Source organism: Citrus sinensis, chromosome 8, assembly GCF_022201045.2.
Source record: "Citrus sinensis cultivar Valencia sweet orange chromosome 8, DVS_A1.0, whole genome shotgun sequence".
NCBI classification, from domain to species: domain Eukaryota; kingdom Viridiplantae; phylum Streptophyta; class Magnoliopsida; order Sapindales; family Rutaceae; genus Citrus; species Citrus sinensis.
The window spans coordinates 4,130,513-4,261,394 of record NC_068563.1 but is presented as its reverse complement, the minus strand read 5'-3'; the positions used below and the strand labels follow the sequence as shown (position 1 = coordinate 4,261,394).

The 130,882-nt window shown below is 32.5% G+C and overlaps 18 protein-coding genes and 1 non-coding gene across 26 annotated transcripts; 8 read left to right on the top strand and 11 right to left on the bottom strand.

Moving 5' to 3' along the window:
* Positions 1-4,115: 4,115 nt before the first annotated feature.
* LOC102616499 (hypothetical protein) lies at positions 4,116-5,116 on the top strand. The gene has a single exon (XM_006479296.4). The coding sequence runs from the start codon at positions 4,212-4,214 to the stop codon at positions 4,926-4,928; it is 717 nt and encodes a 238-aa protein (XP_006479359.2). The 5' UTR covers positions 4,116-4,211; the 3' UTR covers positions 4,929-5,116.
* A 3,167-nt stretch (positions 5,117-8,283) lies between these two features.
* Positions 8,284-8,838, top strand: LOC107177212 (uncharacterized). The gene has a single exon (XM_015530703.3). The coding sequence runs from the start codon at positions 8,284-8,286 to the stop codon at positions 8,836-8,838; it is 555 nt and encodes a 184-aa protein (XP_015386189.2).
* A 3,812-nt stretch (positions 8,839-12,650) lies between these two features.
* On the top strand, positions 12,651-13,321 carry LOC127898628 (uncharacterized). Its single transcript, XM_025099456.2, has one exon. It carries the CDS (start codon positions 12,713-12,715, stop codon positions 13,244-13,246), a length of 534 nt encoding a protein of 177 aa, XP_024955224.2. The 5' UTR covers positions 12,651-12,712; the 3' UTR covers positions 13,247-13,321.
* A 7,283-nt stretch (positions 13,322-20,604) lies between these two features.
* Positions 20,605-21,036, top strand: LOC112498178 (uncharacterized). Its single transcript, XM_025098169.2, has one exon. It carries the CDS (start codon positions 20,605-20,607, stop codon positions 21,034-21,036), a length of 432 nt encoding a protein of 143 aa, XP_024953937.2.
* Positions 21,037-31,048: 10,012 nt separating this feature from the next.
* On the bottom strand, positions 31,049-32,291 carry LOC127898634 (hemoglobin-2-like). The gene is made up of 3 exons (XM_052432029.1): positions 32,068-32,291; positions 31,855-31,969; positions 31,049-31,468 (listed from the first exon to the last, which is right to left on the bottom strand). Exons 1-3 carry the CDS (start codon positions 32,289-32,291, stop codon positions 31,214-31,216), a joined length of 594 nt encoding a protein of 197 aa, XP_052287989.1. The 3' UTR covers positions 31,049-31,213.
* A 686-nt stretch (positions 32,292-32,977) lies between these two features.
* LOC127898670 (non-symbiotic hemoglobin 1-like) lies at positions 32,978-88,027 on the bottom strand. 4 transcript variants are annotated; one of them, XM_052432026.1, is made up of 7 exons: positions 61,258-61,420; positions 34,313-34,350; positions 34,085-34,240; positions 33,872-33,998; positions 33,656-33,770; positions 33,411-33,527; positions 32,978-33,279 (listed from the first exon to the last, which is right to left on the bottom strand). In XM_052432026.1, the coding sequence occupies exons 2-7, from the start codon at positions 34,326-34,328 to the stop codon at positions 33,142-33,144; spliced, it is 669 nt and encodes a 222-aa protein (XP_052287986.1). In that variant the 5' UTR covers positions 34,329-34,350; positions 61,258-61,420; the 3' UTR covers positions 32,978-33,141. The 4 variants fall into 4 exon arrangements, with proteins under 4 accessions (XP_052287986.1, XP_052287988.1, XP_052287987.1 ...); XM_052432025.1 differs by lacking the exons at positions 32,978-33,279; positions 33,411-33,527; positions 33,656-33,770; ... (1 more) ...; positions 34,085-34,240; positions 34,313-34,350 and adding exons at positions 59,886-60,187; positions 60,319-60,435; positions 60,564-60,678; ... (1 more) ...; positions 60,993-61,148; positions 87,944-88,027 and having other exon boundaries at positions 61,221-61,258; XM_052432028.1 differs by lacking the exons at positions 34,085-34,240; positions 34,313-34,350 and adding an exon at positions 60,993-61,148 and having other exon boundaries at positions 61,221-61,429.
* On the bottom strand, positions 35,271-38,311 carry LOC127899102 (plastid division protein PDV2-like). Its single transcript, XM_052432055.1, has 3 exons — positions 38,288-38,311; positions 37,538-37,840; positions 35,271-36,027 (listed from the first exon to the last, which is right to left on the bottom strand). The coding sequence occupies exons 1-3, from the start codon at positions 38,309-38,311 to the stop codon at positions 35,365-35,367; spliced, it is 990 nt and encodes a 329-aa protein (XP_052288015.1). The 3' UTR covers positions 35,271-35,364.
* On the top strand, positions 40,318-40,990 carry LOC112498383 (uncharacterized). The gene has a single exon (XM_052432032.1). The coding sequence runs from the start codon at positions 40,409-40,411 to the stop codon at positions 40,940-40,942; it is 534 nt and encodes a 177-aa protein (XP_052287992.1). The 5' UTR covers positions 40,318-40,408; the 3' UTR covers positions 40,943-40,990.
* On the bottom strand, positions 57,957-59,199 carry LOC127899095 (hemoglobin-2-like). The gene is made up of 3 exons (XM_052432030.1): positions 58,976-59,199; positions 58,763-58,877; positions 57,957-58,376 (listed from the first exon to the last, which is right to left on the bottom strand). The coding sequence occupies exons 1-3, from the start codon at positions 59,197-59,199 to the stop codon at positions 58,122-58,124; spliced, it is 594 nt and encodes a 197-aa protein (XP_052287990.1). The 3' UTR covers positions 57,957-58,121.
* On the bottom strand, positions 61,982-65,219 carry LOC127899125 (plastid division protein PDV2-like). The gene is made up of 3 exons (XM_052432097.1): positions 65,196-65,219; positions 64,446-64,748; positions 61,982-62,935 (listed from the first exon to the last, which is right to left on the bottom strand). The coding sequence occupies exons 1-3, from the start codon at positions 65,217-65,219 to the stop codon at positions 62,273-62,275; spliced, it is 990 nt and encodes a 329-aa protein (XP_052288057.1). The 3' UTR covers positions 61,982-62,272.
* On the top strand, positions 67,225-67,988 carry LOC127899096 (uncharacterized). The gene has a single exon (XM_052432031.1). It carries the CDS (start codon positions 67,316-67,318, stop codon positions 67,847-67,849), a length of 534 nt encoding a protein of 177 aa, XP_052287991.1. The 5' UTR covers positions 67,225-67,315; the 3' UTR covers positions 67,850-67,988.
* LOC127899124 (uncharacterized) lies at positions 74,786-75,211 on the top strand. The gene has a single exon (XM_052432096.1). The coding sequence runs from the start codon at positions 74,786-74,788 to the stop codon at positions 75,209-75,211; it is 426 nt and encodes a 141-aa protein (XP_052288056.1).
* LOC102616792 (hemoglobin-2) lies at positions 85,037-86,280 on the bottom strand. The gene is made up of 3 exons (XM_025099422.2): positions 86,056-86,280; positions 85,843-85,957; positions 85,037-85,456 (listed from the first exon to the last, which is right to left on the bottom strand). Exons 1-3 carry the CDS (start codon positions 86,277-86,279, stop codon positions 85,202-85,204), a joined length of 594 nt encoding a protein of 197 aa, XP_024955190.2. The 5' UTR covers position 86,280; the 3' UTR covers positions 85,037-85,201.
* On the bottom strand, positions 86,525-91,567 carry LOC102630766 (plastid division protein PDV2-like). Its single transcript, XM_052432095.1, has 8 exons — positions 91,132-91,567; positions 88,962-89,621; positions 87,907-87,991; positions 87,679-87,834; positions 87,466-87,592; positions 87,250-87,364; positions 87,005-87,121; positions 86,525-86,873 (listed from the first exon to the last, which is right to left on the bottom strand). The coding sequence occupies exons 1-8, from the start codon at positions 91,357-91,359 to the stop codon at positions 86,736-86,738; spliced, it is 1,626 nt and encodes a 541-aa protein (XP_052288055.1). The 5' UTR covers positions 91,360-91,567; the 3' UTR covers positions 86,525-86,735.
* Positions 91,568-92,161: 594 nt separating this feature from the next.
* LOC102631063 (uncharacterized) lies at positions 92,162-96,781 on the bottom strand. The gene is made up of 12 exons (XM_052432024.1): positions 96,668-96,781; positions 96,369-96,510; positions 95,760-95,832; positions 95,343-95,429; positions 94,977-95,093; positions 94,203-94,610; positions 93,670-94,076; positions 93,481-93,580; positions 93,327-93,386; positions 93,163-93,249; positions 92,945-93,073; positions 92,162-92,785 (listed from the first exon to the last, which is right to left on the bottom strand). The coding sequence occupies exons 2-12, from the start codon at positions 96,455-96,457 to the stop codon at positions 92,486-92,488; spliced, it is 1,857 nt and encodes a 618-aa protein (XP_052287984.1). The 5' UTR covers positions 96,458-96,510; positions 96,668-96,781; the 3' UTR covers positions 92,162-92,485.
* A 5,807-nt stretch (positions 96,782-102,588) lies between these two features.
* On the bottom strand, positions 102,589-108,264 carry LOC102617091 (probable E3 ubiquitin-protein ligase ARI1). 2 transcript variants are annotated; one of them, XR_370825.4, is made up of 8 exons: positions 107,684-108,264; positions 107,410-107,442; positions 107,020-107,296; positions 106,122-106,602; positions 105,191-105,739; positions 104,946-105,112; positions 103,848-103,926; positions 102,954-103,102 (listed from the first exon to the last, which is right to left on the bottom strand). XR_370825.4 is itself a non-coding variant. In XM_006479298.4 (7 exons), exons 1-7 carry the CDS (start codon positions 107,801-107,803, stop codon positions 102,957-102,959), a joined length of 1,773 nt encoding a protein of 590 aa, XP_006479361.2. In that variant the 5' UTR covers positions 107,804-108,260; the 3' UTR covers positions 102,589-102,956. The 2 variants fall into 2 exon arrangements, 1 of the variants encoding a protein (XP_006479361.2); XM_006479298.4 differs by lacking the exon at positions 103,848-103,926 and having other exon boundaries at positions 102,589-103,102; positions 107,684-108,260.
* Positions 108,265-109,565: 1,301 nt separating this feature from the next.
* TRNAN-GUU (transfer RNA asparagine (anticodon GUU)) lies at positions 109,566-109,639 on the top strand. Its single transcript has one exon. It is a non-coding gene; the product is annotated as a tRNA-Asn (tRNA).
* A 142-nt stretch (positions 109,640-109,781) lies between these two features.
* Positions 109,782-112,486, bottom strand: LOC102617491 (uncharacterized). The gene is made up of 7 exons (XM_006479299.4): positions 112,200-112,486; positions 112,013-112,109; positions 111,306-111,444; positions 110,638-110,720; positions 110,348-110,482; positions 110,165-110,269; positions 109,782-110,071 (listed from the first exon to the last, which is right to left on the bottom strand). The coding sequence occupies exons 1-7, from the start codon at positions 112,283-112,285 to the stop codon at positions 109,937-109,939; spliced, it is 780 nt and encodes a 259-aa protein (XP_006479362.2). The 5' UTR covers positions 112,286-112,486; the 3' UTR covers positions 109,782-109,936.
* Positions 112,487-113,701: 1,215 nt separating this feature from the next.
* Positions 113,702-118,069, bottom strand: LOC102617772 (protein TIC 62, chloroplastic). 4 transcript variants are annotated; one of them, XM_006479301.3, is made up of 14 exons: positions 117,786-118,061; positions 117,280-117,397; positions 117,123-117,195; positions 116,990-117,041; positions 116,667-116,843; positions 116,414-116,495; positions 116,220-116,292; positions 116,009-116,119; positions 115,772-115,915; positions 115,259-115,392; positions 114,627-114,827; positions 114,348-114,545; positions 114,071-114,151; positions 113,702-113,969 (listed from the first exon to the last, which is right to left on the bottom strand). In XM_006479301.3, the coding sequence occupies exons 1-13, from the start codon at positions 117,958-117,960 to the stop codon at positions 114,097-114,099; spliced, it is 1,593 nt and encodes a 530-aa protein (XP_006479364.2). In that variant the 5' UTR covers positions 117,961-118,061; the 3' UTR covers positions 113,702-113,969; positions 114,071-114,096. The 4 variants fall into 4 exon arrangements, with proteins under 4 accessions (XP_006479364.2, XP_024955249.2, XP_006479363.2 ...); XM_025099481.2 differs by having other exon boundaries at positions 113,702-113,949; XM_006479300.3 differs by having other exon boundaries at positions 113,702-114,151.
* Positions 118,070-130,882: the final 12,813 nt, after the last annotated feature.

Genomic DNA, 130,882 nt, shown 5'->3' with positions numbered 1-130,882 from the left:
TACTCGGTAAATCAATTTTTAAAAATAACTTTTTATGATTAGAATATCCTTAAATTAAATTATAGTTATGGACATTAAAATATATTAAAAAAATTAAAATTTTTACTCTTTGAACTCATCTTTATATTCAACATAATTTTATAGAATCCTAATCAGATTTTTATTAAACCCTAATCAATCAATATGTGTGATTCTTTTGTCAAGTCATATATTTTTGCTAAATGAGCACATGTGATTCCATTCAGAATAACAAAGTTGGTTGTTATTGATTTGATGGATATTGATTTTACGAAGTAACAAAACAATATTGACAATAATTTAAATCATGAACGGGTATGAATTTTTTTATTTACTTTTGATTTTGATTTTTTTCCCCTTTTCCATTTGAAATTGATAGAGAGATACATTCAAAACCTTAAACTCCACATGAATGTGAGACTTCGTCAATAGTAACAAACGGACAAATATTTGGTGTCCTTCGTCAAAGATTTTTCTTTTCACTCCAAGAAAGCAGTTTCTTGTCCTTGAGCTTTGCTTTTGGTGTCCTTTATAAATCAACTTGAAATGGCAAATGCTAAGTTATAATAATTGTAACATATATCTCTCATGTGAACCACACAAATTGTGGGTCCTATAATTTTGTGTGGTTCACATGAGAGATGTATGGTACAATTATTGTAACTTAGAGGCTCCCGAAAGGTGTCCTTGTCAAATAATTTTCTTTTCACTCCAAGAAAGCAGTTTCTTGTCCTTGGAATTTTTCTTTTGTTGTCCTTTATAAATCTACTTCAAATTCCTTCAAACAACTATTTCATGAATGTATTCTAAAATGTTAAAAGCAATAAATTTGTTTCTTTTCCTTTTGCTTCTTTTTTTCTTTTTCAAAAGAAGCTTGTTGACTTATATTCAACCAATTTTTTTAGAAAAATTTAATGGGTATATAAATGAATTTAATGAGCAAAATCACTATTATTATAAAAATTGGGTTTAATAAGGGTTTATTAGGTATTTAAGTGGGTATACTGAGTAAAATTTAAAATTTTAAAAATTGAGGGTGGGTTTATTTAGTAAATAAGTTAATTGTGTAATTTGGTGGGTTCAAAGACCCCCATCCTATGTAATAATACAACTTGGAATTTAATAAATTATATAAATTGGTTGTGAGTTACAAAAACATAATGCATGTATTTAGTAAATTATATTACTAAATTACTACTAAATAAATAACTTTACCATATATATATATATAGCCATAATATTGAAATTAAATAATATTATTACTTTAGGAAAATTATAATTTAATAGAAGTATAGTTATAATTATTTTGACTTATATAAAGTAAAAGGGTTATTTTAGACCTTGACATGTTTGTTAAGGACTTGGTGGTGGGTTGTCACCTCTTTAATTATTAAGGAATAAGGTTTAATGATATAATTCATTTTGTGTTAAAATTGTTTACCGCACAATTCATTTCTTTTAGATTTGTAACATTTTATGTAAATTACGTTATGTGCAAGGATCACACATCCAATTGATTCAGATTGAAGACTCATCAACAGCTTTCAAGTACAGCCAGATCAGCTAGAGAAAAGAGAGAAAGTTCTTCAAGACAAGGACCGTAGGAAAAAGAAAACAAATTATACCCTAGAGAGGGAAAAAAAAAGAAAAAAAAAATAAAGAGATGTTACTGAGAGAAGAAAATAATGATATCCCATCATTGCAAGTACAAAAATTGGTGGCTACAGACGACTAGATAGGGGTGGGCACGGTTTGGTTTGGTTTGGTTCGGATCAAAATTAAGTAGAACTGATTTAAATTGATTATTTTATAAAAAGAACCGAATAAGAACTGAACTCAATAAGAACCGAACTCAAACGGATCTTTTCGGATCGGTTCGGTTTTTTCGGTTCTGGATCTATTGGGTCTATTTTGAATTTTCAAATTTTTAACCCATTGCGCCTCATGAATGTAATAATTTTTTTCAACAATTAGTTCATCCTAATTTCATTACAAATATTAACAATAAATATAAAGTATTCAAAACGCATTTTATCACTAATATCTTACTAACTACTAATAAGGTACTCACAAAATATGAAATATTAAAATTTCAAAATACATAATCAAACTCCAATACTCCATCTACATAAACATAATCATAATATTGTAAAGACAAATAAAAATAACAACAATTACAATTTACAACACAAAATAAAAAGAAAATTTAGAAACAAACGCCAACAATATTCTCCCATCTTCATCAATATTAACATCAACTTTAGGCATTTTCCAACTCAATATTTGGATCTATAAAAAAAAAATTTTAACATATGTCGATTTGAATAAAATCTAAAATTAATTTAGTTTTTCGATTTGATTTTTTGGTTCAGTTGAGTGAACCGAACACCAAACCGACATTTCGATTTTTTTAACAAATGATATATTTCGATTTTTTAAAAAAATAAAAACCAATCCGAATTAGAAAAAATCGCTGGTTCAGTTCGATATTTTTAAGACCACGGTTTTTTAGCCCACCTCTACGACTGGATGTGAGCACTTGCCACAAAACTCATCAGTTGCAATATCTAATAAAATTGGAATATTCCAGATGTTTCTTTGTACCAAAAGAAAATGAAACTACATAGCCACTATTGCCCACAAGAATTGTTTGAGAATCTTGTAAAATTGTAAACTTGTCTCTTTGTTACTGCTGACTGGAAAAAGCAAAGCATATATTCTCCACTTAGTCCCTCACACGTTTAACTACTGTGCAGTTATTGTAAAAATAATTACATAAATAGATAATAAATTAAAAAGTGACACCAATTACTTTGCAGACCTCGAATAAGTGAGATCATCATTATGCTCATACAGATTGTGATTTTGTTGTCAAGAAACACTTTTAGTCCAATTTCTAGTAGTATTAATTACTTAATAATTTCAATTAAAAGGAATCAATTCCCCCAATGTTATGTCACAAGGGCATGGAAGCAAAGATGCCAAATATAGAATTCAAGAACTCAAGTTGAAGATACGATCATACAAATGGATAGTCTTAATTTGCGTGATAAGGATTGCATTTGCATGTACTTGAAAGGTCAAATATCACAAAAAAATTCCAACGTATATATATAATTAATAGGTATATGTTCGCTCAAGAAAATGATATGTTGATATACATCAGCAGAAGTTATTCTCTATCCAATACAAGAAGATTGGATATAATAAACAGAATGTGTCAATTACGGCCATCGATTTTGTTCTTTATGTCCTAGGTAGTTTTGATTACTGCTTCATTAGTTAATTAAATTAATGAAATTGATGTCCTATCGCCGTAGTTTTTAATTTAATCTACAATTCTAGTTTTTAATTTAATCTACAATTGTAAGGTGTTTGGTAAATATTTAGAGCCGTGTCATCATGGATGGCTTACCACAATACGAAGCAGAGCTTGCGTAAGACGTACTGTATATGTTACATTGTAGAGCCTGTAATTAGTTCAAGAAACATATAAAGTTTCTGATGCTTTACGTGTGATTAGAGTTCAAATCCTGGCATAATAGCATAATTGTTTTTCAAATCCCCGACCAACTTTTTAGATGCCAAGTTCTTATTCTTTCAAGAAAGTCTAAGATTTGGCGTAAGTTTCATGATCCATCTGGATAAATTCTTCCTTAATGCCTTCATTATTCAAATTTCTTGCTTTTAAACATTCCTAGGTTGACACTAATTTTTTCCAATTTATGGCAACCTGCTCATTTGTATAATACTAATATAACAATAATCGCATATATATATATAAAAGAATCTGGTAAAATAGAAATATCTTAGCACCAAAAGAAAACTGCTTCTTAGGATGGATTACATAATCATTTAGTCTCCATAATTGATATAAAGGATCATTTTAAAGTGAAAATTCGTATATATTCTTACGTGGGACATGGCCCAATATGCCTTGTGTCTTCTCTTTTGACGTGGGGGGATTCCTTTGTGTTTAACACTCACTTATCTCCATTACCACCATTATCAAGCATAATTCCTGAACTTAGCTTCATCTACAAGCCATAACGAAATTTAAACCCTTAACTCTTGTTACAAGAATATTAATAACTTCCAATCTCATTAACCAAAAACCCAAAACACACCCCTTATAAATATGCTTCTAGGCTCATTTCTTAGAGACCACTCAGCATAATTGACATAAATTCGTCATGAAATACAATGAAATACCCCACTTTAGCCACCCTCAACACAAGCTGAAATTTGAGTACAGTGAATTTCCATTCAAGTGTGATGGCTGCAAAGAAGTGGGGATCGGGTCGCGCTACAAGTGTTCGATATGCGATTTTGACCTTCACATGCACTGTGCCATCCCGTCTCCTTCAATCTGCCACCCTTTCTACACCAAATGTTCATTTCAGTTTTTTTCCCGGCCGCCCGGCGACAAGCCAAGGTACTGCAACGCCTGTGAGAAGGATGTCACAGGCTTCGTTTATCATTGCAAGTCATGTGGGTATGATCTTCACCCATGTTGTGCTAAGTTGCCAATGGTGCTTGATGATGGGGAAGTGAAGCTCTATTTGTACAGGAAAGTGAGCTCATCGTGTCACAAATGTGGACGTAAAGGGAGGAGTTGGAGTTATAGGTCTACATGCAAGAATTACAACTTGCATGTTGCATGTGTTAAGGAGATGTTAGTGGAGAATTGGCATGAGCTTTATTCTGGGCGTGGGAGGAGTAGGAGATTGGAGACAAGAATCCCTACTTTGAAGAATACACTTCAAAGCCATCACAAAAAGAGCAAAGGGAAAGTGAAGAAGTGTTGTGAGATGGCTGCATTAGCGGTGCAATTTGTGATTTCAGCTGTGCTTGGGGATCCAACGGCTTTAATTGCCGGGGTTATTGGGTCTTTGATGTCTAGGGGTTGATGTAATTTTAGGCTAATGTGGGCTGGAGTTGTTGGGATTAATGTTGTTAATCCGGTTTAATTAAGTCTCTGAAGGGAATGTATGTTTTAAGTTGGGTAGCAACTAGCAAGTGGAGAAGATTAAGGTCCATGTGATGTGCCTTGTGTGTGAATAAATTCTATGCCAATGAATCCTAAGTTACTACAAATGCTTCCGTTTCTTTTAAATTTTGGCTATTTGGGCCTCGCGAACGCCGCTTGCTAAGCTGCTAGCCTTCAATTGAGTCAAGATTAATTTAAAAATTTTCCAAATTCTTAAGCAGGTTATTATTTATTTGTATGTATAGTGAGAAATATGACTTGAATTGAGTTGGTTTGATTATTATTATTATGCACATAATTTGAACCGCAAAAAATATTTTTTAAATTGGGTGGCTGTCAATTTTTATTTCTAAAGTAAAACTTTTTTCATCACATAAGGGTGTGTTTAGCACACCGCATTAAGGGTGAGTTTGGAATTGAGGTTGGATAGTTTTATCTTTTAAGCTACAACACTAAAGTGTTTAGTAAACACTAGCTGCTGTAATTTGAAATCTATATTAATATAATTTTTCACTTGTATACTAAAAAATAAATTATATCTTTAATAATTTTATCAAAATTATTAATTAAAATTTATATTTACTATATATTATTAATTTTTATTTCATAGTCACAGTTTTTTTTTTCACTGCAGCTATAGCTTAAAAGTTACAGCACCTCAATCCCAAACGCACCCTAAAACACTACACAGTATTAACAATAACTTATTTGGCTGAAAAGGAATATGTATAAGGGACTGTACTGCATTTGCCTGCTTTTTTTTTTTTTTACTTTTAATTTAAAATAATAACAATAACAACAACTATAATTTTTTTCATATAATATAATATTAATTTTTATTTTTATTTTACATTATAATTATTAATATAAATTAATAATTTATTATTCAATAATGTTATATTATATTTTAATTTATAATATAATATTATTTTTTTATTTTTACATTATAATGTATTAATAAATTTATAATTTAATATAACTAATAATAAATATTTAAATTTGAATAAATTTAAATAATACTAATTTAAAATATTAATATAAATAAAAATATAAAAAATTATTACATATACTACAGAACTCTTCCTTGAATTATTTAGCATAATTCATTTGGTTAGTGAATACATTATAACAATTGTATCATTTTATTATTTTGTGATTATCTTGTGGTATATATAAACTTTTATCCTATCATCCTAAGATGACTTTTGAACTAATCTTGTAGGTTTTAACTATTTATTTTTGTTGTTATATTATTTAGAGATTATTTGATTAAATTATTTTTTTTGATCTTTATTTCACAGGTTATATATTTAGAAAATACTGAAAATAAACTTTATGCTTTCGAAAATTAAAGGTTATAAGCCTCGATTTTTATGAAGAATTATGATATTTTTTAACATTTACCAAAAAATTTGCTAAATTTCTAAAATTTAAGATTTCTATATTTAGTATTTTTAAGTATTAATAAATATTATTTTCTAATTATATAATTTAAATTAATCAAAAAATTAATACATTACAACACAACACCAAATATAATTTAATTAAAAATTAATGCAATATAGTACAACACAAAATATTGTACAATATTATTATAATACAGTGCTAATAAAATACAACATAATACAATATAATGTGCTAAACTCACCCTAATATCGCTAGATTGTAATATAAGATTTAAAAGTAAATGGAAAGAAATTGCTTTCAAGAAATTTTTCAAGAAGTGAACTAAAATTATTTTATTTTTTAAAGTAGAAATGTTTGAAGTAAGAGCGTTAAATACAATTTTACAATCCCTTTTCATGGATGTGGATGGCGCCCATGGTTCAGCCCCATCCGAATAATTTGGATAAAATTAACCTTTGACGTCGAGTTTCAGCAATGAATATGGGCAGATTGGTGGTTATCATAATGGGCCTCTCTTTTTCTGAGTATGGCCTTCGAGTCTTCCACTAAAAAGCAAATACCAGTGTACATAACCCAATATATATATATATATATATAACCTCAATTGTTATGTTATAAATATAATTATTTTGTATTTTGACTTAATGATAAAGAGTTGCTGAATTCTCGAGAGCTCAATGCCACATCCATTCTAAATTTGGATATTTCTTTTAATTAAAATTTATTTGAAAGTAATTTGAACAAACTTTTCAATGCCATGTATTCAAAACATTTTTTTTTTTGAGATTAAGATCTTCGAACTAATTATAAGCATGATTCCCAATAAGCATGGACTGAAAAATGACACTTACACCCCTAAAATTTGGAGAAATGATCATGAGATCCCAAGTTTTTAATAAAAGATGCTAAGATTTCATTTTGACTATAATACTCTTTGTAAATAGTAACAAAAATTTGACTTTAATTTGTTTAATAAATAAAATATAATTTAAATAGTTTAATGTTTCTAATAGACTAATAATATTTCAATGTTTTTAGTATATAAAATAAATTTAGGATGTAAACTATTATATTTATTTAAATAACATATTTGTATTTACTGTAATAATTTTAAATAAATCTTTGGGTTAGATTGATTTTACAATTAAGGTTAGATTGATTTTACAATTAATAAATATATCTCATATATTAATAATATTAAAATTATTTTATATAGTATAGAAAATAATTTGAATTTTTAAATATTTATTTTAATATTATGTTTATATTTATTATAAAAGTCAGTTTAATATAATATAAGATTGCAAAGTATTAATTTTTTTTAAGTAATGAAATTATTTTAAAATGTATATATTGTTATATTTATTTTAATATTATATTTTTATTTATTATAAAATATTAGAGTCACTTTTTTTTTTTTTTGAGTTAATAGAGCCAAAGGGTACATTAGAATCAAAAGGAGATCTTGATGTTCCTTATCAGGAACTTAAGGTTCGGGGTCTACATGACTATTTTCCCAAACTTTAAGATGTGTGTGTCCTTACTACCTGAAATTATTTGTTAAGAACTTAATTTTCCTAGTGAAAAAATGGCTAAATTCTCCCAAGTAGCTGCTTCGCAAAAGACGAACTAGTTAGGGATATTTTTCCTAGTTATTTTTATTAATTGCTTATCCATCAAAGGGTTATTTGTAATTAGCCTAAAGGCTTATTATTGATTGAATTAAGCAAAGCCATGTAGTCAATGAGTCCAAAAATTGTCGAGGAACACCAAGTACAAGGTTAACAAGATACTATAAGCAAAAAGAAATAATTTAAAAGTAATTAAATATCAGTGTTCTAATAAATTAATCTCTGGTTTGATTAAACATGGGCAATGGCAGCTCAAGTACTAGTGAAGCTACAGCCAAAGTGATCCTCCCCCATGGTGAGCTCAGAGAATTCGCGAACCCAATTAGGGTTTCAGATATACTACAAGAAAACCATAGTTGTTTTATCATAAACTCAAATGACTTGGACTTCAACAAAGTTGTTTTAGCCATGAATGAAATTGAGGAGCTTCAAGTAGGTGAGCTTTACTTTGCTTTGCCATTGAGTTGGTTAAATAGTCCACTTAGGGCTGAAGATATGGCTAACTTGGCAATTAGGGCAATCTTGGCATTGAATATTATCAGTGGGGGTGGAGAGAAGTGCTGCTTTTGCATGCCGTGTATGATTAAGATTAAAAGAGTAAATGATCAAACAACATTTACAACTAGCAATAGGGATGATGATGATGTGTCTAGTGAATTGATGCTGAACAACGGTAGCAGTGGTGATGGTTACAGTAGTTGTGATGTCGGATTTGTGAAGAAGGGCAAACAGAAAATTGGTGGGAGGAGAGGAAGATTTGTTACTAAATTGAGTGTCATTTTGGAGGAGTGAGTATGAGGATTGGGGGAAGGCATTCAACTTCTTATTTTGATTTTTTTTCTTCTTTTTGTTTTGTTTCTATCTTCCTACGTTTGAGTAAATAAGAAAAGAATTCATCATATTATGTCATTTACATTTCGTTCATATTTATTTCTTTATTTTTTGAGAAAAGGATAGTTACACCTCTATAAATTGAGAAAATGATCATGTAAATCCCAAGGTTTTAATAAGGGACACCAAGATTCCCTTCGGTTAATTTTTACTGTTAACTTGGATAGAAAACATTAAATATTATTATACCCTTATAATGCACTCACTGTTAGTGGTGGGTTCCTGCTATGTGTAGTTTCAGTGGATTGCAATGAGGAGGACGAAACATTTGCAGTCAATATTTCGTACAAACATCAAACAACCATCTTAAGTAACAATCCACCAAAAACTAAAACGACATCAATTAATTCCATACATTTTCAAATACAAAAGTAAACAATACTCTAACCCACTCCTTATACAATTCAGACCTCATTCAAGATGGATAAGATTAGCCATACATATTGTATTTATCAACCAACAAACAAAATAAACAATTGGCTTTATGCACATCAATATCTAAAATTATTTTGTATGCAAATAATTTTAATTTTAAAAGAAAGTGAAAATTATCTACTTTTGGATCATTTTATTTTCCTTTAGTTTTGATCTGCCACTGCTACTAAATCCTAACATCAAACACTAACCCATTTTTCAATATATGCACAAATCAATCAAAGCATGCAAAATCAATGGATAAAATTGATCATGAACATTTAACAAAAAAAAAAGAAAACACAAAAATTTGCCAAAGCTCCCGAAAGCCCACAACCCATTGACCATGAATTCTTAAATCGTGCTTACAAATAAGTGTATCATCATTTACATGGTCGAAATAAACCAAATAAGTAAAATCAGACAGAGAGAAAGTTCTTTCTCACATTACATCACTAGGCAAACAATTATGGGTTATTATTTTGAAAACTTCCATAGTATATTGGTCATTGTGAAATCCTCCTCCAAAACCACAAATTATTCATATTCTATACTAATTTTAGTTCGGCAACGAAAAACAAATTCTAATAAAATGGGTTAGGTTTTTTTTTTTTTGTTTTGCACAAAGTGTGTTGGAGAAGATGAAGAATAGTGGAATACATTTTAATTGGCATAATGTCACGGGATGTTGTACAAAGTGTATAGGAGAAGATATAAAGAATAGTAGAATACATTTTAATTGGCGTAGTGTGGATGAGTATGTTGCGCAGCAACCCGTACGATACTTAGACAACTTTTAGCACAAATTTGCTAAGTAAGGCCATCGAACTTCTCAAACTAGTCAAGTAAGAATACTTGCAAGAAAACTAGAGAGATGGGAGCAATATGGCCAAAGGGAATTTTATTACTTGAAAATAGAATATAAGAGAACTTTATAAGGATGCTTGAGTTGTTCGGCGTGTGGTGTGGTGTTTGGTGTTGAGCAAAATGGTGGATGCCTTCTCCTATTTATAGGGGGACTTACTTAGTTCTAGAGAGTTCCGCAAGTTGCACAAGTTACCTAAAAATCTACTAGGTTGTAGAATACATAAGTGTAGAATTATTTAGATAATACAAGTTGTAGAGATGAATTCTAGAATCGAGTAGGGCTTGTTCACTTTGGCTTGTGAATTTGGACTATCCGCTTACTAAGTGCATCATGGTTCATTAATTGTATGAGGCGGCCTATTGTTGAGCGTACCCTCTTACTAAACACATCCTGCATTTGAGCGGACTTTTCTAAGCGAACTCATGCACACCAATTTAGCCTCTGTTTGTGGCAAATTTCAGCGGCCCTTAACAATAGGCATGTATAGATTTTTGTCTAATTAAATTATGAGATATAACATTGATTGGATGCTTTAGTGTTAGGTCCGGTCAACCTTTTTAAAATTGCGAGTTAATACAAAGTAAAAGTACTTAAATATCTTTTTCCCCATCCAAATTAACCATAAAATGTAATGGAAGGGGTTTTGCTGTCCTTTATTGAAAATTTGAAGGTCTCTATGACTATTTATTCAAATTATAGAGGTGTAGCTGTCATTTTCCCTTATTTATTTTTACTTAAATCTATGATCCAACCCTTCTCCCGGTTCAAAATCTTAGGTCCTTTTTAATCTTGCAGTTAAAACAATAAAACAATTCTTTTCATAATGTTTTGTCTAAAAAACATTTTACAAATTTTTTAAATATCTATAGATTGTAACTATTAAGAGAAAATTACTACGTAGATGGTGGGCATTAACTACTATTCTTTATTCCAATGTTGCAAATGTGATAACTACGGAGCATTCAGTTTTTTTTTTTGCAAATTTCATTTTTTGTTTTCTGAATTCAGGAAACACCAAATATGCTGGACAAGCTTTGCTCCGTTTTCAACTGTTAAATTTCGTAAACAATACAATAATTTAAGTTATCAATCATATTATCATATTATGCATTATTTTTTTAAATTTATGTAATATTTATTTTAGACAATAACTACTAAAAAATGAACAACGAAATGACTTTGACGCAACGATATATGTATCCGAACATAATTAATTAATTTAGTACTTAGTCCACAAGCAATCAACTCAAGTTATCCGATGATCTTATTCAAAAAAAATAAATCAGAAGGATACCTCAAATAAAATAAAACAAAATTAAAGTGCAACAGCTTTGTCAAAAAGTGATGGAGAAATAATTAACCTTTTAGCACCGCGTGAATTGTGACTTGTAACCATTATTAATAAAATTAAAATTCCCAGTTCCTTTCACTGATTGTTACCACTTGACGAATAAAAATTAATTTTTTCATTAAAGTATCATCCTCTTGTGAGTCACGACTTTGAAACTATTGATTGCCGCAGTCATGGAATTTTTCGCTGAGTGCAGAAAAAATTATATATATATATATATATATTTTTTTTTTTTTGAGTGGTAGATTCATCATAAATTCTTGTAAGTCTAGGTCAATGCTTTGTATCATTAACTGAAATCCAATTTTTTTTTTAAAAAAAAACGCTTTCTTAAAATATATTATTTTTAAACTGGATATACTGCACACACAGAGACTCAAAACCTCTTGATTGTAATCATGGTTAAGACAAAAAAAAAAAAGAAAAAAAGAAAGAAATTTGATATACACTGTTCAATTAAGAAAATTACTACTCTTTCAAAGGCCTATCTTCTGAAAGTGGTTGAGAAGCATTATCCCACCCAATGGAGAAATTCGACGAGTAGTTTTATAATTAATTAAAGAAATTGTGGAATTTCCCGTGTCATTTTGAATGGTTTTTCACCAAAGTTATACGTTACCTTCATTTTAAATTGGTTCCTTTGAACAACAAATATACGATATTCGATTTGTACTAATAATTAATTAGTTTCTCCAGTACATATACAGACCAAAAATTTTAGCCTTAAGCGTTTAATAATCACCTTCTGCATTATCAAAACGATAAATATTAATTAAATATTCGTGGTCTTATATGTATGTTTCTTGTGTGGAACGTAACTAGCCATTAGATTGGAAACAATCAATTCTGGAAATGAAGACGAATCACGAGCATCCCCAAAGAAACGGCAGCACATAAATACTTGCTTAAAATGTTTAATTAAAAGCACGTTGTGGAAGGAATAATGTATTTTTGTTTTTTCCAATATGACCAATTGAAGGAATATAAACCAATAACTAATTAATTTTATTAATTAAATAAACCCTAAGACAAAGAAACTTGTATGTGTGTATATATATATATATATATGTCTTCTTCCTCCCTCGAGTATCTCCTCACTCTTCACAAGCTTGTGGAATAATTAAATTAAGAACAATTTATATATGGGTATTTGTAACTCATGTGAATCAACTAATGTAGCCACGGCAAAGGTGATACTCCACGATGGCAGGCTTCAAGAATTTGCATACCCAGTTAGGGTCTCACAAGTACTAGAGAAAAACCCGATGAGTTTTGTATGCAACATGGAGGATATGGATTTCGATACCTTTCTTTCGGGTATTAATGGCGATGAAATGCTTCAACCGGGCCGACTATACTTTGCCTTGCCGGTGAGTTGGTTGAAGAGTCCTCTTAGAGGTGAGAAGATGGTTTCTTTGGCAGTGAAAGCAAGTTTGGCTTTGAATAAGATGAGAGGTGGCCGGGGAAAGTGTTGTGGTTGTGTGGTGAAAAAAGATGATTTTTGGTTGGATTTTAGTACTAGGGTTTTGGGTTTGAGCAGTCCGAAGATAGTAGTTGGCGATGGTGGCGACGGTAGTGGAGGATCAACGCTAAATCGAAAGGGGCGTGGTGGAAGAGGTAGGTTTACTACAAAGTTAAACGTTATTTTTGAGGAAAAAAATGATGATCATGAGTGATAAAATTAATGATAGAGATATAAATTCTTTTACAAATTGATGTGTCAGTAAAAAAATTGATATCATAATTTTCACGTGTCCATTTTATTAATTACATTAAGTTTTTATATTTTTATCAACCAATATATAGGGTATCAACACATTGCTTAATTTTAAAACTTGTATTACTATGATGCATGTATTCTTAACTTTTTTTGTTTGTTTGATTTTTAAAATTTTTTAGGATTTTTTTATTATTGTTGAAATTCAAGAATTAAATATGGAATTGATTTTATGCCTTTTTTTAAGTATTGAAACTGTAGAATAAAAAGAAGCCTTATATAAAAAATTCACTTAGGGCTCCAGATACTCTAAAGCTGGTGTTGATTAGGTCGTATATGAGTTTAATGATTAGGTTTAAATTAGTTAATTGCTGTTACACAAAATTGATTTTGATATATATAGGGGAACTATTCCAATTCGAGACTCCCAGATTGGAACAGTGTCCAAGCTGGTGGCTGCACAAGGTGAGGTCCACATGCGGCCGACCAAAAAAATAAAAAGAAAGCCACCAACGAAATCCAACATCCCTTAGTGGATTCCGGGTGTGTGATGCAATTACTACCATATATGAATATAGTCTTTTTCTAGTGCGAGTGTCCTCATTTTTTTTTAGCGGACATGTTAACTTGAGCAATTTAATAGAGTTAATTTTTAATACTATTAAATCACATGCTTACATTGTATTAACTCTAATAAGACGTATTGCTTAACAATATGTCCCTATTTAAAAAAAAAATTAGGGTGCCTATACCTGAGAATTATACTATATATATATATATATATATATATAGAGAGAGAGAGAGAGAGAGAGAGAGAGAGAGAGAGAGAGAGAGAGAGAGAGATCCATAGTGACACTCCATATAAGTAGAGATGGCAAAACCCCGGGCCGGGTCCGGGTATTGCCATGACCGGACCCTGCCCGGATGCAATCGGTCCGGGTCCGGGTCCGGGCCAGGTTTTAATCCGGGTACCCGGATTTTATATTTTTTAATATTTTATGTGTATATATTTTTTATTTTTTGATAATTTTATAAGTTTTAAATTTATTTCAATAAAATTTGACATGAAAATATAAACTTTAAGTGTTTAAAACTTTATATATGTATAATAAATAAGTCAAATAAATATAAAATATTTAAAATAATATATATTTTATAATTTTTTTTAATAAAATCCGGGTTCCGGGTTTATCAAGTGATGCCCAAGACCGACCCGGCTTCATACCCGGGCCGGGTATTACCCGGCCCGCAACACCCGGGTACGGTCCGGGTCCGGACCGGGCGGGTATTTTTGCCACCTCTACATATAAGAATAACCTCTACACGCTCATAAAATATAATAGTCCCAATTTGCGCTAGTTATAAATAAGAATAAACTTCATATTATAATAAGTTAAAATTCATCCACATCCCCATCTTAAAGACTTTGCCTTCACATATTAATAATTATCTATGTATTATAAAATTTATATGCTATGTTGCATTAAATGATTAAGATGAAATAAAGTATTTTTATAAAGCTAGTTGGGACAAAGATTCATTCTTAAGATTTGTTATCAAATCATCGTATAATATTTATAGAATTTACGTTAATAGAAAAAGATTAAAGAGAATGCAATCGTTTAAACTTTTAATTTGATTTTGTGTATTCTCAATACCATATAAATGCATTTATTAGTTTTTTTTAAACTATGTATATCTCTTTTGTCAATGCCTATACATGAGATTTGACATACTTCTAGGGATGGCAATGGGGAGGGCAGGGGAGGGGACCAATCTCCCCGTACCCTTCCCCGATATTTTGCGTATGTCCATATCCCCTCCTCGTCCCCGTCAGAATTACTTGAGAGAATCCTCATCCCCTCCTCGAATAATAACAGGGGATCCCCAAGGGTCCCCGATCCCCGAATAACTAATACATTTTTTGTTTTCGATTTTGAGTTAATCATATTAAAATAAAAAATTCAAATAGAAGTAAAATTTGAAATATATCTTACATTAATATCCATTACAAGTCACATACATTAAATTAGTAAGTAACGCAGCATGGAAGAGATACAAACTTCTTTTACAAACTATCGTGAATAAATTAATAGTCAAATACAAAATTGTTACAAATAAAATCGAATTTAGATTCAAAATTAACTTTTTCAATGGTGGCGTGGACACTTTATAAATGTGGACTAATCCATTTACAGCACAATATTTAAGTCGGAGCAAATTAAGAGCAAATATTAGATTAGATTATATTAGATTAAATTAGATATTAAAATTGTGATTCGATGTGGACAATTATAACATTTAAAAATAAATAAAAAATAGATTTAAGTTTAAAACATTTAATGAATATTAAAATAAAAACAAATTTTTTGGGCTAATAGAATTTACCCAGTTTTTTTAATGTTCTAAATAAAAATTTAAGACTTTAATTAGTTAATTAGGCCTAAAAGTTTAATAATATAAATATTTTGATATTTTTTATTTTTACCAATATTTATAATTTTATAATTCAAATTTTATTATTTATTTACTAGTAATTTTAAAAAATAAAAATAAAAATAAAAATTAAAATGAGGAAATGGGTAGGGGATGGGGATTCCACCTCATCCCCGTCCCCTCCCCGAATAAGAGATTGGGTAAAAAAATTTCTCCGTCCCTTCCTCGAATAAGAAATTGGGTATGAAATTATCCTCATACCCTCCCCGAATGAGGAAAATCCCGAGGATACCAGTTCCCGTAGGGATTTTTGTCATCCTTACATGCTTCATTAATTAATTATTAATATAGTGCATATTTTACTTTTATATCACTTACAAATTAAAGATTACTAAGTCGAAATAATAAATTTTTATAACTATATCTTTATTAAATTATAATGTCCGCCTATTAATAAAATTAGTTTGGTCCTATATTTATAAAATTATTTTTACTGTATACACCGCGGCACGCGGTGTCATTCATTCTCTTTTATAAAGGAAAGAGCATTTGTAATTTCCTTTATGCAATGGACAAAAAAAAAAGGGGACGAAGCTGGAAAAGGAAAAAAAAAGTGAAAAGTTGATTGCCGTGTAAATCGTGGAATATTAAAGCTTGACGCCAAGACGAGAAGTGATTGACTGAACAATGATTGACTAATAGGAATTCAAATTCAATAAAGTGCATTGGCAAACCCATTGAGATTTTTGTCATTCCTAAATAATAAGGTTTCGATGGATGCATTAATATAAATTTAATATAATAATCGTATTCTAATTTAATAGAATGAGTAGTTATAGCTATTATATTCTAAATGATTAGTAGAAATGATTTATTATTATTTAATAAATTTGAATTGATTTTTTTTTACGTTATATACTTCCTTAAGGAAAAGGTAAGTTTAAAATGAAATTAAAAGAAAAATATAATCCCATTATATGGAATCTGAATTAGAATGAGACATTCAATAAGATGTCAAATATTGTTTTTTAGGAGTGGGGAGGAATGTATATGTACATGCATATGTGCGTGTGTATTCTAATTTGAGAGTCCCAGATTGGAATAGTATCCGGGAAAAATGCTAGCGGCCTCTGGATTTAAATCTAAATGCCACCAATGGCTGTTCATGACGGGCACCGCCATGTCTAGCCCAGCACAAAGAAAAAAGAAGGAAACCACCAGGTTTCTCGGGCAGTGATGCAATCTGGAACCCTTAGATTAGATCACCGTCTATATATATATATATATATATATATGCGGATGTAAAAATATGAATTTCACACAAATTCATTATTACACCATAAATTATGTCGTGAATCTATACGAAATTTACATTTATGTATTCACACATGAGAATTATTAGATATTTAAGATACTTTAAAGTATTTAGTATATTAGAAGCAATTATACAACCAACTAATATATTTTATAATACGTGTAATTAAATTTAACATATCTAGTATTTGTATAACTATCTTTTTAAACAAATATGCACATGATAGAAAATCATTTAATTATTTAATGACTGGTACCTTTAATATATTTTATTATATGCTCTTGGGGAGGGTTGTTTGCATTGAACCTTAATTATCTTTATCAATAATGGATTATGGTTTTTGTTTCCCCTTTTTGTTCCCCAACAAGAACAAATGAATATACCCTTAAATGGAAAATCCTATAGCTAGGGGTAAAGTCTTAGTCCAGCTTTTGACTGGTATATTCCATCAAAGTTAAATTGGCTTTGGCCGATTGGCCCATCGACCACTCGCATGCGTTAAACACAGTGAAAGTGATTTTGTTACCAATGATATGAAAAAGTTTAAAAAGAAGAAAAGGAATGAAAGCTCCGGTAGCACTAGCAATAATTGATCAAAACGCAGGTCTTGTTAAGAGTCTTCCCACCAGAGAAAAATAAATGTGAAAGATACGATCATTCACAAGAAGCTGCAAATTTTTAATTACTTAAGTTCCCTGTATTCACCTCGATGCTTTCCCAGCGAGGCCGCAACAAAACAATAATATAAGGCCACGGCTACGCAACGCGTGTGAGAAATTTCCATCCTTTTGCCCAGTGAATTCTTTTTTCCTCCATTTTCGATAATTACTTGAAATAATATTAATTAAATGCGTAGAGATTCGTTAAGTTTTTGTAATTTTAACATTATTGTAATTTTAACATTATACATGTGTCACTCTGTTGGATATTAATTTTTTCTCCGGTTTCATTGCCACAAAGTTGGGAGTTATGAGTCCCATGAGCATGACATGCTTTATGTAAATTAATTCTCCATTTCATTCAGGCTGTGTTTACTTTTTAGAGTAGAAGTGAGGAGTGTGGATTCCTCCTATTCCAATATTTATTTCAACAAATTAACTCCGAATTAAGAATTCCACTCCGTGGGCCCCACTCATTTTTAGAGTGGAGAGTGGGAGTGGGACTCCCATGGGTCATGCGGAGTGGGAGTGGAAATCCACTCCCACCTCTCCATTTTCTACATTTTTTAATTTAATTTAACTTAATTTAATTTTTTATATTTAATAAAATAAAATAAATAGTATTATATTTATTTGAATAATATTATTATATTTATTTTAAAAATAATAGTACTATATTGATTTGATATTAATAATTAATAATAATAAATAGTTTATTCTATGAAAATATTAATTTTGTGCTAAATAATATTATATTATTAGTTTATATAATAAATTTAATATAATTATATTAAATAAAATAAAATAATGTTTCATTTTATATTTACCCTCTTTTTATTAAATTTACTATAATTATATTTAATAAATATTTAAATAATATTATATTTATTTAAATAATATTATTATATTTATTTAAATAATATTATTATATTTAACTAAATAATAATTTGGTTTGATTCTAAGTCTAAATTACTTAAAAATAATATTATTATATTAATAGAGAATTAATAATATTACTATAAACCATCTTTATTTGAAAATATATTATTATTATATTTATTTTAAAATATTAGTGTTATATTTATTTAATATTAATAATTAATACTAATAAATAGTTTATTCTAAGAAAATATTAATTTCATACTATGTTAATAGTAAAAATATTTCATTTATATTGCCCTTATCAATAATTTTTAATTTATATAATTAAAATTAAAATTAATAAAATTTTATGATGTTCATAATTAAGAATATTAATAATTATTATAAATTTTCAAAGGCTTTGGCTAAGTTACGTTAAACGTAACTTACGCCAGATACAGCAACAGTGGTAGTGATGGGACTTGTCACTGTTGCTGTGCCTGACGTAAGTTACGTTTAACGTAACTTAGCCGGCTCCATTTTCAAATATAATAAAATAAATGTTTATTCATTAAATATGTTTTTTATTAACTTTGTAATTAAAAACTATAATTCTTTAAATAAGGATAAAATTATAATTTGAAACTATTTACTCCCAATCCAAAACAAAGTAAACACATAAATTGAATTCTGATATCTATTCGATGCTTCCATTTCAGTGTAAGTAAACAACTTACTCCTACTCCCACTCCACACTCTCAATCCTAAGATTCCCACTCCTCAGGATTCCCACTCCAATCCAAAAAGTAAACGCTACCTCAGATTAGGCATGTCCGTTGAAAAATACAGTGAGAATGTATGTTTTATTCCTGATAAATATCATATTTATTATTTATAATCTTATTAAATATTAAATTATCTGTTTTATCTCTTCCTTTAATAAATAACATATAAAGTTCACATTTTTTGTTCTTTTTGTGTGTATTAAATCATATAGTATTCGAAGACCACATTGAGTCCCGACTAATCTAGAGTCGAGGCGGGTAGAACCACTAGAGCGGCTTTTTGTTCATTTATTATTCCACCTTCTTCAAAGGATTTTATGACATTTCTAAGCAGTTTAGTGTCAAAATTAAAGTGAAGATTAAAAAGACTAGTCTTATGTAATTATCTAAAGAGCATTAACATTTTTCATTTTTTTGCCAACCTCAATGACTTGTGTCAAATTTTAATTTATAATTTTAATAAAATATCTCATCTTGAATGATTGTTTTGTCCTAATTTTTATAATTATTTTCATTATCACTTAATGAGAGAGATGAAATAAGTAAATAAAAATTTAGTATGGATATAAGTGATAAATATGATATCTATAAAAAAAAATCAAACAGGCATTCTCCCAAAAATAAATATAAGATCTTGAAGCTGCAGCTAAACACTTAATGAAGTAGTGATTACAAATTGAATAGCGTGTGTGAACAAACGAAAATAAGCCACACAAACAGATATTTTAGATTCCATATTCTTCAAATGTTAGAATTTCTGGTTGATCCTGTTGGGTAACTAATATGCCCCACTGATGACTCTGTAATCACCACCTAGAACAAATTTGTGATCCACATTGATCTCAATTAGATCTTAATGAATTAAAGAATATATTATTATATAATTCTTGTGCATGCATATATCATATATTTATATCTTTAGTTTCCTTAGCCGGCCGCTGGCCACCCATATGCTGCTAGGTGTTGAAAATTCTTGTACAAAAATAACAAAAAACTAAAATAGAAAGTGCTAAAAAAAATATTATTCTGCTAGGGATTTAATTTAGAAATTACTGTTGGAAAGTCAATCTCATTCACTTCAAAAAGTTATCCTTAGACAAAGAACTTTTTTGCTTTTGCTTTTTTCTGCTTATATATATATGTCACCATTCTCTCTAGTTTCTTCTATAACAAAGCCATAACCTACCATTCTAATCAAATTCTTTCAGTCTCTTTCTCTCAAAACTACAAATAGACAACACATTAGTACAAAAATAAAAGAATGGGCAATTGTGCAGCTCCTCAATACAAAAACAATGGTGCCAATTATCTAAATTGGCCAGCCACAGCAAAAATTATTCACTTAGATGGAAGGATGCAAGAATTCAAGCAACCCACCAAAGCCAAAAGAATTCTTTTTGAGAATCCAAATTGCTTTATTTGTAGCTCAGAATCAATGTTCATCGGCTCCCAAGTGCCCCCTTTGCCGGAAGATGAAGAACTTCAAGTGGGTCAAATTTACTTTCTCATGCCGCTATCAAAGTTGCAAGCAACATTAACGCTTCAGGAGTTATGTTCACTAGCTATAAAGGCAAGTTCAGCAATTTCTCATGCGACCGGCAAGAATGGTTTAAAGTATCCGGCGGCCACAAGTAACGGCTTCTGTGAAGTTCCGATAGAATTTCAGGCTCCGGCGAGGCAGAATGATCGGTGAATTGAGTATTGACTTTTAGGTTTGGCAAAACGGTTGAAATGGACCACAGAGAAACGTGTGCTGTCCATATATGTTGTTATTAATTATACTTTATAAAGTATCTTTTGAAATTGTAGGTAAGAAAATAGCGAAAAAAGCCGACTTAAGCTTAATTAAATTCTAAGAGTTAGCTAGCCTTGTGTTCGCACTATGTATACACAACAGGGTTGTCAAAGCTTTTGGAAATAAGGATGATAATAGATAGTGAGGCTTTTCTTTTTTTTTTTGGTTCTTCATTTTTTTTTTTTATATTTGCGCTTCATGATCACATATAACTATTCAAAATGGGCAATATTCTTATTCTATGTATATTTATTAAATTTCAAAATCCAAATGATATGCATCTTTAGCATAATCCAAACTCCAGTGATTAATTATATAATTCACTCAATATGTAGCCTTATTATTACAGTATTATTAAATATTAACACAAACAATTATTTTTATTCTATGATGTTAAGGATTCAATTACATTAAATAACAGGATAAAATATGCACATAAAAGAACTAAGAAATTTCCTCCGTTAGAGCTTCTCGTGCTGATAGCAAGCTGTGAATCAGGATGAATAGGAGGTTGCTATGTTACAGATTCTGTAACATACGTACCCAATGCATGCACCACACCTGTCCTGCATATGGAGAAAAAGCATGCAATTGTTTTTGTTTGGTAGCTAGCTAACCAATCAGGAGCTGGCTAAGTTGGATCTGTATGTTACAGAATCTGTAACTTAGCCAGCTCCGGATGAATAATTCATAAAGAAACTAAAACAACTATAGATATTGCATACACACCAATCATATTTTGCCACCTGTAGCAATAATTAATCACTCGCAGGTATGACCGTCTGCTCATCTCAAAAAAGGAAAATGAAATGAGAAACGTCGCGTCAAATTAGTCTATGTAAATAGATTTCCCCCCCCCCCCCCCCAAAAAAAGTATGCGAATAGTTTGTTATCATTATTATTCCTCTTTTTTTCTTTTTGACCTGGTTGCTTCCCAGAAACAAAACATTAATTAAAAAAAAAAAACTTATTTGCGACGGACAAACGATATTATCTAATTTACTGTGTGTCCATTAATAATATTTGGACATGTATGCTTTTTTTTTTCTCTTATAAACCACTCATAAATTATTAGACAATGGACAGTTCGTTAGAAATATATTATGTAAGTTGTTGGAATTTTATTGATATTTTAAAATATTAATTTTTCACATTTGAGAAAAGTGAGAGTAATTATTTTTATGTTATTTTAATTTTTTAATTTTTATTTATTTTCTTTCAAAAATGTGAAAGATGTCACATGAATTTGAATAAATAGTGTACTAGAGTTACATCTTACATGCTGCATTACTCATAAATTAATTCTCGATTTGCTTCAAATGAGGCATGCAGCTGGCAGTTAATTAAAAAAAATGGCAACTCTAATGTCTTACAACTGGATCCACATGTGACATTTGTGAAGTATTAGATTCAAAATGAGCAACGTCGCAAGTAGTAATGGCAATTGTGGGACGGGATTGAAATATATTTTTATCTCATAAAAAAATTTAAAGATATAAATGTGATATTTTTTATTCTAATTACATATGCGGGACGGGAGTGAGATTGACAAATTTTATCTCATCCCATCTCATTATCGATTAAGAATGAAAATTTTTTCAATTAAGATAGAATTACACAGGATTCCATATCTTTTGGGACGAGATTGAAACATATTTTTATCTCAAAAAAAATATAAAGACAAAATTGAGATATTTTTTCATCGCATTTATATATATGGGATGAGACTGAAATTGATAAATCACATCCCATCCCGTTCCATTACCAACCCTAGTCGCAAGTGAACAAACAGGAGCAGTCATGCATACAACAGAAATTATTAGGTTTCAATATCTTTCAAATGTCTGTCAAATCTGGTTGATCCTGTTAGCATTAATGACTCTCTGTCTCTGATGACCTCAATTAGCTACCCAGATGGAACAAATTTTTGATCCACTTGATGGGCAAGATATTTGTTATGATTATGACCATTATTGATCAATAAATTAATCAAATTGTCATAATTTATATTAAACGGTATGTAGGGGAATATAATCAAGGAAGTTAAAAAATTTGCATTCGTGATACTTTTATACGAAATCTTTTGCATATCTTTAATTAGTTTGCTTAGCCGCCGCATTATTGTTGCATATGTACGTTGAAAATCTTGTTTACACACGTAAATTTATGATCTACAGAGTGCTTTAAAAAAAAAAAAATCTATACTACATGAGCTTACATTGGAAACCACTGTTGGGAAGTCAATCTTTCCATCTTCTAATAAAATAATCCGTTGATTGCTTTTTTTCTCCTTTTATATATCACAATCCTCTTCAACATACACACAATTCATCATTCTGATCAAGTTCTCTCAATATCTCAAAATTACAAATACAAAAACACATTGATGCACAAAAATGGGCAATTGTACAGCTCCACAGTACAAAAACAATGGTGCCGATATTGATTATCTAAATTATTGGCCAGCCACAGCAAATATAATTCACTTAGATGGAAGGCTACAAGAATTCAAGCAACCGATCAAAGCCATAGACATTCTTTCTCAGAATCCGAATTGCTTCCTTTGTAGCTCAGAATCAATGTTCATCGGCTCTCAAGTGCCACGGCTGCCAGAAGATGAAGAACTTCAAGTGGGTCAAATTTACTTTCTCATGCCACTATCAAAATCTCAAGCAACACTAACTCTTCAGGAATTATGTTCACTAGCTATAAAGGCAAGTTCAGCAATTTCTCATGTGAACAATATAAATTGGTGTTGAGTATCCGGTGGCCAAATGTCACCGCTATGAAGTTCCGATGGGATTTCAAGCTCCGATGAGGCAGAGTGATCGGAGAATTGAGTAAATATTTTTAACTTTTGCACAAGGGAAAAAAAAAAAAGAACTGGACACAAGAAAAATATGTGTGGTGACCATAGCTGGAAGCTTTTGGATTATTATTTTTTAATTATGTTTGATTTTAGTGTGTAACGCGTATTGTTTTAATTAGTATATACTACTATATATACTTATATATGGTATCTTTTTGAAAATATTGTGGCTCTTGATATATAAAAAGAGGCCAGGCTTAGCTAGCTCGATGTAAACACAAAAGAGTAGTCAAATTAAGCTTTGGAATTAGCTAGAGACAAAATTAAGAAATCATAATTAACCGAGTGGATATTATTATTTTTAGTTCTTGCACTTCCTGTATTTTATTATATATAAAGATTCCGCATAATACTGGCAATATTCTAATAATATTTATCTATTAAATTAATTCCACGCTCCAAATGATATATTACATATGTACCTTTATATTAAATTAGTATAAGAACATTATGTGATTCATCGATCATGTATGAGATTTTTCATCATGAAGATGTTAAATCTGTGACCTGATAAAAAATCTAATTGATTGAGTTTGAATATATATTTTGACGCGAACTAAAATCTCTTATCGGTTGTGGGAACTTGGAATAAAATCTTTGCATTAATGGTCTCGTTATTGTAATGAATTTAATTACTCAAGAATAGAGGAATCCATGGTTGTCAATTCAATTTTCTTAACAGTCAGGAAAAATCTTAGAATAATGATATAGCGATAAACTCTTATATAAATTTATTTTGTACAAACTGATGTGGGTAATTAGAGATAGATAATTTTTAAGAAATTTTATTTAATTGATCATTTGAGTTTGAATTCTACAAAGATTAAAATTAAAAAAAAAATTAATATAGACTATTTTAGTGTCTCTATTTTTTTATAAAGAATAATAAAATAATTAATAATAGTTCCATTAGGGCATCAGCCTTGGATTCTTCTTCTCCAGAGTTGGAAGCTACAAGAATTCAAGCTGCCAATCAAAGCTGGCCACGCCCTCGCCTGGAGTTAATCACTGGAATCACAAAGCTTCTTAGCTCATAATCCATGCGTAATATTGTATATAAAACTCTCACTTGCCCTCCTTCATAGATAATTGTTAGAATACTAGTTTGGCCATACTAGATGGCATGAAATAAAAGTTGTTGACATACTTAACTTGGTCATACTAGATATTACGAATTCATGAAAGTTTACAAGTACAAAAAAGTTTATATAAGTTTCTTTTTCCTTTAGTTTTGTCTCGTTCGACCTACTCGTTAGGTAGCAGTTGATCTTCTTACAGAGTTTGGTCTGCCTCATTCTCTCTATCTCTTGTTCCAATTCTTTTTTATCTGCACCTCTACTTTGGACACCTCGATGTCCACTTTGGTACTCTCTAAATCAAGGTATTTTCCCAACAACAAATCGAGTGCAAACTCTAGCCCAGGTAAAATATTTTCATCATTCTTAACTTGGCTTTCCTTCTTCAAATAATCAACCATCTTTCCCTTATCTGCAATCATTTTGTCTTTTTCCTCGATCACTACATATCACGACGAGCAACCTCCTCATCCAACTCTTTTGCCTTCTGTTTCGAGCTCTCCTTCTCAGCCTCATCAGTTTTAGCCCTCTCTTTATATATATATAGCAAGTGACTTTGCTCCTTGTTTAATTACCTGGTCATTGTGTTTCTTGAACCGACACCTTAGGTAATTGGCCTAACAACATCTATGGATTTCACCTTTTCTTTTCTTGGTATTTTAAATAAAATGAAAAGACATTAGAACATTATAGGTCTATTAGCGAAATATTAACTTTTCGTTAAGTTGCATATATTTAAATTATATTTTCATTTCTTAGATAAATTAAAATAAGTAAATTAAAATTTTCCTCTATGGATCAACCTCGAACTCACTGAGATATATTATAACTAAATAATCTTTTATTTGGGAGAAAATTAAACACTTTTGAATCGTGTCAAGTTTTTTATTTACAAAAAGTAAAAGGAACGAAAAGTAAAAAAAATGCAAAATAAAAATAAAAAGTAAAAAAAAAAATTTCTCCGGTAACGGTGCCAAAAACTTGACACAACTCAAAAGTATTTAATTTACTCTCAAGTATAAGAGTGCCTTGTTATAATATAGATCGGTGAGTCTGAAATCAATCTACAAAAAAAAAAAATTAATTTGTTTATTTTAATTTATCTAAGAAATGAAAATAGAATTTAAATATATGCAAGTTAATTTAAGTGAAACTATGAAATTAAATTAGTTAAGGTTATGGATCCACTTTTAGTAGTAAATACAATTTAATAAATTCTTTGTATTTTTATTTTATGCCCAAAAGATTAATTGTATAAATTACAATTCTTTTTCCATTAATTTTATCATGGATTAAGTACTTAGTGTGCTAAAATTTAACTTGTCTACAATAAGTCAAAATACCATTTTACCAAACTTTATTCTAAGATGTTAAGAATTTATTGTACCAAAATCCTATGTTTGCCTACAATAGATCAAAATTTTAAAATATAAAATATAGATAAAATTGGATAGAAATAATTTAATTTATATAATTAAAAATAGAATTTGATTAAATAATTTTTTTTTACTAAGAGTTTCACTTTACCCTAACAATTAGTATTTACCTAAACATAATTGAAATAAGGTAATTATTAAAATTAAATTATAGATAATTAAAAAAATGGTACTTGAAAGTTGAAAATAAAACTAATTTTATTTATTGAACATATATTACAAAATATTAAAACATAATTAAGATAGAGAGAAGAGAAGAATTTGGGAAAAAAGAAGTGAAGATAGGTGTAGAGAGGTATGTTCTCACCCTCTCTATTTATACTAATTCATAATCAATCCACACCACACAGATAAATAAAGTCAATTATATTATGACCATACATTTGTCCTACTAACAAAATATAAACCTAACTTAATGTCGGTTTTTTAGTGTATTACCATTAGGTGTCTACTAGCTGCGAACCTCATCGTGTCAAATTTCCTTTTTATTCTCGTTAATTTGTGAATGCTCGCTCTTAAATCTTAATTCAGTGTTTATGAATGTTTGTGAATGTTTTGCACCTTAATTTGTGTATATTATCGCAATAAACAAGCACATGCTATATGTGGCAGTTAAATTGCCTTCGAATAGTATTCTATGCCTAAAATGTGTTGATGAGATTTGATCAAACCAAATGGTACAGTATTGATTTCTCATATTACATGTATATCGATTAATAATGACTGACTTATGATTTTTCTCCATTAATTTTAAGATTCAACTCGCATTTAGTCCGGATCGTTAATAAGTTCTGGTTTTAATATCAAAGTATGAGGGTACTTGCATAACCAATTGACATCACGATGGCCTTGTTTCATTCATGAGAACCATATGCTTCAATCTTAGACTCTTGAATCTTGTAGTGTCTGGGATTTTCTTTCAACCAAGGAATCCAAATTAAGTACATAAACTACTGGGGGTTTACAAATTTATATATCGATCCATATACAGTAGTAACAGTTACGAGAAATTGGAAACTGATTTTAGATATGGTAAGAGTTTTCTTTGATCCTAACACAAGTTGGCTGACATAACCAAGCATCGATACAAGTGAGTCGATACTTGGGCAATCATGGTGATTCCGTCAACATGAAGTCAGCATCGTGATCCTTCCACAGTAAATTTGGTGATTTTAAAGATCTGCATGGTGGTGGGGAGTCGAGATCACTGAACCGATCATATTTCCAAGGAGATGGATCTTCAAGCTGCTCCTCTGGCAGCTCTTGCAATTCCAAGTATCTTGGAGGACTCACAGGCTGAAACAGAAGGAAACAAGCATTTATTTGAACAATCCCAAAGCTACGGAAATTTACCATAACAAAGAAGCAGCGAAAATGAAATGAAGACTTGTGAAGAGGGAAAAAGATTCAAACTGACCATCAGTTCACTCAACTGCAGAGGCTCTGCCTGCTTCAGAAAACCTAGAATAAAAGAACAAACGAAGAAAAACTCAGTGGCAAGGCCACACATATGGCACCACAAAAGGCTTTGAAATACTAATCAAACTTGTTTATACCATTATCTAGTCCCACTGTCCTCAAAATTTCATCAATGTCCACAGCTTTAGTCTGGGCTTTGATGCATTCTTGATGATTGTGTAGAAACCCTTCCCCTGCAATATCACTGACATCTTCCTCAGTCGCAATATTAGTTTTGCATTTAGATTCTTCTTTGGTGCCTCATGCAGATGTGGCTTCTCCCAATTCGAAATATCAGAAAGTGCTTTTCTGCCACTGGTCTGCAGCTTCTCAAGTGCTTTGGAGAAACTTTTCTTTTCACTTCCATCAATTCTGATTTTAGATTTAGAAGCACCAATCAGTCTGTCAGCAAAATTGTTGGAGTTCTGCTTTTTCAGTGACTGATTCAGAGTAAGATTCACAGAATTTGATAAATCGGCGAGAGGCTTCCTTCCACCAAGCCCTCCTTTCTTAGAAGCTTTAGAGACAGTGCTCTTGCCCCCAGCAGCCGCTCCCATAGTGATTATCAAAGTAAGACCACAAAAACCTTGAAAATCAAAGAAAAATCAATCAAACACTAAACAGCAAGCATCAGTGGAGTACCATTGGAGCGAATATTCAAATTCTGATCATGGATGATCGGACCACCATGTTGTGAAGCCATCGACTATGTGTCTTCGGAAACTCAGATTAATACTCAGCAAGGATAGAAACTATTACCCAGTATAATAGCAGAATTTAAGAACTAATATAGCTCATTCAAATTCTTCACACAAAAGGAAATTGCACCCAGCAAAGCAAATCAGACAGGGTGACTTCACAAAATGCTAAGTAGTCAGGGAACTCACTGCAATCTTAACCACCCATGCAATCAATTCTCAGTTTTTCACTCTATTTGAGAAAGTAACAAAGGCAACCATATACAAAATCCAAGATGGAAAGACAATGTATTATGTACTTCATATATTATACACCTGAAGTATGAGATATATCTTACCATTTTAGCATAAGGCTTTTATACCCTAAACTATGAATGAATGACTTAATAAGGGTACTCTATCAATGCAAATTGTTTCTCCAATCTTCCAAATACAAGAACACAATTTCTTATTTTACAGAATTTCATTTCAAACAACATTACATGGCTGCATCATCAAGACACTAAAAAGAAATATAGATATATATTTTTTCCAATCAGCAGTATCTGGAATGAAAATTTCAAAACGACCGACAAATTTCTTTAGTTATTTGCAAAACCTAGTTGATTTTCTGAGAAAACCCAGAAAGAAAAAACGAAAGGGGACTCGAAATAAGAGGAAACTGTTAATATAAAAGGACTTTCTTGAACCCTAGATCAAAAAAATCTCCGAAATTTACAGTTAATTTCTAAATTATCCCAAATTTTCCTCAGAAATTGAAAGCAAAAATATCTGAAAAGAAATTTTTAAAAAGTAAGGTTGAAGAGGAAAAACACTCACATGAAAGAAGGATATTGATAGAAAGATCTTGATTTTAAGATTCTTGATTTTCTCGGTGTTTCCAGTAAATTTTTCTTGCGTTTTTGATATGCAAAATCACTCTATTCAGTTTTAACAACAGCGTTCGCAGTTCTGTTCAGTGTTCACCATAAAGCAAATGGGGTTTCCAACTTCCAACGGTAACTCACTCTTTCTTTTACATTACTACCCCACTGTTTCGCACAAATTCGCTATAACGCCATTTTCAAATTCAGCCGTCTGATCCCTTCCAATTTTCATCCTTATTAGTCTATGAGTGCTGCTCTTTACCCCGAATTTACTCCCCGAATCTGCACTCCGAAAAACAAAACGCACCGTTTGGTTTTCCTCTGCTCTTTACCCCGAATTTACTCCCCGAATCTGCACTCCGAAAAACAAAACGCACCGTTTGGTTTCCCTCTCCACACGTGTTGCTTCATTTGCTTTCCACTTAGCTTTCACTTTTTCTTTCACTTTTGCTTTCACTTTCCACTTCCTTCGTTTGCTTTCACTTTCACTTTTCCAGTTAGCCCCGAAAAGCAAGGTAAACACGAACAGCAAAACACAAACAGCACCACGGACAGCACAACGGCTCCGATTTTCTTCAGACCTTCCCTTTTCCACTTAGCCCCGAAAAGCTAAACACGAACGGGACCACAGCTCCGATTTTCTTCAGACTACGGCTTCGATTTTCTTTAGGCAAATTCTTTCCTTGGTTCTTAACACCGTTGGTAATGTGTTGCGTGTGCTTCTGTTTTCTGTGATTACTTACTTACCCCTAATTCATTAAGTTTACAAACAAATAAAAATATAAATAGATATTATTAATTAATGATTCAACAAATTAATTATTATTAATTAGTTATCCCTAATTTATTAAGTTTACAAACAAATAAAAATATAAATAGATATTATTAATTAACGATTCAACAAATTAATTATACAAATGCTCACGGTTAAGTAAATTTAAATACAAATACTCATGGTTGAACTCACAAATTAAAATAAAACGTCTCAAGATTCATAAATTAAAATGAAATAACTCAACATTCATAAATTAAAATGAAACAACTCAATAAATTAATGTAGGAACAATAAATGCATACGAGTTTTGTAATGTAGAGATTCAACACTTTCACAAATCAGTTATGATTTTTCAGTTTCCAAATCAAATCCTAAACTTAGGGTTTTTCACTTTGTAAAGCAATGAACTCCTCTTTCTCTTTCAGACCTTCCCGAAATCAAAGGAAATAACAAAGAAAGAAATAGCAAAGGAAAAAGCAAAGCAAAGCAAATAAGTGGACCACAGCTTAAACACAACAAATGAAATGAAATAAGTGGACCACGGCACGTTGACTATCCTTCCCCAGGTTTTTCCTTTACATAAAGCAACTGAAAACACGTGATTCAAAAGCAAAGCAATACCAAACGGTGCGTTTCATTTTTCGGGGCGCAGATTGGGGGAGCAAATTTGGGGTAAATAGCTTTTTCCTTATACTATTAACCGTTCGATGAATTCATACATCAATGCAAACATTAGGAACAAACTTTTGTTATTAAGATTCAAGAGTTGAACACAAGTGATTATACAAAAAGGCACAAGAAACACACGTGGGTACCAATGTAAAGACTAACAAATAAACAATGCTCTTTTTGAAATTCTTTAATATTACAGGGGAAGAGAAATTTGTTCAGGAAACTCTAAGAGGAGGGCTTCATCTCCGACTTAATGGCTGCAACCAATTGATCGTAAGCTTCTGACCAGGCACTCTTCATTTCTGGCGACCACATCTCTGGTACTGCCTCTTTTATGGTTTCCAGTAGTGAAAATTTTGTGACCTCAAAATGCTCATTAACAACACCATATTTGAAGTGGACAGCTCCTAATTTTTTTAGAGTTGATTCTCTTACTGTCACTTTGCCTGCTTTCCTCAGTTGCACTGCTGATTCACACGTCTGTAACACAACCAACACAACAAAAAAAGAAGAAAAAATTGAGGCAAAGCATTGAAAAAGGTAAGTGTTGAATGTTGATGAGCTTATAGCTAGATTATGTTATCAAGAGCGGAATTATGTTAGGGTCTATGTAACAGTAGTCCCCATGTTAAGAAAAAGAAGAGATAATATAAGAGTCCTAATTGAAATTTAGCTCAATTATTTAGATAAGGCTCTTAATTATAATTTCCCCGTAATGATCCTCTTCAGATAGAAATCCTGGCTTCGCCATTGGATTGGATGTTATGAAAACAACAATATTAGCATTAAATGCTACAAAATTAATTTGGATTAGGTGATGGTAAACGGGCAGTAAGGATTAGTAGCATATAGGCTTAATTCATTACCATAACAAAAACAGACATGGCGTGGGGCTTGAGCTTCTGGTTCTGCTCTAGAGGCACATTTGAGTCTCTCAAGAATGAGAACAGCTTTTGGGCTGATGGTGCAATCTCAAAGATCCTACATATATACAAGAAAAACCCAGAAACTTTCAGTTGTTAGTACAATGATTATAACAAGAAAGATTTTGGATAAAAAAAAGAAAAAGATTAGCTTACCTCAAGAAGAATTTAAGACCCAATTCTCCAGCATTCTTCTTCATTACATTCCATGACTTGACAACTAAAGCTTCTTGCTCTTCAGTAAAGGCTCTACCTTCGTTAATGTTGGCCATTGATTTCTTTTGGACACCTGAGGATTGAATGTGATACACAAAATGTTGTTGAATGTTGATCTGTGGCGATACTGCATACAATTTATACATTAAAAATGAACTCTTCATGGCATTGAACAGCCATTTTTGATGGAATAATATTCAAAAACAGGGGGCTATAAGATCTATTCTTTGACAAAGCGCACATGGTTTTGGCAACTTGAGGTTGGCATGATGTATGCATTGATAAGCATGATTGCTTGACCATTATTGCATCAGATTTTCATTGCACGTAACTTGACCTTTGACCAACAACATAATTTGACCTCTGACCATTATTTTATGTTTCATTCATCTAGAACTTTCTATCAATATAATTGTGCCACCATTAGTCATCGTTGCCGATGTTGATTTTATAAGAAATAAGAAGTGATTACTTCTGATTGGAAATTTCTATCCAAGTTTCAAAGTTCTATAAAATTTGGGTAATTTTTTATTTGTACATTATCTGTTGGACGTTGGCCTGCAGAACTGTTTGCTTGCGCGTTCAAAGTGGATCTTTGCAAGAAATTAACTCAACAATAATTTTTCCCATTTAATTTATGTGACCAATATTTTGAGGATAGTTCCAAATTACTTGTGATAGCAAACTAATGAAAGAGCTTTGCAATATCTTTGAATGGGCCTTCGACATGCATTTTACAGAGTTGAATTAACAAGATTATACGTAAAAGTTAATGAATTTTATTTTTCCCAATCCCAAAGAATAATGTGGAAAAACAAAGATTAGTACTGCAGCAAAAGAAGAGAGATAATTACTGATAAGAAAACTCACAAATGATCATTAGATTGCTCTGTTTGGAGAGAACTGGATCTTAGATTAGATCAACACAATATTCGATAATTGATGATTACATGACATTTTTACAATATTATTTTTTTCCATGAAACAGCATCACTTTTACATTCAATCAGCAAATTATGAAGGAGGCTTCATTTCAGTTTTGATGGCGGCAGCCAGTTGATCATAAGCCTCCGCCCAAGCATTCTTCAACTCTGGTGACCACATTTCAGGTACTGCTTCCTTTATGGTCTCCAACAATGCATACTTTGTCACCTATTAACGCATACAAAATATGTCACGCACTCTTAAATCGGCATACATACTCTCTTCTAAAATCACAGCCTATCAAGTAATGAAGTAAACATGCGAAAGAAGAACCATACGAGGCTTAATGATCGAATTACCTCAAAATGTTCATCAGCAACTCCGTATTTGAAATGGGTAGCTCCCAAGTCTTTTAGATTGGACTCTCTCACTGTAACTTTGCCAGCCTTTCTAAGTTGCACTGCCGATTCACACGTCTGCAAATTATAAAAGAATCTATCAATATTCAGTAATCTTTTCTACAGAGAGACCCCATCACGTTTTGTTTTAGCATTCAATTTTCTAACTATTTGAGGAGGACAATCAAGAAAAGATCAAAACTGACCATAACAAAGACAGTCGTGGCATGGGGCTTTAGTTTCGGATTCTGCTCCACAGGAATATCTGAATCTTTGAGAAAAGTGAACAGCTTCTTTGCTGATGGTGCAATCTCAAAGATCCTGAAAAATGTTTTTAGTCCCCTATTAGAAGGTTGATCCATTTCTTAAGAACATCACTTATGATTACTAAAATATAGTAGGAAGGAAGGTGTTGTGATGACCTCAAGAAGAACTTAAGAGCAAGTTCCCCAGAATTTTTTTTCATGGCATTCCAAGATTTGACCACTAGAGCCTCTTGCTCTTCTGTAAAAGCAGTCACGTTGAAGCTTCCGCTGTTCCTCCTCACACCTTTGTGAATTCATAATGATAATTAAGGGGAAAATAATGGCTGAAAAAAGATCAAAAGAATAAACACAGAAGAAAGAAAAACATACTTCTGATTGATTTTGGAGCTGTGCAAAAAAGACCCTTCAATGATCCATCCCTCATCTTCCATGAGAGATTCACGTATTGTTGATGCCTAACTCTTGACGTTGAGGTTGCAAAAATCTTACTCAAATCCCTTGTATCACACTTGTAGATGACAGAATCTGAAGTAAGAAAGTTCGTAATTAGCAAAAGATCAAACATAATTTAGAAGAAATAGAAACAATGAAACTTGCCATTTGAGAGTAGCATGGTTGTAGCTTTTGAAGCAACACTATGAATGGCCACAAGATGCAGAGCAGAAAATTGAGGGAGACTATATAATAATGATCACAGGGTTCTTTTATATTGGAATAGTTTTAAAGCACTACGAGATGTCGCTTCACCAGTCGACTTCACTTGGTGAAGCAACTTTAGCCACATGGCTACATATGAAAACGAAGGGACATTAAATTAATTAACCTTTCAAGCTTTGACAGAGCCAACCATTGCTTATATTATAAATGAGTGTGTATAACTGTGCATGCATATATATATTATTTATTATCTGAAAATTGAAAACAATGGGCTTGCGGGCAGAAAACAAATACTGCCGTATTGGACAAGTCCATTGCACCGACGATCATCCAAAACTATGATGAGCAAACTCCTATGTTACATTCAATGTACCATACATAATCTACAAGAACCACATAAATTGTGGAACCCATATAATTGTGTGATTTTTATTGATTATGTATGATACATTCAATGTAACATAGCAATCCATGTATTAATGTACTTCAACTGAATTTTTTATTACTCTAATTTGTGAATTAAAAATCTTTAAATTATCCTCTTTATTTTTACAAAATTCTCGAATTATTCTCATATTTGATCAAAAGCTAAAGAAAAATAAGGGTAAGTTAATAAATTTTTTTTTCTTAACAAAAATAAAGGATAAATTTAGATTTTTTTAAAAATAAAGATGATTTGAAGATAATCAGGAGAGGAGAGATAATCCAAAATTAACCCTCGGTAACACCAAGAATGAACACCAACAGACACTGATTAACATCATTTTCTTGTGCAAACTATTGACATGTAGCTTCGGACTCAACAATTCATTGATCCTTAAGATGTCAAGTCTTATCCAAATCAGTGAAGCTCTAACGAGTATTAAGGAATCAACATGACAGATACTTCTCATAAAGCTCAAGAAAATCATAGGCCGTTGGAGAGAGAAAAACTACACTAGACAATGTCAGAAAGAAATGAGATATACACATTTGGAGGATGGAATTACAAATTAACCACTCCCATAATTGATATCCGGCTTCACGGCAACTGAGTCAAATGGGATTTCAACCCTCTCCTTCACAATGCATCGTGCTTCGCCACCCTCAACAACCAGAACTTTCCCAGGTGGACATTGAACATTAAAAACTGATCTCTTCTCATCAATAACTGGTTGCCTAAAAATGCCCAAGAACTTCAATGGGGCACTTTTCTTCCCAAGATTTTGTGCAACTCCTGACATGTTTAATACGTAAACCACACCAACAAGTGGAAGCAACGTCTTGGCCAATGAACTAATAAAGTGTCCAAACCCTTTCCTTGATGTCATTGATCTAGTTTGCACTTGGTTTCTCTCAGATTCATATATATTCTTATTCCCTTCTTTCGTTAGTTCACCAGTGATCACACCATTTTGTACTGACTTGCGTGGGTAACGAAATTGCGAAAGATAGCCATTTTCTAAGGTCAGAGACTGAGGGAGGCGATTAGGATATGGAGGAAGGAGGAGATCATTGTCATGCTGAACTGTTTCCCCAGCGAAAGCAGATGCTTCATGTATGACCTCCAAGTCCTCCCCTCCGTACTCCTTGAGCTTCTCAAGTAACATCTTGCGGCTGAACTCAATCTCAGCAAGTGCAACTTCCCTGTCATAACGTTGCTGCAGCTGTAGATTCTGAGCAACAAAATGGAAACAAGATTTTCAAACCACTCTATTATCAACACAATGTGACCCAAATTATATCATCTATTAACAATCATTATGTTGAATATGCACTCTCTTCAACACTTGATAGCACCTTCTAAAACTACAGAGAGAAGTGAATGTTAATGAAAATCTTGCACAAGTAGACCTAGCATTTGAAAGCCCACCAATTAAGTGGAATAGGAATCAGCAGGGAAATGCTAGTCAAACTATTCAAAATCTTTCACAAACGGGCTGGGCAACAGAAACTACGAAAACAAGCTCATAACAAGTAATATGATGGATAATATTGGCTGTAGAAGCTCACTGACTGAGCAAGTGGAAATCTAAAAACCTAGCTTCTTAAAAGATCTGCTGAAATCATACATCATCACAAGAACTCTTTCCGATGAATATTCACACATTTTTCTTAGGTCAGCGGCTGACAGCAGATACAAACAATAGGGCCACAAGTCAGTTTGTCCCGAGGTCAGTCTTGGATAGTTGTCCTCCTTTCAGGTGTGTAGTACTAGTTTTCCCAAAGCATTATGTAGTTCAACAAACATCAACTATGGGGAGGACAACATAAAATTCCAACTTAGTATGATGTAAAAAATTTTCACCATGATCAATTAAAGTTGCTATGACTGTCTAAGTAAAAAAGAAAAGAAATTTTACATTGATGCATAACAAATATAGAAAACCAAAGGTTATCCAGTTATCCACCACGTAAGAAGCAACAATTACAAGTAATTTTGTTTGCCAAGTACAAAGTTGATACTTTTTGCAAAATATGTACAGTGCACAGCCACAGCACAGGGATGTTAAAATCGACAAATTTAGCATTTATACCACATTGAAGGCCAACAACACAAGGATATCAAGCATGGTCAAGCATCTCAAAAAAATACTCTATTGGAAGATAGAAATTAGAGTCAGAAAGTTGTATATAAGATGTTAAATTCTGAATCTAGGTTAGTCATATGTTGCACAATTCAAAATACAAGATTTTAGAAGTCATATCTAGAAAACCTAAAAAAAGTAAAAAGTAAAAGACCTTATTGTACAAATTAAAATATATTAAATGAAAGATCATTACATTTTCAGGGCAAAGAAATACGAATGATACTGCATGCAACAAAAAAACCAGTGAGAATGTCTCAAGGAAGCCAACAGAAGCAAAGGACACATTTTGCAACAACCCAATTACAGTTAATTGCAAAATTCTAAATATCTCAATATTATTTACAAGATTTACGTAGGCATAAGCAAGAGACATCATGCACCTAACAAATCACAAAGATTCACATCCCAAATTTTCAGCAATAACATCAAATACCAAAATACGAAAACACATAGTCACAAATTTCTTTATCTATTGACATAAAACACTAACTTAAAAACCAATTCTTGACACAAACAAATCAAGAAAATTGATTTACAATACTGTTGACATAAAACACTAATTTAAAGACATGGGTGTTTTTCATTTTTCACAAACCTGCAAGTTACTAAGCTGTGCCTCCAGCGATTCAAGAGCCTGATGAATACTCAAAAGCCTCTCTGATTCTTCACAATAATCTTCTTCCTCTTCTTCTCCATTAGCGACAACACCCTCTTCTTTTTCTTGCTTATCAGGAGATAAACTTGCTTTGTGGATACATTTATTGATCTTTAATCTCAGCTCTGCGGCTCTTGCCAAAACCAAGTGTATAGGAGAAGATATAAAGAATAGTAGAATACATTTTAATTGGCGTAGTGTGGATGAGTATGTTGCGCAGCAACCCGTACGATACTTAGACAACTTTTAGCACAAATTTGCTAAGTAAGGCTATCGAACTTCTCAAACTAGTCAAGTAAGAATACTTGCAAGAAAACTAGAGAGATGGGAGCAATATGGCCAAAGGGAATTTTATTACTTGAAAAGAGAATATAAGAGAACTTTATAAGGATGCTTGAGTTGTTCGGCATGTGGTGTGGTGTTTGGTGTTGAGCAAAATGGTGGGTGCCTTCTCCTATTTATAGGGGGACTTACTTAGTTCTAGAGAGTTCCGCAAGTTGCACAAGTTACCTAAAAATCTACTAGGTTGTAGAATACATAAGTGTAGAATTATTTAGATAATACAAGTTGTAGAGATGAATTCTAGAATCGAGCAGGGCTTGTTCACTTTGGCTTGTGAATTTGGACTATCCGCTTACTAAGCGCATCATGGTTCATTAATTGTATGAGGCGGCCTATTGTTGAGCGTACCCTCTTACTAAACACATCCTGCATTTGAGCGGACTTTTCTAAGCGAACTCATGCACACCAATTTAGCCTCTGTTTGTGGCAAATTTCAGCGGCCCTTAACAATAGGCATGTATAGATTTTTGTCTAATTAAATTATGAGATATAACATTGATTGGATGCTTTAGTGTTAGGTCCGGTCAACCTTTTTAAAATTGCGAGTTAATACAAAGTAAAAGTACTTAAATATCTTTTTCCCCATCCAAATTAACCATAAAATGTAATGGAAGGGGTTTTGCTGTCCTTTATTGAAAATTTGAAGGTCTCTATGACTATTTATTCAAATTATAGAGGTGTAGCTGTCATTTTCCCTTATTTATTTTTACTTAAATCTATGATCCAACCCTTCTCCCGGTTCAAAATCTTAGGTCCTTTTTAATCTTGCAGTTAAAACAATAAAACAATTCTTTTCATAATGTTTTGTCTAAAAAACATTTTACAAATTTTTTAAATATCTATAGATTGTAACTATTAAGAGAAAATTACTACGTAGATGGTGGGCATTAACTACTATTCTTTATTCCAATGTTGCAAATGTGATAACTACGGAGCATTCAGTTTTTTTTTTTTGCAAATTTCATTTTTTGTTTTCTGAATTCAGGAAACACCAAATATGCTGGACAAGCTTTGCTCCGTTTTCAACTGTTAAATTTCGTAAACAATACAATAATTTAAGTTATCAATCATATTATCATATTATGCATTATTTTTTTAAATTTATGTAATATTTATTTTAGACAATAACTACTAAAAAATGAACAACGAAATGACTTTGACGCAACGATATATGTATCCGAACATAATTAATTAATTTAGTACTTAGTCCACAAGCAATCAACTCAAGTTATCCGATGATCTTATTCAAAAAAAATAAATCAGAAGGATACCTCAAATAAAATAAAACAAAATTAAAGTGCAACAGCTTTGTCAAAAAGTGATGGAGAAATAATTAACCTTTTAGCACCGCGTGAATTGTGACTTGTAACCATTATTAATAAAATTAAAATTCCCAGTTCCTTTCACTGATTGTTACCACTTGACGAATAAAAATTAATTTTTTCATTAAAGTATCATCCTCTTGTGAGTCACGACTTTGAAACTATTGATTGCCGCAGTCATGGAATTTTTCGCTGAGTGCAGAAAAAATTATATATATATATATATATTTTTTTTTTTTTTTGAGTGGTAGATTCATCATAAATTCTTGTAAGTCTAGGTCAATGCTTTGTATCATTAACTGAAATCCAATTTTTTTTTTAAAAAAAACGCTTTCTTAAAATATATTATTTTAAAACTGGATATACTGCACACACAGAGACTCAAAACCTCTTGATTGTAATCATGGTTAAGACAAAAAAAAAAAAGAAAAAAAGAAAGAAATTTGATATACACTGTTCAATTAAGAAAATTACTACTCTTTCAAAGGCCTATCTTCTGAAAGTGGTTGAGAAGCATTATCCCACCCAATGGAGAAATTCGACGAGTAGTTTTATAATTAATTAAAGAAATTGTGGAATTTCCCGTGTCATTTTGAATGGTTTTTCACCAAAGTTATACGTTACCTTCATTTTAAATTGGTTCCTTTGAACAACAAATATACGATATTCGATTTGTACTAATAATTAATTAGTTTCTCCAGTACATATACAGACCAAAAATTTTAGCCTTAAGCGTTTAATAATCACCTTCTGCATTATCAAAACGATAAATATTAATTAAATATTCGTGGTCTTATATGTATGTTTCTTGTGTGGAACGTAACTAGCCATTAGATTGGAAACAATCAATTCTGGAAATGAAGACGAATCACGAGCATCCCCAAAGAAACGGCAGCACATAAATACTTGCTTAAAATGTTTAATTAAAAGCACGTTGTGGAAGGAATAATGTATTTTTGTTTTTTCCAATATGACCAATTGAAGGAATATAAACCAATAACTAATTAATTTTATTAATTAAATAAACCCTAAGACAAAGAAACTTGTATGTGTGTATATATATATATATATATGTCTTCTTCCTCCCTCGAGTATCTCCTCACTCTTCACAAGCTTGTGGAATAATTAAATTAAGAACAATTTATATATGGGTATTTGTAACTCATGTGAATCAACTAATGTAGCCACGGCAAAGGTGATACTCCACGATGGCAGGCTTCAAGAATTTGCATACCCAGTTAGGGTCTCACAAGTACTAGAGAAAAACCCGATGAGTTTTGTATGCAACATGGATGATATGGATTTCGATACCTTTCTTTCGGGTATTAATGGCGATGAAATGCTTCAACCGGGCCGACTATACTTTGCCTTGCCGGTGAGTTGGTTGAAGAGTCCTCTTAGAGGTGAGAAGATGGTTTCTTTGGCAGTGAAAGCAAGTTTGGCTTTGAATAAGATGAGAGGTGGCCGGGGAAAGTGTTGCGGTTGTGTGGTGAAAAAAGATGATTTTTGGTTGGATTTTAGTACTAGGGTTTTGGGTTCGAGCAGTCCGAAGATAGTAGTTGGCGGTGGTGGCGACGGTAGTGGAGGATCAACGCTAAATCGAAAGGGGCGTGGTGGAAGAGGTAGGTTTACTACAAAGTTAAACGTTATTTTTGAGGAAAAAAATGATGATCATGAGTGATAAAATTAATGATAGAGATATAAATTCTTTTACAAATTGATGTGTCGTAAAAAAATTGATATCATAATTTTGACGTGTCCATTTTATTAATTACATTAAATTTTTATATTTTTATCAACCAATATATAGGGTATCAATACATTGCTTAATTTTAAAACTTGTATTACTATGATGCATGTATTCTTAACTTTTTTTGTTTGTTTGATTTTTAAAATTTTTTAGGATTTTTTTATTATTGTTGAAATTCAAGAATTAAATATGGAATTGATTTTATGCCTTTTTTTAAGTATTGAAACTGTAGAATAAAAAGAAGCCTTATATAAAAAATTCACTTAGGGCTCCAAATACTCTAAAGCTGGTCTTGATTAGGTCGTATATGAGTTTAATGATTAGGTTTAAATTAGTTAATTGCTGTTACACAAAATTGATTTTGATCAAGAATGGAAGAAGCATATATATATATATATAGAGGGGAACTATTCCAATTCGAGACTCCCAGATTGGAATAGTGTCTAGGCTGGTGGCTGCACAAGGTGAGGTCCACATGCGGTCGACCAAAAAAATAAAAAGAAAGCCACCAACGAAATCCAACATCCCTTAGTGGATTCCGGGTCTGTGATGCAATTACTACCGTATATGTATATAGTCTTTTTCTAGTGCGAGTGCCCTCATTTTTTTTTAGCGGACATGTTAACTTGAGCGATTTAATAGAGTTAATTTTTAATACTATTAAATCACATGGTTACATTGTACTAACTCTAATAAGCCGTATTGCTTAACAATATATCCCTATTTAAAAAAAAAATTAGGGTGCCTATACCTGAGAATTATACTATATATAAGAGAGAGAGAGAGAGAGATCTATAGTGACACTCAATATAAGAATAACCTCTACACGCTCATAAAATATAATGGTCCCAATTTGCGCTAGTTATAAATAAGAATAAACTCCATATTATAATAAGTTAAAATTCGTCCACATCCCCATCTTAAAGACTTTGCCTTCACATATTAATAATTATCTATGTATTATAAAATTTATATGCTATGTTGCATTAAATGATTAAGATGAAATAAAGTATTTTTATAAAGCTAGTTGGGACAAAGATTCATTCTTAAGATTTGTTATCAAATCATCGTATAATATTTATAGAATTTACGTTAATAGAAAAAGATTAAAGAGAATGCAATCGTTTAAACTTTTAATTTGATTTTGTGTATTCTCAATACCATATAAATGCATTTATTAGTTTTTTTTTAAACTATGTATATCTCTTTTGTCAATGCCTATACATGAGATTTGACATGCTTCTAGAGATGGCAATGGGGAGGGCAGGGGAGGGGACCAATCTCCCCGTACCCATCCCCGATATTTTGCGTATGTCCCCATCCCCTCATCGTCCCCGTCAGAATTACTTGAGAGAATCATCATCCCCTCCTCGAATAATAACAGGGGATCCCCAAGGGTCCCCGATCCTCGAATAACTAATACATTTTTTGTTTTCGATTTTGAGTTAATCATATTAAAAATAGAAGTAAAGTTTGAAATATATCTTACATTAATATCCATTACAAGTCACATACATTAAATTAGTAAGTAACGCAGCATGGAAGAGATACAAACTTCTTTTACAAACTATCGTGAATAAATTAATAGTCAAATACAAAATCATTACAAATAAAATCGAATTTAGATTCAAAATTAACTTTTTCAATGGTGGCGTGGGCACTTAATAAATGTGGACTAATCCATTTACAGCACAATAGTTAAGTCGGAGCAATTAAGAGCAAATATTAGATTAGATTAGATTAAATTAAATTAGATATTAAAATTGTGATTCGATGTGGGCAATTATAACATCTAAAAATAAATAAATAAATATATTTAAGTTTAAAACATTTAATGAATATTAAAATAAAAACAAATTTTTTGGGCTAATAGAATTTACCCAGTTTTTTTAATGTTTTAAATAAAAATTTAGGACTTTAATTAGTTAATTAGGCCTAAAAGTTTAATAATATAAATATTTTGATATTTTTTATTTTTACCAATATTTATAATTTTATAATTCAAATTTTATTATTTATTTACTAGTAATTTTAAAAAATAAAATTAAAATTAAAAATTAAAATGGGGAAATGGGTAGGGGATGGGGATTCCACCTCATCCCCGTCCCCTCCTCGAATAAGAAATTGGGTAAAAAAATTTCTCCGTCCCTTCCCCGAATAAGAAATTGAGTATGAAATTATCCTTATACCCTCCTCGAATGGGGAAAATCCCTGAGGATACCCGTTTCCGTGGAGATTTTTACCATCCCTACATGCTTAATTAATTAATTATTAATATAGTGCATATTTTACTTTTATATCACTTACAAATTAAAGATTACTAAGTCAAAATAATAAATTTTTATAACTATATCTCTATTAAATTATAATGTCCGCCTATTAATAAAATTAGTTTGGTCCTAACATTATATTTATAAAATTCTTTTTACTGTATACACCGCGGCGCGCGGTGTCATTCATTCTCTTTTATAAAGGAAAGAGCATTTGTAATTTCCTTTATGCAATGGAAAAAAAAAAGGGTACGAAGCTGGAAAAGCAAAAAAAAAGTGAAAAGTTGAATGCCGTGTAAATCGTGGAATATTAAAGCTTGACGCCAAGACGAGAAGTGATTGACTGAACAATGATTGACTAATAGGAATTCAAATTCAATAAAGTGCATTGGCAAACCCATTGAGATTTTTGTCATTCTTAAATAATAAGGTTTAGATGGATGCAATAATATAAATTTAATATATAATCGTATTCTAATTTAATAGAATGAGTAGTTATAGCTATTATATTCTAAATCGTTAGTAGAAATGATTTATTATTATTTAATAAATTTGAATTGAATTTTTTTTACGTTATATACTTCCTTAAGGAAAAGGTAAGTTTAAAATGAAATTAAAAGAAAAATATAATCCCATTATATGGAATCTGAATTAGAATGAGACATTCAATAAGATGTCAAATATTGTTTTTTAGGAGTGGGGAGGAATGTATATATACATGCATATGTGCGTGTGTGTTCTAATTTGAGAGTCCCAGATTGGAATAGTATCCGGGACAAATGCTAGCGGCCTCTGGATTTAAATCTAAATGCCACCAATGGCTGTTCATGATGGGCACCGCCATGTCTAGCCACAGCACAAAGAAAAAAAAAGGAAGCCACCAGGTTTCTCGGGCAGTGATGCAATCTGGGACCCTTGGATTAGATCACTCTCTCTCTCTCTCTCTCTCTCTCTCTCTCTCTCTCTCTCTCTCTCTCTCTCTATATATATATATATATATATATATATGCGGATGTAAAAATATGAATTTCGCACAAATTCATTATTACACCATAAATTATGTCGTGAATCTATACGAAATTTACATTTATGTATTCACACATGAGAATTATTAGATATTTAAGATACTTTTAAGTATTTAGTATATTGGAAGCAATTATACAACCAACTAATATATTTTATAATACGTGTAATTAAATTTAACATATCTAGTATTTGTATAACTGTCTTTTTAAACAAATATGCACATGATAGAAAATCATTTAATTATTTAATGACTGGTACCTTTAATATATTTTATTATATGCTCTTGGGGAGGGTTGTTTGCATTGAACCTTAATTATCTTTATCAATAATGGATTATGCTTTTTGTTTCCCCTTTTTGTTCCCCAACAAGAACAAATGAATATACCCTTAAATGGAAAATCCCATAGCTAGGGGTAAAGTCTTAGTCCAGCTTTTGACCGGTATTTTCCATCAAAGTTAAATTGGCTTTGGCCGATTGGCCCATCGACCACTCGCATGCGTTAAACACAGTGAAAGTGATTTTGTTACCAATGATATGAAAAAGTTTAAAAAGAAGAAAAGGAATGAAAGCTCCGGTAGCACTAGCAATAATTGATCAAAACGCAGGTCTTGTTAAGAGTCTTCCCACCAAAGAAAAATAAATGTGAAAGATACGATCATTCACAAGAAGCTGCAAATTTTTAATTACTTAAGTTCCCTGTATTCACCTCGATGCTTTCCCAGCGAGGCCGCAACAAAACAATAATATAAGGCCACGGCTACGCAACGCGTGTGAGAAATTTCCATCCTTTTGCCCAGTGAATTCTTTTTTCCTCCATTTTCGATAATTACTTGAAATAATATTAATTAAATGCGTAGAGATTCGTTAAGTTTTTGTAATTTTAACATTATTGTAATTTTAACATTATACATGTGTCACTCTGTTGGATATTAATTTTTTCTCCGGTTTCATTGCCACAAAGTTGGGAGTTATGAGTCCCATGAGCATGACATGCTTTATATAAATTAATTCTCCATTTCATTCAGGCTGTGTTTACTTTTTAGAGTAGAAATGAGGAGTGTGGATTCCTCCAACTCTAGTATTTATTTCAACAAATTAACTCCGAATTAAGAATTTCACTCCGTGGGCCCCATTCATTTTTAGAGTGGGGAGTAGGAGTGGGACTCCCATGGGTCATGGGGATTGGGAGTGGAAATCCACTCCCACCTCTCTATTTTCTACATTTTTTAATTTAATTTAACTTAATTTAATATTTTATATTTAATAAAATAAAATAAATAGTATTATATTTATTTGAATAATATTATTATATTTATTTTTAAAATAATAGTACTATATTGATTTGATTTAATAATTAATAATAATAAATAGTTTATTCTATGAAAATATTAATTTTGTGCTAAATAATATTATATTATTAGTTTATATAATAAATTTAATATAATTATATTAAATAAAATAAAATAATGTTTCATTTTATATTTACCCTCTTTTTATTAAATTTACTATAATTATATTTAATAAATATTTAAATAATATTATATTTATTTAAATAATAATATTATATTTAACTAAATAATAATTTGGTTTGATTCTAAGTCTAAATTACTTTAAAATAATATTATTATATTAATAGAGAATTAATAATATTACTATAAACCATCTTTATTTGAAAATATAATATTATTATATTTATTTTAAAATATTAGTGTTATATTTATTTAATATTAATAATTAATACTAATAAATAGTTTATTCTAAGAAATATTAATTTCATACTATGTTAATAGTAAAAATATTTTATTTATATTGCCCTTATCAATAATTTTTAATTTATATAATTAAAATTAAAATTAATAAAATTTTATGATGTTCATAATTAAGAATATTAATAATTATTATAAATTTTCAAATATAATAAAATAAATGTTTATTCATTAAATATGTTTTTTATTAACTTTGTAATTAAAAACTATAATTCTTTAAATAAGGATAAAATTATAATTTGAAACTATTTACTCCAAATCCAAGACAAAATAAACACATAAATTGAATTCTGATCTCTATTCGATGCTTCCATTTCAGTGTAAGTAAACAACTTACTCCCACTCCCACTCCACACTCTCAATCCTAAGATTCCCACTCCAATCCAAAAAGTAAACGCTACCTCAGATTAGGCATGTCCGTTGAAAAATACAGTGAGAATGTATGTTTTATTCCTGATAAATATCATATTTATTATTTATAATCTTATTAAATATTTAATTATCTGCTTTATCTCTCCCTTTAATAAATAACATATAAAGTTCACATTTTTTGTTCCTTTTTTTGTGTATTAAATCATATAGTATTCGAAGACCACATTGAGTCCCGACTAATCTAGAGTCGAGGCGGGTAGAACCACTAGAGCGGCTTTTTGTTCATTTATTATTCCACCTTCTTCAAAGGATTTTATGACATTTCTAAGCAGTTTGGTGTCAAAATTAAAGTGAAGATGAAAAAGACTAGTCTTATGTAATTATCTAAAGAGCATTAACATTTTTCATTTTTTTGCCAACCTCAATGACTTGTGTCAAATTTTAATTTATAATTTTAATAAAATATCTCATCTTGAATGATTGTTTTGTCCTAATTTTTATAATTATTTTCATTATCACTTAATGAGAGAGATGAAATAAGTAAATAAAAATTTAGTATGGATATAAGTGATAAATATGATATCTATAAAAAAAAATCAAACAGGCATTCTCCCAAAAATAAATATAAGATCTTGAAGCTGCAGCTAAACACTTAATGAAGTAGTGATTACAAATTGAATAGCGTGTGTGAACAAACGAAAATAAGCCACACAAACAGATATTTTAGATTCCATATTCTTCAAATGTTAGAATTTCTGGTTGATCCTGTTGGGTAACTAATATGCCCCACTGATGACTCTGTAATCACCACCTAGAACAAATTTGTGATCCACATTGATCTCAATTAGATCTTAATGAATTAAAGAATATATTATTATATAATTCTTGTGCATGCATATATCATATATTTATATCTTTAGTTTCCTTAGCCGGCCGCTGGCCACCCATATGCTGCTAGGTGTTGAAAATTCTTGTACAAAAATAACAAAAAACTAAAATAGAAAGTGCTAAAAAAAATATTATTCTGCTAGGGATTTAATTTAGAAATTACTGTTGGAAAGTCAATCTCATTCACTTCAAAAAGTTATCCTTAGACAAAGAACTTTTTTGCTTTTGCTTTTTTCTGCTTATATATATATGTCACCATTCTCTCTAGTTTCTTCTATAACAAAGCCATAACCTACCATTCTAATCAAATTCTTTCAGTCTCTTTCTCTCAAAACTACAAATAGACAACACATTAGTACAAAAATAAAAGAATGGGCAATTGTGCAGCTCCTCAATACAAAAACAATGGTGTCAATTATCTAAATTGGCCAGCCACAGCAAAAATTATTCACTTAGATGGAAGGATGCAAGAATTCAAGCAACCCACCAAAGCCAAAAGAATTCTTTTTGAGAATCCAAATTGCTTTATTTGTAGCTCAGAATCAATGTTCATCGGCTCCCAAGTGCCCCCTTTGCCGGAAGATGAAGAACTTCAAGTGGGTCAAATTTACTTTCTCATGCCGCTATCAAAGTTGCAAGCAACATTAACGCTTCAGGAGTTATGTTCACTAGCTATAAAGGCAAGTTCAGCAATTTCTCATGCGACCGGCAAGAATGGTTTAAAGTATCCGGCGGCCACAAGTAACGGCTTCTGTGAAGTTCCGATAGAATTTCAGGCTCCGGCGAGGCAGAATGATCGGCGAATTGAGTATTGACTTTTAGGTTTGGCAAAACGGTTGAAATGGACCACAGAGAAACGTGTGCTGTCCATATATGTTGTTATTAATTATACTTTATAAAGTATCTTTTGAAATTGTAGGTAAGAAAATAGCGAAAAAAGCCGACTTAAGCTTAATTAAATTCTAAGAGTTAGCTAGCCTTGTGTTCGCACTATGTATACACAACAGGGTTGTCAAAGGTTTTGGAAATAAGGATGATAATAGATAGTGAGGCTTTTCTTTTTTTTTTTGTTCTTCATTTTTTTTTTATATTTGCGCTTCATGATCACATATAACTATTCAAAATGGGCAAAATTCTTATTCTATGTATATTTATTAAATTTCAAAATCCAAATGATATGCATCTTTAGCATAATCCAAACTCCAGTGATTAATTATATAATTCACTCAATATGTAGCCTTATTATTACAGTATTATTAAATATTAACACAAACAATTATTTTTATTCTATGATGTTAAGGATTCAATTACATTAAATAACAGGATAAAATATGCATATAAAAGAACTAAGAAATTTCCTCCGTTAGAGCTTCTCGTGCTGATAGCAAGCTGTGAATCAGGATGAATAATTCATAAAGAAACTAAAACAACTATAGATATTGCATACACACCAATCATATTTTGCCACCTGTAGCAATAATTAATCACTCGCAGGTATGACCGTCTGCTCATCTCAAAAAAGGAAAATGAAATGAGAAACGTCGCGTCAAATTAGTCTATGTAAATAGATTTTCCCCTCCCAAAAAAAAGTATGCGAATAGTTTGTTATCATTATTATTCCTCTTTTTTTCTTTTTGACCTGGTTGCTTCCCAGAAACAAAACATTAATTAAAAAAAAAAAAACTTATTTGCGACGGACAAACGATATTATCTAATTTACTGTGTGTCCATTAATAATATTTGGACATGTATGCTTTTTTTTTTCTCTTATAAACCACTCATAAATTATTAGACAATGGACAGTTCGTTAGAAATATATTATGTAAGTTGTTGGAATTTTATTGATATTTTAAAATATTAATTTTCCACATTTGAGAAAAGTGAGAGTAATTATTTTTATGTTATTTTAATTTTTTAATGTTTATTTATTTTCTTTCAAAAATGTGAAAGATGTCAGATAAATTTGAATAAATAGTGTACTAGAGTTACATCTTACATGCTGCATTACTCATAAATTAATTCTCGATTTGCTTCAAATGAGGCATGCAGCTGGCAGTTAATTAAAAAAAATGGCAACTCTAATGTCTTACAACTGGATCCACATGTGACATTTGTGAAGTATTAGATTCAAAATGAGCAACGTCGCAAGTAGTAATGGCAATTTTGGGACGGGATTGAAATATATTTTTATCTTATAAAAAAATTTAAAGATAGAAATGTGATATTTTTTATTCCAATTACATATGCGGGACAGGAGTGAGATTGACAAATTTTATCTCATCCCATCTCATTATCGATTAAGAATGAAAATTTTTTCAATTAAGATAGAATCACACAGGATTCCATATCTTTTGGGACGAGATTGAAACATATTTTTATCTCAAAAAAAATATAAAGACAAAATTGAGACATTTTTTCATCGCATTTATATATATGGGATGAGACTGAAATTGATAAATCACATCCCATCCCATTCCATTACCAACCCTAATCGCAAGTGAACAAACAGGAGCAGTCATGCATACAACAGAAATTATTAGGTTTCAATATCTTTCAAATGTCTGTCAATCTGGTTGATCCTGTTAACATTAATGACTCTCTGTCTCGGATGACCTCAATTAGCTACCCAGATGGAACAAATTTTTGATCCACTTGATGGGCAAGATATTTGTTATGATTATGACCATTATTGATCAATAAATTAATCAAATTGTCATAATTTATATTAAACGGTATGTAGGGGAATATAATCAAGGAAGTTAAAAAATTTGCATTCGTGATACTTTTATACGAAATCTTTTGCATATCTTTAATTAGTTTGCTTAGCCGCCGCATTATTGTTGCATATGTACGTTGAAAATCTTGTTTACACACGTAAATTTATGATCTACAGAGTGCTTTAAAAAAAAAAAAAAATCTATACTACATGAGCTTACATTGGAAACCACTGTTGGGAAGTCAATCTTTCCATCTTCTAATAAAATAATCCGTTGATTGCTTTTTTTCTCCTTTTATATATCACAATCCTCTTCAACATACACACAATTCATCATTCTGATCAAGTTCTCTCAATATCTCAAAATTACAAATACAAAAACACATTGATGCACAAAAATGGGCAATTGTACAGCTCCACAGTACAAAAACAATGGTGCCGATATTGATTATCTAAATTATTGGCCAGCCACAGCAAATATAATTCACTTAGATGGAAGGCTACAAGAATTCAAGCAACCGATCAAAGCCATAGACATTCTTTCTCAGAATCCGAATTGCTTCCTTTGTAGCTCAGAATCAATGTTCATCGGCTCTCAAGTGCCACGGCTGCCAGAAGATGAAGAACTTCAAGTGGGTCAAATTTACTTTCTCATGCCACTATCAAAATCTCAAGCAACACTAACTCTTCAGGAATTATGTTCACTAGCTATAAAGGCAAGTTCAGCAATTTCTCATGTGAACAATATAAATTGGTGTTGAGTATCCGGTGGCCAAATGTCACCGCTATGAAGTTCCGATGGGATTTCAAGCTCCGATGAGGCAGAGTGATCAGAGAATTGAGTAAATATTTTTAACTTTTGCACAAAGGAAAAAAAAAAAAAGAACTGGACACAAGAAAAATATGTGTGGTGACCATAGCTGGAAGCTTTTGGATTATTATTTTTTAATTATGTTTGATTTTAGTGTGTAACGCGTATTGTTTTAATTAGTATATACTACTATATATACTTATATATGGTATCTTTTTGAAAATATTGTGGCTCTTGATATATAAAAAGAGGCCAGGCTTAGCTAGCTCGATGTAAACACAAAAGAGTAGTCAAATTAAGCTTTGGAATTAGCTAGAGACAAAATTAAGAAATCATAATTAACCGAGTGGATATTATTATTTTTAGTTCTTGCACTTCCTGTATTTTATTATATATAAAGATTCCGCATAATACTGGCAATATTCTAATAATATTTATCTATTAAATTAATTCCACGCTCCAAATGATATATTACATATGTACCTTTATATTAAATTAGTATAAGAACATTATGTGATTCATCGATCATGTATGAGATTTTTATCATGAAGATGTTAAATCTGTGACCTGATAAAAAATCTAATTGATTGAGTTTGAATATATATTTTGACGCGAATTAAAATCTCTTATCGGTTATGGGAACTTGGAATAAAATCTTTGCATTAATGGTCTCGTTATTGTAATGAATTTAATTACTCAAGAATAGAGGAATCCATGGTTGTCAATTCAATTTTCTTAACAGTCAGGAAAAATCTTAGAATAATGATATAGCGATAAACTCTTATATAAATTTATTTTGTACAAACTGATGTGGGTAATTAGAGATAGATAATTTTTAAGAAATTTTATTTAAATGATCATTTGAGTTTGAATTCTACAAAGATTAAAATTAAAAAAAAATTAATATAGACTATTTTAGTGTCTCTATTTTTTTATAAAGAATAATAAAATAATTAATAATAGTTCCATTAGGGCATCAGCCTTGGATTCTTCTTCTCCAGAGTTGGAAGCTACAAGAATTCAAGCTGCCAATCAAAGCTGGCCACGCCCTCGCCTGGAGTTAATCACTGGAATCACAAAGCTTCTTAGCTCATAATCCATGCGTAATATTGTATATAAAACTCTCACTTGCCCTCCTTCATAGATAATTGTTAGAATACTAGTTTGGCCATACTAGATGGCATGAAATAAAAGTTGTTGACATACTTAACTTGGTCATACTAGATATTACGAATTCATGAAAGTTTACAAGTACAAAAAAGTTTATATAAGTTTCTTTTTCCTTTAGTTTGTCTCGTTCGACCTACTCGTTAGGTAGCAGTTGATCTTCTTACAGAGTTTGGTCTGCCTCATTCTCTCTATCTCTTGTTCCAATTCTTTTTTATCTGCACCTCTACTTTGGACACCTCGATGTCCACTTTGGTACTCTCTAAATCAAGGTATTTTCCCAACAACAAATCGAGTGCAAACTCTAGCCCAGGTAAAATATTTTCATCATTCTTAACTTGGCTTTCCTTCTTCAAATAATCAACCATCTTTCCCTTATCTGCAATCATTTTGTCTTTTTCCTCGATCACTACATATCACGACGAGCAACCTCCTCATCCAACTCTTTTGCCTTCTGTTTCGAGCTCTCCTTCTCAGCCTCATCAGTTTTAGCCCTCTCTTTATATATATATAGCAAGTGACTTTGCTCCTTGTTTAATTACCTGGTCATTGTGTTTCTTGAACCGACACCTTAGGTAATTGGCCTAACAACATCTATGGATTTCACCTTTTCTTTTCTTGGTATTTTAAATAAAATGAAAAGACATTAGAACATTATAGGTCTATTAGCGAAATATTAATTTTTCGTTAAGTTGCATATATTTAAATTATATTTTCATTTCTTAGATAAATTAAAATAAGTAAATTAAAATTTTCCTCTATGGATCAACCTCGAACTCACTGAGATATATTATAACTAAATAATCTTTTATTTGGGAGAAAATTAAACACTTTTGAATCGTGTCAAGTTTTTTATTTACAAAAAGTAAAAGGAACGAAAAGTAAAAAAAATGCAAAATAAAAATAAAAAGTAAAAAAAAATTTCTCCAGTAACGGTGCCAAAAACTTGACACAACTCAAAAGTATTTAATTTACTCTCAAGTATAAGAGTGCCTTGTTATAATATAGATCGGTGAGTCTGAAATCAATCTACAAAAAAAAAAATTAATTTGTTTATTTTAATTTATCTAAGAAATGAAAATAGAATTTAAATATATGCAAGTTAATTTAAGTGAAACTATGAAATTAAATTAGTTAAGGTTATGGATCCACTTTTAGTAGTAAATACAATTTAATAAATTCTTTGTATTTTTATTTTATGCCCAAAAGATTAATTGTATAAATTACAATTCTTTTTCCATTAATTTTATCATGGATTAAGTACTTAGTGTGCTAAAATTTAACTTGCCTACAATAAGTCAAAATACCATTTTACCAAACTTTAGTCTAAGATGTTAAGAATTTATTGTACCAAAATCCTATGTTTGCCTACAATAGATCAAAATTTTAAAATATAAAATATAGATAAAATTGGATAGAAATAATTTAATTTATATAATTAAAAATAGAATTTGATTAAATAATTTTTTTTTACTAAGAGTTTCACTTTACCCTAACAATTAGTATTTACCTAAACATAATTGAAATAAGGTAATTATTAAAATTAAATTATAGATAATTAAAAAAATGGTACTTGAAAGTTGAAAATAAAACTAATTTTATTTATTGAACATATATTACAAAATATTAAAACATAATTAAGATAGAGAGAAGAGAAGAATTTGGGAAAAAAGAAGTGAAGATAGGTGTAGAGAGGTATGTTCTCACCCTCTCTATTTATACTAATTCATAATCAATCCACACCACACAGATAAATAAAGTCAATTATATTATGACCATACATTTGTCCTACTAACAAAATATAAACCTAACTTAATGTCGGTTTTTTAGTGTATTACCATTAGGTGTCTACTAGCTGCGAACCTCATCGTGTCAAATTTCCTTTTTATTCTCGTTAATTTGTGAATGCTCGCTCTTAAATCTTAATTCAGTGTTTATGAATGTTTGTGAATGTTTTGCACCTTAATTTGTGTATATTATCGCAATAAACAAGCACATGCTATATGTGGCAGTTAAATTGCCTTCGAATAGTATTCTATGCCTAAAATGTGTTGATGAGATTTGATCAAACCAAATGGTACAGTATTGATTTCTCATATTACATGTATATCGATTAATAATGACTGACTTATGATTTTTCTCCATTAATTTTAAGATTCAACTCGCATTTAGTCCGGATCGTTAATAAGTTCTGGTTTTAATATCAAAGTATGAGGGTACTTGCATAACCAATTGACATCACGATGGCCTTGTTTCATTCATGAGAACCATATGCTTCAATCTTAGACTCTTGAATCTTGTAGTGTCTGGGATTTTCTTTCAACCAAGGAATCCAAATTAAGTACATAAACTACTGGGGGTTTACAAATTTATATATCGATCCATATACAGTAGTAACAGTTACGAGAAATTGGAAACTGATTTTAGATATGGTAAGAGTTTTCTTTGATCCTAACACAAGTTGGCTGACATAACCAAGCATCGATACAAGTGAGTCGATACTTGGGCAATCATGGTGATTCCGTCAACATGAAGTCAGCATCGTGATCCTTCCACAGTAAATTTGGTGATTTTAAAGATCTGCATGGTGGTGGGGAGTCGAGATCACTGAACCGATCATATTTCCAAGGAGATGGATCTTCAAGCTGCTCCTCTGGCAGCTCTTGCAATTCCAAGTATCTTGGAGGACTCACAGGCTGAAACAGAAGGAAACAAGCATTTATTTGAACAATCCCAAAGCTACGGAAATTTACCATAACAAAGAAGCAGCGAAAATGAAATGAAGACTTGTGAAGAGGGAACAAGATTCAAACTGACCATCAGTTCACTCAACTGCAGAGGCTCTGCCTGCTTCAGAAAACCTAGAATAAAAGAACAAACGAAGAAAAACTCAGTGGCAAGGCCACACATATGGCACCACAAAAGGCTTTGAAATACTAATCAAACTTGTTTATACCATTATCTAGTCCCACTGTCCTCAAAATTTCATCAATGTCCACAGCTTTAGTCTGGGCTTTGATGCATTCTTGATGATTGTGTAGAAACCCTTCCCCTGCAATATCACTGACATCTTCCTCAGTCGCAATATTAGTTTTGCATTTAGATTCTTCTTTGGTGCCTCATGCAGATGTGGCTTCTCCCAATTCGAAATATCAGAAAGTGCTTTTCTGCCACTGGTCTGCAGCTTCTCAAGTGCTTTGGAGAAACTTTTCTTTTCACTTCCATCAATTCTGATTTTAGATTTAGAAGCACCAATCAGTCTGTCAGCAAAATTGTTGGAGTTCTGCTTTTTCAGTGACTGATTCAGAGTAAGATTCACAGAATTTGATAAATCGGCGAGAGGCTTCCTTCCACCAAGCCCTCCTTTCTTAGAAGCTTTAGAGACAGTGCTCTTGCCCCCAGCAGCCGCTCCCATAGTGATTATCAAAGTAAGACCACAAAAACCTTGAAAATCAAAGAAAAATCAATCAAACACTAAACAGCAAGCATCAGTGGAGTACCATTGGAGCGAATATTCAAATTCTGATCATGGATGATCGGACCACCATGTTGTGAAGCCATCGACTATGTGTCTTCGGAAACTCAGATTAATACTCAGCAAGGATAGAAACTATTACCCAGTATAATAGCAGAATTTAAGAACTAATATAGCTCATTCAAATTCTTCACACAAAAGGAAATTGCACCCAGCAAAGCAAATCAGACAGGGTGACTTCACAAAATGCTAAGTAGTCAGGGAACTCACTGCAATCTTAACCACCCATGCAATCAATTCTCAGTTTTTCACTCTATTTGAGAAAGTAACAAAGGCAACCATATACAAAATCCAAGATGGAAAGACAATGTATTATGTACTTCATATATTATACACCTGAAGTATGAGATATATCTTACCATTTTAGCATAAGGCTTTTATACCCTAAACTATGAATGAATGACTTAATAAGGGTACTCTATCAATGCAAATTGTTTCTCCAATCTTCCAAATACAAGAACACAATTTCTTATTTTACAGAATTTCATTTCAAACAACATTACATGGCTGCATCATCAAGACACTAAAAAGAAATATAGATATATATTTTTTCCAATCAGCAGTATCTGGAATGAAAATTTCAAAACGACCGACAAATTTCTTTAGTTATTTGCAAAACCTAGTTGATTTTCTGAGAAAACCCAGAAAGAAAAAACGAAAGGGGACTCGAAATAAGAGGAAACTGTTAATATAAAAGGACTTTCTTGAACCCTAGATCAAAAAAATCTCCGAAATTTACAGTTAATTTCTAAATTATCCCAAATTTTCCTCAGAAATTGAAAGCAAAAATATCTGAAAAGAAATTTTTAAAAAGTAAGGTTGAAGAGGAAAAACACTCACATGAAAGAAGGATATTGATAGAAAGATCTTGATTTTAAGATTCTTGATTTTCTCGGTGTTTCCAGTAAATTTTTCTTGCGTTTTTGATATGCAAAATCACTCTATTCAGTTTTAACAACAGCGTTCGCAGTTCTGTTCAGTGTTCACCATAAAGCAAATGGGGTTTCCAACTTCCAACGGTAACTCACTCTTTCTTTTACATTACTACCCACTGTTTCGCACAAATTCGCTATAACGCCATTTTCAAATTCAGCCGTCTGATCCCTTCCAATTTTCATCCTTATTAGTCTATGAGTGCTGCTCTTTACCCCGAATTTACTCCCCGAATCTGCACTCCGAAAAACAAAACGCACCGTTTGGTTTCCCTCTGCTCTTTACCCCGAATTTACTCCCCGAATCTGCACTCCGAAAAACAAAACGCACCGTTTAGTTTCCCTCTCCATACGTGTTGCTTCATTTGCTTTCCACTTAGCTTTCACTTTTTCTTTCACTTTTGCTTTCACTTTCCACTTCCTTCGTTTGCTTTCACTTTCACTTTTCCAGTTAGCCCCGAAAAGCAAGGTAAACACGAACAGCAAAACACAAACAGCACCACGGACAGCACAACGGCTCCGATTTTCTTCAGACCTTCCCTTTTCCACTTAGCCCCGAAAAGCTAAACACGAACGGGACCACGGCTCCGATTTTCTTCAGACCACGGCTTCAATTTTCTTTAGGCAAATTCTTTCCTTGGTTCTTAACACCGTTGGTAATGTGTTGCGTGTGCTTCTGTTTTCTGTGATTACTTACTTACCCCTAATTCATTAAGTTTACAAACAAATAAAAATATAAATAGATATTATTAATTAATGATTCAACAAATTAATTATTATTAATTAGTTATCCCTAATTTATTAAGTTTACAAACAAATAAAAATATAAATAGATATTATTAATTAACGATTCAACAAATTAATTATACAAATGCTCACGGTTAAGTAAATTTAAATACAAATACTCATGGTTGAACTCACAAATTAAAATAAAACATCTCAAGATTCATAAATTAAAATGAAATAACTCAACATTCATAAATTAAAATGAAACAACTCAATAAATTAATGTAGGAACAATAAATGCATACGAGTTTTGTAATGTAGAGATTCAACACTTTCACAAATCAGTTATGATTTTTCAGTTTCCAAATCAAATCCTAAACTTAGGGTTTTTCACTTTGTAAAGCAATGAACTCCTCTTTCTCTTTCAGACCTTCCCGAAATCAAAGGAAATAACAAAGAAGGAAATAGCAAAGGAAAAAGCAAAGCAAAGCAAATAAGTGGACCACAGCTTAAACACAACAAATGAAATGAAATAAGTGGACCACGGCACGTTGACTATCCTTCCCCAGCTTTTTCCTTTACATAAAGCAATTGAAAACACGTGATTCAAAAGCAAAGCAATACCAAACGGTGCGTTTCATTTTTCGGGGCGCAGATTGGGGGAGCAAATTTGGGGTAAATAGCTTTTTCCTTATACTATTAACCGTTCGATGAATTCATACATCAATGCAAACATTAGGAACAAACTTTTGTTATTAAGATTCAAGAGTTGAACACAAGTGATTATACAAAAAGGCACAAGAAACACACGTGGGTACCAATGTAAAGACTAACAAATAAACAATGCTCTTTTTGAAATTCTTTAATATTACAGGGGAAGAGAAATTTGTTCAGGAAACTCTAAGAGGAGGGCTTCATCTCCGACTTAATGGCTGCAACCAATTGATCGTAAGCTTCTGACCAGGCACTCTTCATTTCTGGCGACCACATCTCTGGTACTGCCTCTTTTATGGTTTCCAGTAGTGAAAATTTTGTGACCTCAAAATGCTCATTAACAACACCATATTTGAAGTGGACAGCTCCTAATTTTTTTAGAGTTGATTCTCTTACTGTCACTTTGCCTGCTTTCCTCAGTTGCACTGCTGATTCACACGTCTGTAACACAACCAACACAACAAAAAAAGAAGAAAAAATTGAGGCAAAGCATTGAAAAAGGTAAGTGTTGAATGTTGATGAGCTTATAGCTAGATTATGTTATCAAGAGCGGAATTATGTTAGGGTCTATGTAACAGTAGTCCCCATGTTAAGAAAAAGAAGAGATAATATAAGAGTCCTAATTGAAATTTAGCTCAATTATTTAGATAAGGCTCTTAATTATAATTTCCCCGTAATGATCCTCTTCAGATAGAAATCCTGGCTTCGCCATTGGATTGGATGTTATGAAAACAACAATATTAGCATTAAATGCTACAAAATTAATTTGGATTAGGTGATGGTAAACGGGCAGTAAGGATTAGTAGCATATAGGCTTAATTCATTACCATAACAAAAACAGACATGGCGTGGGGCTTGAGCTTCTGGTTCTGCTCTAGAGGCACATTTGAGTCTCTCAAGAATGAGAACAGCTTTTGGGCTGATGGTGCAATCTCAAAGATCCTACATATATACAAGAAAAACCCAGAAACTTTCAGTTGTTAGTACAATGATTATAACAAGAAAGATTTTGGATAAAAAAAAGAAAAAGATTAGCTTACCTCAAGAAGAATTTAAGACCCAATTCTCCAGCATTCTTCTTCATTACATTCCATGACTTGACAACTAAAGCTTCTTGCTCTTCAGTAAAGGCTCTACCTTCGTTAATGTTGGCCATTGATTTCTTTTGGACACCTGAGGATTGAATGTGATACACAAAATGTTGTTGAATGTTGATCTGTGGCGATACTGCATACAATTTATACATTAAAAATGAACTCTTCATGGCATTGAACAGCCATTTTTGATGGAATAATATTCAAAAACAGGGGGCTATAAGATCTATTCTTTGACAAAGCGCACATGGTTTTGGCAACTTGAGGTTGGCATGATGTATGCATTGATAAGCATGATTGCTTGACCATTATTGCATCAGATTTTCATTGCACGTAACTTGACCTTTGACCAACAACATAATTTGACCTCTGACCATTATTTTATGTTTCATTCATCTAGAACTTTCTATCAATATAATTGTGCCACCATTAGTCATCGTTGCCGATGTTGATTTTATAAGAAATAAGAAGTGATTACTTCTGATTGGAAATTTCTATCCAAGTTTCAAAGTTCTATAAAATTTGGGTAATTTTTTATTTGTACATTATCTGTTGGACGTTGGCCTGCAGAACTGTTTGCTTGCGCGTTCAAAGTGGATCTTTGCAAGAAATTAACTCAACAATAATTTTTCCCATTTAATTTATGTGACCAATATTTTGAGGATAGTTCCAAATTACTTGTGATAGCAAACTAATGAAAGAGCTTTGCAATATCTTTGAATGGGCCTTCGACATGCATTTTACAGAGTTGAATTAACAAGATTATACGTAAAAGTTAATGAATTTTATTTTTCCCAATCCCAAAGAATAATGTGGAAAAACAAAGATTAGTACTGCAGCAAAAGAAGAGAGATAATTACTGATAAGAAAACTCACAAATGATCATTAGATTGCTCTGTTTGGAGAGAACTGGATCTTAGATTAGATCAACACAATATTCGATAATTGATGATTACATGACATTTTTACAATATTATTTTTTTCCATGAAACAGCATCACTTTTACATTCAATCAGCAAATTATGAAGGAGGCTTCATTTCAGTTTTGATGGCGGCAGCCAGTTGATCATAAGCCTCCGCCCAAGCATTCTTCAACTCTGGTGACCACATTTCAGGTACTGCTTCCTTTATGGTCTCCAACAATGCATACTTTGTCACCTATTAACGCATACAAAATATGTCACGCACTCTTAAATCGGCATACATACTCTCTTCTAAAATCACAGCCTATCAAGTAATGAAGTAAACATGCGAAAGAAGAACCATACGAGGCTTAATGATCGAATTACCTCAAAATGTTCATCAGCAACTCCGTATTTGAAATGGGTAGCTCCCAAGTCTTTTAGATTGGACTCTCTCACTGTAACTTTGCCAGCCTTTCTAAGTTGCACTGCCGATTCACACGTCTGCAAATTATAAAAGAATCTATCAATATTCAGTAATCTTTTCTACAGAGAGACCCCATCACGTTTTGTTTTAGCATTCAATTTTCTAACTATTTGAGGAGGACAATCAAGAAAAGATCAAAACTGACCATAACAAAGACAGTCGTGGCATGGGGCTTTAGTTTCGGATTCTGCTCCACAGGAATATCTGAATCTTTGAGAAAAGTGAACAGCTTCTTTGCTGATGGTGCAATCTCAAAGATCCTGAAAAATGTTTTTAGTCCCCTATTAGAAGGTTGATCCATTTCTTAAGAACATCACTTATGATTACTAAAATATAGTAGGAAGGAAGGTGTTGTGATGACCTCAAGAAGAACTTAAGAGCAAGTTCCCCAGAATTTTTTTTCATGGCATTCCAAGATTTGACCACTAGAGCCTCTTGCTCTTCTGTAAAAGCAGTCACGTTGAAGCTTCCGCTGTTCCTCCTCACACCTTTGTGAATTCATAATGATAATTAAGGGGAAAATAATGGCTGAAAAAAGATCAAAAGAATAAACACAGAAGAAAGAAAAACATACTTCTGATTGATTTTGGAGCTGTGCAAAAAAGACCCTTCAATGATCCATCCCTCATCTTCCATGAGAGATTCACGTATTGTTGATGCCTAACTCTTGACGTTGAGGTTGCAAAAATCTTACTCAAATCCCTTGTATCACACTTGTAGATGACAGAATCTGAAGTAAGAAAGTTCGTAATTAGCAAAAGATCAAACATAATTTAGAAGAAATAGAAACAATGAAACTTGCCATTTGAGAGTAGCATGGTTGTAGCTTTTGAAGCAACACTATGAATGGCCACAAGATGCAGAGCAGAAAATTGAGGGAGACTATATAATAATGATCACAGGGTTCTTTTATATTGGAATAGTTTTAAAGCACTACGAGATGTCGCTTCACCAGTCGACTTCACTTGGTGAAGCAACTTTAGCCACATGGCTACATATGAAAACGAAGGGACATTAAATTAATTAACCTTTCAAGCTTTGACAGAGCCAACCATTGCTTATATTATAAATGAGTGTGTTTAACTGTGCATGCATATATATATTATTTATTATCTGAAAATTGAAAACAATGGGCTTGCGGGCAGAAAACAAAGACTGCCGTATTGGCCAAGTCCATTGCACCGACGATCATCCAAAACTATGATGAGCAAATCCCTATGTTACATTCAATGTACCATACATAATTTACAAAACCCACACAAATTATGGGACCCATATAATTATGTGATTTTTATTGGTTATGTATGATACATTCAATGTAACATAGCAATCCATGTATTAATGTACTTCAACTGAATTTTTGATTACTCTAATTTGTGAATTAAAAATCTTTAAATTATCCTCTTTATTTTTACAAAATTCTCGAATTATTCTCATATTTGATCAAAAGCTAAAGAAAAATAAGGGTAAGTTAATAAATTTTTTTTTCTTAACAAAAATAAAGGATAAATTTAGATTTTTTTAAAAATAAAGATGATTTGAAGATAATCAGGAGAGGAGAGATAATCCAAAATTAACCCTCGGTAACACCAAGAATGAACACCAACAGACACTGATTAACATCATTTTCTTGTGCAAACTATTGACATGTAGCTTCGGACTCAACAATTCATTGATCCTTAAGATGTCAAGTCTTATCCAAATCAGTGAGGCTCTAACGAGTATTAAGGAATCAACATGACAGATATTTCTCATAAAGCTCAAGAAAATCATAGGCCGTTGGAGAGAGAAAAACTACACTAGACAATGTCAGAAAGAAATGAGATATACACATTTGGAGGATGGAATTACAAATTAACCACTCCCATAATTGATATCCGGCTTCACGGCAACTGAGTCAAATGGGATTTCAACCCTCTCCTTCACAATGCATCGTGCTTCGCCACCCTCAACAACCAGAACTTTCCCAGGTGGACATTGAACATTAAAAACTGATCTCTTCTCATCAATAACTGGTTGCCTAAAAATGCCCAAGAACTTCAATGGGGCACTTTTCTTCCCAAGATTTTGTGCAACTCCTGACATGTTTAATACGTAAACCACACCAACAAGTGGAAGCAACGTCTTGGCCAATGAACTAATAAAGTGTCCAAACCCTTTCCTTGATGTCATTGATCTAGTTTGCACTTGGTTTCTCTCAGATTCATATATATTCTTATTCCCTTCTTTCGTTAGTTCACCAGTGATCACACCATTTTGTACTGACTTGCGTGGGTAACGAAATTGCGAAAGATAGCCATTTTCTAAGGTCAGAGACTGAGGGAGGCGATTAGGATATGGAGGAAGGAGGAGATCATTGTCATGCTGAACTGTTTCCCCAGCGAAAGCAGATGCTTCATGTATGACCTCCAAGTCCTCCCCTCCGTACTCCTTGAGCTTCTCAAGTAACATCTTGCGGCTGAACTCAATCTCAGCAAGTGCAACTTCCCTGTCATAACGTTGCTGCAGCTGTAGATTCTGAGCAACAAAATGGAAACAAGATTTTCAAACCACTCTATTATCAACACAATGTGACCCAAATTATATCATCTATTAACAATCATTATGTTGAATATGCACTCTCTTCAACACTTGATAGCACCTTCTAAAACTACAGAGAGAAGTGAATGTTAATGAAAATCTTGCACAAGTAGACCTAGCATTTGAAAGCCCACCAATTAAGTGGAATAGGAATCAGCAGGGAAATGCTAGTCAAACTATTCAAAATCTTTCACAAACGGGCTGGGCAACAGAAACTACGAAAACAAGCTCATAACAAGTAATATGATGGATAATATTGGCTGTAGAAGCTCACTGACTGAGCAAGTGGAAATCTAAAAACCTAGCTTCTTAAAAGATCTGCTGAAATCATACATCATCACAAGAACTCTTTCCGATGAATATTCACACATTTTTCTTAGGTCAGCGGCTGACAGCAGATACAAACAATAGGGCCACAAGTCAGTTTGTCCCGAGGTCAGTCTTGGATAGTTGTCCTCCTTTCAGGTGTGTAGTACTAGTTTTCCCAAAGCATTATGTAGTTCAACAAACATCAACTATGGGGAGGACAACATAAAATTCCAACTTAGTATGATGTAAAAAATTTTCACCATGATCAATTAAAGTTGCTATGACTGTCTAAGTAAAAAAGAAAAGAAATTTTACATTGATGCATAACAAATATAGAAAACCAAAGGTTATCCAGTTATCCACCACGTAAGAAGCAACAATTACAAGTAATTTTGTTTGCCAAGTACAAAGTTGATACTTTTTGCAAAATATGTACAGTGCACAGCCACAGCACAGGGATGTTAAAATCGACAAATTTAGCATTTATACCACATTGAAGGCCAACAACACAAGGATATCAAGCATGGTCAAGCATCTCAAAAAAATACTCTATTGGAAGATAGAAATTAGAGTCAGAAAGTTGTATATAAGATGTTAAATTCTGAATCTAGGTTAGTCATATGTTGCACAATTCAAAATACAAGATTTTAGAAGTCATATCTAGAAAACCTAAAAAAAGTAAAAAGTAAAAGACCTTATTGTACAAATTAAAATATATTAAATGAAAGATCATTACATTTTCAGGGCAAAGAAATACGAATGATACTGCATGCAACAAAAAAACCAGTGAGAATGTCTCAAGGAAGCCAACAGAAGCAAAGGACACATTTTGCAACAACCCAATTACAGTTAATTGCAAAATTCTAAATATCTCAATATTATTTACAAGATTTACGTAGGCATAAGCAAGAGACATCATGCACCTAACAAATCACAAAGATTCACATCCCAAATTTTCAGCAATAACATCAAATACCAAAATACGAAAACACATAGTCACAAATTTCTTTATCTATTGACATAAAACACTAACTTAAAAACCAATTCTTGACACAAACAAATCAAGAAAATTGATTTACAATACTGTTGACATAAAACACTAATTTAAAGACATGGGTGTTTTTCATTTTTCACAAACCTGCAAGTTACTAAGCTGTGCCTCCAGCGATTCAAGAGCCTGATGAATACTCAAAAGCCTCTCTGATTCTTCACAATAATCTTCTTCCTCTTCTTCTCCATTAGCGACAACACCCTCTTCTTTTTCTTGCTTATCAGGAGATAAACTTGCTTTGTGGATACATTTATTGATCTTTAATCTCAGCTTTGCGGCTCTTGCCATAACCAAGTGTATAGGAGAAGATATAAAGAATAGTAGAATACATTTTAATTGGCGTAGTGTGGATGAGTATGTTGCGCAGCAACCCGTACGATACTTAGACAACTTTTAGTACAAATTTGCTAAGTAAGGCTATCGAACTTCTCAAACTAGTCAAGTAAGAATACTTGCAAGAAAACTAGAGAGATGGGAGCAATATGGCCAAAGGGAATTTTATTACTTGAAAAGAGAATATAAGAGAACTTTATAAGGATGCTTGAGTTGTTCGGCATGTGGTGTGGTGTTTGGTGTTGAGCAAAATGGTGGGTGCCTTCTCCTATTTATAGGGGGACTTACTTAGTTCTAGAGAGTTCCGCAAGTTGCACAAGTTACCTAAAAATCTACTAGGTTGTAGAATACATAAGTGTAGAATTATTTAGATAATACAAGTTGTAGAGATGAATTCTAGAATCGAGCAGGGCTTGTTCACTTTGGCTTGTGAATTTGGACTATCCGCTTACTAAGCGCATCATGGTTCATTAATTGTATGAGGCGGCCTATTGTTGAGCGTACCCTCTTACTAAACACATCCTGCATTTGAGCGGACTTTTCTAAGCGAACTCATGCACACCAATTTAGCCTCTGTTTGTGGCAAATTTCAGCGGCCCTTAACAATAGGCATGTATAGATTTTTGTCTAATTAAATTATGAGATATAACATTGATTGGATGCTTTAGTGTTAGGTCCGGTCAACCTTTTTAAAATTGCGAGTTAATACAAAGTAAAAGTACTTAAATATCTTTTTCCCCATCCAAATTAACCATAAAATGTAATGGAAGGGGTTTTGCTGTCCTTTATTGAAAATTTGAAGGTCTCTATGACTATTTATTCAAATTATAGAGGTGTAGCTGTCATTTTCCCTTATTTATTTTTACTTAAATCTATGATCCAACCCTTCTCCCGGTTCAAAATCTTAGGTCCTTTTTAATCTTGCAGTTAAAACAATAAAACAATTCTTTTCATAATGTTTTGTCTAAAAAACATTTTACAAATTTTTTAAATATCTATAGATTGTAACTATTAAGAGAAAATTACTACGTAGATGGTGGGCATTAACTACTATTCTTTATTCCAATGTTGCAAATGTGATAACTACGGAGCATTCAGTTTTTTTTTTTGCAAATTTCATTTTTTGTTTTCTGAATTCAGGAAACACCAAATATGCTGGACAAGCTTTGCTCCGTTTTCAACTGTTAAATTTCGTAAACAATACAATAATTTAAGTTATCAATCATATTATCATATTATGCATTATTTTTTTAAATTTATGTAATATTTATTTTAGACAATAACTACTAAAAAATGAACAACGAAATGACTTTGACGCAACGATATATGTATCCGAACATAATTAATTAATTTAGTACTTAGTCCACAAGCAATCAACTCAAGTTATCCGATGATCTTATTCAAAAAAAATAAATCAGAAGGATACCTCAAATAAAATAAAACAAAATTAAAGTGCAACAGCTTTGTCAAAAAGTGATGGAGAAATAATTAACCTTTTAGCACCGCGTGAATTGTGACTTGTAACCATTATTAATAAAATTAAAATTCCCAGTTCCTTTCACTGATTGTTACCACTTGACGAATAAAAATTAATTTTTTCATTAAAGTATCATCCTCTTGTGAGTCACGACTTTGAAACTATTGATTGCCGCAGTCATGGAATTTTTCGCTGAGTGCAGAAAAAATTATATATATATATATATATTTTTTTTTTTTTTTGAGTGGTAGATTCATCATAAATTCTTGTAAGTCTAGGTCAATGCTTTGTATCATTAACTGAAATCCAATTTTTTTTTTAAAAAAAACGCTTTCTTAAAATATATTATTTTTAAACTGGATATACTGCACACACAGAGACTCAAAACCTCTTGATTGTAATCATGGTTAAGACAAAAAAAAAAAAGAAAAAAAGAAAGAAATTTGATATACACTGTTCAATTAAGAAAATTACTACTCTTTCAAAGGCCTATCTTCTGAAAGTGGTTGAGAAGCATTATCCCACCCAATGGAGAAATTCGACGAGTAGTTTTATAATTAATTAAAGAAATTGTGGAATTTCCCGTGTCATTTTGAATGGTTTTTCACCAAAGTTATACGTTACCTTCATTTTAAATTGGTTCCTTTGAACAACAAATATACGATATTCGATTTGTACTAATAATTAATTAGTTTCTCCAGTACATATACAGACCAAAAATTTTAGCCTTAAGCGTTTAATAATCACCTTCTGCATTATCAAAACGATAAATATTAATTAAATATTCGTGGTCTTATATGTATGTTTCTTGTGTGGAACGTAACTAGCCATTAGATTGGAAACAATCAATTCTGGAAATGAAGACGAATCACGAGCATCCCCAAAGAAACGGCAGCACATAAATACTTGCTTAAAATGTTTAATTAAAAGCACGTTGTGGAAGGAATAATGTATTTTTGTTTTTTCCAATATGACCAATTGAAGGAATATAAACCAATAACTAATTAATTTTATTAATTAAATAAACCCTAAGACAAAGAAACTTGTATGTGTGTATATATATATATATATATGTCTTCTTCCTCCCTCGAGTATCTCCTCACTCTTCACAAGCTTGTGGAATAATTAAATTAAGAACAATTTATATATGGGTATTTGTAACTCATGTGAATCAACTAATGTAGCCACGGCAAAGGTGATACTCCACGATGGCAGGCTTCAAGAATTTGCATACCCAGTTAGGGTCTCACAAGTACTAGAGAAAAACCCGATGAGTTTTGTATGCAACATGGATGATATGGATTTCGATACCTTTCTTTCGGGTATTAATGGCGATGAAATGCTTCAACCGGGCCGACTATACTTTGCCTTGCCGGTGAGTTGGTTGAAGAGTCCTCTTAGAGGTGAGAAGATGGTTTCTTTGGCAGTGAAAGCAAGTTTGGCTTTGAATAAGATGAGAGGTGGCCGGGGAAAGTGTTGCGGTTGTGTGGTGAAAAAAGATGATTTTTGGTTGGATTTTAGTACTAGGGTTTTGGGTTCGAGCAGTCCGAAGATAGTAGTTGGCGGTGGTGGCGACGGTAGTGGAGGATCAACGCTAAATCGAAAGGGGCGTGGTGGAAGAGGTAGGTTTACTACAAAGTTAAACGTTATTTTTGAGGAAAAAAATGATGATCATGAGTGATAAAATTAATGATAGAGATATAAATTCTTTTACAAATTGATGTGTCGTAAAAAAATTGATATCATAATTTTCACGTGTCCATTTTATTAATTACATTAAATTTTTATATTTTTATCAACCAATATATAGGGTATCAACACATTGCTTAATTTTAAAACTTGTATTACTATGATGCATGTATTCTTAACTTTTTTTGTTTGTTTGATTTTTAAAATTTTGTAGGGTTTTTTTATTATTGTTGAAATTCAAGAATTAAATATGGAATGGATTTTATACCTTTTTTTAAGTATTGAAACTGTAGAATAAAAAGAAGCCTTATATAAAAAATTCACTTAGGGCTCCAAACACTCTAAAGCTGGTCTTGATTAGGTCGTATATGAGTTTAATGATTAGGTTTAAATTAGTTAATTGCTGTTACACAAAATTGATTTTGATCAAGAATGGAAGAAGCATATATATATATATATATAGGGGAACTGTTCCAATTCGAGACTCCCAGATTGGAATAGTGTCCAGGCTGGTGGCTGCACAAGGTGAGGTCCACATGCGGCCGACCAAAAAAATAAAAAGAAAGCCACCAACGAAATCCAACATCCCTTAGTGGATTCCGGGTCTGTGATGCAATTACTACCGTATATGTATATAGTCTTTTTCTAGTGCGAGTGCCCTCATTTTTTTTTAGCGAATATGTTAACTTGAACGATTTAATAGAGTTAATTTTTAATACTATTAAATCACATGGTTACATTGTATTAACTCTAATAAGCCTTATTGCTTAACAATATGTCCCTATTTAAAAAAAAAATTAGGGTGCCTATACCTGAGAATTATACTATATATATAAGAGAGAGAGAGAGAGAGAGATCTATAGTGACACTCAATATAAGAATAACCTCTACACGCTCATAAAATATAATGGTCCCAATTTGCGCTAGTTATAAATAAGAATAAACTCCATATTATAATAAGTTAAAATTCGTCCACATCCCCATATTAAAGACTTTGCCTTCACATATTAATAATTATCTATGTATTATAAAATTTATATGCCATGTTGCATTAAATGATTAAGATGAAATAAAGTATTTTTATAAAGCTAGTTGGGACAAAGATTCATTCTTAAGATTTGTTATCAAATCATCGTATAATATTTATAGAATTTACGTTAATAGAAAAAGATTAAAGAGAATGCAATCGTTTAAACTTTTAATTTGATTTTGTGTATTCTCAATACCATATAAATGCATTTATTAGTTTTTTTTAAACTATGTATATCTCTTTTGTCAATGCCTATACATGAGATTTGACATGCTTCTAGGGATGGCAATGGGGAGGGCAGGGGAGGGGACCAATCTCCCCGTACCTATCCCCGATATTTTGCGTATATCCCCATCCCCTTCTCGTTCCCGTCAGAATTACTTGAGAGAATCATCATCCCCTCCTCGAATAATAACAGGGGATCCCCAAGGGTCCCCGATCCTCGAATAACTAATACATTTTTTGTTTTCGATTTTGAGTTAATCATATTAAAAATAGAAGTAAAGTTTGAAATATATCTTACATTAATATCCATTACAAGTCACATACATTAAATTAGTAAGTAACGCAGCATGGAAGAGATACAAACTTCTTTTACAAACTATCGTGAATAAATTAATAGTCAAATACAAAATCATTACAAATAAAATCGAATTTAGATTCAAAATTAACTTTTTCAATGGTGGCGTGGGCACTTAATAAATGTGGACTAATCCATTTACAGCACAATAGTTAAGTCGGAGCAATTAAGAGCAAATATTAGATTAGATTAGATTAAATTAAATTAGATATTAAAATTGTGATTCGATGTGGGCAATTATAACATCTAAAAATAAATAAATAAATATATTTAAGTTTAAAACATTTAATGAATATTAAAATAAAAACAAATTTTTTGGGCTAATAGAATTTACCCAGTTTTTTTAATGTTTTAAATAAAAATTTAGGACTTTAATTAGTTAATTAGGCCTAAAAGTTTAATAATATAAATATTTTGATATTTTTTATTTTTACCAATATTTATAATTTTATAATTCAAATTTTATTATTTATTTACTAGTAATTTTAAAAAATAAAATTAAAATTAAAAATTAAAATGGGGAAATGGGTAGGGGATGGGGATTCCACCTCATCCCCGTCCCCTCCTCGAATAAGAAATTGGGTAAAAAAATTTCTCCGTCCCTTCCCCGAATAAGAAATTGAGTATGAAATTATCCTTATACCCTCCTCGAATGGGGAAAATCCCTGAGGATACCCGTTTCCGTGGAGATTTTTACCATCCCTACATGCTTAATTAATTAATTATTAATATAGTGCATATTTTACTTTTATATCACTTACAAATTAAAGATTACTAAGTCAAAATAATAAATTTTTATAACTATATCTCTATTAAATTATAATGTCCGCCTATTAATAAAATTAGTTTGGTCCTAACATTATATTTATAAAATTCTTTTTACTGTATACACCGCGGCGCGCGGTGTCATTCATTCTCTTTTATAAAGGAAAGAGCATTTGTAATTTCCTTTATGCAATGGAAAAAAAAAAGGGTACGAAGCTGGAAAAGCAAAAAAAAAGTGAAAAGTTGAATGCCGTGTAAATCGTGGAATATTAAAGCTTGACGCCAAGACGAGAAGTGATTGACTGAACAATGATTGACTAATAGGAATTCAAATTCAATAAAGTGCATTGGCAAACCCATTGAGATTTTTGTCATTCTTAAATAATAAGGTTTAGATGGATGCAATAATATAAATTTAATATATAATCGTATTCTAATTTAATAGAATGAGTAGTTATAGCTATTATATTCTAAATCGTTAGTAGAAATGATTTATTATTATTTAATAAATTTGAATTGAATTTTTTTTACGTTATATACTTCCTTAAGGAAAAGGTAAGTTTAAAATGAAATTAAAAGAAAAATATAATCCCATTATATGGAATCTGAATTAGAATGAGACATTCAATAAGATGTCAAATATTGTTTTTTAGGAGTGGGGAGGAATGTATATATACATGCATATGTGCGTGTGTGTTCTAATTTGAGAGTCCCAGATTGGAATAGTATCCGGGACAAATGCTAGCGGCCTCTGGATTTAAATCTAAATGCCACCAATGGCTGTTCATGATGGGCACCGCCATGTCTAGCCACAGCACAAAGAAAAAAAAAGGAAGCCACCAGGTTTCTCGGGCAGTGATGCAATCTGGGACCCTTGGATTAGATCACTCTCTCTCTCTCTCTCTCTCTCTCTCTCTCTCTCTCTATATATATATATATATATATGCGGATGTAAAAATATGAATTTCGCACAAATTCATTATTACACCATAAATTATGTCGTGAATCTATACGAAATTTACATTTATGTATTCACACATGAGAATTATTAGATATTTAAGATACTTTTAAGTATTTAGTATATTGGAAGCAATTATACAACCAACTAATATATTTTATAATACGTGTAATTAAATTTAACATATCTAGTATTTGTATAACTGTCTTTTTAAACAAATATGCACATGATAGAAAATCATTTAATTATTTAATGACTGGTACCTTTAATATATTTTATTATATGCTCTTGGGGAGGGTTGTTTGCATTGAACCTTAATTATCTTTATCAATAATGGATTATGCTTTTTGTTTCCCCTTTTTGTTCCCCAACAAGAACAAATGAATATACCCTTAAATGGAAAATCCCATAGCTAGGGGTAAAGTCTTAGTCCAGCTTTTGACCGGTATTTTCCATCAAAGTTAAATTGGCTTTGGCCGATTGGCCCATCGACCACTCGCATGCGTTAAACACAGTGAAAGTGATTTTGTTACCAATGATATGAAAAAGTTTAAAAAGAAGAAAAGGAATGAAAGCTCCGGTAGCACTAGCAATAATTGATCAAAACGCAGGTCTTGTTAAGAGTCTTCCCACCAAAGAAAAATAAATGTGAAAGATACGATCATTCACAAGAAGCTGCAAATTTTTAATTACTTAAGTTCCCTGTATTCACCTCGATGCTTTCCCAGCGAGGCCGCAACAAAACAATAATATAAGGCCACGGCTACGCAACGCGTGTGAGAAATTTCCATCCTTTTGCCCAGTGAATTCTTTTTTCCTCCATTTTCGATAATTACTTGAAATAATATTAATTAAATGCGTAGAGATTCGTTAAGTTTTTGTAATTTTAACATTATTGTAATTTTAACATTATACATGTGTCACTCTGTTGGATATTAATTTTTTCTCCGGTTTCATTGCCACAAAGTTGGGAGTTATGAGTCCCATGAGCATGACATGCTTTATATAAATTAATTCTCCATTTCATTCAGGCTGTGTTTACTTTTTAGAGTAGAAATGAGGAGTGTGGATTCCTCCAACTCTAGTATTTATTTCAACAAATTAACTCCGAATTAAGAATTTCACTCCGTGGGCCCCATTCATTTTTAGAGTGGGGAGTAGGAGTGGGACTCCCATGGGTCATGGGGATTGGGAGTGGAAATCCACTCCCACCTCTCTATTTTCTACATTTTTTAATTTAATTTAACTTAATTTAATATTTTATATTTAATAAAATAAAATAAATAGTATTATATTTATTTGAATAATATTATTATATTTATTTTTAAAATAATAGTACTATATTGATTTGATTTAATAATTAATAATAATAAATAGTTTATTCTATGAAAATATTAATTTTGTGCTAAATAATATTATATTATTAGTTTATATAATAAATTTAATATAATTATATTAAATAAAATAAAATAATGTTTCATTTTATATTTACCCTCTTTTTATTAAATTTACTATAATTATATTTAATAAATATTTAAATAATATTATATTTATTTAAATAATATTATTATATTTATTTAAATAATATTATTATATTTATTTAAATAATATTATTATATTTAACTAAATAATAATTTGGTTTGATTCTAAGTCTAAATTACTTAAAAATAATATTATTATATTAATAGAGAATTAATAATATTACTATAAACCATCTTTATTTGAAAATATATTATTATTATATTTATTTTAAAATATTAGTGTTATATTTATTTAATATTAATAATTAATACTAATAAATAGTTTATTCTAAGAAAATATTAATTTCATACTATGTTAATAGTAAAAATATTTCATTTATATTGCCCTTATCAATAATTTTTAATTTATATAATTAAAATTAAAATTAATAAAATTTTATGATGTTCATAATTAAGAATATTAATAATTATTATAAATTTTCAAAGGCTTTGGCTAAGTTACGTTAAACGTAACTTACGCCAGATACAGCAACAGTGGTAGTGATGGGACTTGTCACTGTTGCTGTGCCTGACGTAAGTTACGTTTAACGTAACTTAGCCGGCTCCATTTTCAAATATAATAAAATAAATGTTTATTCATTAAATATGTTTTTTATTAACTTTGTAATTAAAAACTATAATTCTTTAAATAAGGATAAAATTATAATTTGAAACTATTTACTCCCAATCCAAAACAAAGTAAACACATAAATTGAATTCTGATATCTATTCGATGCTTCCATTTCAGTGTAAGTAAACAACTTACTCCCACTCCCACTCCACACTCTCAATCCTAAGATTCCCACTCCTCAGGATTCCCACTCCAATCCAAAAAGTAAACGCTACCTCAGATTAGGCATGTCCGTTGAAAAATACAGTGAGAATGTATGTTTTATTCCTGAGAAATATCATATTTATTATTTATAATCTTATTAAATATTTAATTATCTGTTTTATCTCTTCCTTTAATAAATAACATATAAAGTTCACATTTTTTGTTCTTTTTGTGTGTATTAAATCATATAGTATTCGAAGACCACATTGAGTCCCGACTAATCTAGAGTCGAGGCGGGTAGAACCACTAGAGCGGCTTTTTGTTCATTTATTATTCCACCTTCTTCAAAGGATTTTATGACATTTCTAAGCAGTTTAGTGTCAAAATTAAAGTGAAGATTAAAAAGACTAGTCTTATGTAATTATCTAAAGAGCATTAACATTTTTCATTTTTTTGCCAACCTCAATGACTTGTGTCAAATTTTAATTTATAATTTTAATAAAATATCTCATCTTGAATGATTGTTTTGTCCTAATTTTTATAATTATTTTCATTATCACTTAATGAGAGAGATGAAATAAGTAAATAAAAATTTAGTATGGATATAAGTGATAAATATGATATCTATAAAAAAAAATCAAACAGGCATTCTCCCAAAAATAAATATAAGATCTTGAAGCTGCAGCTAAACACTTAATGAAGTAGTGATTACAAATTGAATAGCGTGTGTGAACAAACGAAAATAAGCCACACAAACAGATATTTTAGATTCCATATTCTTCAAATGTTAGAATTTCTGGTTGATCCTGTTGGGTAACTAACATGCCCCACTGATGACTCTGTAATCACCACCTAGAACAAATTTGTGATCCACATTGATCTCAATTAGATCTTAATGAATTAAAGAATATATTATTATATAATTCTTGTGCATGCATATATCATATATTTATATCTTTAGTTTCCTTAGCCGGCCGCTGGCCACCCATATGCTGCTAGGTGTTGAAAATTCTTGTACAAAAATAACAAAAAACTAAAATAGAAAGTGCTAAAAAAAATATTATTCTGCTAGGGATTTAATTTAGAAATTACTGTTGGAAAGTCAATCTCATTCACTTCAAAAAGTTATCCTTAGACAAAGAACTTTTTCGCTTTTGCTTTTTTCTGCTTATATATATATGTCACCATTCTCTCTAGTTTCTTCTATAACAAAGCCATAACCTACCATTCTAATCAAATTCTTTCAGTCTCTTTCTCTCAAAACTACAAATAGACAACACATTAGTACAAAAATAAAAGAATGGGCAATTGTGCAGCTCCTCAATACAAAAACAATGGTGCCAATTATCTAAATTGGCCAGCCACAGCAAAAATTATTCACTTAGATGGAAGGATGCAAGAATTCAAGCAACCCACCAAAGCCAAAAGAATTCTTTTTGAGAATCCAAATTGCTTTATTTGTAGCTCAGAATCAATGTTCATCGGCTCCCAAGTGCCCCCTTTGCCGGAAGATGAAGAACTTCAAGTGGGTCAAATTTACTTTCTCATGCCGCTATCAAAGTTGCAAGCAACATTAACGCTTCAGGAGTTATGTTCACTAGCTATAAAGGCAAGTTCAGCAATTTCTCATGCGACCGGCAAGAATGGTTTAAAGTATCCGGCGGCCACAAGTAACGGCTTCTGTGAAGTTCCGATAGAATTTCAGGCTCCGGCGAGGCAGAAGTGAATTGAGTATTGACTTTTAGGTTTGGCAAAACGGTTGAAATGGACCACAGAGAAACGTGTGCTGTCCATATATGTTGTTATTAATTATACTTTATAAAGTATCTTTTGAAATTGTAGGTAAGAAAATAGCGAAAAAGGCCGACTTAAGCTTAATTAAATTCTAAGAGTTAGCTAGCCTTGTGTTCGCACTATGTATACACAACAGGGTTGTCAAAGCTTTTGGAAATAAGGATGATAATAGATAGTGAGGCTTTTCTTTTTTTTTTTTGTTCTTCATTTTTTTTTTATATTTGCGCTTCATGATCACATATAACTATTCAAAATGGGCAATATTCTTATTCTATGTATATTTATTAAATTTCAAAATCCAAATGATATGCATCTTTAGCATAATCCAAACTCCAGTGATTAATTATATAATTCACTCAATATGTAGCCTTATTATTACAGTATTATTAAATATTAACACAAACAATTATTTTTATTCTATGATGTTAAGGATTCAATTACATTAAATAACAGGATAAAATATGCATATAAAAGAACTAAGAAATTTCCTCCGTTAGAGCTTCTCGTGCTGATAGCAAGCTGTGAATCAGGATGAATAATTCATAAAGAAACTAAAACAACTATAGATATTGCATACACACCAATCATATTTTGCCACCTGTAGCAATAATTAATCACTCGCAGGTATGACCGTCTGCTCATCTCAAAAAAGGAAAATGAAATGAGAAACGTCGCGTCAAATTAGTCTATGTAAATAGATTTTCCCCTCCCAAAAAAAAGTATGCGAATAGTTTGTTATCATTATTATTCCTCTTTTTTTCTTTTTGACCTGGTTGCTTCCCAGAAACAAAACATTAATTAAAAAAAAAAAACTTATTTGCGACGGACAAACGATATTATCTAATTTACTGTGTGTCCATTAATAATATTTGGACATGTATGCTTTTTTTTTTCTCTTATAAACCACTCATAAATTATTAGACAATGGACAGTTCGTTAGAAATATATTATGTAAGTTGTTGGAATTTTATTGATATTTTAAAATATTAATTTTCCACATTTGAGAAAAGTGAGAGTAATTATTTTTATGTTATTTTAATTTTTTAATGTTTATTTATTTTCTTTCAAAAATGTGAAAGATGTCAGATAAATTTGAATAAATAGTGTACTAGAGTTACATCTTACATGCTGCATTACTCATAAATTAATTCTCGATTTGCTTCAAATGAGGCATGCAGCTGGCAGTTAATTAAAAAAAATGGCAACTCTAATGTCTTACAACTGGATCCACATGTGACATTTGTGAAGTATTAGATTCAAAATGAGCAACGTCGCAAGTAGTAATGGCAATTGTGGGACGGGATTGAAATATATTTTTATCTCATAAAAAAATTTAAAGATAGAAATGTGATATTTTTTATTCCAATTACATATGCGGGACAGGAGTGAGATTGACAAATTTTATCTCATCCCATCTCATTATCGATTAAGAATGAAAATTTTTTCAATTAAGATAGAATCACACAGGATTCCATATCTTTTGGGACGAGATTGAAACATATTTTTATCTCAAAAAAAATATAAAGACAAAATTGAGACATTTTTTCATCGCATTTATATATATGGGATGAGACTGAAATTGATAAATCACATCCCATCCCATTCCATTACCAACCCTAATCGCAAGTGAACAAACAGGAGCAGTCATGCATACAACAGAAATTATTAGGTTTCAATATCTTTCAAATGTCTGTCAATCTGGTTGATCCTGTTAACATTAATGACTCTCTGTCTCGGATGACCTCAATTAGCTACCCAGATGGAACAAATTTTTGATCCACTTGATGGGCAAGATATTTGTTATGATTATGACCATTATTGATCAATAAATTAATCAAATTGTCATAATTTATATTAAACGGTATGTAGGGGAATATAATCAAGGAAGTTAAAAAATTTGCATTCGTGATACTTTTATACGAAATCTTTTGCATATCTTTAATTAGTTTGCTTAGCCGCCGCATTATTGTTGCATATGTACGTTGAAAATCTTGTTTACACACGTAAATTTATGATCTACAGAGTGCTTTAAAAAAAAAAAAAAAATCTATACTACATGAGCTTACATTGGAAACCACTGTTGGGAAGTCAATCTTTCCATCTTCTAATAAAATAATCCGTTGATTGCTTTTTTTCTCCTTTTATATATCACAATCCTCTTCAACATACACACAATTCATCATTCTGATCAAGTTCTCTCAATATCTCAAAATTACAAATACAAAAACACATTGATGCACAAAAATGGGCAATTGTACAGCTCCACAGTACAAAAACAATGGTGCCGATATTGATTATCTAAATTATTGGCCAGCCACAGCAAATATAATTCACTTAGATGGAAGGCTACAAGAATTCAAGCAACCGATCAAAGCCATAGACATTCTTTCTCAGAATCCGAATTGCTTCCTTTGTAGCTCAGAATCAATGTTCATCGGCTCTCAAGTGCCACGGCTGCCAGAAGATGAAGAACTTCAAGTGGGTCAAATTTACTTTCTCATGCCACTATCAAAATCTCAAGCAACACTAACTCTTCAGGAATTATGTTCACTAGCTATAAAGGCAAGTTCAGCAATTTCTCATGTGAACAATATAAATTGGTGTTGAGTATCCGGTGGCCAAATGTCACCGCTATGAAGTTCCGATGGGATTTCAAGCTCCGATGAGGCAGAGTGATCGGAGAAGTAAATATTTTTAACTTTTGCACAAGGGAAAAAAAATAAAGAACTGGACACAAGAAAAATATGTGTGGTGACCATAGCTGGAAGCTTTTGGATTATTATTTTTTAAATTATGTTTGATTTTCGTGTGTAACGCGTATTGTTTTAATTAGTATATACTACTATATATACTTATATATGGTATCTTTTTGAAAATATTGTGGCTCTTGATATATAAAAAGAGGCCAGGCTTAGCTAGCTCGATGTAAACACAAAAGAGTAGTCAAATTAAGCTTTGGAATTAGCTAGAGACAAAATTAAGAAATCATAATTAACCGAGTGGATATTATTATTTTTAGTTCTTGCACTTCCTGTATTTTATTATATATAAAGATTCCGCATAATACTGGCAATATTCTAATAATATTTATCTATTAAATTAATTCCACGCTCCAAATGATATATTACATATGTACCTTTATATTAAATTAGTATAAGAACATTATGTGATTCATCGATCATGTATGAGATTTTTCATCATGAAGATGTTAAATCTGTGACCTGATCAAAAATCTAATTTATTGAGTTTGAATATATATTTTGACACGAACTAAAATCTCTTATCGGTTGTGGGAACTTGGAATAAAATCTTTGCATTAATGGTCTCGTTATTGTAATGAATTTAATTACTTAAGAACAGAGGAATCTATGGTTGTCAATTCAATTTTCTTAACAGCCAGGTAAAATCTTAGAGTAATGATATAACTATAAATTTTTATATAAATTTATTTTGTACAAACTGATGTGGGTAATTAGACATAGATAATTTTGAAGAAATTTTATTTAATTAATCATTTGAATTTGAATTTGAATTCTACAAAGATCGAAATTAAAAAAAATTAATATAGACTATTTTAGTGTCTCTATTTTTTTATAAAGAATAATAAAATAATTAATAATAGTTCCATTAGGGCATCGGCCTTGGATTCTTCTTCTCCAGAGTTGGAAGCTACAAGAATTCAAGCTGCCAATCAAAGCTGGCCACGCCCTCGCCTGGAATTAATCACTGGAATCACAAAGCTTCTTAGCTCATAATCCATGCGTAATATTGTATATAAAACTCTCACTTGCCCTCCTTCATAGATAATTGTTAGAATACTAGTTTGGCCATACTAGATGGCATGAAATAAAAGTTGTTGACATACTTAACTTGGTCATACTAGATATTACGAATTCATGAAAGTTTACAAGTACAAAAAAGTTTATATAAGTTTCTTTTTCCTTTAGTTTTGTCTCGTTCGACCTACTCGTTAGGTAGCAGTTGATCTTCTTACAGAGTTTGGTCTGCCTCATTCTCTCTATCTCTTGTTCCAATTCTTTTTTATCTGCACCTCTACTTTGGACACCTCGATGTCCACTTTGGTACTCTCTAAATCAAGGTATTTTCCCAACAACAAATCGAGTTCAAACTCTAGCCCAGGTAAAATATTTTCATCATTCTTAACTTGGCTTTCCTTCTTCAAATAATCAACCATCTTTCCCTTATCTGCAATCATTTTGTCTTTTTCCTCGATCACTACATATCACGACGAGCAACCTCCTCATCCAACTCTTTTGCCTTCTGTTTCGAGCTCTCCTTCTCAGCCTCATCAGTTTTAGCCCTCTCTTTATATATATATAGCAAGTGACTTTGCTCCTTGTTTAATTACCTGGTCATTGTGTTTCTTGAACCGACACCTTAGGTAATTGGCCTAACAACATCTATGGATTTCACCTTTTCTTTTCTTGGTATTTTAAATAAAATGAAAAGACATTAGAACATTATAGGTCTATTAGCGAAATATTAATTTTTCGTTAAGTTGCATATATTTAAATTATATTTTCATTTCTTAGATAAATTAAAATAAGTAAATTAAAATTTTCCTCTATGGATCAACCTCGAACTCACTGAGATATATTATAACTAAATAATCTTTTATTTGGGAGAAAATTAAACACTTTTGAATCGTGTCAAGTTTTTTATTTACAAAAAGTAAAAGGAACGAAAAGTAAAAAAAATGCAAAATAAAAATAAAAAGTAAAAAAAAAATTTCTCCAGTAACGGTGCCAAAAACTTGACACAACTCAAAAGTATTTAATTTACTCTCAAGTATAAGAGTGCCTTGTTATAATATAGATCGGTGAGTCTGAAATCAATCTACAAAAAAAAAAAATTAATTTGTTTATTTTAATTTATCTAAGAAATGAAAATAGAATTTAAATATATGCAAGTTAATTTAAGTGAAACTATGAAATTAAATTAGTTAAGGTTATGGATCCACTTTTAGTAGTAAATACAATTTAATAAATTCTTTGTATTTTTATTTTATGCCCAAAAGATTAATTGTATAAATTACAATTCTTTTTCCATTAATTTTATCATGGATTAAGTACTTAGTGTGCTAAAATTTAACTTGTCTACAATAAGTCAAAATACCATTTTACCAAACTTTATTCTAAGATGTTAAGAATTTATTGTACCAAAATCCTATGTTTGCCTACAATAGATCAAAATTTTAAAATATAAAATATAGATAAAATTGGATAGAAATAATTTAATTTATATAATTAAAAATAGAATTTGATTAAATAATTTTTTTTTACTAAGAGTTTCACTTTACCCTAACAATTAGTATTTACCTAAACATAATTGAAATAAGGTAATTATTAAAATTAAATTATAGATAATTAAAAAAATGGTACTTGAAAGTTGAAAATAAAACTAATTTTATTTATTGAACATATATTACAAAATATTAAAACATAATTAAGATAGAGAGAAGAGAAGAATTTGGGAAAAAAGAAGTGAAGATAGGTGTAGAGAGGTATGTTCTCACCCTCTCTATTTATACTAATTCATAATCAATCCACACCACACAGATAAATAAAGTCAATTATATTATGACCATACATTTGTCCTACTAACAAAATATAAACCTAACTTAATGTCGGTTTTTTAGTGTATTACCATTAGGTGTCTACTAGCTGCGAACCTCATCGTGTCAAATTTCCTTTTTATTCTCGTTAATTTGTGAATGCTCGCTCTTAAATCTTAATTCAGTGTTTATGAATGTTTGTGAATGTTTTGCACCTTAATTTGTGTATATTATCGCAATAAACAAGCACATGCTATATGTGGCAGTTAAATTGCCTTCGAATAGTATTCTATGCCTAAAATGTGTTGATGAGATTTGATCAAACCAAATGGTACAGTATTGATTTCTCATATTACATGTATATCGATTAATAATGACTGACTTATGATTTTTCTCCATTAATTTTAAGATTCAACTCGCATTTAGTCCGGATCGTTAATAAGTTCTGGTTTTAATATCAAAGTATGAGGGTACTTGCATAACCAATTGACATCACGATGGCCTTGTTTCATTCATGAGAACCATATGCTTCAATCTTAGACTCTTGAATCTTGTAGTGTCTGGGATTTTCTTTCAACCAAGGAATCCAAATTAAGTACATAAACTACTGGGGGTTTACAAATTTATATATCGATCCATATACAGTAGTAACAGTTACGAGAAATTGGAAACTGATTTTAGATATGGTAAGAGTTTTCTTTGATCCTAACACAAGTTGGCTGACATAACCAAGCATCGATACAAGTGAGTCGATACTTGGGCAATCATGGTGATTCCGTCAACATGAAGTCAGCATCGTGATCCTTCCACAGTAAATTTGGTGATTTTAAAGATCTGCATGGTGGTGGGGAGTCGAGATCACTGAACCGATCATATTTCCAAGGAGATGGATCTTCAAGCTGCTCCTCTGGCAGCTCTTGCAATTCCAAGTATCTTGGAGGACTCACAGGCTGAAACAGAAGGAAACAAGCATTTATTTGAACAATCCCAAAGCTACGGAAATTTACCATAACAAAGAAGCAGCGAAAATGAAATGAAGACTTGTGAAGAGGGAACAAGATTCAAACTGACCATCAGTTCACTCAACTGCAGAGGCTCTGCCTGCTTCAGAAAACCTAGAATAAAAGAACAAACGAAGAAAAACTCAGTGGCAAGGCCACACATATGGCACCACAAAAGGCTTTGAAATACTAATCAAACTTGTTTATACCATTATCTAGTCCCACTGTCCTCAAAATTTCATCAATGTCCACAGCTTTAGTCTGGGCTTTGATGCATTCTTGATGATTGTGTAGAAACCCTTCCCCTGCAATATCACTGACATCTTCCTCAGTCGCAATATTAGTTTTGCATTTAGATTCTTCTTTGGTGCCTCATGCAGATGTGGCTTCTCCCAATTCGAAATATCAGAAAGTGCTTTTCTGCCACTGGTCTGCAGCTTCTCAAGTGCTTTGGAGAAACTTTTCTTTTCACTTCCATCAATTCTGATTTTAGATTTAGAAGCACCAATCAGTCTGTCAGCAAAATTGTTGGAGTTCTGCTTTTTCAGTGACTGATTCAGAGTAAGATTCACAGAATTTGATAAATCGGCGAGAGGCTTCCTTCCACCAAGCCCTCCTTTCTTAGAAGCTTTAGAGACAGTGCTCTTGCCCCCAGCAGCCGCTCCCATAGTGATTATCAAAGTAAGACCACAAAAACCTTGAAAATCAAAGAAAAATCAATCAAACACTAAACAGCAAGCATCAGTGGAGTACCATTGGAGCGAATATTCAAATTCTGATCATGGATGATCGGACCACCATGTTGTGAAGCCATCGACTATGTGTCTTCGGAAACTCAGATTAATACTCAGCAAGGATAGAAACTATTACCCAGTATAATAGCAGAATTTAAGAACTAATATAGCTCATTCAAATTCTTCACACAAAAGGAAATTGCACCCAGCAAAGCAAATCAGACAGGGTGACTTCACAAAATGCTAAGTAGTCAGGGAACTCACTGCAATCTTAACCACCCATGCAATCAATTCTCAGTTTTTCACTCTATTTGAGAAAGTAACAAAGGCAACCATATACAAAATCCAAGATGGAAAGACAATGTATTATGTACTTCATATATTATACACCTGAAGTATGAGATATATCTTACCATTTTAGCATAAGGCTTTTATACCCTAAACTATGAATGAATGACTTAATAAGGGTACTCTATCAATGCAAATTGTTTCTCCAATCTTCCAAATACAAGAACACAATTTCTTATTTTACAGAATTTCATTTCAAACAACATTACATGGCTGCATCATCAAGACACTAAAAAGAAATATAGATATATATTTTTTCCAATCAGCAGTATCTGGAATGAAAATTTCAAAACGACCGACAAATTTCTTTAGTTATTTGCAAAACCTAGTTGATTTTCTGAGAAAACCCAGAAAGAAAAAACGAAAGGGGACTCGAAATAAGAGGAAACTGTTAATATAAAAGGACTTTCTTGAACCCTAGATCAAAAAAATCTCCGAAATTTACAGTTAATTTCTAAATTATCCCAAATTTTCCTCAGAAATTGAAAGCAAAAATATCTGAAAAGAAATTTTTAAAAAGTAAGGTTGAAGAGGAAAAACACTCACATGAAAGAAGGATATTGATAGAAAGATCTTGATTTTAAGATTCTTGATTTTCTCGGTGTTTCCAGTAAATTTTTCTTGCGTTTTTGATATGCAAAATCACTCTATTCAGTTTTAACAACAGCGTTCGCAGTTCTGTTCAGTGTTCACCATAAAGCAAATGGGGTTTCCAACTTCCAACGGTAACTCACTCTTTCTTTTACATTACTACCCACTGTTTCGCACAAATTCGCTATAACGCCATTTTCAAATTCAGCCGTCTGATCCCTTCCAATTTTCATCCTTATTAGTCTATGAGTGCTGCTCTTTACCCCGAATTTACTCCCCGAATCTGCACTCCGAAAAACAAAACGCACCGTTTGGTTTCCCTCTGCTCTTTACCCCGAATTTACTCCCCGAATCTGCACTCCGAAAAACAAAACGCACCGTTTAGTTTCCCTCTCCATACGTGTTGCTTCATTTGCTTTCCACTTAGCTTTCACTTTTTCTTTCACTTTTGCTTTCACTTTCCACTTCCTTCGTTTGCTTTCACTTTCACTTTTCCAGTTAGCCCCGAAAAGCAAGGTAAACACGAACAGCAAAACACAAACAGCACCACGGACAGCACAACGGCTCCGATTTTCTTCAGACCTTCCCTTTTCCACTTAGCCCCGAAAAGCTAAACACGAACGGGACCACGGCTCCGATTTTCTTCAGACCACGGCTTCAATTTTCTTTAGGCAAATTCTTTCCTTGGTTCTTAACACCGTTGGTAATGTGTTGCGTGTGCTTCTGTTTTCTGTGATTACTTACTTACCCCTAATTCATTAAGTTTACAAACAAATAAAAATATAAATAGATATTATTAATTAATGATTCAACAAATTAATTATTATTAATTAGTTATCCCTAATTTATTAAGTTTACAAACAAATAAAAATATAAATAGATATTATTAATTAACGATTCAACAAATTAATTATACAAATGCTCACGGTTAAGTAAATTTAAATACAAATACTCATGGTTGAACTCACAAATTAAAATAAAACATCTCAAGATTCATAAATTAAAATGAAATAACTCAACATTCATAAATTAAAATGAAACAACTCAATAAATTAATGTAGGAACAATAAATGCATACGAGTTTTGTAATGTAGAGATTCAACACTTTCACAAATCAGTTATGATTTTTCAGTTTCCAAATCAAATCCTAAACTTAGGGTTTTTCACTTTGTAAAGCAATGAACTCCTCTTTCTCTTTCAGACCTTCCCGAAATCAAAGGAAATAACAAAGAAGGAAATAGCAAAGGAAAAAGCAAAGCAAAGCAAATAAGTGGACCACAGCTTAAACACAACAAATGAAATGAAATAAGTGGACCACGGCACGTTGACTATCCTTCCCCAGGTTTTTCCTTTACATAAAGCAACTGAAAACACGTGATTCAAAAGCAAAGCAATACCAAACGGTGCGTTTCATTTTTCGGGGCGCAGATTGGGGGAGCAAATTTGGGGTAAATAGCTTTTTCCTTATACTATTAACCGTTCGATGAATTCATACATCAATGCAAACATTAGGAACAAACTTTTGTTATTAAGATTCAAGAGTTGAACACAAGTGATTATACAAAAAGGCACAAGAAACACACGTGGGTACCAATGTAAAGACTAACAAATAAACAATGCTCTTTTTGAAATTCTTTAATATTACAGGGGAAGAGAAATTTGTTCAGGAAACTCTAAGAGGAGGGCTTCATCTCCGACTTAATGGCTGCAACCAATTGATCGTAAGCTTCTGACCAGGCACTCTTCATTTCTGGCGACCACATCTCTGGTACTGCCTCTTTTATGGTTTCCAGTAGTGAAAATTTTGTGACCTCAAAATGCTCATTAACAACACCATATTTGAAGTGGACAGCTCCTAATTTTTTTAGAGTTGATTCTCTTACTGTCACTTTGCCTGCTTTCCTCAGTTGCACTGCTGATTCACACGTCTGTAACACAACCAACACAACAAAAAAAGAAGAAAAAATTGAGGCAAAGCATTGAAAAAGGTAAGTGTTGAATGTTGATGAGCTTATAGCTAGATTATGTTATCAAGAGCGGAATTATGTTAGGGTCTATGTAACAGTAGTCCCCATGTTAAGAAAAAGAAGAGATAATATAAGAGTCCTAATTGAAATTTAGCTCAATTATTTAGATAAGGCTCTTAATTATAATTTCCCCGTAATGATCCTCTTCAGATAGAAATCCTGGCTTCGCCATTGGATTGGATGTTATGAAAACAACAATATTAGCATTAAATGCTACAAAATTAATTTGGATTAGGTGATGGTAAACGGGCAGTAAGGATTAGTAGCATATAGGCTTAATTCATTACCATAACAAAAACAGACATGGCGTGGGGCTTGAGCTTCTGGTTCTGCTCTAGAGGCACATTTGAGTCTCTCAAGAATGAGAACAGCTTTTGGGCTGATGGTGCAATCTCAAAGATCCTACATATATACAAGAAAAACCCAGAAACTTTCAGTTGTTAGTACAATGATTATAACAAGAAAGATTTTGGATAAAAAAAAGAAAAAGATTAGCTTACCTCAAGAAGAATTTAAGACCCAATTCTCCAGCATTCTTCTTCATTACATTCCATGACTTGACAACTAAAGCTTCTTGCTCTTCAGTAAAGGCTCTACCTTCGTTAATGTTGGCCATTGATTTCTTTTGGACACCTGAGGATTGAATGTGATACACAAAATGTTGTTGAATGTTGATCTGTGGCGATACTGCATACAATTTATACATTAAAAATGAACTCTTCATGGCATTGAACAGCCATTTTTGATGGAATAATATTCAAAAACAGGGGGCTATAAGATCTATTCTTTGACAAAGCGCACATGGTTTTGGCAACTTGAGGTTGGCATGATGTATGCATTGATAAGCATGATTGCTTGACCATTATTGCATCAGATTTTCATTGCACGTAACTTGACCTTTGACCAACAACATAATTTGACCTCTGACCATTATTTTATGTTTCATTCATCTAGAACTTTCTATCAATATAATTGTGCCACCATTAGTCATCGTTGCCGATGTTGATTTTATAAGAAATAAGAAGTGATTACTTCTGATTGGAAATTTCTATCCAAGTTTCAAAGTTCTATAAAATTTGGGTAATTTTTTATTTGTACATTATCTGTTGGACGTTGGCCTGCAGAACTGTTTGCTTGCGCGTTCAAAGTGGATCTTTGCAAGAAATTTTCAATCAGCAAATTATGAAGGAGGCTTCATTTCAGTTTTGATGGCGGCAGCCAGTTGATCATAAGCCTCCGCCCAAGCATTCTTCAACTCTGGTGACCACATTTCAGGTACTGCTTCCTTTATGGTCTCCAACAATGCATACTTTGTCACCTATTAACGCATACAAAATATGTCACGCACTCTTAAATCGGCATACATACTCTCTTCTAAAATCACAGCCTATCAAGTAATGAAGTAAACATGCGAAAGAAGAACCATACGAGGCTTAATGATCGAATTACCTCAAAATGTTCATCAGCAACTCCGTATTTGAAATGGGTAGCTCCCAAGTCTTTTAGATTGGACTCTCTCACTGTAACTTTGCCAGCCTTTCTAAGTTGCACTGCCGATTCACACGTCTGCAAATTATAAAAGAATCTATCAATATTCAGTAATCTTTTCTACAGAGAGACCCCATCACGTTTTGTTTTAGCATTCAATTTTCTAACTATTTGAGGAGGACAATCAAGAAAAGATCAAAACTGACCATAACAAAGACAGTCGTGGCATGGGGCTTTAGTTTCGGATTCTGCTCCACAGGAATATCTGAATCTTTGAGAAAAGTGAACAGCTTCTTTGCTGATGGTGCAATCTCAAAGATCCTGAAAAATGTTTTTAGTCCCCTATTAGAAGGTTGATCCATTTCTTAAGAACATCACTTATGATTACTAAAATATAGTAGGAAGGAAGGTGTTGTGATGACCTCAAGAAGAACTTAAGAGCAAGTTCCCCAGAATTTTTTTTCATGGCATTCCAAGATTTGACCACTAGAGCCTCTTGCTCTTCTGTAAAAGCAGTCACGTTGAAGCTTCCGCTGTTCCTCCTCACACCTTTGTGAATTCATAATGATAATTAAGGGGAAAATAATGGCTGAAAAAAGATCAAAAGAATAAACACAGAAGAAAGAAAAACATACTTCTGATTGATTTTGGAGCTGTGCAAAAAAGACCCTTCAATGATCCATCCCTCATCTTCCATGAGAGATTCACGTATTGTTGATGCCTAACTCTTGACGTTGAGGTTGCAAAAATCTTACTCAAATCCCTTGTATCACACTTGTAGATGACAGAATCTGAAGTAAGAAAGTTCGTAATTAGCAAAAGATCAAACATAATTTAGAAGAAATAGAAACAATGAAACTTGCCATTTGAGAGTAGCATGGTTGTAGCTTTTGAAGCAACACTATGAATGGCCACAAGATGCAGAGCAGAAAATTGAGGGAGACTATATAATAATGATCACAGGGTTCTTTTATATTGGAATAGTTTTAAAGCACTACGAGATGTCGCTTCACCAGTCGACTTCACTTGGTGAAGCAACTTTAGCCACATGGCTACATATGAAAACGAAGGGACATTAAATTAATTAACCTTTCAAGCTTTGACAGAGCCAACCATTGCTTATATTATAAATGAGTGTGTTTAACTGTGCATGCATATATATATTATTTATTATCTGAAAATTGAAAACAATGGGCTTGCGGGCAGAAAACAAAGACTGCCGTATTGGCCAAGTCCATTGCACCGACGATCATCCAAAACTATGATGAGCAAATCCCTATGTTACATTCAATGTACCATACATAATTTACAAAACCCACACAAATTATGGGACCCATATAATTATGTGATTTTTATTGGTTATGTATGATACATTCAATGTAACATAGCAATCCATGTATTAATGTACTTCAACTGAATTTTTGATTACTCTAATTTGTGAATTAAAAATCTTTAAATTATCCTCTTTATTTTTACAAAATTCTCGAATTATTCTCATATTTGATCAAAAGCTAAAGAAAAATAAGGGTAAGTTAATAAATTTTTTTTTCTTAACAAAAATAAAGGATAAATTTAGATTTTTTTAAAAATAAAGATGATTTGAAGATAATCAGGAGAGGAGAGATAATCCAAAATTAACCCTCGGTAACACCAAGAATGAACACCAACAGACACTGATTAACATCATTTTCTTGTGCAAACTATTGACATGTAGCTTCGGACTCAACAATTCATTGATCCTTAAGATGTCAAGTCTTATCCAAATCAGTGAGGCTCTAACGAGTATTAAGGAATCAACATGACAGATATTTCTCATAAAGCTCAAGAAAATCATAGGCCGTTGGAGAGAGAAAAACTACACTAGACAATGTCAGAAAGAAATGAGATATACACATTTGGAGGATGGAATTACAAATTAACCACTCCCATAATTGATATCCGGCTTCACGGCAACTGAGTCAAATGGGATTTCAACCCTCTCCTTCACAATGCATCGTGCTTCGCCACCCTCAACAACCAGAACTTTCCCAGGTGGACATTGAACATTAAAAACTGATCTCTTCTCATCAATAACTGGTTGCCTAAAAATGCCCAAGAACTTCAATGGGGCACTTTTCTTCCCAAGATTTTGTGCAACTCCTGACATGTTTAATACGTAAACCACACCAACAAGTGGAAGCAACGTCTTGGCCAATGAACTAATAAAGTGTCCAAACCCTTTCCTTGATGTCATTGATCTAGTTTGCACTTGGTTTCTCTCAGATTCATATATATTCTTATTCCCTTCTTTCGTTAGTTCACCAGTGATCACACCATTTTGTACTGACTTGCGTGGGTAACGAAATTGCGAAAGATAGCCATTTTCTAAGGTCAGAGACTGAGGGAGGCGATTAGGATATGGAGGAAGGAGGAGATCATTGTCATGCTGAACTGTTTCCCCAGCGAAAGCAGATGCTTCATGTATGACCTCCAAGTCCTCCCCTCCGTACTCCTTGAGCTTCTCAAGTAACATCTTGCGGCTGAACTCAATCTCAGCAAGTGCAACTTCCCTGTCATAACGTTGCTGCAGCTGTAGATTCTGAGCAACAAAATGGAAACAAGATTTTCAAACCACTCTATTATCAACACAATGTGACCCAAATTATATCATCTATTAACAATCATTATGTTGAATATGCACTCTCTTCAACACTTGATAGCACCTTCTAAAACTACAGAGAGAAGTGAATGTTAATGAAAATCTTGCACAAGTAGACCTAGCATTTGAAAGCCCACCAATTAAGTGGAATAGGAATCAGCAGGGAAATGCTAGTCAAACTATTCAAAATCTTTCACAAACGGGCTGGGCAACAGAAACTACGAAAACAAGCTCATAACAAGTAATATGATGGATAATATTGGCTGTAGAAGCTCACTGACTGAGCAAGTGGAAATCTAAAAACCTAGCTTCTTAAAAGATCTGCTGAAATCATACATCATCACAAGAACTCTTTCCGATGAATATTCACACATTTTTCTTAGGTCAGCGGCTGACAGCAGATACAAACAATAGGGCCACAAGTCAGTTTGTCCCGAGGTCAGTCTTGGATAGTTGTCCTCCTTTCAGGTGTGTAGTACTAGTTTTCCCAAAGCATTATGTAGTTCAACAAACATCAACTATGGGGAGGACAACATAAAATTCCAACTTAGTATGATGTAAAAAATTTTCACCATGATCAATTAAAGTTGCTATGACTGTCTAAGTAAAAAAGAAAAGAAATTTTACATTGATGCATAACAAATATAGAAAACCAAAGGTTATCCAGTTATCCACCACGTAAGAAGCAACAATTACAAGTAATTTTGTTTGCCAAGTACAAAGTTGATACTTTTTGCAAAATATGTACAGTGCACAGCCACAGCACAGGGATGTTAAAATCGACAAATTTAGCATTTATACCACATTGAAGGCCAACAACACAAGGATATCAAGCATGGTCAAGCATCTCAAAAAAATACTCTATTGGAAGATAGAAATTAGAGTCAGAAAGTTGTATATAAGATGTTAAATTCTGAATCTAGGTTAGTCATATGTTGCACAATTCAAAATACAAGATTTTAGAAGTCATATCTAGAAAACCTAAAAAAAGTAAAAAGTAAAAGACCTTATTGTACAAATTAAAATATATTAAATGAAAGATCATTACATTTTCAGGGCAAAGAAATACGAATGATACTGCATGCAACAAAAAAACCAGTGAGAATGTCTCAAGGAAGCCAACAGAAGCAAAGGACACATTTTGCAACAACCCAATTACAGTTAATTGCAAAATTCTAAATATCTCAATATTATTTACAAGATTTACGTAGGCATAAGCAAGAGACATCATGCACCTAACAAATCACAAAGATTCACATCCCAAATTTTCAGCAATAACATCAAATACCAAAATACGAAAACACATAGTCACAAATTTCTTTATCTATTGACATAAAACACTAACTTAAAAACCAATTCTTGACACAAACAAATCAAGAAAATTGATTTACAATACTGTTGACATAAAACACTAATTTAAAGACATGGGTGTTTTTCATTTTTCACAAACCTGCAAGTTACTAAGCTGTGCCTCCAGCGATTCAAGAGCCTGATGAATACTCAAAAGCCTCTCTGATTCTTCACAATAATCCTCTTCCTCTTCTTCTCCATTAGCGACAACACCCTCTTCTTTTTCTTGCTTATCAGGAGATAAACTTGCTTTGTGGATACATTTATTGATCTTTAATCTCAGCTCTGCGGCTCTTGCCAAAACCAAGCCTATACCGTCTTCATCCATTTTCTTTTTGTGGGTTTTCGGTTAATTTGAGGCTTCAAAATCTAAAATTGTGTCGAGTTATTCTGGTTGGCGAGGGTTTTGTAAACAGAAGAGCCAAAAAACAGGTGGGGTTTTGGTTGGCCAGCGTTTTAAGTGATTGTGGTGCTTCCTCAGCAGATATTTTTGGACTTTGCCATTTGTATTTTTTTTGGCAATAATGTCAAAATGTTCAACCAAAATAGATAATGGCCAACAGCGTTTATGGAAAAAAAGAAGAAGAAGAAAGTTTAGTAAGATCATATCGGGGACAATTTTATCATATTTATGTGAGTTGTTTGACACTTTGACCCAACTCTCAAAGGATTTTTTACTGTGTAAACAAGGTAAATTGATGTGGGTTGCAAGTTAAATCAGTTGGTTTTTACCTTACCTTATTTCTGTTGATGTTTTGGTATTTTTTTTTTTTTGGGTTTAAATATCATTGCGCTTTTAGCAATATGCATTATGATTTTTAAGAGTGTTCAATAGGAAAAAAATCTAAAGCAAAAAATAATTTTGCACTTGACATTGGCTATTTCAGCCTTTAGGTGAGAATTTTTAATAGGTGTAGAATGTTGACTTCTAAAACTATACGAATATTTTATTAAATAGGACAGAATATATATTCCAATTGAAATAAATGAGGCTTCTCAACTCAAGGGTTGGCCCTTAGCCAATTGCCTAACTTACCTAGCGGTTGAGCTAAATCGAAGGACTATTAGCCCATTTAAAATGGAATCAGATTGCAAAATCTAGTGGCATAAACATAATCTTGATTCTTGAATAAAGTTGAAAGCTCTTGAGGCCGTTCAATTGACCAACTCTTCTTTATCTCATGCATTTGTACACAAATAACCGATAGACAACTAAGAAATGCCAGCTGAATCACAGCCATGCCTTTGTGAAGAGACTGTTGATCAAACAAGCTCAAGCCTGTCAAATCTCAGTAGTAAGTTTAGTTATGATTCATCCGTCATTCTAAGCTTTCATATACTTGCACTGCATGGCAATTGAACTACATCGATGAACACTGAAATGGTTAAAAAAAAAATCAAAATTTCACACAAATTTAATCCTCAACCCCTAGATGAGGATCATGGGGGAGTGGTTATGCTAGTTCTTTTGAAAGCAGAAATCGGAACGCAAAGTTATGGGGGATCCATTCAATGCTTTTCCCGGATCTTTTGTTCTGACATTGCTGAATGTTCTTCTTTAGAGAATCAGGCAAAATATGCTCAATCATCTCCAACAAACCAGCTTGACACATATCTGAATCTTTTGCAAAAGAGTCCACTATCTTTGGTATCATAATTTTCTGTTCCTTGTTTATGCTGAAGTTTGACTGAATGTACTCTTCTTTTGCAGTTTCCAGGTCCTGGAACACTCTTTTGGGTGTGTATATACGGACCTAAAGAGAGAGTAAACGAAATGACTCATGATAAATATTCAATTTTATGCATAAGAAAATGGTAACATGATGCATCTTTCTTGCATTATGATCATACTAATGAATTACATTCATACATGCATGACAATAAGATGTTTGGATCTAAAAAGAGTGGCATACCACAGCATCAGAGTAACATCCTGAGCACAATGCAAAGTGTAAACGAGGTTCCGGGTGCTCAATTGTGTATGCTTTTCTTGCATCTCCAACCTTAAACTTTGCCTTTGAAGAAAATAGAAAACGCAGCCACTACAAAAAGAACTAAGCTCTGTCAGAAGCATGTAAACAAGAATAACTATCTTCTCATAATCATAAAGATTTGAAGATGTCTAATTTACCTGTCCTGGACGAGGCATTCGGCATCCTAGAATATAACTTTGGATCATGTCAATGTTTATTGTTTGGCCCCCGATACTATATGCAGCCTAAATAAACCACAAATTTATTCATAAATATCAAAAGAAATTTTACTTGCTGAAGTTAATTAACCAGAGACACTGACCTTGAGTAACAATGATTGTCTTTTTAGATTATTTTTTGGAATTCCATAAACCAAGTATGCCTGTACGACAAAAACCAATGAATGAGTTGCATTTGCTCATTTTATTGCAGAAGATATATAATGATAAACTCTATTCTTAGGTTTGGAAACACACATGCATCACTAGAGCATTGTGCACATTGATCCAGAAAGCTAGCTTCTGTTCATGCTTCATTCTTCTAGGATCAACTTCTTCCAATCGATTAATAAGAGACCTGCAATGGAGTAGTTTTTATATGTTTGTTATCTTTGTTGGCCAACAAACATAATAGGCTTAATGATTTGGTTATGTGAGAAGGCTCACCTATAATATTGTAGCTTTGGTTCAATATCCTTCAACTTCTTATCATCTCTGCAAATCTTTTCCACCTTTGCCAATGTGCAGTATGGTCCACTGAATTCCTTAGACACCCCAATGCTGAAAGGGTTGTCGAAGTGTGAATTGAAGGATGAAAAATTCCCACATTGTGGACTCCAAATATCTGCTTGAACTCGTGAAGATACTATATCTAACGATGATGAGTATGAAATTGGAGAGAATGGACAATCATGAAGCATCAAAGGCGGGTCTGCAAGTTCACAATATATTTCTGAAATAAACTTGATAATTTCCTCTGAAAGCCAGTTTGGTGTCTCCGGAACATGATCAGAAACCGATGTCCCTAGATGCTCTGCCAAGCTTACTCCGCCAGAAGTATCAGCCGGAGCTTGCTGAAGAGAAAACATCGGAACCCACATATTAGAGAAGCTGTTTAGTGCTATCTAAAGACAGAAACAGCTACAAAGGAACATTAATTACCCTTTGGGTAATTTAGTTCATATTAAGGATCAGAGTACCTCTAACATTGATAAAGGCAGGGAATGGTATGAATCTACAGCTTTGTCCAATGATTTTAATGGAGATGATGCTCTAATCGAACATGCAGAATGGTGAGACAATGAAGAGTGGCTCCGACGAATGCCAGCATCTAAAAGTTCTTGTGGTTGCCAATTGTCATTGCATTTCTTTGGAGGATCATTAGATGAATATCTACAAGAGGCTGAATTACTTATTTGAATGCCAGAATTCACTTTCTCTGAAGTAATATCATATTGAGAAGCTTCTGAAAACTTCCCTTCCTGTGCTTCTGAAGCTGAATTCATTCTTTCATCAAAAGTTTTTCGATATAAAGAAAGAATATATTGTTCCAAATACTTAACTTCCAGTTCTAACACTGCTATTTCCTTGATCAGTTCCTTGGCATCCTGAAAACAAGAAAAGGGAAAATAAAATAATTTGTAGAAGTAAATGAATGGCAAAAAAGATGTGCCATAGAAAAGTAATTGGCTAAAATGAAAGCCAAACGAGGAGCTGATTCTCAAGCTCAGTTGGTATTCTGCTATGATTTTCATTGAGGATCAATTAGACCAGGAATCAGTTTTCCAATATGAAATGCTTTAGTTTACATTTTTAGTGATTTAAACACAATATCAAATGCAGTTAGATTATCCAGCAAATTGATTTTTCACATAAGTGTAACAGTAAAATTTAAATTCTTTCTTCAGAAAATATCTAATTAATAAGGAAATACAAGCAGGAATGCTTCTTTTAGATACATACACAGGATTTACCTTCGGGATTGACTTATCTGTCATTGTGTCAAGGGAAAAGGGCCTATAACTTAAGGCAGTCTCAAATGCACGGCGTACCACAAATTGGTCCTCTAAGCTGTCTTGAAGCTGTAGAATCTGCAAAAGAGAGAAGAAAAATGATGAAGTAACTAATAAACTATGTAGGTATAGACTAACATCTCATTTTAAACCGATTGAATTTTGGAGTATTTGTTATTTGTAGTAAAGTGGATATCAAATAACCAGGACTTCTGGAAACTCCCAGTTTAACAGAGACTCAAAGCACTACTCAAAGAACCAGAAAATAAAAGTTCTGTTCCAGCCCATTTTTAAAAAACTTCATGAGATTCAGACTTCATTAAATACCTCTTGCACTAATGAATTTTGAACCTCGGCATTAGAGGTTTTCTTCTTTTTCACTTCATCAGAGTTCTTAAGCTCTCCCAAATCCTTCTGTGAACAAAAGTTGACAATTAGTAAGAACTTTCTGGACCAAATAAGCGTGGAAATTATTCAGATCTGATTGGAAGAGCTTACCTTCCTCTTAAAATTTTCATGGAAAAGAAAAAAAAAAGTTGATAACGGAAACAAAAGAAAACAAGTAAATATCCAAGGCCAGTATGAAAGAAGTAGCCAATTTCGGTGTGGTACTGGGGAACACAATCTACAAAAGAATTAACAGTTCACATTTATCTTGAAGAGGATTTTTCAGTCATAGAAAATGCCTGGTGCTACATTCAAGAATTCGGCAGTAAGAAAACATTAGAAGCACGAAACTTTTACCGGCTTAAAGCCATGAGATGCTTCTTGGATGTTGTCCATTTTGTCTTCCCCTGCTTTTCTTTCAACTGGATCACTGTCAATAGAAGAGAACAAATATGATATAAATGAAACACAACAAACTTCATTATAGAAAGTTAACTTCATTATACGTTAATCTTTTGAGTTCATTTACTGCTGTTATACATACTGCAAACACATTCCAGAAGAATCTGTTAGCCCTTGTCACTGATTCATTAATAACACAATAGAAGAGAACATAGTAACAACTAAAAAAGAAGAGGTTATTTTGAAGCTTTTCCTTGTTAAGAGCATTGAAACCAGTTTAGGACTAATCAGTATAGTTGGATAGATGCATGGGAATGAAGCAACAGAATCAAAGAGGCAAATCATCTAACACTTAATAGAACTACCTTCTACAAAAGCATTAAAGAAAATATATTTGCAATGCAGTACTCATACACCCCAGAAGCATAATTTCTTTAAAGTTTATGATAATGACAAATCACAACATTGCTATAGCATTTGTGAATTATTATTCTTCAAGTATTAATATGATTATCAAAGTGTTTTTTTAATGAAAAGAAATGATAATAAAGAACAAAATGCTACCTATTAGAACGCTTGTGTCTTGAAGCTCTTGCTACCTTGAGCACGAGTGGCTTAAAAATAGAGCCACCCCGCCAATATTTTTCACTCATAATAGCCAAGTACCAAACTTAGGCTTAGTCCCCACAGAGTTGAAAATTTTACACTGAAACAAGCATTAAATGCAATATCAGATATTGACAACTTCTTAAACAAAAGAAAAAACACAACATAAAAGAAACATCCAAAGTTCATTAATTGCTAGAGAATAATCTCTGCTCATAATGTGCATAAAAACACACTGATAGAGTGAAACTACTCACAAATATTGGTTTTGGTTTTTGAAAAGCTGAACCAATTCTGCTGGCTCATAAACCAAATGGGTTCTTAGCAAAATCTAATATACATTCAAAAAACTTATAAGTTTTGTTTTTCAATATGGCAGCATATATGTGTATGTGCACGTAACAACATATATATACATACATAGGTATAGTGGTTAAAAGGGTGTCAATTTTGTTGACCAGTCACTTGTCCAAGAAAGCAATGTCACCTTTGAAGCTTTTGCAATGGTGGGCTTTTAGCATTTGCATTAAAAGAAGTAAACCTCAGTTGGTGGCTTTTGATAGAAGATCGATGCTTAAAAGTGAAAAAATCAGGAATTAATTTTAAAAGAAAGAAAAGTGACAAGAGACAGAGAGGTGACTATGGTTTATATATAGCCTAGTTCATGGGATAATTTGCATGTACACACATAATTCAATCTGTTCATTTCATTTGGTTCTTATGTTTTGTTACTATCAATGAATAAATATAACAAATAAAATAACAACTGCAATTGGGTCCCATCTGGGTTTTATATTGTAAATTTTTTATTATCAATTTTTTTAAGGGTTACCACCTACCAAGACTCATTTTAAAGATGCTTCAGTTCCATGTAAAATTGCAAACTGTCAATCATATACCATTTTGTAAGATAATCATTTTTTTTTTAATTTCATGGGCTTAGTAGTGATTATTTAGGATGTGAGATTTATGTGAACCAGCTCTTCATCATAAAGACATAAAAAGATAATGAGATGAAGAGGGAAAACCAACAAATAATTACATTGTAATCCGCAAAATCCATACCGGCATCAATTGCCACATCTAAACCAAAGTGTAATGCGCTAGTTACCTCTATTTACTTAAGCTTCATCAATCATCAAATTTCATCCTAGCTATATATACCTTTGTCTCCTTCATTATGAAATTATAAAACAACATCTTTTACAATTATTTCAAAAGGATCTGTGGAATTTGGATTTGTTCGTTTGTTTGCATAGATTCCAAATTAATTGGACCGTTAATTTGTATTTGATATTCAAATATATGCACTCTCCACAATGAACCTTGCAAGAAAGTAAATTCTTGGGTTTAGTATAGCCTTAAATATATTCTTCTTTGTAATTTGTGTTCTACTTTTAGCTAGCTTTATGCATGCTTTCACCTTAACGTCCAAAAAATGAAATTGAGTTTCTTCAACAATAATGCAACTTCAAATGATTACATGTTTAGTTTATTTGAGCCTTTATATGTTTTTTTCTCCCCCTTGTAAAGACCTTCTATCGGATATATCAAGATGCTAGCTAGCTGCAAGCAACACTGAGAAAAATTTTTTTAAAAAATGAAAGAATAAAACTAGTGATCGAGCAGTGATGTTGGATCAATCACCAAAAGGAGGCAAGCAAAGGCACTAGAAAAAGAAAGGCAATTTGGCAAACCTCAAAAGGGCTGAAAGTTGAAGGTCAAAGACAAACATACAATACAATGCACGTTTGATAGGAAATGATTGGTCTTTAATTTTTGGTGGGCATTTTCCTTTTATCTAATCCCCTAATAAAGAATCAGATAATCGCACTGTATAAGGTGCCTTTTGTCTGACTCAAATTAAAACTTTGCTCATCACATAAAGTTTCTTGCCTTTTTTTTTTCTTTTTTTCAATTTTCGGACTGGTGCTATATATAGAAAGAGACAAGAAGTTTACCGAGTCATGCATCTTACGATGGACTGCCTCCAGCTACTGAAGCCTTTCCTTCATTTTTGTTGCAAATTTCAAATTTTTGCGTTGCATACTCTTGAGTTTCTGTTATCTTTTAAAATTTTTGTTTAGTCGCACCATAAATGAATTGCACCACCCATATAAATATATACATATAATATATATATAATAGAATTGAAGTATCGAATAAAGTTCTAATGTTACGTGACAATTTCATTCATCATAAATGAATTGCACCACCCACAGTACTATATCAGAAGTGTGCTTATACTTCAAACATCAATTGGAAAAAGCAACAAATGCGCAATAGGATTTTAGAGTTAGCACACTACCATTTGTTTTCAACATTGATGAACAAAGATTTCAATTTAAAGTACGACAAGTTTTGGGTCACATGATTCACCAAAGCTCTAGAGCCTGTTTAGCTTTCACTTCAGTGATAGCATGCACGAGATTTTGTCATCCGTCACGGTATGCTATCCTTTTTTCAGAGATAAGCTAAAAGATTAAAAAAAATTACAGATTTTAATATATTACAGGATAAAATATATTATGTTAAAGTTTGTATTTTTTTTGTCTTCTATATTGTCTCTGAATTTAATATAGTTAGAGATTTCTTATTATAACCTACACACACACACATATATGTATTTATGTATGTATGTATATTAATTTTAAGCATAATTTTCTGATAATTAGATGTAAGCTTACGAAAGATTAAGATTAAGGTTGATATGATTTTTTTAATTTTAAAAACTGTCCCACCATAGGGTAGTTAGTTATTTCCCTAATTTTTTTTACCTTACTTCACGTTTCCACGTTATTTTTGTTTAAATTTGATGAGATTTAATGTAATACTCTAGGCGAATCCCACATCGGCAAAGCACGGGAGAGATGCTGGGTTCATAAGGGGGTGATCCACACCTTAATTAGAAAGACCTGGTGAGCACCCTAGAAACAAAACTATGCGGACATTGTTAAGGCTCAAAGTGGACAATATTTTGCTAGGTCTGGGTTGGGTCATGACAAACGATATCAGAGTGGCTCTGCGTGTTCTCTTGAGCGATGATGGAGCAAATCTCAGCGAGAACACTGAGTCCCCAAGGGGGTGTATGTAACACTCTAGGCGGATCCCACACCAGCAAAGCACAGAGAGATGCTGAGTTTATAAATGATGATCCACACCTTAATTGGCAAGACCTGTGCGGGCCTTGTTAAGCCCCAAAGCAGACAATATCTTGACAAGTCTGGGTTGGGTCATGACATATGGTATCAGGGTGGCTCCATTTGTCCTCTTGAGCGATGATGACCTTAATTGGAAAGACTTAACAAGGCCCAAAGTGGACAATATCTTACCAAGTCTGAGTTAAGTCATGACAGATGGTATCAGAGCGGCTCCATGTGTCCTCTTGAGCGATGGTGGGGCAAACCTCAGCTATGATGTTGAGTCCCTAAGAGGAGAGTGTGTGTAACACCCTAGGCGAATTTCACATCGGCAAAGCACGAGAGAGATGCTGGGTTTATAAGGGGTGATTCACACCTTATTTGGCAATACACGTTTTGAGGTGTATGAGCGCCCTAGGAACAAAACTGTGCAGTTGACAATATTTTATTAGGTCTGGGTTGGGTCATGACATTTAATCTAATATATACATAAATGATAGATATATAAAAACTAGTAAAAAAATTGAAAAAAAAGCTTGAAGATAGTTTGAGCTTATCTTAAGATCATTCACATAGTTTAGGAGTTGAAATTTTAAATTTTATTGCTACGAGAAGCCTGTATGTACACGTGCTTCCACTCAAGTTTATAGATACTTTATAAAGATTAAATTTAATGTATCTTGAGAAGTTTCTAATTTGGTTCGAGGCTCACAGTCAACTTGGAAGCCATACATGCACGTACCTTTAGTTTAGTCCCTATGTATATGTTGAGATTAATTAATTAATTAATAATTAACGTGATCTTGACTAACTAATCAAGAAAACAAAGATATATACGTTTAGGTTTCATCAATCGATGTTGATAAAATTAATGAACATTGTTGAACGAAAACCCATTAGCTTTGCTCTCGAGCAAGTCAATTTACTAGCAACAAATTTCAAGAGGAAGCTGACAGACATGCTTGTGGATGTGTATAATAATAAAAAAAAAACACTCCCAAGTCCAAAGTAATACATTTGAATTAATCATCATGTTGTAATTTAACTAAAAACAAGCAAAGATTCTGCCGACTTCGAAGCCATTTGAGTTAAAAACAGCAAGACAATATATAGAGTTATATCTTAGAAGGGGCTCGAGTGATGTACATTTTAGGTTAATTTTAACTAGTGGGATATTATTAGCAAGCCATTAGTTAAGATTTTGCTAATAATAATGAGATATTAATTGTACTGTTAGTTTTACACATGTTAAGACTTGTCTTAAATATTATTGTTGGGTCTTTACCTAACATCTTAAATTTTTAGGTCAAGTAATTTCTCTAATAATAATAATAATGATTAGTGGAAAAATGTGCTTTTAAAGTTTGGGATGTACTTATAACTATTCTACTTTTGCTCGAATTTTATGCGTATGAGCTTAAATGTTTGGTATGGCTTCAATCCCTTTGGAAATGTTTAGTTTTTATATATCGATGAAGATGAGATGATTAACAAATAAAAAATAAAAAAACAAAAACAACTAGGCTCTGTTCTTGAACAAGTCAATGGCACGACAGCATTAATTTTCCAAAGGAAACTGACAGACATGCTTATGGGTGTTTAAAAAATAGCTGGGGCTTCGTTTATAATGTTGATTATTCATCAAAAACAAACAAAAGTTGTGCAAACTTCAAAGACATTTGATTTAGTGTAATAAAAATTGTCATTAATATAATAAGCATGCTTGTGTCCCTCTGTGTGTAAAGACTATCTCATATAGTATTTCTCCAGAAGAAGAAGAAGAGGGTATTGATGGGTCAAACTAGATAATAAAAGTCTCCCAAATATTATTTCTCCATGAATTGACAAAATGGTCATAGTTAGGAAATTTTTAATTTTTAAAAAAGGTCATATAAATTCATTTTGGGGCTTGTATGACCCTTTCATAACAAAAAATGAGAGATGCAATTTATGTCCCAAAAATTTTTTGTGCGATATTGTGGAAACAAAGAGATCTCTCTGATTATTTTATCGAATCAAAATGATATTATTGACCTTTTTTTCATTTTATAAATTTAAAATCACACAAAAACTCTCTACCTTGTGGGTTAAAGCTTTTATTATAATTGAACATAATCTCACAACAAACGGTAATTGAATTATTAAGATCATTTTCAGAAAAAGGCCCATAGAGTCTTCTAATTAAACACATCTATTTAAGGATTTTTTGTAAATGATTTTCAAAATACGCGGACTAAAAAAAATTATCAAAATCAATTGTCTTCTTTTACTAAACTAACTAACGAGACTTAACAAGCCCATGTTAGTGAGAAAGGGTTTAAAACTAATATGTATTGGTTTCATAACATTTTATTAAAAACCTAATCACAAAACCCAAAGTGAGGGAAGCTTCTCTCAATGAAGTAGAATCCGAATCTCTACATTGAGATTAATGAAAACAGAAACCTGATGTATTGGTTTCACTCTCTAGAAGAAAGTGCAGGAAGCAGAAACCCAAGAAGAAACACATGAACAAGTGAACTTTCCAAAGCCAAATTCAACTGCTTAAGTAATCAATTGCCCAGTGATGTGATCAAAAGGCATCTTCTAATTTTCCTGTTCTTGAGACTTGGGCTACTTCCCATCGGACAACTTAAAACCAAACATAGAAAAAAGCTTTTCTACTCTCTTATTTTAAATGCAACTGGACTACCATCAAAGCTGTGAATTATGTACATTGCAAAGCAGAAAGTCTTGGGTTACTGAAACACACAAGAATGCCGTTGGAAAGGTTTTATTACATGCAAACTTTTGACTAGCATGAATTACCAGGGCAATTAAACTGTTACTGCACATAGAATCCACAACGGCAATTAAGACAATTGTCTTGGGTTCCAGAGGAGAGCTGATTCAGAGAGGTGAAGGAAGAAAGCTGGAAACCCTTGCTGAACTGCGGCTAATGGCACTGGATGAAAGAAGATGGGAGGAATGGGAAATGAAAATAAGCTAACCAACTAAATTGAGAACCAACGAGAAGCAAAAATCAACAAAAATCAAGATAAAGTTAAAAGCATTGGCATTTTCCTATGATATAATATGACCCAAGAAGATGTAGTAAATGAGTGTTGCTCAAATCTTAGGTCCAAAATTTACATATCTTTATTGCCCACTAAAGTCCAATATGAGAGACTCTGTACAATATATAAATTTTCAGAGATAGCCGGGAAACAAGGAACCAGCAATTCCATGTTTCTCTTTTCCAGCATATCTCAGCAAATGGAAGAACATAAAACCGGGACAAAAAGATACCATGTCAAAGTTAGGCACCCAGCTGCCTAACCCCCATACAATAAATCTATCAGAGACAAAAGGTCTTCAGTTAAGAGCTGTACACCTATGCTTTCATGAAAACCTGCGACGTCGAAGATCAATTCCGGTCAATGACTTCAGCTGGCAAGTTTAAGTCAAAACGCCCACTAAGACAATCCTCCTTTCTAACACGCTTCTGAGAAGAGCATCCACTGTCATCAGAACTCCTAGAGCCTGATGGTCGATCATGTTCCAAAGTCCCTCCTACAGCATTGCAGGGAGTTAGTACATCTTTTATCAGATATGCTACTCCTAAATTATCATCCAGATTAAATCCAATAATAAGACATCATATCCAGAAACTAAAAAATGGAAACTCGCAAATTCTATGCTGCAAATTGAAAATTAAAACCAAACATGATCTAACCCTTTCAAACCAATGTAACTACAGCGTTTAGACAAAATCTTAAAGTAGCAAAATTCAAATTATTGATGCAATTTTGACTTATAAACCAGTGATCCTGTATGCACATTAGTTGGACGTTAATACAATGGTCACGCAAGTTCAATTCTAGAAAAGTACTCCCTTATCATATTGAGAAATTGTAATTATTCAAAAAAGAAAAAAGAAAAAAAAAAGAAAAGAAAAGAAAGATTTGCCCCATTATAAATACAAATCAGGATAAATAACCAAAACCTCATGATCGACCGCATCACTGGTAAAGCAACTGATGTTCACAACAAACCTCAAATGCATGATGTAATTCAAGGGGAAAAAAATGATATATGCAGAGAGCAAAACAGCTTCTGCAGCTCATGCTCCTGACACAAGGCGTACTAACCAAGATCAGACTTTTACAAAAAAGCCACAGACCTAACAGATTTCAAAAATTTAGGAAGCTAGGTATTCAAGCAGTGGCATACCCAAAAGGAAAGTACAGGTAAAACTGAACATGCTAAGAGAAAATGAAGAAATCAAACTCATCAGAAACTATGGACAGCATAGTACAAAGGATTTTGTCTGGATGCCTCTGGACTTCTGGTCCAACTTGTACTTTTGTACCATTGTTAATATACTTCTAAGTTTCCTATCCAAAATAAAAAACGCACAAATCTAGTCAGTCAAGAGAGTAAGCTAACATGCAACTAGTATGCAAAGATTAAAACTAAAATCGAAAGAAAGTATACTAGTAATCCTAAAATTTATACCAAAGTGAGCCTATAAGAACACAAGATGCTGATGCATAATAAGTTCTTACTTCTTCCCCTGACAGAGTAAAAAGAAGATTCTTCCTGAGCCCAGGTAGCCAGGTGAAGGCTATTTTGTTAGTTTCCCACAAACTAACTAAATCCTCATAATGTGTATATAACAAAAAATAGCATTAATCTGTAACTTCAAAACTTTTCTCAGGCTTGTTCTAGACAGGTGCCAGAACTTTCTCAGCACTAGGCTGGCCAATGCATTAGAAGTCAAACTCACAAACTTGAAAACATTCCTTTTGGTTTTGGATGTGACAGAAAAAGACATATTCAACAAGCTTTAAAAAAATAAAAAATAAGTATTATACTAGACAAAAAACCTTGACGGAAATTGTCTACACAAAAAATCTAATAACTAGCTGGAAACAAATGGAAATTTGGTACAAGCAGTTTTCTTTTGACAATGAATTATAATAGTTTATAAGAAAAAAAATAAACATCTCTCAGCATCTGAAAGTAAACATTCTTTCAAACTTCCAGTAAAGAAAGAAGGCAAAAAGGCATAAACATTACTAAAATGGCAATGATAAATATAACAAGTACCAAGTTGATGGGACGCAAGACTGGTTCCTGTAATGAGTAACACCATCATAAGAAGCATCATCCAGGACAAAACACAAAACAATGTCCAAGACAATGCGCATCACTCATACATTCCCATAGATGCAAAGTATATGATTTCCTAACACCTCAATTCAAGAGGAAAGAAATCATCACTTAGCTACTACTCTTAATGAAAATAAAGGCAAGATATGCCAAATGACATTAGTTCTCTATTGTAATACCGATATACAATGGGCAGAAAAAAGAAAAAGAGAAGGAAAAGTAAAAGGCCAATCCACATTACCACTAGTGTCTGCATCAGACCGCTGACGCTTATCAGTAGTAGTATTGACGCTTGTCCAACAAGTAGAAAGTTCTGATGCCCTCTCAATGCCCTTCGACTGATAACGAGCTATGTTGTGGGTACCAAGTTGCAAGCAACCCAACAAATCATTCTCAATGCACTCATACCTGTCAGTGTTTTTATCAAAACAAGTATAAATTTTAAAATCCAATAAACATGTGAATTTTTGAGGAGGCCACACTCACATTTTCTTACAGAGGGTATCAGTGATTACGGAAAGATTGATAACTTGCATCCTTATCTCCATAACTTTGTCATCGGGATATTGATCAAAGGGCTCCTCCAGAAACTTGGAAAGTTTCTCAACATTTGCCTCAAGCTGCTGCTGTTGGTCCTCAAACAAATGCTGTTTTATTTCCCTTTCTTCATCTGTCATCTCATCCTTGAAGAGCTCCTCTCCAAACATATAAAATGCAAATGGGTAGGAATAGGAAAGGACTCGCCTTGATCTGAAAAGTCTATACAATCCATTAGTTACCCAACTAAAATCTCTGAGCCTTGATTCCCTTTCCTCTGATATTGACACCTTTTCTAGGACAGTTTCCTTAAGTTTGCTTTCGAGCTTAAAGGAATCCGTATGAGCTTTGTAACGGTTATGATAATGCATATACCGATAAAGCTCTCGCTTAGCCCGTTCAGTCTTTTTGGCTTTGTCTTCCTTGTAGCGACCACAACTGTGACCAGCAATTCTTGACCAAGTATGGTCTCTTCCAGTAGCTCCACCACATAGCCAACTGTTTCACAAGGAAAAGGAGGAAGAAGCTCTTTATGTCAACTATAACCATCGAGGGACATTAACCAATTGAAATGCTTGCTTAGTGCACTACGTTAACCAATTGAAACGCTTGCTTAGTGCACTACGTTAACCAACTGAAACGCTTGCTTAGTGCACTACGTTAACCAACTGAAACGCTTGCTTAGTGCACTGCGTTAACCAACTGAAACGCTTGCTTAGTGCACTACGTTAACCAGTTGAAACACTTGCTTACACCAAGACATAAATAAATAGCAAACAATCTGCAGCAATAGTTCAGAGTACATTTATGCAGTATGGGAATCCAGAAACAGTGGTGTATGACAAGGCATACACCAGCAGAGAGAAGAAAATAATCTTACCAAAATGCTTGCCCGCAAATACAGCTCACAAGGTTACAGCCACCATTCTTCTCCACAGGTTTGTGACATTTCGGACAAGGCTTTGTATGAACAGTGATCCAATTAACTGTTTCAGATTCATCCCGGCATTTCTTGGCCCAAAGATCCCACATCGAACATGAACAAGGTGAGTGAGCTTCTGATAAGCAACTAAAACAAAATTGTGCACCACAAGCACATTCTACCTCACAAACTTCAACTTCCTCAACACGTATTGCATTCCCACAATGTGGTGTACTTGGGCACCACTTAACCATTTTATTATCCTCGATAAAAGACTCAAGAAGAAAACGTTCAAATTTCTCTGCCAGATTGGGATGCTTTTTGCTGACCAGATTTCTGACAACAGCTTCATCACAGATAGCATTGCATTTGTGTGCCATGCATCTAATGCGTTTGCTCTGACCCTCATTTATTTTTACAATAAAATGCTCAGTCCAACCTGAAAACAAAATCAATGCAGAAGATTAAGTTCACATAACAAAACAAGGGATTACCATGTCACAATTGGCTTGGTCACCTTTACCAAACTAAACTACCTAATACCCAAATATTGATAGTTCAGGATCAGACTCAAGCTACATCATTCCAAAAACTAATTTAAGAACTGGCATTCAGAAATGCAAGAAGAAATTGCCAGCAAATAGCAAGGTCAAGCAAAAACACCATAGATAAAAGAACATTAGAAAATAAAATCACTTATCACATTGCCTTCTGGACCCGTAACGATTTAAGGATTGACGTCAACCTATCAATTTTATAGGTGACAATAAAAAATAAACCCCAACAACTCACAAAATCATAAGGAGAATATCAAAGTACTAAAGAAGAAAGCCTGGAGAAGAAGCAGGGTGCTTACAGTCATTGCAAAAGCAATGGCCACAATCCATTTTGGTTGCCTTATCACCAGCAACCTCTTCCATGCATATGTCGCACATTACTGTAGACGACAAGGGCAGCATTGGGTCAGCATCATCAATTACTGTTACACCCGCTTCATTAAACAAGCTTTCTTTTCCGTTCTCTACAAGTACCGCCAACAACTTTTCAACATCCCAACGGTAATGAATAAGTAAAGTACGTGCGTGATGCTCCCTCAGCGATAGCAATTCCATCACTCTCCGCAAATCCTCTTTCTACACAAATTAAACCCCAGCTTAAAGCATTAACTCCAGAAGAACCCAAAAAAGATAAATAAATAAACAAAATGACTAAAAAATTAAAAAAAAAATCCTTCTTTTTCTATTACCTGTGCAGCCAAAAGAGATTCTCTAGTTATAACCTGCAAAAAGAACACAATATAATTAACAAAAGCATACCAAATTTTCTTTTAGGATGCCTTTTAAACTGCCAAGGAAATAACAGAAAGCCCTGAAATTCACCAAAAATACAAACTCCACATGAAAATTCAATCTTTAAACTGAATCAATCGATAAAATGACCCAAATAAAGCGGAATTGTAATTCGAAATTAAGAAATACGAACCGTACGAAAAACCCTAATTTTGAGAAAAGAGAATGTACCTTGGTGGAGGAACCCTTCGGTGGGACCCACTGGAGATCAGCCTCGTCGTTCTCGAGTCCGTCGAGGGAGTCCCGATCCGAGTAATAATAATCCTCGTCTCCGCTGAAGCTATCCTCCATCGATCAATCACAATTATCGAAACCAAACCAAACCAAACCAAACAAATAAGAATATTAATAATATTTTCAATAGGAATACTTTGAACGTTATAGATACTTGAATAATATATGTGTGTGTCTATATCTATAGCTTGACAAATTCTGATGAATCAATCGAAGAAGAGAAAAATTTCCGGCGACTTTGTAGCCGGCGATGATAGTGAGTCACTGCTGCTTACAGAAGAAGCAACTGAGAGGAGAGAGAGAGAGAGAGAGAGAGTAATTTTCTTTTTTTTGAAAAAAAAATAAAATTATGCTGATTGTTTTGAGACTGAGAGTAATGATTCACTGAACGAAAAGGAAAGCAACGGAGTCGTTTTAAGGACTGCGCTGGGGGACTGGGAACGATGTCGTTTTCAGGTTTCGTCAACGAATTACGGAGTCTAGGTAGGTGGTGCGTGTGGCTTGCCGCTTGTGAGAGAATGCTTGCAAATGCTGAGAAGGATTCCTAGTCAGACGATGATGACTTGTTCGAGTTCAAACTCAAAGCTAACTAATTTTGTTGATAAAGTTTTGTTCGTAAATAACAAAATTGAAAAGATAAAATATTAGAATTTGTGAGACAAAAAAAATAAAAAATAAATGTTGCTTTGTGGACTCGCAATTTTTTTTTTAATTTAATTTTATAATTCTACTAATTTTTTTTTTTAATATCATATTACAACCTTAATCGTAGCGCTTTTATTCGTCGAGATCAACATTAATTAGCAATGGTAGCAATAAATGCACATTAATGACTGTAGCGCTAGCAGGACCAACCTTAATTCCTTAAACAGCATAATAATAATGATCGCAGTTCAAAATTTGGCTTTTAAAAAAAAACATTAAAATAATAGGTACTATTACTTAATTACAAAAACTACTTGAAAACCATACAGTTGCGGAAGAAACACGAGAATAATATTACCATACAAAAATATATATTATTTTATATGACGTGAATATGAAATGATATGGTACAAAGAGGATTATTGAATGATTGGTCATGATAATATCATGTCATTTAGAATATTAGTAGATAAAAAAAAATGGTTAATAGAGTTATTTACATGAGAATAGTGTTACACATATTGAAGAGACAATTTATTTGCCATTTATATCATATAAATATTAAATAATATATTAAACTTTGTAGTGGATGGTTGTTTAATATTAGCACAAATTTGTTTATTAAACATTAAACAGTGTTATAAATTATATGTAATATCAATTGTTTATATAGTTTTAAGAAAATATAGAGAATATTGTTACACGAATAGCATGTGATTTAGTCAATGTTATAAGGGTCCGTCTAACTTACGTTCAACGTAAAGGATATAATTGTGATTAAGGTTATAATTAAAAGATAGTATGTCTTAAAGGATACTATACGATTTTTTTTAAAGTGTTTTGACATGTAAATATTGACTATTTTGTATTATTTGGTATGTAAAATATACTAGTGCATAGAAAGAATCAGTTTATTCATGATAGAAGAAATAAGTGTATACTGAACAAGATTTATCAATAACAAATTATAGTAGATATTAGTAAATTATTAATTTATGCAGTAAGTGTATGGGTCCTACTCCATGAATTATAAAGATTATTTCATAAATTTGTGCTATTATTAGTTTTATTGTAATTTAATCGACAAAACAACAAATCTAAAACCAAATATGGATACGTGAATTTGCTCATTTTTTCCTTGAAATTAATTTATTTATATAAGTTAAACACCAAAGCTGGAATAGCTCAGTTGGTTAGAGCGTGTGGCTGTTAACCACAAGGTCGGAGGTTCAAGCCCTCCTTCTAGCGCGCGCCAATGATTTTTTATTTTTTATTGTATAATTTTTTAATAATTTCATTTCCCTACGACTATATTGCTATTAAAACATTAAATGCACATTATAACGCATCAACAGATCATATTTTCAATTTTTTTTAACAACACATCAGCTCAAGATGATCAGATAATTTCATTCCTTTTGCAATTTTACTGCTATTAAAAGTATTAAATTAATATTACGGTAACAATTCCACTAGCGATGCCAATGAATCAAGGTTACAAGCAAGAAGGTAAACAGCACAAAAAAATTGTTACAAGCACTTTTGTCAATCCATTTCATCAATGTTGGTTCTAAAAATATAATCTTCACCCTCCAATTCTTCGTGAAACATAGAAATTGTAGGCACTAATGGTTTGTCATGACTCTGGCTCAATTCTTCATCAGCCGATGACCTCTTCCCCTGGCAAATGTATTGAAAGTTTTTATAAAGAGCTTCACAGTCATATGTGCCACCCAAACAGTTAAAACTCTGAAGTCCATACTCAATACTAACCTTTCTCAGTATATAGAAGAAATAGTGAAATCCATCACCAAATGTGATCCACTCAACAGACCAGGTGAACTGAGGAGCATTGAAGAAAGGACGCCTGAAGTGTGGCTGGAGAAGATTCGAATTACAAGTAAGAACTACACCATTTATGTTATGAGAAAAAAATCATATGGTTGTTTATGTCACCTGGCCAAAAGAAACTGAGATGAAAAGCCCATCTGGTTTCAAAACCCTGTGAACACCTTCGAGCATCGCCATGACTTTGGTCACTGTTTCAGGCTGGGGATTCCATGGATCGCCACTGTTCACAAACAATACCTCCTTCACAACCAAAAAGTTAAATGTACAAATATTTTCACTCGACTAAAAATGAAAACAAAGCACACGATCATGATAGCATACATAATTTTTAATTAGAAATAACAAAATTAAAATTCAGCAAGTAAAAGGAAAATCAATATGGGTTGTCTATTTACCATGGTTGCTTTCTCAATAACCACATCAAAACAATCGTTGCTAAAAGGCAGGTCTAGCATGTCAGCTTCCAATACCTTTACTTCTGATTATGGAAATAGAGAAATGAAGAAAACAATTAACACTAAAAGAGTGAAATATACCATTTTTAATGCAATTGAACTCTTTCAGTTCCCATTCCCACAAGTACTCAGTGTCAAAAATCACGAGAAATTAATTTTGTCTCCATAATAAATCCCTAACCTAAAGGGAATTTTTTTCAAGTATTCTCCTTTCTTTTGACAAATATATAGAAATGAGGAATAGCCATTCAGATTTGCCAGTGATAGTGAGACAAATTTGGTTCACTCCTCTCTGTCAACAATAATGAAGCAAAACAAATTGCTATTGAGCCAAACTCTCTCTCTCTATATATATATATATAACACTGCACGACAATCACAAAAAAAAATAATAATAAATAAAATCATGTTTTGCTAAGTTCAATCTGCAAAATTATTAATCAAGCCATTATCAAGTCATTCTTTAAATCAATTCTTCAGCCAATTGTTTCATATAATGAACAAATAAACTATTTAATGTAATCACTCGAGAAAAAGGAAAAAAAAATCATATAAGCAGATAAGCAAACTAAAAATACAGAAATAAAATTGCAAATCGACAAACAAACCTTTATAACCCTTCAATAGTAAACGTTCCTGCATCTTCTCAACTGCAACAGCTGACAAATCAATGCATGTTATTGCAGTAATTCCATCATTGTACAGTCCCTCACTCAACCGAGAGTTTCCGCATCCCAGCTCCAAGACCTTTACCATGCAATTTTCTCATCACTAATGTTCTATCAAACCTTGCTAACAGACATTAAAAAGAACACTGAATCCAACTACTCCAGGACTTACAGAGGTCATATACTTCGACGTAGATCACAACGACGCTAGCGAGATTGAAACCCAACAAAGTTGAAATTACAAACAAAAGTTTTCAAATGAAAAACCCCAATTTAAATGAAAACATTAGAAATCTAGTTAGCTAGCCATCACCAATTCACAAAACCATTGCAAGGTGCCAAACTGGCAAAGGCCCAAATGTGCTTTTGTTTGTTGTTTGACAGAAATGGAGAAGAAAAATACTTCTTTAAGCTTATACAGTGCTTTTGAAAAAGGACAACAGACTTTGGAGTGGTACTAATAAAACAAGCAAACATTCTTTAAGAACTTATACTGCATTTGCTGGAAAGTACCTTTAAAATCAAGGGCTTTTTTTTTTTCCTTTTTGATTCCCAAACAAAAAGTTCATTTGAAAAACATTATACCACAAAAAATTAACCAAACAAACAACAAGCATATACAAATGCGTATATGGGAGAGAGATTACAGAGGAATTGGGTTTAATGTGAGCTTGAACGAGGTGGCGAAAATGAGAGTAATCTTTTAACCACTCGTAATGTTCTTCATCACTGAAGCGTTCATCCCTGCAACCAAAACATTGAAAACAAAATAAATCACGATAATAATAAAATTTAAAATGGGAAAATAAACATTAAACAGATAGTAAAATTTACCAGTAATGGGGATCAAGATAAGCCGAAGTAGTTGGAGGACCAATGGTTTTCTTCTCTGATGCTTTCGGGTTTTGATCCGCATCCATTTACGGGTTTCTGGGTCGACCCGTTATTGGTAGATACTAATGCAAAGTGCAAACCCTAGCTAAACCCCTGTTAAATTCTGAGGAGGCTTTCTAAAAATGGCCAAATTGACGACTGGTTGACTACTGACCAACACTTTAACCTTCTTGTTTATTATTTATTTCGATTAAAGCAATTTGACCAAAATAATCTCAATAATTTGACCAAAACGCCATGTTTTCTTGTTAGAATGTGTCCACTGTCAAACAAATATAAAATTCATTATACAGATGACAAATCGTAAATATCTCTGACATATGAATGATATGTCGTTTATAAATAGGAAGTAGAGATGACTTATTGTACACTTTTTACGCCAAAGTAAAATTCGTATGACACATCATTTATTAATTCATTACATAGATGATATCTCATGTATTTAATTTATGGATTTTGAATGATAATGTTATTTTTAAATTTTAAGTAGATAGAAATGTTGTACAATTTTTACTCCCAAGTAAAAATTGTACAACATATTGTTATTTCCGAAAAATTTTATGGCCCTTTGCGATACGGTGTTTATATGAATATATAAATATCACGTTTTATCAATTGATTGAATTATTTAAATAAAAATAACTTCAGTTTGATTATTTCACATAAATTGGCACAAGCTTTTAGGTGTTGAACTAGAGCTCATAACATATTCTAGAAAATGAAAATTGAGAAATTTTGGCAAAAAAAGATAAAATACATGACTCAAGTTCTCCAATTTGAGATTTTAACTACAACAGAATTAGCCAATGGGCCTGTAGCCCATTGACACACCCATGTGGATTCAAGTCCCAGCGTTGGGTTAGCGTTGGGACTTACCTCCCTCTATAATGGGAGTTAGTTGGTTCTTCACGTTGGGGTATGATTAATTTTCCTCCAATATTAATAGTGTGGGTAAATCTCCCTTCAGTTTAGTGAAGATTTATATTCAGTAAAGATTGATATTCAGGCTGTGCTATAATAAAATTACTCAGGACAAGTCCCGATAGATTTCTGATTGTAAATAAAAAAAACTAGAACATAATTAGTTAATTTAATTTAGTATCAGATAAAAAAATTTGACCAAAAAATAAATTAATGAATGGTTTCTATTGAAATTTAACTTAATTTAAGGACTTTTTAATATCCCATAACAATAATCCCATGTAATTAAATCTATCAATGTTTTTAACAATCCAAAATACTTCATTGTCGAAAAATAATGTAAGCACTAGACCATAAAAATTAAATCGTTACTTCACAAAAAAAAAAAACCTTATCCTTTGCACAAAGTCCATGGTTTTATACTTTTTTTTTAGACCATTCAACTTGGATAGTTTTTCACTCGGTATCCAGCATTCCATAATAATCATAATAACTTCAAAAGTCAAAACTACCCATAGTCAAAACATAAAATAATCATTTGTTCTCATTCATTGTATGTAGGCTAGTGAAATTGCTAAACTTTATATCAATTTAAACAAGCTGGTAAAATTTCATCAAAATAGTGCAGTAATGACAAAATATGAATCTGCCGTGTATATATAACAAGAAGTTCCAGTTGAAACTACTCCGGCAATTTCAATAGCTATGGATAGTTTTAACTACAGGAAAACTTGCCATGCAACTCCCCGGATGCAGGTCCTGATAGGTCCTGATTAATTTGATGATTCTCTGACAATGACGTTATTTCAATTACTTTCATGCATCGAGCTGAGTGTAAATTGACAGTGCAGATTCATGGAGGAAGGGAAAGAAGCATCCAGAATTAATACCTTGTCCAACGATGGACAGTTTACCTCTAATATTTCTTTGGCGATGGAATTGGTGATGTTGGAGGCTTCAAGTCCTCATACCTGGTGGTAAAAAGGAAATCGATACTCAATACAAATTGTTTACAATAACATAATAGCATTTGACCGAACAAAATGAAGCTACAGATAGTTTATGGTGAGTTAGAGATTAATGATGACATCACATTCAAATTAAGCAGTAAGCAAAGAAAACTACAGTTGAATAAGTTGAAACTATCAGTAACCATTACAGACTTACATATGGTAGGGGGAATGGTAATGAATCGAATTCACGATAGGATTCTTTTCCACAAGACTGGTATCTGGAGTCTTGGCTACGTCGTTGCCTCCAGTTAACTGGGATGCAACTTCTCCAGTTGTTGAGGAACTTGAAAGTACTTCTTTGGGACCACTTGGTGTGGGGCTTGGAGAGCTAGGCGGTTTTAAATCTTCATAACTATTTAAATTAAGTCAGATTGTAAAGAAGCTAAGCCATGGTAATTGTAACTGATCTCAGAAGAACAGTGTATTGACTTACGCAAAATATGGAGAAAGAGGCCTTGCTTTTGACAATTCTTCCGGTGCTGATACCATTTCAGTGATGCCAGTTTTTACCCCAGATGTACTTGTTTGAGCGTCAGAAATACCGGACATTGGCAGTCCATCCACAATGGTTGAATCTTTCTTCCCAGGGGGGGCAGTTGGAGTGGGAGATGTAGATGGCTTTAAATCCTCGTAACTGTCAACAGTAAATCAGCTTTTAAAAAGCTAAATCCTACCTATGGCTTTGAAAAAACCTCTGGAACTGGCATCACTGAAACATCCTCTGGAACTTATTAAGGAAAAATATGAAGAAATATGATTTATTATATAAGCTTATGCGATATAAGGTGAGAGAGGCTCTGTTTTCTTCATTTCTGACTTTGGTGCTTCCTTTTTGGTGGTTGTGCTCGAGGGCTCCGACAAAGGTGTGGATTTTGAAGCCACTGGCTTGGCATCTATATCACTTGTTTTGGAGGCACCAGGAGTGGTGCTTGGGGTTGGAGAAGGAGATGAAGATGGTTTCAAATCTTCATAGCTTTGGAAATATGGAAAATTCATAAGGAATTTGGGCTTATATATAAATTCTATCCAGCTAATAAGATTTTAACATTGTATAGAGAGGCCTACCTCGTGTATGGAGAAAGTGGGTCTGTCACCTTCGCTTTTGTTTGGACAGGTTCCTCTGTAATGGGAGCACTAGATTCCTCGGAGATCATGCTCTTAGAAGCTGCTGGATCAGACTTCTCAGGGGCAATTGATTCCTGTTTCCACAACAGAACAAGAATCAAATTGATTTCTAAATTATTGGCGATAATTTGACAATAGAAATTATCCTATGAAATCAAATTAACGGTCAGATGTTTCCCATCTCCTTTCATAGTGTGAGCCAACCAGTGACTAGCCACTCCATACCTACGATGAGCGGTGGACATCTTAGAAGATGCTTAACCTTGGAGGTAATACCTTATTGGTCCTAAATTATTAAAAGCTGGTTTGGTTCAATGAACAACATTGAATCTTGAAAAACTTATTTGCTTTTCAAACATGAATTGTAAAGGATAATGCTGCAACTTGAGGCTTTTTATCAAGATTTTCAAACGTGCGTGCATTTGGTATCTGCATTTTTAAGCAAGAAGCTACCTTTGGTTCAGCACGTTGAGATGGTATCTTTGCAAGAAGTTCCTCCATAGGAGTCAATGGTGCAGTTGTCTCAGCAATTACCTCCACTACCTTGCAGTATGAAAGGCTACGGTTTTTGGCCATACATGCCAAGAGTTCTGCGACCTGGGATTTATATGATTTTGCGGTTAATTACATTTGTTCCATTTGTTGCTCACACAAATTGAGATATAGAAATGAAATTTATCTAATACATACCTGAAGATTAGACACCTGGCCACCAAATAAAGTATCTTCTTGTGAAAGGGTAATATTATGTGTTTCCTTGTAAGCATCAGTAGGCCGCTCCATTCCTCCAGGTCGGACTATCTGAAGAAGCACTACAACATGAGTGATCAAATTCAAGCTATGACGACCCTGCTATTTCTGTGTTGCACAATTTTACTTGTAGCTTAGTAGATTTTCTTACAGTGTAAGGGAGACCACTGGCTATAAGTGCTTCTTCTGCCTTTCTTTTCCAGATCAGGACTCCCCAAAACAAACTTAGGCGGCAGAGGTAGAAAAATATTTGAGTACTTTGATCACTCAACAGAGATAATTTGATAACGAAATAGCAAATTTCCATTAAACTCAAAGCAAGAGCATAAAATTCTTTAAGCTTACTTTAGAATAGCTGCAGGAAATCCAAATTTATTTGTTCCCAATGATGAAACCATGATAAAGTGGTTCACTTTTGCAATAGTTGCTGCAGAGTTAGAAGCATCACTCTAGTTTTAGAGTGTTAAATCTTAGAGGAAAAAAAAAAGTAATAACATATGTGAAAATTATCACAAGAACAAGTAGTAAACACTACATCCTCTTGTTTTTTCCTATAAGATTATTGGATCAAACTGGAATTACCAAGTTTAGCACATACCTGCATCAACAAGGTTTTTGGTAGCCTGGAAGTCAATCCTATAAGGTCCTGTAATATCGAAGACCTCCTTCTCACTAGCACCAATGCAACATATAACCACAGATGCGTTGCCTAAAGCTGGTTCAATCTGAACTCGTTTCTCCAAGTCACATTCCACAAGTTCAAGCATTTCTACAGCTGGGCTACAAACCAAAGACTACCTGTTACTTGCTAAGGGAGAATACATGTCTTATGCAAATATTTTAGCAGAATACGTTTTTGTTTTATTCAGTGGAAATAGCTATTTATGTAAAATATGGTACTCCCCGGCTTTCTTTTCTTACGTTGAATTCCTTTGTTTGCGAGTTCACCATCGAGCTTCATTTGCTTAACACTCTACAGTATAAATTTTTTTGTAGACAAGTCATTAGAGAAACAGTGATACTAACATAATGATTAATTAAAAACAACACATACCTGGACAAGATTTTCTGCTCTCTGAACACTCCTGACTCCAGCTCTAACTCGAAAACCAAGTTTCAAGAGCTCCCTAAGAAAGATTACATTACTTCATCATATTCTGTATCCAAGCATCAACTTGACATTCAAAGAGAAATGAGAAGTAAACCCTCACCTTACTGTTCGAGAGCCAACTTTACCTGTAGCACCAGCAACAAATGCAAGATTGTCGTCTTTGGAATCTGCTTTTGTCGGAGTCGCCCCAACTGCCTCTGAACAGATATTGATTGTGCCTAGTTCACATTCATATACATATTTAAGGTATAAATAATGAAAACATAGTATGATTCTGCTTCTGCTTTGAAAAACCAATTATAGCATATCCCATGTAGCATGTAACTGCTAGATTATTATATACGTGCAAGGTTCACATCATATAATAAGATTTTGGCACATTGTTCCAGAGAATTTATATACATTTCTATCACAAACTAATCCACATTGCAATGCTTAATTAGCCTTTCTTTATATTAATATTATGCCAATTGACAAAAATATCACAACATGTTCATGAATTGCATTGCATACTATTTGGTCCATTCTAGAAAAGAAACGAACAAATAAGTATCATAATTAAGTGACAATCCAAAAGATGCTGATTTAAGAAAGCTATTGCATTACCTGAAGCTTGAGCTTTGAAATCAGGAAGCTTGAGCTTTCTCGGATGTGAAAATTTCTTTGAACTGGGGAATTTGAGGATTTGACAGGACCCAAAAGATTTTACAATGAGGCCATTTCTGGACAGAGGGCTTGGTATGGTAGATAGAGTTTGTGATTGCAAGGAGCAAATCTCCATTTCAACATAAAAATTATTGAAAGAACGCCTCTTTGTTGTGTTCAGGTTCAGGGGCTCAACAAGGTGAAGCAAATTTTATTGTATCTTGAAAGTACTTTTTTCAAGTTTGGCAGTTGTGGCAATCTTCCACTCCATGTGGATAATATGGGCTCCACAAGGCAAAAGGAAAGACCCATTACCAATGGAATTTGTGGCTCATGACTCATGAGTATTCAGAATGATTGCAATCTTTTAAGTTTTTCTACTAACTTGAGAATATTCTATTGCACTAACACTTATAAAATCAATTATAGTTTCAACCAAAAACGCCAAATTTTTCCTTTTTTTTTTTCCCTGAAAACTCGCATTTTCTCATCGTTACATTCACTTTCTCTCTGACTTTGAGCAACCAAACACAAAACTTAAATAGATTTACTTATAAACCCTGTATTAAATTTCTGGAAGAAACATCTGTGCCAATTGCGCCGGATACACCTCCATACTTCAAAAATTATCTCAATACCCTAAAATCTATTTTTGCCAAAATTTTCATCGATACCCTTTAAAAACTAATAGGAAATTACTAAGCTATCCTTATTTTAAAACATTTCAACTCAACGGACAGCACCTCTCCCTTCTCTACTGAAGCAAACAAACACTCATCTGCTGCAATCCCCTCCATTATCAAACTCAAACAAACAAACACTGCAATTCCCTCACCGGCATCACCTCTACCGAAACAAACATTCATTCTCCATACATGGTAAATCGAACTTCAACACGAGCAAACTAAGCCTGAGGAGGGGAAGCTGCCACAACTGAGAAAGTGAAGCATAGTTCATCACTACATAATCGCCGGAGAAAGTTGATCATTTGCTGCAAAATTGTCAAAATGTAACTAGTTGAGACAAATAATTTTATGTAATTAGTTTTCTTGTTAATATTCAAGGGAAAAAAACAAAAAGTTAGGGTTTTATATTGAAAAAATAAATTAATTAGTTGTGGGTCTCTCATAACATGTTCGAAAACAAATTTTTAGTTGTTTTACTGCATGCAAATTGTGAAAAATTAATGGATTGTGCTGATTATAATTTTGTTATGTAGCACAAGATTTGGTTGTGTAAGGTTATGTAAGATTCAAGGTTGTGTTTTACACGACCTTCATATATTGCACGATTACATGACCTTCATGTATTGCACGATTACATGACCTTCATGTATTGCACGATTACACGACCTTCATGTATTGCATGTTTATACGACCTTCATGTATTATACAATTATACGATCTTCTTGTATTACACAATTACACGACCTTCAATTCCACATTTTATTTCTTGTCAATAGAATCTGCACATTACATTTAGTTTAATTAGGCTCACAATAAATTGGAATTGTGCATATACCTTTACCTTGTGAAATGTCATTAGTTAGAAAGATTCTTAATTTCCAATTATAAGTCATGGTAAGTCATGATATGTCTAGTTATGAGTGAAAATATTTTATCACTGCGAATGGTGTTCTTATGTGTATAACATTACATTAATTTCCTATAGCTGATATTTTTTTTTCTTAATTGATTTCATAGATTAATTATATGCAGATATTCCTCATGTATGCTTGTATGCTTGGCCAGGGGAAGGAAGCACTTTGAAGATAAAAAAAAAAGAAAAAAACTTTTTAAATGATTGTAATATGTTTAATTGCGACTTTAAAATTACACGAATTTTTCCATTAATCATTAGACTAATTTAGTTCTTTAAAGACTTAATTTATGCTAAGAATTTATATTTGCTGCTATGCAGAAAATGTCAATGAAAATTATTAAAAAAAGAAGTGAAATTAAATTGGAATCTAAAAAAATTCCACATCATCATTGGTTTGAATTGTAACTGGTGGCATAGGATCATATGTCTTAAGTTTGAACTTCATTGTGATTTCGAATTCCGAAGTATCTATATCAATAACTTCAGTTATCTTCTCCACCAATGCGGCATATGTTGTCGATCGTAGTATCATTATCCCTTTAGCCTTTGAACCTTTGAACTTATATTCGTCATTTTGCTCAATCCATTCACCATTGAAGAGAATAGACACACGTACCAAAACCATATCTGATGATACAATAAAAATAATAATATTAAATTTCATATACAAGTAACTACACGACCTACATGACCTACACGACTTACACGACTATATTTCTTACATGACCTACACGACTATATTTCTTACATGACCTACACGACTTACACGACTATATTACTTACACGACCTACATGACTAACTATATGACGTACACGGTATCAAAAGAATGCACGACTCGAAATATTTTTGCCATAAATAAGTTATATTGCTGAAAAAAATAATTTAACAACCTACATTGCATATATTTCTACGTATAAGAAAAAATGGTGAAAATAAAACATTGTAATGTGAGGAAAATTTCTAAATTTTCCTAAAAATTAAAAAATTTAAAACCCAACAACATTAACATATCTTATTGGGTTGTTTAATAAGCAATGCACCTTTAAAGAAAGAGTGGGTGTTAAAGAAATGAATACATAATTGTATTTGTGTAAGAAGTTATGAGAGATTTTGAGAGATTCTAAGAGATTTTGAAAGAATCGGCAGCAAAAATAGATTTAGGTGAAAGAAATGAGGAAAGAAATATGAAGAGAATTCATTAAGTGCATTTGATGCATTCATTAAGGGTATTCCCGACTTTGCTCACATTTGTTAGGGTATCCATGAAAACCAAAAAGGGAGGGGGTATTTAAATAATTTTGAAACTATTAAAGGGTATTTAATTAAAAACCCCGAAACATCTCCCATTATGAAATACTCTAGAAGATTATGATTTCATCATTTCTTGTGATTAAACATATGGAAAATAAAACCGGAATTTGAGTTGAACCAAGAAAAAAAAAATACCATTTTCCAAGTTCAATAACACAAGCTAAATTTCCTTAAAAGCTTAGCAGATTTGTGCAAAAATGAGGAAAAGGAATTGCATAAAAGATTGTCAAATCATATGACTCACAATTTTTTTTTGTTCGAAAGGTATATAACTTGCGATTTGATTTCATGGAGTAGTATTTAAATCACTTTTTACTCACAATTTACATTGTGTGTGCAACTCTGTTGTAAAACCAATCTTCTCATCTTATATATCTTTAAAAAAATAGAATTGAATAGAAAGGGTAAGATATTTATTATATTTTCAAGCAAACTTTAAAACTTTGAGTTAATTTTCCTTTTTCAAAATGAACAGTGCTAGAGAAAATTCTATGATGCCGAAATTAAAATTATAGCATCAATACTGTGATAAAAATAAATTTTATAAATTATATATAAGGCTTATAAATAGAAGGTAAAATAAGTGAACTAATATAAGAGTGGCAAATTAGTGTTTTAAAATTATAAGCAAAATAAATATTTATAAAAATAATATGAAACTTGTAAATCAACATTAAGCATTAAGCAAACAAAAAATAGTTATTCATTTAATTTAATTAAACAAAGAAAAAAAACCACTCACCGACTAAAAAAAATGTACTGAAAAAGATTGGAATAAATTTTATTGAATTGGCATAATCATAAATTTTATATTCATTCTAGGACATATATAAACTTTTTTTTTTGTCATTTTCTACTATAGTACTTGTTTACTAAACAAGTTGATTAAGCAAAATTATTTTTCTTGGTGTGGATTAAGCAAAAAAAAAAAAAAGATATTCGTATATTACTAGATATATATGAGATATCAATAAAATTTGATCTAATTTTTCAGTCTTATACATACTTCATGTAGTTTTAAACTTTACTTTTTATTTATAATCAAGGATCATTTTGGAGGTTTAGAAGGATGAAAAATTACTTTATCTTCTAATAGCTTTGAAAGACATGAAAATAATAGTTTTTGAAGATTTAATTAAGTTTTATCCTTTATCAAATTTCACATATATCATTACATCTATTACATCAAGCCAAAACTATCATTATTTAATTTAGAAACAAAATTAGGAAACATATAAGAATCATTATTATAATGATCATCTATTTTACATCTGTATGTATTTTTTTAATAACTCTTATATTAATTTTTTTTTACCTTTTATTTATAATTCATATATTTCATGTACAAAATTTATGTTTTACTTTATACTTAATGTTGAAGACTGCTTTTCTGCATGACACATCTAGAGAGTTCTGAAGTCAAAGGAAAAGAAGACCATGTTTGTCATTTAATAAGTCTCTTTATGGACTAAAACAGTCCCCAAGACAATGGTACAAGAGATTTGAAGAGTTCATGGTCTCCAATGGCTATCTTACAAGTAAATATGATAGTTGTGTTTACTTTGGAAGCTCAAGCTCAAGTGGAGTTGTTTATCTTCTATTGTATGTTGACGATATGTTACTTGCTAGCAAAGATAAGAGTGAGATTAAGAAGCTCAAAGATATGTTAAATGCAGAATTTGAAATGAAGGATCTTGGATGTGCTAAGAGTATACTTGGAATGGACATTATCAGAGTGCTGGAACCCTATTTGTGAGTCAAGAAAGGTACATTCAAAAGGTCCTTGACAGATTTGACATGCTGAATGCAAAATCTGTTCAAACTCCATTGGGGTCTCAGTTTAAACTTTCAAAGATGCAAGCTCCTGTTACTAACCAAGACAAGTTTTTGATGAGTGAATTGTCATATACACAAGTAGTTGGGAGCCTTATGTACGCAATAGTATGTACTAGAGTTGATATTGCCTATGCTTTTAGTGTTGTTAGCAGATTCATGAGTGATCCTGGTAAGGAGCATTGGGATGCCGTGAAGTGGATCATGAGATACCTTAAAGGTACTTTTAGTCATGGCTGTTGGACCAAAAATAAAATAAGCCTCATAAAGCCCAAATAAATTTAACCCCAATAAGACTCATCCAATAAATTTTCTCTCAATTAAGCCCACGAAGTGGTGGACAAACCACCTAGAATGTTCCTCCTAAGTAACAAGGTTTTAAAGCCCAAAAGGAGCCGAGGTCCTAGGTTCTTATCCTAAGACGAACCACCTAGGATAAATCAACTAGGTGAGAAGAATTCAAAGCCCAAAACATGCCGAGGTTATAAACTCTTATCCTAGGACAAACCTCCTAAGTTTGGAGGCTCCTATGATCCTAAGGTTTTAGTAAAAATAACCTAAGGATAAAACACTTCTTCCTTTAATCCACAGACAAGTTTGTATATCCATATGTCAATCAACGTGGTCACTAAAAGACAAATGTTGCCAAATGTCATCGTTCTTGTGAAATCAGTTTGGCCGATAACTAACACTCAAGTCAAATCAGTTTGGCCGATAAATATGTCTTTCATTCTCACTAAAAGGTAAGACAAAAAAGAGACTCAAAAAGAGAAAATGCTAACTTTCTCCCTCTAATATTTCTCTTTCTAAATTTATATTTCCAAAAGTCTGGTGACTGACTTGACCGTCGAAGGGTTTACACCGGCAAAGCCGGCCCTTTGATCATTTTCGTGTGTTTGTAGAGTATCACTAGATAAGAACATTCTGATTGCCTAAGGAAGTGGACTGAGAAGAGCATATATAAAGACCTATCAAGATCAGGCCAAAGGCAAAACTCACCATTATCAAATCCAACAAAGAGGAACTCAAGTCCTAAGGGGGTCGTCATCAGTCGAAATTTCCATATCATAAGTTGGGACAAAATTTGCACCAGCAGTTTGGCGTCGTCTGTGGGGATCTTTCGATAAAAGTCTTGGAAGCCCTACCATGAGCATAGATGCCAATAATGAGTGTTATAACCTTGAGGCTGATGATGAAAGTTCCAGAGTGGATTAGGATGTTTACTTCCGACGAAGGAGACGACAACGAGACCTAAATGATGATGACGTGGTGCTTATCCATGCTCCTCCAAATCCTCAGTTGAATCCACCCCGCCACGTTAGACGTCGGGACAGCCTCGTGTTGTTCGACTTCAACAACAAGTGGATCAGTTGGCTCGTAACTTCAATAGAATATTCGGCCAATTTCTAGCTCGAGCTTAGGAAGGCGAGAACTCAAGTGGAGGTAATATGGTTGATTCCGGCTCCTCTAGAACAAGGTCTAGAGAAGAGTTAACTGAAGATGATCTCAAGCATTCCCTTAACCAAAGAAGATCTAGGAGGAGAATGACCAGAGAAGGTTTAGACCAAAGAGATGAAGTCGACAGAAGATTACAAGAAATGATGCAAAGACTTGAGCAAATGGTTCGAGAAATGGGCCCACTTGATGATATAACAGCAGAACCTGAGCCACCATTTGCTTCTGATATAATGGTAGCAAAATATCCACCTAGGTTTCATTTACCCCAAATGGAGCCTTATGATGGGCAGAGGGATCAAACAGAGCATTTAGAATTGTATCGCACTCTTATGGAAGTGCAATGAGCATTACAAGCAATTCTTTGTCGGGCTTTTCCTCTTACCTTAGTAGGAGCAGCACGAAGATGGTTCCGAAGGTTGTAGCCACACTCCATCTCAGCTTTTGGAGATTTGAGTAGAGAATTCACCTCCCACTTCCGAAGTGCCCGACAAAGAGGAAAACCAGTGACTTACCTCTTGACCATCAAACAATAGAAATGAGAGACTTTAAGAGACTACATCAGAAGGTACAATAATGAGATCACCCAAGTAAATGGTTATGATGATGGCATAGCGCTTTCTGGTATTATGGAGGGGCTTAGGATGGGAAAGCCATGGTGGTCAGTTTCAAAAAGACCATTCACTTCTTACTCTGAGATGCTTGCGAGAGCTGAGAAGTATGCCAATGCGGAAGAAAGATTCAAGAATAGAAATCAAGAGAAAGGAAAACTAAGCAAAGGAAAGAAAAAGAAAGATGATTGAAGAGAAAGAAGGGTTGTTAGATCGGATCAATCTCTAAGAAGAGATCAATTTCATTCTGGGGAACGCTCTGAAGTTTGAGAAACTCTAGAGAAGTTAACTCCTCTCCTCACTCCTTGGCCATTTTTCCAATGGGGGATTGATCTAATTGGTCCTCTTCAAAAAGGAAATGGGCAAGTAAGATTTGCTATAGTTGCCATTGATTACTTCACAAAGTGGGTGGAGGCTGAGCCTTTGGCAACTATTACTGAGAAGAAAACTACCGACTTTATTCAAAAGAACATCATATGTCGGTATGGTGTACCTCATACTATAATCACTGACAATAGGAGGCAATTTGACAATGACAATTTTCGTGAGTTTTGTAGAAAGCGTAAGATAAAAAATTATTACTCTTCTCCTGCCCATCCTCAGGATAATGGACAAGTTGAAGCTACCAATCGAGTGATTAAGCAAATTCTCAAGGCTACAAGAGAATCTCCTTTTTCATTGGCATTTGGTGCAGAAGCTGTCATCACAGTTAAAATAGGAACACCGACTTATCGAGTATAACACTTTGATCTCGTCATCAACGATGAACTACAACGCCAAAGTTTAGACCTCTTAGAAGAAAAGAGGGATCAAGATATGATCAAGGTTGTTGCCTATCAGGGCAAAGTAGCTAGTTACTACAATGCTCGGGTTAAAATTCGAAAATTCAGAATTGAAGATCTTGTTCTAAAGAAGGTTTTGCCTAATGCTCAGGAACCAGGTGTTGGCATTTTGGGTCCTAATTGGGATGAACCTTACATAATTAGAGAAGTAGTTAGGCCAAGAACTTATATTTTGTCTACCTTAGGTGAAAAGATCTTGAGGCATGCTTGGAATGTTGAGCATCTCAGGATTTACCATCAATAGTATGATCTTGTACTTATATAAGTCTGATCTTTCCTCAATGGTCAGACAAGTTTTGTAAAGACAAAATGCGGATGAATAAAAAACTACTTCTCTCAGTCATATGAATTCTCCATGAGATGTTTTAAAAAGAAAAAAAAAACTAATGACGATGATGAATGTCCTTGGATCAATTTTAAATTTTCATAAACTTAACATATGAAAATTTTGTATCTTTATTCAAGTTCAACACAACAAATGAGCATCTTATTTCAAGGTTAAAAACTTAAAGAAACACATAAAATAAAAGTTCAAAGTTCATCTCCTAAGCACTCAGCTTACACAAAATGTTGAAAACTCCTAAATTAAGGAAAACCCCTTAAAAATTCCTAGTATGCTGAAAATCATCATTCCACTGATCAGGATGCCTCCTGAAGAGAGCCTCAAACCCTTCTGGTATAACTGTGGATATCTTCTCAGTCAAATGAGTATCTCTTGTTCCATTCGTACATCCCCCATCAATGCATGTCTTGGAGCCATTATCCTCATTCGGCTTGTTTTCATCAAATTTCACACTAAGCTCTTTCAAGTGTTGGTCGATCACTTCTATGTCAGCATCAGCATTGTAGCAAGCAAAGAACATACGACAATCCTTTAGTCCCTTCAGGTAGTCCTCGTAGCCTTGGTGAAGTATACTTTCAATTTGCTCATTGGTTTTGTCCATCTCAGCATTTGCTTTATCCAAAGCTGCTCTTTCCTTAGCCTTAGCATCATCTAATGAACGTTACATCTCAGAGTTATACTCTATAGTCTTGGAAAGTTGGATACTCAGTTCTTGGACTTTTTTCTCAGCCGTCTTAGCCCTCTCCTCAGATGTGGATAAAAAGACCAAGTTCTGTATAAGATAAACCTAAGTTAGCAAGAGAATGACCTTAAAAAATAAATGAATAATGAAGAAAATTAAATAACTTTACCTTAGAAAGAAGGCTTGAGGCAAGCTTGAGGGATTTAACATGATCAAGACTCACAATGTCCTTCATCAAGGTTGATGAGTGAAAAGATAAAGATGACTGATGCACCAAATGATTATGTGGCGCAATAACACAAACTCATTTCTCAGATAGAAGATGAGGAGGAAGAGGAGGAATAAATGATGTAATCTGTTGAGCTTGGGATACAAACTAGGAAGATGATCCATCTTGTTTCTGTTGTTTCTTTTGAGCAACATCCAGAATCACAAATCTCTTCCGTTTTTCACCTTTGAAAGTGGCATTAGGAGAATTGTTTGAAGCCATCACCGAAGCTTCCTTCTCAGAAAATAAGATGCTTGGAATAATACCACGCTCAACTAAGGTTTCTTCAGAACAGGCAGCTGAGATGCTACGCTTACCCAAGCTTTAAGCTTTAAGCTTTTGCTATATTTTTTTCCTCATCTGCTAAAAGGTCAGGGCAAGTCCACTTATCTGAGAAACCAAGGAAGAAAATTAGTTTCTGAGTTATAGAAAAAACTCATAATAAGAATAATAAATTATTATAAGAAAATGAAATTCGACTTTGTTGACAAAATCAAGTCTGGATTATAGTCTCAGGATGTTTTGTACTTGTCTCGAACTCCCAATTGCCTTTAACCAAAAAATGATAAGGTTTTCAAGTCTTATCTTGACGACTAGGTTCACCATAAATAAGAATCTTATCTAAATTAGGATAGGCAGATAAACACCAAAATCCTTCAACCTTAGGACATCTCTGTGGATGAAAAAGATTTTGAAATTCAGCCATAGAAGGATCATTAAATTCTAAGTAACGCCAAAGAGACCACATCCCAATAATACAACACCAAGCTTTAGAAGAAAGCCGAGTTGGAGCAAGTCCTAAGGCATGTAATATCCTCCGAACATATGGATGAAATGGGAGTCGTCATGCTCCTTCTAGATGAAGCACGACGAAGTGTTATTGATCTAGGAGTGCTATATCTAATCATTAATATCTCAAGGGACATTTCACCTAATCCACATTTAATAGTCTTCATCTGCCATGGATAGGTAGATGACCACTGCTATCCTTATCTATCTCCTCTTTTAACTCACAACTACCTACATCACTCGTAGTAGCATAAATGGTAGTAAAGGGAATAGCATCCACCACAATATTTTTGGTCATTTTGATACTAGGTCTTGTTGAACTAAGAAGAACCTATAAAGTGAAAATGACTATGATTACTCTCTTAAGGATAACAATAAATAATAAAAAGTAATGAATAAATAAATACTCACATAAAGATGTTGGAAAGTCGCAGGAAAATCACCAAAGAGTCGACAAAAGGCCGCCAAAAATTCATCGCCAGCTACTATGAACACCACCGTCGAACACCTTGAGAACTTTTCTCTCTAACCTCTTCTCTTTTCTCTTGTAAACTATTGCATGACATAATGGGAAATGAGGCATTATATAGGAGAGGAATATGATCTTAGCCAATTAAAGAGGATTTGCAATTAAAACAATTAATGATAGAAATCAAATATTCTTAGGAAGGAATCAAATCCTCATACGATAGTTTAATCTCCAAAAATCATCCTAGGATGGAAATAAAATTATCCAAGGATGGAAGAAATCATCATATGATGGAAATTGAATCACTAATAAATCATCCTAGGATGGAAATATCCAAGGATGGAAAGAATCATCCTAGGATGGAAATTGAATCACCAATAAATCATCCTAGGATGGAAATAAAATTATTCAAGGATGGAAAGAATCATCCTAGGATGGAAATAAAATTATTTAAGGATGGAAAGAATTATCCTAAGATGTAAATTGAATCATCAAGGAATCATCCTAGGATGGAAATAAAATAAAAAATCCTAAGGAAATAAAATAATCCTTGCTAAGCATGAAAATCAAGGATAAAAATCCTTGGAAAAATCCTCCTACGGATGAAATTTAGGGAAAAATTCCTTAAAGAAAATCATCCTAGGATGAAATCCTCCGAAGGATGAAATTTAAGAAAAAATTCTTTAAAGAAAATCATTCTAAGAAAAAATCCTCCTAAGGATGAAATTTAAGGAAAAATTCCTTAAAAAAAACCATCCTAGGATAAAATTCTCCTAAGGATAAAATCATCCTAAGGATGAAATTTAAGGAAAAATTCCTTAAAGAAAATCATCTTAGGATAAAATCATCCGAAAGATAAAATCCTCCTAAGGATGAAATTTAAGGAAAAAATCCTTAAAGAAAATCATCTTAGGATAAAATCCTCCTAAGGTTGAAATTTAAGAAAAAATTCCTTAAAAAAAAAATCATTCTAGGATAAAATCCTCTTAAGGTTGAAATTTAAGGAAAATTTTCTGAAAACATCTTAGGATAAAATCCTCATAAGGATAAAATCCTCCTAAGGATGAAATTTAAGGAAAAATTCCTTAAAGAAAATCATACTAGGATAAAATTCTCCTAAGGATAAAATTCCCCCTAAGGATGAAATTTAAGGAAAATTCCTTCTAAGGATAAAATTTAAGAAAAATTTCCTTAAAGAAAATCATCCGAGGATAAAATCCTCCTAAAGATGAAATTTAAGGATAAAATCTTCCTAAGGATGAAATTCTTGGAGAAAAATCTTCTAAAGATACTAAAAAATAAATAAATAAAAATAAATTATAAAGAAAGTCTAAATTTTTTTAAAAAACAATTAAACTTGGGGGGGCAACTGTTGGACCAAAAATAAAATAGGCCTCATAAGGCCCAAATAAATTTAACTCTAATAAGACCCATCCAATAAATTTTTCTCTCAATTAAACCCACGAAGTGGTGGACAAACCACCTAGAATGTTCTTCCTAAGTAACAAGGCTTCAAAACCCAAAAGGAGCTGAGATCCTAGGTTCTTATCTTAAGACGAATCACCTATGATAAATCAACTAGGTGAGAAGAATTCAAAGCCCAAAACATGTCGAGGTTATAGGCTCTTATCCTAGGACAAACCTCTTAAGTTTGGAGGCTCCTATGATCTCAAGGTTTTAGTAAAAATAACTTAAGGATAAAACATTTCTTCCTTTAATCCACAGACAAGTTTGTATATCCATGTGTCAATCAACATGGTCACTAAAAGACAAATGTTGCCAAATGTCACAAGAACGATGACATTTGTCATCAAAATAACTAGCACTCAAGTCAAATCAGTTTGACCGATAAATATGTTTTTCATTCTCACTAAAAAGTAAGACAAAAAAGAGACTCAAAAGGAGAAAATGCTAACTTTCTCCCTCTAATCTTTCTCTTTCTAAATTTATATTTCCAAAAGTCCGGTGACTGACTTGACCGTCGAAGAGTTTACGTCGGCAAAGCGGGCCCTTTGATCATTTTTTTGTGTTTGTAGAATATCACTAGACAAAAACATTCTGATTGCCTAAGAAAGTGGACTGAAAAGAGCATATATAAAGGCCCATCAATATCAGCCCAAAGGAAAAACTCACCATCATCAAATCCAATAAAGAGGAACCCAAGTCTTAAGGGGGTCGTCATCAGTCGAAATTTCCATATCATAAGTTGGGACAAAATTTACACCAACAATGACCTAATGTATGGGAGATCTAAGCAGGGTGAGAACAAGGCAATATGTTAGAAGTGTATATTTCTTGACTCACAAATAAGGTTCCAGCACTCTAAGCAGTATGTTAGAAGTGTATTTTATTCCTACAGCTAAAAAGACCCATTTCACATGTTTAATTTTCATGCACATTACCATGCCACCTTCATTCTTTAAATTCAATTCCAAAGCATTAATTTATTAGCTATTAGAGTATTTATGTCAAAAGCTAAATACATAATGATTTGTATTCTCAAATTGATAGGTACCAATTATTTATTTATTTATATAATCATACTTTATGATCTTTTAATATTGCAAAAATCTAAAAAATAGAATTTTAGGTTTTCTAATAGTAACTAAAATTTTTTCACACATTCATTATAACTTAACTCATGATATTATTTTCATTTACACAACTATGTTGTGTTTACTATGCATTCGATGAAATAGTGTCGTTATGGCTTTACATACTTGAAATTCCACATATACCCTTGTGGCCTTTGCAAGCTTTTTAACCGTGTTAATATTTTGGTGCTAAAAGATAATAATTGATACATTAGGTGATAAAATATAATTATCAGAAGACATTGATAGTAAAGTGAT

Excerpts from the sequence above, each read along its gene's own strand:
- LOC127899124 (XM_052432096.1), top strand. The coding sequence starts at position 74,786 with ATGGGCAATTGTGCAGCTCCTCAATACAAAAACAATGGTGCCAATTAT.
- LOC102617491 (XM_006479299.4), bottom strand. The coding sequence starts at position 112,285 with ATGGATGCGGATCAAAACCCGAAAGCATCAGAGAAGAAAACCATTGGT. Across the intron at positions 112,110-112,199 it reads TATCTTGATCCCCATTACTG|GGATGAACGCTTCAGTGATG; the intron begins GTAAATTTTACT and ends TTTTGGTTGCAG. Across the intron at positions 111,445-112,012 it reads ACATTAAACCCAATTCCTCT|GTCTTGGAGCTGGGATGCGG; the intron begins GTAATCTCTCTC and ends TGCATGGTAAAG.
- LOC102630766 (XM_052432095.1), bottom strand. The coding sequence starts at position 91,359 with ATGGATGAAGACGGTATAGGCTTGGTTTTGGCAAGAGCCGCAGAGCTG. Across the intron at positions 87,992-88,961 it reads ATATCAATTATGGGAGTGGT|TATAGTCTCCCTCAATTTTC; the intron begins TAATTTGTAATT and ends TGATCATTATTA. Across the intron at positions 87,122-87,249 it reads CCACGACTGTCTTTGTTATG|ACGTGTGAATCGGCAGTGCA; the intron begins GTCAGTTTTGAT and ends TATAATTTGCAG.
- LOC127899095 (XM_052432030.1), bottom strand. The coding sequence starts at position 59,199 with ATGAAGAGTTCATTTTTAATGTATAAATTGTATGCAGTATCGCCACAG. Across the intron at positions 58,878-58,975 it reads GGTCTTAAATTCTTCTTGAG|GATCTTTGAGATTGCACCAT; the intron begins GTAAGCTAATCT and ends GTATATATGTAG. Across the intron at positions 58,377-58,762 it reads CCATGTCTGTTTTTGTTATG|ACGTGTGAATCAGCAGTGCA; the intron begins GTAATGAATTAA and ends GTTGTGTTACAG.
- LOC102617091 (XM_006479298.4), bottom strand. The coding sequence starts at position 107,803 with ATGGAGGATAGCTTCAGCGGAGACGAGGATTATTATTACTCGGATCGG. Across the intron at positions 107,297-107,409 it reads AATCTCTTTTGGCTGCACAG|AAAGAGGATTTGCGGAGAGT; the intron begins GTAATAGAAAAA and ends TAATTTGTGTAG. Across the intron at positions 106,603-107,019 it reads CCATTGCTTTTGCAATGACT|GTTGGACTGAGCATTTTATT; the intron begins GTAAGCACCCTG and ends TTTTGTTTTCAG.
- LOC127898634 (XM_052432029.1), bottom strand. The coding sequence starts at position 32,291 with ATGAAGAGTTCATTTTTAATGTATAAATTGTATGCAGTATCGCCACAG. Across the intron at positions 31,970-32,067 it reads GGTCTTAAATTCTTCTTGAG|GATCTTTGAGATTGCACCAT; the intron begins GTAAGCTAATCT and ends GTATATATGTAG. Across the intron at positions 31,469-31,854 it reads CCATGTCTGTTTTTGTTATG|ACGTGTGAATCAGCAGTGCA; the intron begins GTAATGAATTAA and ends GTTGTGTTACAG.
- LOC102616499 (XM_006479296.4), top strand. The coding sequence starts at position 4,212 with ATGAAATACAATGAAATACCCCACTTTAGCCACCCTCAACACAAGCTG.
- LOC102617772 (XM_006479300.3), bottom strand. The coding sequence starts at position 117,960 with ATGGAGATTTGCTCCTTGCAATCACAAACTCTATCTACCATACCAAGC. Across the intron at positions 117,398-117,785 it reads TTTCAAAGCTCAAGCTTCAG|GCACAATCAATATCTGTTCA; the intron begins GTAATGCAATAG and ends AATGTGAACTAG. Across the intron at positions 115,916-116,008 it reads GCCAGGTGTCTAATCTTCAG|GTCGCAGAACTCTTGGCATG; the intron begins GTATGTATTAGA and ends TATAAATCCCAG.
- LOC102616792 (XM_025099422.2), bottom strand. The coding sequence starts at position 86,279 with ATGAAGAGTTCATTTTTAATGTATAAATTGTATGCAGTATCGCCACAG. Across the intron at positions 85,958-86,055 it reads GGTCTTAAATTCTTCTTGAG|GATCTTTGAGATTGCACCAT; the intron begins GTAAGCTAATCT and ends GTATATATGTAG. Across the intron at positions 85,457-85,842 it reads CCATGTCTGTTTTTGTTATG|ACGTGTGAATCAGCAGTGCA; the intron begins GTAATGAATTAA and ends GTTGTGTTACAG.
- LOC127899096 (XM_052432031.1), top strand. The coding sequence starts at position 67,316 with ATGGGTATTTGTAACTCATGTGAATCAACTAATGTAGCCACGGCAAAG.
- LOC127899102 (XM_052432055.1), bottom strand. The coding sequence starts at position 38,311 with ATGCAGGATGTGTTTAGTAAGAGG. Across the intron at positions 37,841-38,287 it reads AGGATGTGTTTAGTAAGAGG|TTGTCTAAGTATCGTACGGG; the intron begins GTACGCTCAACA and ends TTGTGCTAAAAG. Across the intron at positions 36,028-37,537 it reads CACAGCTTAGTAACTTGCAG|AATCTACAGCTGCAGCAACG; the intron begins GTTTGTGAAAAA and ends TTTGTTGCTCAG.
- LOC107177212 (XM_015530703.3), top strand. The coding sequence starts at position 8,284 with ATGGGCAATGGCAGCTCAAGTACTAGTGAAGCTACAGCCAAAGTGATC.
- LOC102631063 (XM_052432024.1), bottom strand. The coding sequence starts at position 96,457 with ATGAGTGAAAAATATTGGCGGGGTGGCTCTATTTTTAAGCCACTCGTG. Across the intron at positions 95,430-95,759 it reads CATCTCATGGCTTTAAGCCG|AAGGATTTGGGAGAGCTTAA; the intron begins GTAAAAGTTTCG and ends TTTTGTTCACAG. Across the intron at positions 94,611-94,976 it reads CAGATAAGTCAATCCCGAAG|GATGCCAAGGAACTGATCAA; the intron begins GTAAATCCTGTG and ends TCTTGTTTTCAG.
- LOC112498178 (XM_025098169.2), top strand. The coding sequence starts at position 20,605 with ATGGGCAATTGTGCAGCTCCTCAATACAAAAACAATGGTGCCAATTAT.
- LOC127898628 (XM_025099456.2), top strand. The coding sequence starts at position 12,713 with ATGGGTATTTGTAACTCATGTGAATCAACTAATGTAGCCACGGCAAAG.
- LOC112498383 (XM_052432032.1), top strand. The coding sequence starts at position 40,409 with ATGGGTATTTGTAACTCATGTGAATCAACTAATGTAGCCACGGCAAAG.
- LOC127899125 (XM_052432097.1), bottom strand. The coding sequence starts at position 65,219 with ATGCAGGATGTGTTTAGTAAGAGG. Across the intron at positions 64,749-65,195 it reads AGGATGTGTTTAGTAAGAGG|TTGTCTAAGTATCGTACGGG; the intron begins GTACGCTCAACA and ends TTGTACTAAAAG. Across the intron at positions 62,936-64,445 it reads CACAGCTTAGTAACTTGCAG|AATCTACAGCTGCAGCAACG; the intron begins GTTTGTGAAAAA and ends TTTGTTGCTCAG.
- LOC127898670 (XM_052432025.1), bottom strand. Across the intron at positions 60,907-60,992 it reads AGCTCCAAAATCAATCAGAA|GTGTGAGGAGGAACAGCGGA; the intron begins GTATGTTTTTCT and ends GAATTCACAAAG. Across the intron at positions 60,679-60,779 it reads GCTCTTAAGTTCTTCTTGAG|GATCTTTGAGATTGCACCAT; the intron begins GTCATCACAACA and ends AACATTTTTCAG.